The 140969-nt window shown below is 37.5% G+C and overlaps 12 protein-coding genes, 2 long non-coding RNA genes, 1 other non-coding gene and 1 pseudogene across 28 annotated transcripts; 7 read left to right on the top strand and 9 right to left on the bottom strand.

Moving 5' to 3' along the window:
* The first annotated feature begins 3009 nt into the window (after positions 1–3009).
* Positions 3010–4464, top strand: LOC106430358 (60S ribosomal protein L15-1). The gene is made up of 4 exons (XM_013871143.3): positions 3010–3097; positions 3233–3399; positions 3611–3808; positions 3988–4464. The coding sequence occupies exons 1-4, from the start codon at positions 3094–3096 to the stop codon at positions 4231–4233; spliced, it is 615 nt and encodes a 204-aa protein (XP_013726597.1). The 5' UTR covers positions 3010–3093; the 3' UTR covers positions 4234–4464.
* Positions 4267–10030, bottom strand: LOC106430357 (DNA mismatch repair protein MSH4). 2 transcript variants are annotated; one of them, XM_048766163.1, is made up of 24 exons: positions 9797–10030; positions 9428–9631; positions 9299–9334; positions 9102–9214; positions 8968–9013; positions 8752–8798; positions 8535–8642; positions 8267–8342; positions 8039–8120; positions 7805–7950; positions 7618–7703; positions 7344–7483; positions 7117–7256; positions 6974–7024; positions 6587–6650; positions 6331–6474; positions 6023–6090; positions 5742–5800; positions 5489–5645; positions 5302–5354; positions 5127–5225; positions 4915–5029; positions 4714–4836; positions 4267–4612 (listed from the first exon to the last, which is right to left on the bottom strand). In XM_048766163.1, exons 1-24 carry the CDS (start codon positions 9860–9862, stop codon positions 4448–4450), a joined length of 2388 nt encoding a protein of 795 aa, XP_048622120.1. In that variant the 5' UTR covers positions 9863–10030; the 3' UTR covers positions 4267–4447. The 2 variants fall into 2 exon arrangements, with proteins under 2 accessions (XP_048622120.1, XP_048622121.1); XM_048766164.1 differs by having other exon boundaries at positions 8048–8120.
* A 2228-nt stretch (positions 10031–12258) lies between these two features.
* On the top strand, positions 12259–16585 carry LOC106430345 (probable peptide/nitrate transporter At3g43790). The gene is made up of 17 exons (XM_048766162.1): positions 12259–12550; positions 12656–12757; positions 12845–12947; positions 13032–13134; positions 13238–13291; positions 13388–13450; positions 13542–13591; positions 13682–13757; positions 14221–14270; positions 14677–14842; positions 14963–15050; positions 15251–15336; positions 15462–15569; positions 15669–15713; positions 15840–15928; positions 16181–16224; positions 16305–16585. Exons 1-17 carry the CDS (start codon positions 12406–12408, stop codon positions 16394–16396), a joined length of 1464 nt encoding a protein of 487 aa, XP_048622119.1. The 5' UTR covers positions 12259–12405; the 3' UTR covers positions 16397–16585.
* Positions 16586–27817: 11232 nt separating this feature from the next.
* Positions 27818–31610, bottom strand: LOC125591630. Its single transcript, XR_007327736.1, has 2 exons — positions 30902–31610; positions 27818–30797 (listed from the first exon to the last, which is right to left on the bottom strand). It is a non-coding gene; the product is annotated as an uncharacterized LOC125591630 (long non-coding RNA).
* A 213-nt stretch (positions 31611–31823) lies between these two features.
* LOC125591629 lies at positions 31824–41486 on the top strand. 3 transcript variants are annotated; one of them, XM_048766158.1, is made up of 20 exons: positions 31824–31933; positions 32020–32078; positions 32158–33761; positions 33925–34350; positions 34465–34626; positions 34742–34876; positions 35060–35485; positions 35632–35748; positions 35967–36325; positions 36431–36837; positions 36977–37029; positions 37105–37206; positions 37307–39045; positions 39142–39250; positions 39450–39630; positions 39754–39821; positions 39893–40008; positions 40090–40899; positions 40981–41078; positions 41162–41486. In XM_048766158.1, the coding sequence occupies exons 3-19, from the start codon at positions 32168–32170 to the stop codon at positions 41068–41070; spliced, it is 6894 nt and encodes a 2297-aa protein (XP_048622115.1). In that variant the 5' UTR covers positions 31824–31933; positions 32020–32078; positions 32158–32167; the 3' UTR covers positions 41071–41078; positions 41162–41486. The 3 variants fall into 3 exon arrangements, with proteins under 3 accessions (XP_048622115.1, XP_048622116.1, XP_048622118.1); XM_048766159.1 differs by having other exon boundaries at positions 41146–41486; XM_048766161.1 differs by having other exon boundaries at positions 31825–31933; positions 36030–36325.
* Positions 41487–74334: 32848 nt separating this feature from the next.
* On the bottom strand, positions 74335–84023 carry LOC106430344. 3 transcript variants are annotated; one of them, XM_048766157.1, is made up of 20 exons: positions 83903–84023; positions 83758–83816; positions 82075–83678; positions 81484–81909; positions 81210–81371; positions 80960–81094; positions 80352–80777; positions 80089–80205; positions 79512–79870; positions 79000–79406; positions 78808–78860; positions 78631–78732; positions 76804–78530; positions 76599–76707; positions 76219–76399; positions 76028–76095; positions 75841–75956; positions 74950–75759; positions 74771–74868; positions 74335–74703 (listed from the first exon to the last, which is right to left on the bottom strand). In XM_048766157.1, the coding sequence occupies exons 3-19, from the start codon at positions 83666–83668 to the stop codon at positions 74779–74781; spliced, it is 6882 nt and encodes a 2293-aa protein (XP_048622114.1). In that variant the 5' UTR covers positions 83669–83678; positions 83758–83816; positions 83903–84023; the 3' UTR covers positions 74335–74703; positions 74771–74778. The 3 variants fall into 3 exon arrangements, with proteins under 3 accessions (XP_048622114.1, XP_013726585.2, XP_013726589.2); XM_013871131.3 differs by having other exon boundaries at positions 74335–74687; XM_013871135.3 differs by having other exon boundaries at positions 74335–74687; positions 79512–79807.
* A 9221-nt stretch (positions 84024–93244) lies between these two features.
* On the top strand, positions 93245–102294 carry LOC106359615 (annotated as a pseudogene). Its single transcript, XR_007327894.1, has 17 exons — positions 93245–93376; positions 93463–93521; positions 93601–95204; positions 95368–95792; positions 95903–96064; positions 96180–96314; positions 96498–96923; positions 97067–97189; positions 97985–98109; positions 98210–99942; positions 100039–100147; positions 100347–100527; positions 100651–100718; positions 100790–100905; positions 100987–101796; positions 101878–101975; positions 102059–102294. The product of XR_007327894.1 is annotated as an uncharacterized LOC106359615 (transcript).
* A 55-nt stretch (positions 102295–102349) lies between these two features.
* LOC106436900 (SNF2 domain-containing protein CLASSY 1) lies at positions 102350–107356 on the bottom strand. 4 transcript variants are annotated; one of them, XM_048766153.1, is made up of 6 exons: positions 107260–107356; positions 106587–106660; positions 106235–106479; positions 104695–106146; positions 104486–104623; positions 102350–104408 (listed from the first exon to the last, which is right to left on the bottom strand). In XM_048766153.1, exons 1-6 carry the CDS (start codon positions 107319–107321, stop codon positions 102480–102482), a joined length of 3900 nt encoding a protein of 1299 aa, XP_048622110.1. In that variant the 5' UTR covers positions 107322–107356; the 3' UTR covers positions 102350–102479. The 4 variants fall into 4 exon arrangements, with proteins under 4 accessions (XP_048622110.1, XP_048622112.1, XP_048622113.1 ...); XM_048766155.1 differs by having other exon boundaries at positions 107158–107349; XM_048766156.1 differs by lacking the exon at positions 107260–107356 and adding an exon at positions 107097–107191.
* Positions 107357–108619: 1263 nt separating this feature from the next.
* Positions 108620–111204, top strand: LOC106436899. 2 transcript variants are annotated; one of them, XR_001287195.3, is made up of 3 exons: positions 109406–109872; positions 110023–110086; positions 110484–111204. It is a non-coding gene; the product is annotated as an uncharacterized LOC106436899 (long non-coding RNA). The 2 variants fall into 2 exon arrangements; XR_007327735.1 differs by having other exon boundaries at positions 108620–110086.
* A 3612-nt stretch (positions 111205–114816) lies between these two features.
* Positions 114817–118039, bottom strand: LOC106436903 (asparagine--tRNA ligase, chloroplastic/mitochondrial). Its single transcript, XM_013877861.3, has 14 exons — positions 117616–118039; positions 117462–117530; positions 117263–117373; positions 117088–117192; positions 116694–116831; positions 116480–116560; positions 116320–116397; positions 116167–116235; positions 115992–116066; positions 115820–115903; positions 115645–115731; positions 115392–115562; positions 115178–115304; positions 114817–115057 (listed from the first exon to the last, which is right to left on the bottom strand). Exons 1-14 carry the CDS (start codon positions 117991–117993, stop codon positions 114942–114944), a joined length of 1689 nt encoding a protein of 562 aa, XP_013733315.1. The 5' UTR covers positions 117994–118039; the 3' UTR covers positions 114817–114941.
* Positions 118040–118263: 224 nt separating this feature from the next.
* LOC106436901 lies at positions 118264–120987 on the top strand. Of its 2 annotated transcripts, XM_048766151.1 has the most exons (2): positions 118264–120459; positions 120588–120987. In XM_048766151.1, the coding sequence occupies exons 1-2, from the start codon at positions 118587–118589 to the stop codon at positions 120650–120652; spliced, it is 1938 nt and encodes a 645-aa protein (XP_048622108.1). In that variant the 5' UTR covers positions 118264–118586; the 3' UTR covers positions 120653–120987. The 2 variants fall into 2 exon arrangements, with proteins under 2 accessions (XP_048622108.1, XP_048622107.1); XM_048766150.1 differs by having other exon boundaries at positions 118264–120987.
* A 286-nt stretch (positions 120988–121273) lies between these two features.
* TRNAL-CAG lies at positions 121274–121354 on the top strand. The gene has a single exon. It is a non-coding gene; the product is annotated as a tRNA-Leu (tRNA).
* Positions 121355–124193: 2839 nt separating this feature from the next.
* On the bottom strand, positions 124194–125204 carry LOC106436904 (RING-H2 finger protein ATL79-like). Its single transcript, XM_013877862.3, has one exon. The coding sequence runs from the start codon at positions 124924–124926 to the stop codon at positions 124387–124389; it is 540 nt and encodes a 179-aa protein (XP_013733316.1). The 5' UTR covers positions 124927–125204; the 3' UTR covers positions 124194–124386.
* Positions 125205–127330: 2126 nt separating this feature from the next.
* On the bottom strand, positions 127331–128137 carry LOC106436902 (uncharacterized protein At4g04775-like). The gene has a single exon (XM_013877860.2). The coding sequence runs from the start codon at positions 127904–127906 to the stop codon at positions 127331–127333; it is 576 nt and encodes a 191-aa protein (XP_013733314.2). The 5' UTR covers positions 127907–128137.
* A 4413-nt stretch (positions 128138–132550) lies between these two features.
* LOC106350818 (glutathione S-transferase T3-like) lies at positions 132551–133429 on the bottom strand. Its single transcript, XM_013790661.2, has one exon. The coding sequence runs from the start codon at positions 133427–133429 to the stop codon at positions 132551–132553; it is 879 nt and encodes a 292-aa protein (XP_013646115.2).
* A 2349-nt stretch (positions 133430–135778) lies between these two features.
* Positions 135779–138070, bottom strand: LOC125591628 (heterogeneous nuclear ribonucleoprotein 1-like). Of its 3 annotated transcripts, none has more exons than XM_048766146.1 (5): positions 137908–138070; positions 137667–137805; positions 137303–137562; positions 136096–137001; positions 135779–136015 (listed from the first exon to the last, which is right to left on the bottom strand). In XM_048766146.1, exons 3-5 carry the CDS (start codon positions 137525–137527, stop codon positions 135998–136000), a joined length of 1149 nt encoding a protein of 382 aa, XP_048622103.1. In that variant the 5' UTR covers positions 137528–137562; positions 137667–137805; positions 137908–138070; the 3' UTR covers positions 135779–135997. The 3 variants fall into 3 exon arrangements, with proteins under 3 accessions (XP_048622103.1, XP_048622106.1, XP_048622104.1); XM_048766149.1 differs by having other exon boundaries at positions 137303–137545; XM_048766147.1 differs by having other exon boundaries at positions 137667–137824; positions 137908–137929.
* Positions 138071–140969: the final 2899 nt, after the last annotated feature.

Here is a 140969-nt window from a genome sequence, read left to right as displayed (position 1 = left end):
TGTTTCTTATATAGCTAATACAACCGATATGTTTGCTAACTAAAATCTCAATGTATTTTTGATTTAGGAAATAAAATTTGTATGACGTGATTATAGAAAAAAGTTCTTTATTTTAAAGCTAGTGTAATATTAGGTAGATATCCAGGGAAACCGAGATTTTAGGATTCGTAATTTTATTGTTTACCTTATCTAAGCTAGAAATTTAAATATTTGAAGAATATTGCAATCTGCAAGATTTTGTGAACATTAATAATCTGTTTTAGAAAAAATTATTGGTAGTTGTTGTAGGTGTTGTCCACAGCCATATTTATTTTTACAGCACCAAATTCAGAGCAATCAAGCTTTAAATTTTTTTTTGAAACCACGGCTCTTGAAATAACCTACAGCTGTACAAGTGCTCTGCAGAGCCAAATATCCAAAGCAATTTTTTAGTGTTTTCCATAATTCTACAGCAATAAAATTTAAAACAACAGCAAAAAGTCTACAGATTTTTTTTTACAGCAAAATTTTTAAAGCTACAGTCATTACCAATCGGACCCATAGAATTAGGATCTCGGTGAATTTTTTGGTAATAAGGCAAACGTACGTCGGTTTAGTAAAGAAGCAAAATATTGTGTTTAATACCAGTGGCATAAGGTAATAATTATTGAGGAAAACTCAGGGTTAAGTACAAAATGTACTCCTGTTTTAATAGATTAGATATTTATATTATGTTACAATGATCGGGAAAATGGCATATTCCTCTATGCCGGTTTTTTCACATACGGATTTTTAAGCCATGCCAAAAACCATATAAACAACGGAAAAATGGTTTATTCCCCTATGAACTAGTTTTTCCTGGCTTTTTCACACACAAACTTTTAAATCATGCCAAAAAGCACATGAACAATTCTATTTTTTGAATAACATACACAAACTATCGATTTTTTAACTAATTCACCTAAAACCGTAAATGGTGTTATTTGAATGTTAACTAGGTTTGTGATAGGTGATAGCCGATTTAATTTGGATTGATAAAAAAAATTACTATGTAATTTTATCCTTTTTTTTGTCAACTGTTCTTCTTTTTCAGAAATAGTTTTACTCTTTGTCATCAATTAGAGATAAAATTTATTATTCTGCAGACGAATAAAACGTTTTACATGATGCATAAAGAAAGAAAAGCAGCAACTACTAGCTTACAATCTCTATGTATTGCCACAAAGAACTATAAAATCGGTGCATTATCTCCAACTAATGATGAAGAGTAAAACGATTTCTGAAAAAAAGCAATTGACAAAAAAGAAAAAATGAATAAAACGACATAGTATTTTTTTATCAACCCAAATTAAACCAGCTTTCCACATGTCATAAACCAAATTAACGTTTAAATTACACCGTTACAGTTTTAGGGGAATTGGTTTAAAATAGATAGTTTGCGTATGTAATTCTAAAAATAGAGTTGTTCATGTGCTTTTTGGCATGATTTAAAAGTTTGTGTGTGAAAAAGCCAGAAAAAACTAGTTCATAGGGGAATAAGTCATTTTCGTGTTGTTCATGTAGTTTTTTGCATGATTTAAAAGTTCGTGTTTGAAAAAGCCGGGAACAATTAGTTCATAGGAGAATATGTCATTTTCCCTACAGTGATCCTTAAACATTATTTAAGAAATGATTTTCTTACGTATCTTCCCCACAATCATTCTAACAATTAAATATTGACATGACATATTAAATATGATGATATGGATCCTATGTAATTATGACATAGCTTAATACAATTATAACATGAATTCAATTATAGAAATTCAAATATAAAATAATAAATATATGGTAGTTACCATACAAAAATTATACGCAAAATAAATTAAATATTAGATAATATTTATTATGAACTTACCCACTAAACAAATTAATAAAAATAAATAAAAATATTCATTTATTTTATTAGTATTTTATATATTTTTAATGTTTCTCATCTATATTATTAAAGTTGAAGTATGCAATGAGATTGTTTGGAAATTTGAATAGTAGTTTTAATAAAATTTGTTTGGATATATGAATAGCAATATCTATTAATTGTATTTCCATATTTCACTTATTTTAACAATTTCATTAATTATATTACATTAACAATCATTCATATCATTAATTATATTACCATAATAATAGTGCATATTTTTATTTATTAGTTAATTCATATTAACTTTGTGCCAATTATAAAATAAAAAATGTTAAATAACTAGGTTTTGCATATGATTAAACGTTTGGTTTAGTTTGTTTTATTAAAACAATTTTTATTTGAGTTTCAATAGGTAGAAAATTACGTAGCCAAAAACATAATTCAAAGATATGTTTTTGTAAATATATAATAACTTAAATCAAAATAATAAAAATGTGCTACATTTATTGTCACTTAATTTTCACTCCATATAATTATTTTACTTAACAAAAAACTCTTTCTATTTCACTTATTTAAGCCAAACACATAAAACTGACTTTTTTATTAGTTTAGAAAATCAGTTATAAATGAACATTATCTATCCATTTATGTACATGTTGTTCCTTTCGGGTATCGTTTTTTTTTGTTTTGAAACAAGGTTCCGCTTAAATATTATAAATTTATGTGTGGATTTTGAGTTGAGTCATTCTGGATCTGGATGAATTCAGTTCTGATGTATAAAAACCTAAAAATATCAAAATAACTAATGTATCTAAAATGGATTTGGATATTTGTAACAAAATAGCCATATTACCTGATTCGGTCCAAGTCTTTTAACTATCATTAATTATATTATAATACATCTAAAATATATAACACTAATTATGAAAAATAAAACTCGATGTATATATAAAAAGTACAGACCAATACCCGCGCTCTCTGGCGTAGAGTCAATTAAAACTGTTGAACATTTTTACCCAAAAATTAGGCTCAGTTATTGTTTTTTGTAAGGGGGCCTGCGAAACTATGATTCTTCTGCGAAGGCCCAATAAATAAAGCAAATGGGCCAGACTGAAGGTAGATGGAAGCCCTAGCTAGGTATCCCATGGAATCATCTCGTATAAAAGCAGAAACCTAGAACAAGAAAAAAATGACTGCGACGCCGGGAATTAGCAATGGGTATTTCTCTCTCTTTACTTTTGTCTCTCTTTCTGTTGTGTTTCTGTAATGCCCATTAGACTTTGGTGATGATATATGTGTTTTGTACTAGAATTGAATTAAGAGTTTAAGAAATGTGATTTTTGTTAACGACAGGGGCGTACAAGTACGTGTCTGAGCTATGGAGGAAGAAGCAGTCGGATGTGATGAGGTTTGTGCAGAGGGTTAGGTGCTGGGAGTACCGCCAGCAGCCTTCCATTGTTCGTCTTGTTCGTCCCACTCGTCCCGACAAAGCTCGTCGTCTCGGCTACAAGGCCAAGCAGGTACTCTTCTTGTACTCTTGCCCTTTTATCAAGTTCTATATATATATATGTCAGTAGTTGTAGGTAATTTCGAACCAAGCCTTTGACTGTAACTAAGCTGGTCAAGCGGTGCATCTGTCGTGGAATCTGTTCTTGTTTAAGATTGAGACACTTTTTTATAAGCATTAGTATTAGTTTGTTGGGTGACCTCTGTTGATTCTTTGTGTTTCAGGGGTTTGTTGTCTACCGTGTGCGTGTGAGACGTGGAGGACGCAAGAGGCCAGTTCCTAAGGGTATTGTCTATGGTAAACCCACAAACCAGGGAGTGACACAGCTCAAATTCCAGCGCAGCAAGAGATCTGTTGCTGAGGAACGTGCTGGTCGCAAACTTGGTGGCCTTAGAGTCGTTAACTCCTACTGGCTCAATGAGGTAACCAACAAACCGCCAGTTACTATTCATTACAGCAATACTCTGTTAGATATACTATGACACGTCTTATACAATTGGACATTGGCTTGTGTATGTGTATCTCATACCTTAATTGTGGGTTTGTCTCTTTGCCTGATATGATGGTTGATTAATTGTGGGTTTGTCTCTTCTGTGCTCAGGACTCTACCTACAAGTATTACGAGATTATACTTGTGGACCCTGCACACAATGCTGTCCGAAATGATCCAAGGATTAACTGGATCTGCAACCCAGTGCACAAGCACAGAGAACTCAGAGGGCTCACCTCAGAAGGAAAGAAGAATCGTGGTCTTCGTGGAAAGGGTCACAACAACCACAAGAACAGACCTTCCCGCAGGGCTACCTGGAAGAAGAACAACTCTCTATCTCTCCGTCGTTACCGGTGATCAGCTTTATATTTGGTTCTTGCTCGAGTTGTGTATCTTATGTGTGGCTTTATGTTTCAGAATTACATTGGGTTGAAATACTTTTTTACATTTGGTCTCAAGTTTTGAGTTGTGTAAATCTGACTAAAAAGCTAAATTTCTTGGGATGTTTAATTGTACCGTATCATTTATTAGTCCATGTAACCTGGGATGTTTCTTAATGATAAGCTTCTGGTTAGAGCCTTCCTTCAATGAAGCTGTCCTTTAAATTCTGAAGAGCTTGACGGATTGAGTCTTCGTTTTGTTTGGAGTACCTCAAGCATATCAACTTTTGAGCGACTCTGTAAATCTGATGCATTTCATGGTGCTTCTCACAGTTTAGCTCTATTCTTTTCATTTCCTGCATAACATTCATTATGAACACGAAAACTCAAGACACAAGGATGTATTACGAAATAAGTTCATGTATTTTCAGTTTAGTAAGTTTTTGGGTAAGAATACCTTGTCTGTGATCCTTGAGGTTATGGTCCTAGCTGTTTCGATTACTGTATTAGGCAGACCAGCCACTTCGGCTAACAGAAGGCCGTAGTGAGGAACATGTAATGTTCCATCTCGTAGTTGAAACTAATCAGTAAATGTAACGTTTAGCAGCAGTACGTAGCTAAAACCTCAGAACCCATGCGACTGGAATGAAGACTTCACCTTGAAGTCTAAGCGATTGTCTCTGATGTCTACATGGAAGTGAAGAACCTTGACATTCGGGTAGATGGTTGCCAACTCCGCCAGGCTGTCCATATGGGTTGCAAATACTGTGTACCTGAAAGTTCATTTGCCATCAAATGCACATTTACATTTACTTGTCAAGTACCTTTCAGCGATCTGAAAATGAAATTAAAACTCAGTTAAATGCTTACGCTTTGAGCGATAAGAGATGCTCGCAGCAGCTCCATGCCATTGCTAACCCGTCCGAGGAAGAAGTAGCCCTCCCGAGTTCGTCCATTACTATCAAACTCCTACATTTTCAGGTGATAACAAGATATGAAACTGAGTGTGAGGTTCACCTGTGTCAATGTCTTTCACAAATACTACCTGTTGGAGACATTCTGCATTATGAAAGCGGTCTCCCTCATCTCTGTCATAAACTGCGACATTTAAAAGTAAAATTTGATATCAACAGGCTCTCCATATGATATGTAAACTGTTGGGATTCATCAACACGCCAAAACCTTGGAATGATAATGATCATCTACCAGTATGGGAGAATTTAGAGGTTTACCGTGCTTGAATTTGACTCAAGGTTATCCATTGTCCCCATTCTTGTGAATATGCGGTCAACCACACGCATAGTGGCAAAGCGAGCTGGGACATAGCAGCCAATCTGAGCAAGAATGACTACTAGACACACCTGTTGGAGATAGGTGCTCTTTCCGCTCCTTAGGATATGGAATGCAAATACAAACATGAGTCGATGAGGACATTTTTTGGACAATTGATCAGCAATTGAGGAAGTAAAGCAAGAGTTCCCTTACATGTTTGGACCCATAACTACCAACATGTTGCTTGCTTCTGACATGAAGATACTATTAGGCTGAAAAAGATTATAATGGGAGTTGAACATGCGTTCACATGGCCCAAAGAGAAAGATTGTAAACGGCAGAACACATAAATATGTGTTTCCACAGATTCCATGGACGCCAATGTTAGTGAGAAAAGAATATCATATACTATCTTCAAGGTTTGCCACCAAGATCATTTCTCAAGAATAAATTGAGGGATGATAGTATCATGAGAATTTGCACGATCAACTTACAACAAAGTCATTGTGTATGCTTTCTAGGATTGGATGCCTTCCAGCGTCAATTGCCAGTGGGCCACTATCTGCCAATCAGTATACAGACAAGTAAATTACACAGAAATGATTGATATCATTTCACTTAAGGTGCCGTGTATAAAAGATGTTGCAAAATCTATTTCCTTTAATTTTTACTATGCTGAAATATCATTCAAGAATCAGAGCTAAGGAGCATATGAGGATATGATGGTAGGTCTTTGAGGAAAGATAGTGAGAGAGAGAATATCATATAATAGCATATCTAGGAGAGAGAGAATCTGAGCTACCTGTTAGTTCAGGTCTGGAGTATCGATCAACTGGCTTTGTGGATATTGAATGAGCAAATGAATTAACAATCATATCTAGGAGACATAAAACTTCTGCTAGGAGGGTGAGGGCAGAGACATCTTCCCTTATAGCATCCATAAGTGCTACATACATATAGTTACATTTCATGTAATAGCCATAAACGAACTAAAGCCTGATAGGACTGTAAGAAATCGTGTTACAGCATATAGTTGTGAGCAGTGTGCAGTTATCAACCTTCCAGGCATATTTCCGTTCGAACGAAACACTCTCCAGCGGCAGACTTATTCCTGACATTCAACTGCACAGTAGATCAATATACAATTGATATTAATGAATCAATATGTCAGGTTGAATCTGGAACATAGATCTTTATTGTGCAAGATAGGAGGGCTCATTCTTCTCATATCAAAAACATCCATGGTGTTTCATGTCTTGCCGGACGAAAATTTTGAGAGGGGAGTTTTGTTCATTTATTATCATTTGCAGCAACACTGGAACTTTGTATAGATAGCTATAGTGTGAGCCTGAACTATATTACTTTCTGAACAGCTAAAATGATTAAGCACCCAACAGAATCACACATGGAAACGACACATCTGAAATTGTGATGATTCAACTTACAGAGGCAAGTTCCAGACTTGAACAATGAATGTTTTTCCCATGTTTTACAACCTGAATTACATACCACGTTCAGGAAAAATTAAGTCAGGAAAACCATACATATAGATAGAACATTAAGCTTTCAGTGGAAGTGCGTTTTTGACCTGAGTAAATTTGCTTGGAAGTTTTTCCTGAACTTCCTTCTGCGAAATTCTAAAAAAGAAGCCCTGTCTGTTGTTGAATGGGAGTTTTAGATTTGGCAAGTTGAATTCCTCACGATACTTGCTGGCCAGATTATGTATCACTGCCAGTGTTTACATGATTTTAGACTAGCAGAACAGATTTGTAAAAGGAAAAAATCAGTGATAACACAAAGTGTTGTTGATTCCACCTTCACTAGTATCACAGAAGGTTCTCCTTGCCATATCCAAAAATCCATCAATACCAGCTTTTAATGCAAAACACTGCTGTGAGCGGGCAACAAAAGGAACTCGTGCATGAAGAACATCATCATCAATCACTTCCCCGACTCTGAAACAAAAATACGATATAGAGTCTAGTTATTTCGAAACTGTAAACTTTAGTAACTTTAAACGTAGGAAATGGAAAGATTTCTAGAAACTAAACTCATAGTTAATGTCTACTAGCTAGACCTAGTGGCGTACCTTTTTCTGATGGAAGCATATCTATCATTTTCACACACAGTCTTGTAAATATTAGCAAGGAGAAAACACTTTGCATCCTTTAGAGCCTGCATTGGAAAGAGTGCGACTAAGGCCAGGAGTCGATCATAGACATAGTTGCCAAATCTAGCAAACAAATCTGATAACAAAATGAGAAAGAAAAAAACACCATAGCTAGTAGAGGCAGAGCATCCAAGGCTGTCTTAAGTAAAATAATGCTTGAAATCATGTTTTGGCTCCTTCTGGTATTATCAAAACCTAGGACTGCTTCTGTGACTTTCTTTGGCTTGAAGCAGAAATGACAAAGAACACGATCTGAAAGTTGTGGACGATAGAAATTATGTGATAGAAAACCAAGCTTATATTGGTTGGATGCAACTATAAGAGTTCGTGATCTTCTCACTTTGCTTACCAGTCTCTTTTGGAAATTTACGTAAAACCTGTGAAAGCCCATAGAATAGTTCTTCATTGCTCATCATCTCATCCTGCAATTAACGGAAGAGTAATTTTAAGAAGCTCTACAATCATCAAGCGCTGTAAATCAACGTATCAACCCTTAACAAAAATCGAATAGTATATTTTAAGAAGCTCCTTAGAAAATATGACAACCAGATCACAACAAGATACTAACCAAGCAGTCCAGGCGAGTGTTGATAGTTTTAATATCTTTCAGGGGCTGCAACAAATTGGCACGAAGAAGCCTAGTCCTGACCAACAGATCATGCATGAAATAGAATGGCTAGTGAGTTAAATGAACAATGAAATATGGAAATCATGGAAGAACATTGCTATGAAGATTACAATTTGAATTCTGACATACCAAACTCATTATACAGTATTTTTGGCAACGGGAAACTATTAGTAATTTTAACTATTATAAAGAAAGTGTTTCCAGATACCCGCCAACTGTTTTTGTTGTCTTGAACATCTGGAACAGACTCCTCTTCTTATTGTTAGTGCCCAAAAGAGAATTATGGAACGGATCAATGATTTCCAGATTCTCAACACTACCATCAAACAAAGGAAACAATTAAGCATAACGGTTTATAATTTTGATGCTTAAATTCTCTATTATTCAATGGACAAGGAAGATAAATACTATCACAGCACTCATACCTAGTTGCATCGATATTCATGTGACTAAAGGATCCATTAAAGGTTACCTACACATAGGCAGCACAATCAATAGAATGCCATCAGCAGAACCAAAGAAGAAACAGATGGATACCCAAAAACAAAAAGATACTCATTTTGCAAGAAACTTTTTAAATTACTTCATAATACACCTTATCTAAGCAGAAAACTGGGAACTGTATGAAAGAAAACACATACAGTGAGTGAGTGGTTGGTGACAATCACACCCTTTTCCGCCTCTATCCTGCTCATGACACAGCCAAAACTCAGTATTTCATAAACACCAAACTCATAATGTACTGAAGCAAAAAAAAAGTTCAGGATGTAGACACCATTTGATTGTAGCAGCAGCAGCAGCTAGTGATAGATAATGCTGCTTATAGTAAGTGTCTAAACCAAGAGCCAAAGGTTCCTCTGCAGCCAAGTTTTGTATTAGCACGGCACCCTGTAACAAATAACCCAAAATTGCATATCCATTTAGAAACACATGACTAGAGAGATGTACTATAAGAGATTCATGGATATCAACCTTGGTGTCATCGAAACAGCCACGAGCAAACACAACCTGCAAGAAGCGAATACATTCACAGTGCTTAATTGATTCTCATGTAGCTAAAACACACACATTCATCTCTGCATACATGGCACTAAACCTCACCTTCCTGACGGTGCTGTAACATCTATCCACCAATTCTGAAACCCCAACCATGCCATCGGCGGCAAGTTTGTTGGGAGGAACAATAATCACACAAGGATCATAGAAACGCAGCAGCGTCTTCGTGTTTTGATACGAGCTGCTCGTCTCTATATACTGAGATAGATGCAGTGAAGCGGATCTTAAATCAAACGCAGCCATTCCAACCTGATCCAGAGAAATCCACAATAGAATCAAACATCACCATCGAATAACAACCGATCTCGTTCGATTCCAGGAAAAAAATCGACATCGCGATAGTGGAGACCCTAAGAGGACTCAAATCGAATCTTAGGTCTGCTAAAATCGCAATGACGGAGAAGCCGTACGTACCTCTTTGGCTCTGTTCTCGATTAGTCCAGCGACGAAGCTCGATCTCTCTCCACCGTCGTCTTCCATTTCTGCTCCACGGATGCTAATTTGAAAATCGAGCGACTGGTACTAGAGTTTCCGATAACGAAGGCTAAAGCGTGCCACTGTGAATTTCAATCAAATCGGTTTGGAGTTAACCACGCCGGTTTTTATTCGAAAACTGGTTTAGATTACATCCGGGAAAAGAGCATTTTTAGACCCCAACAATTTTTGTCGTGCTTTTTTAGACCCAAACAAAACACAAGTGCGAAATCATTCCTGAACTAAGTTTTTATAAAAAAATTCGAGACAAACTTGACTCCGTTAGACCATGCTTAGTCGGATAAAGAAAAAGTGTCGATTTCAACCCATACAATTTCAGACCTTTTCAGACCTGTAAGTGTGATTTCATACCCAAACTGAACAATAATTTGAATTTCATACCCAAACTTAATATTAACATAAAAAATTACTTTGACTAACGTTTGGTTAGTCAACCGACGTCGTTTTAACTAAACTAATTAAAAAAAAACTCACTAAAACTCGAAAACAGACCTAGAGAAGCACTAAACAGAGCATTAAACCACTAGACTAAGACAAGATTTGTAAAATCTACATATATACTAAATTTTATAAGTACCAAAACGTGTAAAGAAATCACTAGCTTCTTCTTCTTCTGGCTATCTCTCTCTCAGTTGTCAATTTCAGAAGTTTCAGTCTTTAATCTTTAGGAAGTTATATTTTTGATAGTAATGAACATTTTAAAATCGCATGAGAAGGTAATGTTGAGAGCCAAAAAGAGTAGCTCTGGCTACAACACGTAGACAAGAGCGGAGATTAGTTTATTCGTTATTACATAATAGTAACATATTTCTTAGTTATTTAATATATAATTATTATTTTATTATTTCATATTATGAAAAAAACATAAAATAAGTAATAAATATAAAATATAATATATATTTTTTTCTCAAGACACAGATCTTAACCTAAGTATGTATCTCTTTAATAATTTTAAATCTTAAATATTTTCTAAAGCTCAGACCAAAATAAAATAACGAAATGAGAATAAACTCAAAAATTAATATTTATATCGAACAATAACAAAAATGAAAAAAAACAACACAAAAATGAGAAAAATATTGAAGATAAATATGATTGACACGTGAACGTAAACTTCTCATAACCATAATTAACTTTTAAATTGCTAAATCATGATATAAAACTGAGGTGCCATAGTTTCAATGTAACCAAATAGTAGACCTGAGATTATTCGGCCTAAACGTTAGATTCTTATGTGATAAGTAATTTTTGACCTAAAATATGAGATCAGCTCATCAGTAAATAAATTATGTAATTAACAAAAAAGTTTTTACAAAATTGTTTAATAACCAAAAATATTTATTCGACCAAGAATATAAATTTTATATTTCCATACGATATTTCTTAAATACTTTTCATATAAATTCACCATGCGCAAGTTATCCATTATTTATTGAATATATTTTTGCACTTTTGACTCAATAAAACATAACTACATAATGATATATTAATTTAGATTTCTTTTCTCTTTGCTGATTACAGAATTATTAGACTTCTCATCCATAAAATTAAAACTCAAAACCAAAATAGAAATTTTGATTTCATTCTCCAACTGTTGACCACTTTCATTAAATAAATCGAAGAATGAAATGGAAGTAAACATACAAAGAGATTCAGATTTAAAGAAAATCGTCTGAGATGGATTAGAGATCAAAGAGATAGAGCAATTGTTAAAAACCTGGTTCGAGAAAAACGTTTAGACTCCTGAAGCTCTTGATGACATTCCTAGTATTCATCATAATCCTCATTGATTTTGTCAAATTCGAAAAGAGTCAATTGCTATAAATATATAATCACGATTCAGTATAAGAGAGAGTTGTAAACAATACTTATGGTTAAATATACTTTCATAATATGGTTGAGATAGTGGGAAGTAAAAACAGTTATAGAGATAGTGGGAACAATTTTATCTAAAAAATTGCTTGATTCTGAAAAAAAAAATAACTTTAAAAAAAAAATTAAATGACACATGTCAGTCAAATAATTGTTGACCTATGTTTTATTGTATAAAAGATTTGTTATTGTATACTCCATCCGTTTCGTATTAAGTATTGTTTTAGAAATTTTTTTTAGTTACAAAATAAATATCGTTTTCGATTTTCAATGCAAAATTTATTAATTTTATGCAAAATTTATTTTTTTATTGGTTGAAATATGGTTAGGTGTAGGTAATAGTTTTTTTTATAGGAAATGTACAAAATTATTTGTTTTTTTAATCCGTGTGCCGAAACCTAAAACGCAAAGAGAGGGAGTAAAAGATCTGTGATATTTTATACCTTCAATAGTTGTCAGCCGCACTGAGTAGAATTGGATTCTTGTGAATCATTTCAGCTTCTTTTTTTGGCGCCTTTAGAATATTTTTTTTTCAATAGTTATCCGACCCATGTTTAATTTGACACAGATTCTTCTTTTTATTATATTTTTTTCTACCGAACAAAAAAATCAACTAGAGGACATCAGTAGACTACTCCGACTCAGTGGTTCCGATCATGGCCGACGAGGCAAGAAAAACCCTTCTGGAGGAAATAGAAGAAAGAAACTGCCCAGGCTGTAACATCGACCGATTCAAGCAAGAACAGCGAGGAATCCCTTACATCCACCTCTCCTTCATCTGGCTCGTCTCTCTCTGCACCGGTTCAATATTTTCCTCCTTTAGCTTTCTCTATGTTTGTTTTGTTTCCACGAATTTGTGCGTCTCTCTAATACGGATGATGCTCAAAACCTTGTGGTGTATGTCAGCTCTCCCGATATCTTCCCTGTTTCCATATCTCTATTTCATGATCAGAGACTTCCATGTAGCTGAAAAAGAAGAGGATATTGGTTTCTATGCTGGTTTTGTTGGTAATAACTTTAGGCAAATTTTTTTTTTAATTGCTTCAACATATTAATATTGAAAGATTCGTTGGTGTTACTTCTTCTTGTTCTTAGCATCATCTTTCATGATCGGAAGAGCTCTGACGTCTATTCTCTGGGGGAAACTAGCTGATCGATATGGTCGCAAACCTATCATCCTCATGGCAACTTTCTCTGTGTTAGCTTTAACTATTCCTCAATATTTAAATAAAGACAATTTCCTTTTCTTGCAGAATTTTTATTTCCCAGACACTCTTTTCAGGATCATATTCAATACCTTGTTTGGTTTAAGCACAAGCTTCTGGTTTGCTATTTCAGTTAGATTTCTTCTCGGCTGCGTCAATTGTCTACTCGGAGTAATAAGAGTAAGTAAATGTCTTCGTCAAAGCTGTGAAGGAATATCTACTTTTTCTATTTCAAATGTCCTTTGAGGTTGCACTTTCTAAAGGTGTTTGTTTGCTGTTTCAGGCATATGCTTCAGAAGTCGTTAGTGAAGAGTATCACGCTCTTAGTCTTTCTGTTGTGAGGCTTTTGTTTATCTTGCATGTTTATTCTATTATTGGCCATGTTTACTTCATCTAGTTTAATTTTTTTCTTTTTTTCTTGCATGTTTTTCAGGTAAGTACATCTAGAGGTATAGGACTGATAATAGGCCCTGCTATTGGAGGCTATCTTGCTCAGGTTCACTTCACTCTAAACTTTGCTTATACAAATTTCACATTCCTTACATTTTCCTGGTTGGGCTGCTTGGTTTCTGTTTCATGCTTCTTAGCCTGCAAAGAAGTATCCTAATTTATTTTCACAGGATTCAGTTTTTGGAAGGTATTATATTTACTATACACTCCAAAATGCAGTTTCAAATGCTCGCAAAATAGTCTCCTCAATAGGTTCTTTTTGTGTTATGCATTACAGCTTTCCATATTTTCTCCCGAGCTTAGTTATATCAGCCTATGCTACTGGGGCTTTCATTGCATGCTGGTGGCTGCCTGTGAGTATTGACTTGAACAAAAATCTTAATTCATTCCTCATGGACAAAATTAGTATAGGGTATTCTCTTTGCAATGTTTTGTTCACAAAATGAATTATTGTGAAGATCAAGAACCAATGTTCAATAAATCACTATGCGGAAACTATACCCTTTGTGGAGGACTAATGACTAGGTGGACTAGACGTTAACAAATTATGATTTATTTTTTTTATATATATATATATATATATATATATATATTAAACCAAGTTAAACCGATTTAAAATGGTTTGAACTGATTTGAATCAAATAAATCGGATTTAATGAAAATAGTTTGGCAATGATCGATTTGCCGCCTAGGCTCTGTCTATGCGCCAGGTAGACCGAATTTTAGAATCATGTCAACTATTAGGTATGAATTTGAGCATATTGATATTTGCATGAAGGTAAACCTGGAAATATGAACTCATGGTATAAGTTACAGGAAACACTTCATACGCATTGCAGAATTGCACGCGGGAGGCTTAATCCAAATGAAGGCCATGTTCGTTTACGTGTCGCGCAACCTGCGATTACGTTCGTTTACGTGTCGCGCGACCTGCGACTTGCGACCTGCGACTAAACCTGCGACCTGCGACTAAAACTATGTTCGTTTATGTGTCGCGCGACCTGCGATCTGCGACCTGCGACCAGTCGCGCGATCAAAATTTTCTTAATTTTTAGTCGCTGTTTTTTCGGGCGACTTAGATGGGAACTCGCGACTGGTCGCGCGATCAGTCGCGCGACATCAAAACGAACAACAATCTGCGACTTGCGACTTGCGACCAATCGCAGGTCGCATGTTACGCGACAGCAAAACGAACAACAACCTGCGACCTGCGATCAGTCGCAGGTCGCATGTCGCAGGTCGCAGGTCGCGCGACATCTAAACGAACACGGCCGAACCTGAATATTCACCAAATGAACTAAACAATGATGGAAGTACAGGTAGAGGACTCGAAGACCAGAACACACAAAGCAAGCCAAGTCTCCTGAGGAACCGTCCATTGATGGCTATCATCATTGTGTATTGTGTTTTTTCCCTCCAAGAGATAGCTTATTCAGAGGTAAGACAGTTACAGTTCACTTCTCTATCGAAGTTATTTAATTAGTTTTAGAGGATCGAGTGTTGTCAAATATTTTCAGCCGCTTTAACATTTTATCATTTGTTCGGTAAACTTTGCAAGATATTTTCACTCTGGGCTGTTAGCGACATAAGCTATGGAGGATTGAGCTTCTCGTCTCAAGATGTTGGTCAAGTTTTAGCTATATCAGGTGCATGTTGTATATTGCTTACATTTCTAGTGTAGTGGTTCCTTAAAAGAAGTGTATGCTTATTTATATTTTCTTCGTGGAGCGTGCTCATTGCTGATTGTTTAATTAGTTTTTGGATTCTTTTGATTTGGTTTGTGATAGCCTATCCACATATATTCCCCCTTGGAGGTTCCTTGTGATTTGAGTTACCATGTTTTCAGGACTTGGGCTTCTGTTGTTTCAACTTATGGTATACCCCCCAATGGAGAAGAGCCTGGGACTCCTTGTGGTTATACGTCTTTCCGCCGTAAATCTGGCCTTTTAGTTTTGCTAAGTATTCTTGATTATAAAGCAATCCTCTCTGATTTTATAGTGGTAATGGGTTGTCTACAATAGATTTTTCAAAACCCTTACATTTTTGTTGTTGTTCAGGTGATGCTAATACCGCTGCTTTCTTGTTACCCATCTATAGCTTCGCTTTCAGGGTTGACCCTCCATTTGGTGATAAACTGTGCATCTATCTTGAAAAACGCGTTGTCTGTGAGTACATTGCGATAGCCCTGATGCTTTTGTATATAATGTCTCCTTAATTAACAATAAGAAATATTGTAGATATGTTTGTGGTCTTTGTTGTTGCAGATCTCTCTTGTTACAGGACTGTTTATCTTGCTCAACAAGGCGGTGGTATGGTTCTTGGGCCAGTGTACCACATATCCTTTTCCGTTTTGTTTTAGTTATGGCCATCTTCAATAATGGTAACTTCTTCTGCCTCTGGTCTAATGCTCACTTTTCTTCGGCTTGCCACTGCAGCCACAGAGTCAGAGAGGTGCTGCTAATGGAATTTCTATGACCGCAATGTCTATTTTCAAATCATTTGGCCCTGCCGGTGGAGGAATCTTGTAAGCATTTCACTGGAATTGTATACCAAACAATATTTACCTATAGGCTATAGCTGGAAAATTCAAGTCACATGCATGCGAATATTTACTTATAGGCTATAGCTGGAAAATTCAAGTCACATGCATGCAAATATTTACCTTCAGTTAGTCTAGCAAGTATAAGAAATATATAGGAGCTTCGTCACTTGTTCTGGTTGGATTGTTTTTCTCTGTTGTTAATTTTCCTTTTACTGTGTGTTGTTAAATCTGCAGATTCTCTTGGGCACAAAAGAGACAGACTGCGACTTTCCTTCCAGGTCAGATTTTGCACCTTGCCCATATTAATTTCTCTTTAGAAAAGCAAAGTTCTTAATCGTTTTTTTAACATGAGACACAGGTGATGATGAGATGGTGTTCTTTGTGCTGAATTTGGTACAACTCATAGGATTAATTCTAACTTTCATACCGTACATTTCCCAAAACCAATAAAAAGGTTCATTATACTGTACATAGGTGAGAAATAAATGGGAAGTTCATTATAGACTATAAAGTGTTCATCTATTTTTAACACCCCCCTCCCCCCCCAAGTGTTTATCCATGATTCAATAGCAAATGAATGATTAATGTTACAGTGTATTCATATTTACATAATATATTTGGGTATGTTTTTTCTTTTGATATCAAAAGATATTCAAGTATTGAAGTTAGAGGTGGTCTCAGTAACTAAACCAAGTTTGACGACTAACAAAGCAAATATCCCTGTGAAATGTTACAGCAACCTTAGTTAATGAATATGTTGTAGAATTTTCTACTTGATGATGGCATCTAATTGTAAAATCTTGAAAACTTCGCTTTAGTGTTGCTAACTACTTGAGCTATGTTGAAAAACTCGTCTATCTTCTGAATTTTGAATCATCGATATCAAATCTTTATAGTCTATTCTAAAACACTGACATGTTGAGTTTCCTTTTAACGGACCTGCAAAAACGAAAGCAACAAAGATATGATGTTATCATGAGTCACAGTTTTCTTTTTCTTTTGGCGGAAAAGTAGACCACTAAATTTTTTGTTTACAACGTGTGTGGAATTCCCAGTTCTTCTTCCTCATCAATGTCTTTCTCTCTCTATAAACATACAACTATGAATTTACGGTTTTTGATTATTTAATTTATTAAATGATCTATTTGTAATATTTGATCATATTATGTTCACTAAATAAATATTTATTTGCATCTTAAACTATCTATTTTTTTACGAATGTGCGATATCATATAAAAAATTAAGTATGTAGAGTTAATTAGAAAATTGTAAAAACATAATTTTTTCTTTCGTGTGCGATATCATATAAACAATGACCCGCCCAGTTAACAGAAATCATGATTTCTTTCATGCGTGATTTTTTTTATTTGAATCATTTCGTAAAAAATATTAAAATGTACATATTTTAATTAGAATATTTTTAAATATCTTTACCTTTTTATTTGAAATGCAACTCAATATTTTTTAAAAACAATTATAACAAAACCTTTGAAAATATTTTTAGACGTTTTTTGAAAAATCTGAAAATTAAAATTTTAAATTATAATTATCCTAAAATATGATTAGTTTTGATGTATAACAATTTAAATTTTTATTATATCAAAAATAATTATATTCAATGATAATAACAATTTAAATTGAATTTAAAAAATACATATATATATATATATATATATACAAAAAATATTGTTAGAAAGAAATATTCATTCATCTTTCAAATATAAAATGAAAATATTATAATTAAATAATAAAAATTATAAATAAAAGCCATAAATTTAGCAAACGACAAATGAGTTATATTATGCTAAAATTTTGTTTAAATTTATACTACCGATTGGAGCAAATACCATATAATTTTTTGAAAAACATATCCATTCTTAAATATTTTTTGAATAAATAATAATTTTTAAATTTAATCAATTGAAAAATAATACCCGTACGATTATGTGGGTTAAAATCTAGTTTTATTGATGCATGTTATATATTAGTGCTGCAAGTTTTAGATAACATTTTAATGATGCACGTTTTGAAAAATCTCCATTATTAAAATTATGCACGTAAAGATAACTTATGAATTTTTTTTGTTGATTAAATGACATTATGTCCAAATTCATTTAAAGATATTTCATTAATGTAAGTGAAAAAGACAATCAATAAAATAGGTAGTTTAAATTCATTTAAGGATATTTCATTAATGTAACTAAAAAGACAAGAAATAAAATAGGTAATTTAAATTCATTCAAGGATATTTCATTAATGTAACTGAAAAAGACAAAAAAAAAAAATTTAATTAATGAAGTAAGGACATTTTCAAATGAGTACTTCTCTTTATAGATATCCTCTCTCACCACTAGTATTATCATTTATGTTTTTTGGGTATTCTAATATGTAATTAATATGCAGTCGTTTACTCATTTAAATTTAAATGAATTTACTTGCATCTTACGTGTTTCATTTAGATATGATGTTATCATTTAGTCTATGGAATTCCCAGTTCTTCTTCCTCATCAAATCTTATCAATTTATTATGGGGACTCTCATTACCTTTTAGTCCATAGAAATCAGATGGGTAGGAGATGTAATATAAATCCTTCTATCATATATAAAAATGTGTGTTCTTAATATTTGAAGAAATTAAAGAAATAATAATTACTATATGCCCTCCATACTAAAGATGGTTAAGCGTATATGTAAGAGAAGAATCAATAACTTATGTGACAACAATTATTCTGTTGAATAATGCTTGAATCTGTTGGGTCTTGGTATTTTGAGGTCCACTAGTGTTAGGGTTTTCTGGGACATAACTATATATATTTTGTGCATCTTCTAAACCTAGTTAGCAGCCGTAGAGAAACTAGATCTGATCTTCTTGTAGACAGATCTCTGTAATTCCTCCATCAATAAAATCTCTCTTTGCCCGTGGACGTAGCCGTTAGGGGTGAACCACGTTAAATCTCTGTGTCTTTCTTTATTTTTTATCTATCTGTTAATATATATCTTTTCACATCCGTCACAACGAAATGGTATCAGAGCTTTGGGTTGAATCTGGTGAGAAGATATTTGGGATGAATATGAAGATCGACAAGTTTACTGGAAGGAACAATTTCAGTCTCTGGCAAATCAAGATGAATGCGTTGCTGAAGCAACAAGGTCTTTGGGCACCTTTGTCAGGGAAGAAGGTTGAACCTGTTACTATTGAGATGGAGGTTACTGAAGAGAAGGCGTATTCAACAATTTTGTTGTGTCTGGCAGATGAGATCATCATCGAAGTTTCCGGTGTTGATGCTGCAGCTGATTTGTGGTCGAAGTTACAGAGTCTATACATGACGAAGTCTCTGACTAAGAAGCTACTTCTGAAACAACGTCTTTTCGCTCTGAGGATGCATGAAGGTACACAACTCCAAGATCATCTTGACAGTCTAAATTCCATCTTGTTGGATCTGAGGAATATTGATGTTAAGGTGGAAGATGAGGATGCGGCACTGATTTTGTTGGTATCACTACCAAACTCCTATGAGAACTTTGTTCAGTCATTCATAGGGAGTAAGGATACAGTGAGTTTGGAGGAAGTCAGGTCAGCACTTCATAGCAGGGAGTTACGACACAAGGCATCTGGTTCTGGTACAGATGACCAAGCTTCTGGGTTGTTTGTAGGTGGTGGAAAGAACTTTGGAAAAGGCAAGAAGTCGAAAGACAAAAGGTCATTTTCAAAGGGTCCTAAACCAACTGATATTTGCAATTACTGCAAAGAGAAAGGACATTGAAAATCTGATTGTCCTAAGAAGAAGAAGCAGACTGGTTCCGCTGCGGTAGCCGAGAATGAGGATAAATCTGATGAAGATTTTGCGCTGGTTGCTCATGGAAAAACACATCCTAGAGATGTGTGGGTCCTGGACACAGGCGCATCTTATCATATGTGTCCAAAGAGAGAATGGTTCTCAGAGTATGAGGCAGTGACTGATGGCAAGATCAAGATGGCGAATGACTTTGTTTGCGATATTGCAGGAATCGGTTCTATTAAGCTTAGGACACATGATGATAGAGTCTGCACGTTGACTGGAGTTAGACATGTTCCATCTATGTCCAAGAACTTGATCTCAGTTAGTCTTTTGGATAGCAGAGGTTTCAAGTATTCGGGTGGAGATGGAGTTCTGAGTGTCTACAGGGGTTCAGATGTGATTCTCAGAGGTTTCATTCATGGTACTTTGTATTTGTTGGAAGGTTCTACGGTTTCAAGTTCAGCAAATGTTGCATCTCCAGAGGTTCGCAAGGAAGATATGGACAAGTTGTGGCATATGAGGCTTGGACATATGGGCGAGCGTGGTATGCAGATTCTGTCAAAGCAGGATCTTCTTTGTGGTCATAAGACCAAGAGCCTTGAGTTCTGTGAGCACTGTGTGTTTGGGAAGCTGAACAGAAAGAAGTTTCATAAGGTTTTTCATAAAACAAAAGGCACGCTGGATTACATCCATTCAGATTGTTGGGGTATCTCCAAGGTGGAGTCGCGGAAGGGTCACATGTATTTTGTGTCCATGATTGATGACTATTCGAGGAAGACTTGGATAACATTCATGAAGCACAAAAGTGAAGCTTTCAACAGCTTCAAGGAGTGGAAGATACTGGTGGAGAATCAAACTGAGAAGAAGATTAAGAGGCTTCGTACTGATAATGGTCTCGAATTCTGTTCAACAGATTTCAATCAGTTTTGTAAGGATGCAGAGATTGCTAGGCATCATACAATCAGGTATACACCACATCAGAATGGTGTAGCAGAGAGAATGAACCAGACATTGCTGGAGAGAGCGAGGTGCATGCTTTCTAATGCTGGTTTAGAGAAGAGGTTTTGGGCTGAGGCAGTGAACACGGCTTGTTATTTGATCAATCTTGAACCGCATACAGGGATCGAGTGTCGAATACCTAATGAGGTCTGGTCAGGCAGATCTGCTGATTATTCTATTCTGAGAGTCGTTGGTTGCATGGTTTACTATCATGTTAATGAAGGAAAGCTGGAACCAAGAGCGAATAAGGGAGTGTTTATGGGCTATGGAGATGGTGGAAAGGGATACAGAGTTTGATCTCCATCTGAGAAACGGGTTGTTATGAGCAGGAACGTTGTGTTTGATGAAAGTTCTATGTTCAAAGTTTCAGCTGAGTCCATTTCAGAAGCAGAGCAGGAGGATGTTGACAAGCAGGTGGAGCTGCAGGAAGTGCAGTCAGACTACCCAGGATCGACCGATCCAGTGTCAGGGAGCGATCGATCTACGCCAGACACAGGATTGGGCGATGGCAGAGATCTCTGATCGATGTCCGACAACACGAGATCGATCAATCCTCAGGAAGAGAGCGAGCGATCGACGTCTGATGAGCAGCCTCAATCTTCCAATTCTGGAAATCAACGTATTGGGTCTGAAAAACGCAGTATTGCTAAAGACAGACCAAGGAGAGTAGATGTTAGGCCACCAGAGAGATATCGGTTTGAAGATATGGTGGGTTATGCACTACAGGTTGCAGAGGAAGTGGACACTTACGAGTCGTCTACTTACAAAGAAGCCATTTCAAGTTATGCATCTGAGAAATGGTTTGATTCAATGGGAGATGAGATGGAATCTCATGAAAAGAATCACACATGGGATCTGGTCACACTACCACCTAGGAGAAAAGTTGTGACTTGCAAGTGGATTTATAAGTTAAAAGAAGGTCAGTCACCAAAAGAGGGAGGCAAGTATAAATCTCGAGTTGTTGCTAGAGGTTTCTGTCAAAGAGAAGGCGTGGACTACAATGAGATATTCTCACCCGTGGTCAGACACACCTCTATCAGAGTGCTATTGGCGATAGTAGCACGTCAGGATCTGGAGTTGGAGCAACTTGATGTGAAGACTGCTTTTCTTCATGAAGAGCTTGAGGAGGAGATCTATATGACTCAGCCTGAGGGTTTTCTATTTCCTGGTAAAGAAGATCATGTGTGCAAGTTGAGGAAGTCGCTGTATGGACTTAAGCAGTCTCCTAGACAGTGGTACAAGAGGTTTGACAACTATATGGTCAAGTTGGGCTACGACAGGAGTCCTTATGACTGTTGTGTCTACATGAGCAAGGTGGAGGATGAGTCATATATCTACCTGGTGCTGTATGTAGACGACATGCTGATAGCTGCCAAGAAGAAGTGTTATGTTCAGAAGCTGAAAGAACTACTGAGTTCTGAGTTTGAGATGAAAGATTTGGGTGCTGCGAGGAAGATTCTAGGAATGGAGATCTTCAGGAATATGACGAAGAAGAAGTTGTTCTTGTCACAAAAAGCCTACATTGAAAAGGTCTTGACAAGATTCGGGATGCTTAATGTTAAGCCTATCGATACTCCATGTGCTGAAAATTTTCATCCTACCATGAGTGATGAAATGTCTGAAGGGGAAATCGATTATATGTCATGTGTTCCTTATGCTAGTGCTGTAGGAAGTTTGATGTATGCTATGGTTTGTACAAGACCAGATCTTGCACACGCAGTCAGTGTTGTGAGTAGGTTCATGGTTCAGCCGCGAAAGGAGCACTGGATCGCTGTGAAGAGGATTTTCCGGTACCTTAAGGGTACATCTAATATTGGTCTTGTCTATGGAGACAAGGATCTGAGACTGGTTACTGGTATTCTGATTCGGATTATGCAGGAGATGTGGACAGCAGGAGATCTATGACTGGTTACGTATTTACTTTGGGTGGTTCTGTTGTGAGCTGGAAGGCGACTTTGCAGTCGACAGTGACTTTGTCTACAACTGAGGCAGAGTATATGCCATTGACATAAGCTGCTAAGGAGGCAATATGGTTGAGAGGATTGGTTAGTGATTTTGGTCTTCATCATGATCAGGCTACTGTGTTTTGTGATAGCTTAAGTGTTATCTGCTTAGCCAAGGATCATGTTCATCATGAGAGAACCAAGCATATCGATGTAAGATACCATTTTCTGAGAGATGAGAAGAGGATTGAAGTGAAGAAGGTAGGAACAACTGATAATCCTGCGGATATGTTCACTAAGCCGGTTCCTCATAGTAAGTTCAAGCATTCTCTTGATTTGCTAAACATCTCAAGCTGTTAAATCTGGCCCTGATGGGTGTTTGGCCATGAGGGGCATCTGGCTCGAAGAGAGCATCTGGCCCAAGTGAGGGCATCTGGCTCTGAGGAGCATCTGGTCCGACGGGATATCTGACATCTGAGTTCGACAGAACATCTGAGCAAAGAGAGAGTCTGGTATATCTGTATTCTGAGCACGAAAAAGTGCATTCTGGTACATCTGATTATGGAGGATTCAAGTCAAGATGGAGATTTGTTGAATAATGTCTTGAATCTGTTGGGTCTTAGTCTTTTGAGGCCCACTAGTGCTATAATTTTCCGGGACACAACTATATATATTTTGTGCATCTTCTAAACCTAGTTAGCAGCCGTAAAGAAACTAGATCTGATCTTCTTGTAGACAGATCTCTGTAATTCCTCCATCAATAAAATTTCTCTTTGCCCGTGGACGTAGCCGTTAGAGGTGAACCACGTTAAATCTCTGTGTCTTTCTTTATTATTTATCCATCTGTTAATCTATATCTTCTCGCATACGTCACAACATATTCTCACTCTAAAAAATCTAAATATTGATACATGAGTATGACTGAAGTTTGAAAGCTAAGATAATTGTTTGCTTGGAGGAGTTTTCGGGACACTGTTTTGAATAAGTTTAACGGATGCAGTCACGCCATTATCGATGGGTGAGAGAAAAATATCAAAACTTTTACAGCGTTTGCACATTATATTTTTTCCTTTTTTGTTTCTTAACAATTATGCCACAAAAATGGTCCATTAATCGAACACCTATAAAAATGACGAAGCGTGACTATTAGAGGAATTGAATTTGAACAGAAACAGAGCACTCGTGATGAAGACGATGAGATCAAGAGATGTGAAAATGAATATTATTTCTGTTACGTAAGTGAACAAGGTACATGTGTTTATGTACATCATAAAATATCCGGTTTCTAACTAACCAAACCAACTATACATACTCTAATAGTGACACTCTTAATACCATGTTGTTTAATGAAAAACTGGAGGGCGATGATTGTGTCTGAAAGTTTAGGTCAAATTAAGTCGGAGTAAATATTTATTGGATAAGCACCACTCTGGTGTCTTAAATCGGAGAATTTGTTTGTTTTCATGGTTTTCTTATGTCCCGCCATATACAATCTTTTATATCACAAGATAGTGAATACAATAAAGATCTGATTCAAAATCCAAACTTAAGTATATATTAAAATATGAACTATGATCTTTTTTTTTTAGAAAGGGCTTAAATATGAACTAAGTTGAATGTCCTTGCTTACACCTTTGCATGATAGATCTTCTAATCCCAAAAAAATAAATGATCCCAAAAAAATAAAAGAATTGTATATAACTACCAAGTGATTTATTCTGTATTTCTTTCACTTGTTTTTGGTCGGAACTGAGATTGGATTTTGATTATATACAGATAAAAGTTTTAAAGAAAAAATCCTAGATTTTTAACTGGATTGAGCTAATCTATACCAAACTTTTCTTTATAAGGAAAATCTTATGTATCAAATATTTTATGTTATTTATATAATTATATACTAGAACACTACCCGCGTAAAAAGCGGATTATATTTTTTTTTTGTTTTTGTTTCATTTACAAAATCAACTAAAAAAAATTAATGTGTTATATTAATTAATTAGTTAAAATATTTAGTTAGAAGGAATTACGCTTTTTTGAACATTTGATGGTTATGTTTCTTTTGTTTTAAATTTTGTTTAGTAATTTATCAGTAACAGCTTTATTTACTCCTATATAAATGCTTAGATTTCTCACTTCGTTTATGCTAACCAAGTTTGTATGTGATTAATCGGTTTAATATATGACCATATTTGTGGCTGTAAACATTATAAAATTATTTACATAATATGCATAAAAGGTAAGTTGATAATTTATGGTTAATACAATTTATTTAGTGGTTTATAAAGCTGAGTTTAAAGTAGAAGACTAATATATAGTGGTTATGCCTAAGATCAGGAACCTATACGATAGATATGCATGGTCATTTTCAAATTTTTATTAGGGTAACTATATGTATTATTAATGAAATGTCTTGTTGGCCCATTTTAAAACTTAAATGACAACTTTTATAAGTAAATAAAAAATAGGACTCTAAATTAATAGAATATAAGTAGCTGATCTAATACCACATCAAAACTATTATAGTTTCTTTAATATTAATATAAATAGTATTTATTCTTAAAATTTATATTTATGTATACACATATATATTAAACTATAAATTAAAACACAATAAAATTAAAAGGAAAAAGTAAATTTAGGGGAAATATTAGGTGAATTGATAAATATAGAAAATGATCCTATGATATGAAAATAAGTGGGATATAAAAATAGAAAAAAAATGAAAAGATATAAGGTAAAAAAAAAGAGAGAAGAGTTAAAGGATCATATGAAATGAAAATATATTTTTATCGTGGAGTTTTTTTTATGAGGTGAAGAATATAATCATTTAATCAATAAATTTAGATGCAAAACTTGATTTACCAAGTTATTGCAATAAAAGAAAAATATGTAAAAAGTATCTGAAACCTAAATTCTAATACACAATTTGTGATTTTTGTGTTTAATAATATTAAATTATGTTAAATTATGTAAGAGAGACCAAAAGATGTTTGAGATAATATAAATGAAAAATTAACAGGAATAAAAACATAAGAAAATGAAAAATATAATAAACATAAGAATATGAAAAATATGAAGAAATTAAATAACAGAAAAGAAAAGCCAAAGAAGCATGCGTTGAATTGGAGTTTGTTGATTTTGTTTTTAAAACGTGATATATTTTTGTAAGATGAGAGTACTATACAAATATATCTTTGAACAACGCCGAAAACACCACAACATATAGAGTTTCAGATGTAATATATTTATTGTTTTCAGTTTCACTTAATTTTAATACAATTGTCATAATAACTAATTTATATACAGTAACCATACATTTTGGTTTATAAATTATTGTGTATAGTATCTGAATTTTTTTATGCAGTATAATATTAACATAAACTCATAGATATTTGTCAAATTATAGTATCATCCGATATGAATTTTCATAAAATATGTAGAATTGTCGTTTATATCATATATGTAATGTTTCTCGTAGTTTTTAATAACATAACTAACCAGTGTTAAAAAAACTAATTACCCTTTTTGGCATATTTCACAAATAACCAGTTTTGCCAAGTTAATCCATGCCGTCAATTACCTAACACACAAAAAAACATCTCTTTTACCCAGGTAGGTAGTGATAATCTTGCAGTGTATGATTTTATCCTTTAAGACACTTCCCCTAGTGACGAAAAAATATATTTTTGATGATGATATTTTTTTTTAAGGCACAACCCCGTGAATGCGATGAAGTCATGAAATCAATTAAGATTCCTGGAGAAGCCTGAGGACAGTGCATTAACTACGAAGAAATGCCTTTATTCTTTGCTGAGAAGATATTAAGACATGTAAAGGATGCAATCAAAACTTCAACGAAAATAGCAAAAAAAGAAAAAAATGAGATCTTATCTTGAGATCCTATAGGACATCAATGGCTCTAAACGAAAAATTATTTGCTTTCTTTAAGGAAAAACTACAAAGCCAGATTAATGGTTGGACATGGCGATGGTTATCAAGGGGTGGAAAGGAGGTTATGATAAAGTCTATCTTTCTTGTTCTACCTACATATGTCATGTCGACTCTGCTACTACTTCTAGAGACTTGTGAGAATTTAGCTAATGGCATTGTACAATTTTGGTAGAGTTCAAATCCAACAAAGAGAGGTATACATGGGAAAAACTCTGCAGATCGGAAAAAGAGAGAGGGATAGGGTTTAGGCTGATACATGAGTTCAATCTTGCTCTGCTAGCAAAGAATTGGGGAGATTAGTGCAATTCTCAGATTCCTTATTAGCAAGAGTTTGAGCAGAAAATACTTTAGATGTGTGGCTGAACAAACAATCCCTCTTATGGATGGACAACTATAATGGTTGTGAAGGCATTAATTTCTTTAGGAATTATGCAAAAGGTACATTTAGGGAATGAGATCAAAGTATGTGATGATCTTTGGATACCAACGATACTAGCACGTCCTTCTACTTATATTGTACCAGTAGTTCATCCAATGATGTCAGTAAGTGAACTCTTAATTTACGGATCCGGATATCCGGATTCAGCTTTGACTGATCTAACATTTTACTATCCGGATCCGGATTCGGCCTCTCCGGATATCCGAATTTTCGGATCGAATCCGGATTTTCGGATCAGATCAGGATTTTTGGATCAGATCCGGATTTTCGGATCGGATCCGGATCGGATCTCGGATCGAATCCGGATCTCAGATCGAATCCAGATCTCGGATCTAATCCAGATCTCGGATAAAAGTCTCAGGCTTATTCATCACCATTATAGACAACACAGAAAAACAAAACTTCAAAAAAAAAACAAGAAAATCCGGTACATAAAACTACACAACTCACCAACAACAACGTATCCGACCATGCGCTTGCGTGGGGACTATGCTCCTAGTATGCATAAAAGGTAAGTTGACAATTTATGGTTGATATAATTTATTTAGTGGTTTATAAAGCTGAGTTTAACGTAGAAAACTATTATATAGTGGTTATGCCTAAGATTAAGAATCTATACGATAGATATGCATGGTCATTTTCAATTTTTTATTAGGGTAACTATATGTATTTTAAATGAAACTAGAGTTTGACACGTGCGACCGCACATGTGTTTATGTAACGATTTATGTATATCATATATTTTGTTAATGTATCGTGTTATATATATATATATATATATATATATATTTATTAAATGTGTGTTGGAGCAGTTATGTAAATATACAAAAAGATTGGATGTATGTATATATATATATATATATATATATATACTATGTTTGATCAAATTTTATATTGACATTTCTTTCATATTTAATTGTATGATTGAAATGTATTATTAGTATATTATGCGTTTAGGTCAAAAGTTACAACTATTCTAATAACCCATTTGGAAGAGATCTAAATTGACCCGTCTCTTTTAACTAAAATCATGGGAATAAAGTTAATTTTATATTCAAAATATGAAGCTGATATTGCTGGAATATTCTTTTTTTTTATCAAAAAAATTGATGATAATATTCCAAAAAGTTTATAATAAAAATGATTGAACATAAGTGAATCACATCTAATATATATGCAAAAACTTTTACTGGTAAGTTAAAGTAATAAGCATTAATTTTGTTTATATATGGTAATATATACGTATTATAAGATCAAAAGCGTGTAAGCTAAATTTTAAATTGTTTTTAATAGTTTAGGTTGTTTCAATAGTTTGTTAATATTTGTTTCGATAGTTTGTTAATATAGGTGTATTTTAAAGTTGATTTAATTACATTTAACTCAAATTTATTTAAGGAAAACACAGTAATCTAACTGAAAAGGACAAACATTAAAATAGGAAATTTAATTTAATTCTAAGTGGTATGGAAGTGTAATTAAATTTAAAAACCAAGGGGTATTTTTAATGGGTACTTCTCTTTTAATAATATATAGATTACATTTAACTCAAATTTATTTAAGGAAAACACATTAATCTAACTGAAAAGGACAAACATTAAAATATGAAATTCAATTTAATTCTCTGTGGCATGGAAGTGTAATTAAATTTAAAAACTAAAGGGTATTTTTAATGGGTACTTCTCTTTTAATAATATAGATGAATTGTTGGCCCATAAATGACAACTTTTATCAGTAAATAAAAAATATGACTCTAAATTAATAGAATATAAATAGCTGATCTAATACAACATCAAAACTATTATAGTTTCTTTAATATTAATATAAATAGTATTTATTCTTAAAATTTATATTTATGGATACACATATATATTAAACTGTAAATCAAAACACAATAAAATTAAAAGGAAAAAGTAAATTTAGGGGAAATATTAGGTGAATTGGTAAATATAAAAAATGATCCTATGATATGAAAATAGGTGGGATAAAAATTGAAAAACATGAAAAGATATAAGGTAAAATAACAAAAAAAGGAGAAGAGTTAAAGGATCATATGAAATAAAAATATATTTTTATCGTGGAGTTTTTTTTTACGAGGTGAAGAATACAATCATCTAATCAATAAATTTAGATATACAAATTGCTTTACCAAGTTATTGCAATAAAAGAAAAATATGTAAAAAATATCTGAAACCTAAATTCTAATACACAATTTGTAAGTTTTGTGTTTAATAGTATTAAATTATGTAAGAGAGACCAAAAGATGTTTGAGATAATATAAATAAAAAATTAACGGGAATAAAAACATAAGAAAATGACAAATATAATAAACATAAGAATATGAATAATATGAAGAAATTAAATAACTGAAAAGAAAAGCCAAAGAACCATGCGTTGAATTGGAATTTGTTGATTTTGTTTTAATAAATAGCGTAATATATTTTTGTAAGATGAGAGTACTATACAAATATATTTTTACTGATAATTTTTTTTTTTAAAGCGCAACTCCATGAATGCGATGAAGTCATGAAATCAATTAAGATTCCTGGAGAAGCCTCAGAACAGTGCATTAACTACGAAGAAATGTCTTTATTCTTTGGTGAGAAGATATTCAGACATGGAAAGGATGCAATCAAAACTTCAACGAAAATAGCAAATAAAGGAAAAATGAGATCTTATCTTGAGATCCTAGAGGACATAAGTGGCTCTAAACGAAAAATTATTTGCTTTCCTTAAGCAAAAACTACAAAGCCAAATTAATGGTTGGACATCGCAATGGTTATCAAGGGGTGGAAAGGAGGTTATGATAAAGTCTATCTTTCTTGTTCTACCTACGTATGTCATGTCGATTCTGCTACTACTTCTAGAGACTTGTGAGAATTTAGCTAATGACATTCTACAGTTTTGGTAGAGTTCAAATCCAGCTAAGAGAGGTATAGTATACATTGGAAAAAATGAGAAAAACTCTGCAGATCGAAAGAAAAAAGAGGGATAGGGTTTAGGCTGATACATGAGTTCAATCTTGTTCTGCTAGCAAACAATTGGGGAGATTAGTGCAATTCTCAGATTCCTTATTAGCAAAAGTTTTGAGCAGAAAATACTTCAGATGTAGTTCGCCTTTGCGGCTGAACAAACAATCCCTCTTATGGATGGACAACTATAATGGCTGTGAAGCCATTAATTTCTTTAGGAATTATGCAAAAAGGTACATTTAGGGAATGAGATCAAAGTATGGGATGATCTTTGGATACTAACGATGCTGGCACGTCCTTCTACTTATATTGTACCAGTAGTTCATCCAATGATGTCAGTAAGTGAACTCTTAATTGGAGAGAAAATAATTTGGAATACAGAGCTATTAGACAATTATGTCAGTCGAGAGGACATTCCGCTGATCCAGTCCTTGGTCATAAGTCAAGGCCACCAGCTGGATGAATATTGTTGGAGTTATACGAAGAGTGGTATGCATACTATAAAATTGGGTTACAAGGTATTGCAAAACACCAGCAATATTCAGAATCTCGTATTACAAAACTTCAAACCTTTGCTTGGAAGATAAAAGATCCACAGAAAATACACCATCTTATATGGCAAACAATATCAGGACAGTTGGATGTGACAAGTAACTTAACTCATCGTCATATTTGATGCGATAATCATTATCCGAAACTATTAAACATCTTTGAATGTCATCTTTGAATACCCGCCGGCTTTACAAACATGCTCTCTAGCAGCAATCACGTCTCCACCATTACGATTCCCCAGCGCAAGTCAACACACAAATATGGATTATCTATTATGGCGAAAGAATGATATAGAAGACCCTGAGTTGGATAAAGACACTCACCTTTGGATTATGTGGTATATATAGAAAGCAAAAAATGATGAAACTACTCAGATGGATAGACAGAGAGACTCATTGGAAACTGTAAGACACGCGGAATTGGAATGTCTTGCTTGGTTTAATGCTAACGATAGACAAGAAGAAATACCATCGGTGCGACAATCTTTTGAACAATCTTTTGAACAATCTCAGAGAGATGTATGATAGATGGATCATGGACACATGACGCACTCTTCAATGGTTGTGGATGGACATGATAAAATTCTAGAGGAGAATTTCAACTTTTGGGAGCAAGAAACAATGAAAAAGAATTTAATCACGGTATTCGGAACTTGAGGCGCTATTATGGGCAATGGAGTGCATGCTACATATATCGACGTATCAGGATTTTGGCACCGATTGTGAAAACCTAATCTCGATGATTTAAGATCGAGGAGTATGGTCTATTGCTCTTTAACCTCTGGATAAAAAAAAAAGACTAATTACCTTTTTTTTTTGCCTATTTCACAAATAACTATTTTTGCCAAATTAATCTAGACCGTTAATTAATTAACACAAAAAGAAAAAAAAAAGATATTACTTTTACTGTAGTAGCGATAATTTTGCTGTGTGTGATTTTTATCTTTTAAGACATTTTTTTTACCGTACAATCAATAAACATGAGTCATTAACGTTTACCTCTCGCCTCTTAGTCATTGTAAAAAAAAAAAAAAAAAGACTTTATTTACCTCTCGGTCATTAAATTTTTCTTTCAACTGAACTCACGTTTTAAAAAGTTAAAAAAAACCTACTACTATCAGATGTTTTGTTAAATTCAATACTAGCCGCAAGATTCAGGAAATAAGACACGTGTCAGTCTGGATGTAGCGGAATGAGCATCCATATTTTGTTTATATAATTTAAATTTATTCGTTTCATTTCCCTGAGTAAATCGAATAATTTATCGATCATTCTCTCTCTCCCAATCTGCTTCACTCGCCAAACCTCTTTTCTTCGCCGGAACCCTAGGTCCGCTCCATCAGCTTGAATTTTCCGGTAAGTTTAACCTTCTTGACCACCGACGCAACGGATGTGAGAGGAAAGATAGTATTGACGAGTTTGATATTGTTTTGGTGGAGCAGTAGATGAACGTGCGATTAGGGAACATCTGAGGTCGGTTTTCGTCGCCGAATGGAGGGAGGTAGCGTTTCTATACACTCGAGTTGAATTCATCTCTTTCACGGCTTTGATTTTTACACATGTTCTCTCATATATGTCAGGAATAGCCCCATGGATTATGATGACAGTGACTTTCAAAACCACAATCTCCATTTAGCTGGTGAAGCTAACACTAAGTTTCCTCCGGTGTCTCTTCCAAGGTTTGATTTTGACGAGAGGTTTGATAGTTTAGTCGAAACTGAGGGTTTTCTTGGTATTGAGGGTAACGAAGATAGTAACTGGATTGAGGATTTCTCTCGTGGAAGTAGTGGTGTAGTGTTTAGCTCAGCTGCAACAGAGTCTTGTGCCATTTCTAGGCATACTAATGTTTGGTCTGAGGCTACTTCGTCAGAATCCGTTGAAATGCTTTTGAATTCAGTTGGACAGGAGGACCAAGTCATTGTAAGAGAGAAAGATAATTCTATCAAGACTTCGGATGAGCTAGGCTGCACAATGGATCAATTGGAGCCTGGTCAGACAAACCTTGAGACTATTCTTTCCAAAGAGGAAACTCCCATCAACCCTTCTGTGGATGATACTCCAGGAGACTCCTCCTCTGTGTGCAAGACAGATGCTGGACAGGAACAGGTCCCGCTGAAAGATGACTCACCAACTCTTGTGCAGGAGGAGTCGGAAGATAATGCCATTTTGGCTTCAAATACAGCGGCTGTGCCTGTAGAGGTTGTGGATACTGCTTGTCATGATAAGATAGGGACTGAGACAACGGATAGTCTTCTTGACCAAACCGTTGCGGAAAATAATGCAGTTTTAGCTCATGTGAGTTCTGCTGGTCTTGATTCGATAGGAACTGAGACGACTGACAGTGTTCATAACCAAACCGTTACGGAAGAGGCATCCATGGAGGAAAACAGTGTCGTTTTACCTTCAGATACCGGGACTGTAGAGGCTGTGGATACTGGTGGTCATGGTAAGATAAGAACTGAGACTACTTATAGTCTTCTTGACCAAACACAAGACGAAGCCAACACAGAATCAAGGATGGAAATTGATTGTAGCCACGGAACTGTACAGACTGGGGTTTCTGCTAGTGGTGAGTTGAATAATCAGACCACTTTGCTTCCAGAGGTTTTCAATGATGAAAATGATATCAGCGACCACACTGCTAAGTCTGATTTGAAGGATATGGAGCTATCTGATGTCACGGTACTAGAAAGAGGGGACCAAGCTCTCTCTGCTCTTGAGGTAGCTGAACCAGACGTTTCAGGGACCCAATGCCAAGATCTTCCTGTCAGCAGTGCGAATACCAGCGCAACTGTTGAAGCATCTTTGGAACTCACTGGGGTATTACCAAATATAACAAGCAGTGAACATGAATCTACTTTTCAGACTGAGACACATACAGAGATACTTCGAGTTGAGACTTCAGAAAGTGTTAATGTTTCACAAATGGACTCAATGGTTGAATGCACAGATGGTGATGTGTCTAATAAGGGTGACAATAAGGAAGGTAGTGCTCGCATATCTTATCTCAAACAAAGCATGGAATTAGCTGTCAATGCCAATGATAGAGATCAGGATGCCAAGAGCTCTCAAGTCTTATCTGAAAGCTTTGTATCCGAGTCTGTTCGTTATGTTTCAAGAGACTCTGCATCCAAGCTGTTGGAGTCAAATTCTCAGTCTGACACCATTCCAAAAGAAAATCCAGGTAATTATATTGTCTCATTCTTTTGATATATACTTTTATACTCTTGGTTCTGCATTTTTTTCTTCATTTTTTTTGGGGGGGTTTAGTACGTACAATTGATATATCATTAATTATTTATTTATAAACCCTCTACATGTGTATGTGTATACATTTTATTTCTCAGGGACTATGATTGACATTAAAGAATGTAAAGCCTTTCCTCTCAAACCTGAAGAATCGCAACATCTAAGCCAAGATGGAGCTTCTGCTGTCAGTCTTACATCTTCAGTAGATTTACATATGGTGACTACATCATCTGAGGCTAATGAGCAAGTCAATTTCTCTGTAACCGAGAAGGTTTTATCTGGCGAACCTGAAAATTGCCAAACTGTTTCACCTGTGGAAGCAAGTAATTCCGGGATTCATATTGCACAACAACCTAGCAAGCATACTGAAGATACTCAGCAAAGTACACAATTTTTCGATGGTTGTCCTACCTCTGAAGGGTCAAAGGATGCAGTAGATGCTGATGCCGCTGGACAAGTTTTGCCTCAGCAGTGCGAGGAAACAATTTTAGAAAAAAATCTAACAGAAGTTGTAGACGTCCCTGGTAAATGTTTTTTTTTTTTTTTTTTTTTTTTTTTTTTTGCGTAGTATTTGCACGTGCTCTTTTCTTTGTATACTGTCGTTCCGTTAAGACCTTACCATATTTGCGTTTCCTTAGAGACTCGGTCAATTCTGGACAAGGATGCCTTAAATGAAAACCCTAAAGCTAGCTCCTTGGCTAATCTTCGGAGTGAAGCTGTGGCAGATTGCCAGGAAGAGGATAAGACTGCTGCATCCGGTAGGATTATGACATCTGCGACTTCTGTTTCATACCCCGCTGGTGAGTTTGTATGATCATGTGAAACTTTCTTTCTAGCAGTTTCTTCTGATTGTTTTAGAATGGTTTATTTAGAAAGATACCTGTTAGGTATGTGAATATTTGTGAATTCATACAGATCCGGATGCCAAGAGCTCTCAAGTCTTATCTGAAAGCGTTGTGTCTGAGTCTGTTGGTTATGTTATAAGAGACTCCGCATCCAAGCTGGTGGAGTCAAATTCTCAGTCTGACACCATTCCAATAGACAAATCAGGTAATTATATTGTCTCATTCTTTTGATATATAGTTTCATACTCTTGGTTCTGTATTTCTTCTTCTTCTTTCTTTTTTTTTTTTGGGTTTAGCGTACAGCCGGTAATTGCATACAAAATTGATATATCATAATTACTTATTTATAACACTCTACATGTGTATGTGTATACCTTTTATTTCTCAGGGACAATGATTGACGGTAAAGAATGTGAAGCATTTCCTCTCAAACCTGAAGAATCGCAACATCTAAGCCAAGATGGAGCACCTGCTGTCAGTCTTACATCTTCAGTAGATTTACATATGGTGACCACATCATCTGAGGCTAATGAGCAAGTCAATTTCTCTGTAACCGGGAAGGTTTCATCTGCCGAACCTGAAAATTGTCAAACTGTTCCACCCGTGGAAGCAAGTAATTCAGGGGGTCCTATTGTACAACAACCTAGGAAGCAGACTGAAGATACTCACCAAAGTACACAATTTGTCGAAGGCTGTCCTGCCTCTGAAGGGCCAAAGGATGCAGTAGATGCTGATGCCGCTGGACAAGTTTTGCCTCAGCAGTGTGAGGGAAGAATTTTAGAAGAAAATCTAGCAGAAGTTGTAAACGTCCCTGGTAATGTTTTTTTTTTGGCCGTAGTATTTGCACGTGTAGTCTTTTCTTTGTATATTGTCGTTCCGTAAAGACCTTACCATATTTGTTTACCCTTTGATGGTTTGATTTATGTTGAAGTAATCTCTTTTCTTTTGCGTTTTCCTCAGAGTTTCAGTCAGTTCTGGACAACGATGCCATAAATGAAAACCCTAGCGCTAGCCCCTTGGCTATGACTGCTGCCGGTGGGATTATGACAGCTGCGACTCCTGTTTCACACCCCACAGGTGAGTGTATATGATCATGTAGCAGCAAGAAGTTTCTTCTGATTATTTAGAAAGGTTTATTTAAAAGATACATATTAGGCGTGTTTCCACGATATAATCAATAATCTGTGTAAATTTTAAATAAGAGAATGTGTCTGTTAAAAAATGCAGTTACCATAAACTTATGACTAAGTTTTACCGGTCTTGATCTGGGACGACCAATGCTTTTCCTTTTCTAGATTCGTGGAATAAAAGGATGTGCACTCATCGAAAACATATACCTGTCCTTGCGGATATTGCAGGTGGTGTAATTGAAATAGGAGTGTCCTGTGCTTCTACAAGTTCTGAGCCTTTTGTAAAGTCCCATGTTGCTGGAACTGAAAACGCTGCTACAAATTTAGGGTCTCCTGTCATTTCTTCCCCAGCTCGTAAGATGACCGAACTACAACTTAATAAGACAGAGGATCAGAATACTTTGAGTTTGATGGCTACCGAATCTCCGGTCTTGAATAGAAACCCGACCTTCAGCAGTGGGCTGAACTTGACTTCCGATCCAAGGAAAGCAGTGGAAATTTCCGAAACTACCCTTGTCTCTCCGGTACGTCCGATCTATATCTCAACATAGTTTCATCAGTAGACAAAGCGAATGCTGTTACATTATGTTGTTATCATCCTTACGTAGCATATGCTTTTGTTTATTCAGATAGTGGTGGGATCTCCGTCTAAATCTAGCTTAGAGAAAACAGCTGCGAAGTCTTCGAAAAGAAAATCTGAGCGTAAACCCAGGCGAACACCTAAATCTGCAGGAAAAGAGACTTCTAGAAAAGGAAATAGTGTAAAGGGGGCTGCACCTTTTCAACATTTTCAAAGTGCAGGCAAAGCAAATGCTGTTAATCAGAATTCTGGTTCTTCTACTCAAATCACACACTCTACTGAGAAACAGCAAAGTCTTCAGACTCCTGTTCTTAATTCGTTTGGTACCCTTTCAGCCCCCACGACTAGTCTACCGGATATGAATTCGACTGCTCCCTCAAGCATTTTTCGTCGACCTTTCACTGACTCGCAACAAGTGCAACTACGTGCACAGATTTTTGTTTACGGTGGTCTGATGTAAGTTCTATGTTACTCCGTACGTGCTCTTAAGTTTTGTTGAGTCAGAGAGACTCAGTAGCGATCTCATTCAGAGTTCTTGCACATCTTACTGTCTGACAAAATTATAATTGTTTTGTTTTTTTTTCTCCCGTTACAGCCAAGGGACAGCACCCGATGAAGCGTATATGATATCTGCATTTGGTGGTGCAGGTAAGACTATTATTCTCTTAACCTATTGTATTACCCATTTTTGAGACAAAGCATGTTGATTCTGAACTTCTCTAGATGGTGGGAGAGGCACTTGGGAGAAAGCATGGCGTGCTTGTGCTGTAAGGGCTCAGAGAATGCGTGTTTCTAGTCCTGAAACGCCATTGCAATCACGTGCAGGTTTCTACTTCGATTTATTCAGCTCTTATGGTTATATTTTATTTCTCAGCTCTGCTGCTGTTTGCATTCCGTAGCTAAATACCCGAAACTGCATTTCCAGGGAAGACAGAGACCCCGTCAATGAGTCACACCAGTAGCAAAGCGAGTTCAGCGACGAAACCCATAATTCCACTCTCATCACCTTTATGGAGTTTGTCAACTCCCCTCGAAACTTTACAATCAAGAAGCATTCAGAGAGGTTCAGCTGCTGCACCACTGCCTTCTTCATCACATGCTCATCAAGCTGCATCGGTTACGAATATTGGACATAATACGGCTTGGATGTCCCCTCTCCCTTACCCCAACCCGTGGCTTGCTTCTCCGCAGACCAGTGGGTTCGATGTTGGTTCTCGTTTCCCCGTTTTCCCGATCACCGAATCTGTAAAATTGACACCCACAAAAGAATCGTCCTTGCCTTACTCTGGCGGTAAGCATGTTCTGAGTGGAACTTCTGGCAATATTTTCAAAGGGACACAAACACTTGAGCCAGCCAGTACAGTTGTAGCACCTGCTCAACACTCCACTGGGACGAAATCAAGGAAACGGAAGAAAATGCCAGTCTCTGTGGAGTCTGATCCAAGCATTTTGAATTCGCTACAGCAGACAGAAGTAGTTGTCTCACCTCTTGTTTCTATATCAACACCTGTACCTATTACAGCTGCTCCGGGTAGTCTGACTTCTAACGCAGGCACCCTGCCCAGTGTTGATTCCATCTCTGCAGTCCCTATGAACCTGGTATCTACGTTCCCTGGAAAGAAAATGAAATCATCTTTGCAATCCCCAATTTTTGGTGGTAACCTTGTATCTGAAGTTAAGCAGAGATCTGTGTTACCGGCAGATACCATTGATAAGCTTAATGAGGCTAAGATGCATGCAGAGGATGCTTCTGCTCTCGCTACTGCAGCCGTTAGTCACAGCGAATACGTATGGAAGCAGATAGAGCAACAGAGGCATGCTGGCCTCCAGCCAGAAACTCAAGGCAGATTAGCTTCCGCTGCTGTTGCCATAGCTGCTGCCGCTGCAGTGGCAAAGGCTGCAGCTGCCGCCGCCAATGTCGCAGCTAATGCGGCATTTCAGGCAAAATTAATGGCTGAAGAAGCATCCCTTCCTAGTGTTTCTTATCAGGGTAATGAACTCCACAAGTCAAATGATGTACTAACTCAAGGCCAGGGTACCCCTGCTTCTGTCTTGAAGGGTGAAGGTGCAGTGGTCAGCTCCAGTCCGTTCCTTAGTGCTGCCAGAGAGGCGGCTAAGAAGAGGGTCGAGGCTGCCACAGCGGCCACCAAACGAGCTGAAAATGTGGAGTCCATTGTTAAGGCAGCAGAACTGGCATCAGAGGCGGTTTCACAAGCTGGAATACTTGTTTCAATGGGTCATCCTCCGTCGCTCAATAAGCTGGTGGAGGTGGGTCCAAGTAATTATTGGAGGCAGGCTCAAGAATCTGAGAAAGTGCAGCCTTGTAAAGTGGGTGTATTAGAAAAAGAAACTGAGACTACTAGTGATAGAGGTTTTGCTAGTCCCAGCACTGCGCATACTGAGTTGGATGGCTCCGCGAGAACAGCTGATGGTCTAGGTCTAGGTCTAGGTCTAGGTCTAGGTCTAGGTCTAGGTCTAGTTTCTGCCACTGGAAAGAAAACAAATGGACAGAAAGGTCATATAAGTGCAGACGTGGCTAAACACACTGCTGGAGTTTTCGAGCCAGAAGTTGGGTCAAAATCTTCGATTGACACCCAGACTGAAAGTGAGCAGATTATGAGAAAAGCAAACGACGAGTGCATCAAGGAAGGTTCTCATGTAGAGGTTTGTGCTATGTTTGCATATATACACTTTCTATAGCAAACTGCTCGATGCTGGTTGTGTTTCTTTTTGTAATGGAGATAAAAAATTTCTATGTAGGTTTTCAAGGAAGGACCTGAATTAAGAACCGCATGGTACTCTGCCAATGTATTGAGCTTAGAGGATGGGAAAGCTTATGTGCTGTTCAGTGACCTTTCTGTAGAACAAGGTTTATTAGTTGGCCATAAATTTTTTTTATGTTAGTCCTTGCAGTGATCTGTATTTGATCGTTATCTCTCATTTACTTTACATATTGCTCCAAGTGTATGATATATATGTAACCGTATATAATCACCCACTTTCCATTATTATATTTTATGCATGTGCAGTACTCTGTTAGTTGATCCGATTCTTTTATCTCTTATCAGGAACAGATAAGCTGAAGGAGTGGGTAGCCCTCAAAGGTGAAGGTGATGAGGCCCCGAAAATAAGAACTGCTCGTTCTATTACTGCCCTGCCATATGAAGGAACCAGGAAGAGGCGCAGAGCTGCCATTGGGGATCCTGTTTGGAAACTTGGAGATAGGGTAGACTCGTGGGTTCATGACAGGTAACAGCAATGAGCCCACAACACAAAATCTGTATTGTTTTGAATTTTCCGTTTTGTGAAAATCCTATTCTATTCATTCCACTAACTTTGGAAGCTTTATCTATGTGTTTTGTTCTCTTTTAGTTGGTTGGAGGGTGTTATCACGGAGAAGAACAAAAATGATGAAAATACAGTGACTGTGCATTTTCCAGGTTCGTAAAGACGTGTGATGAAGATATCTCATTTTCATGTTCTAAACTGTTTCTCTTTTTCTTTTTGGCAGCACAAGGAGAGACTTTGACTATCAAAGCTTGGAATCTTCGTCCTTCTCTTGTATGGAAAGATGGAAGGTGGATTGAATGTTCTACTTCAGGAGAAAGCATCAGCTCGTCACATGAGGTACTATGACCCTTCTGTGAAGCTAGAAGCTTCGTGTTGGATACTTTGCTATTTTGAATGACTCGAAAATTTGAATTGCAGGGTGATACTCCAAAGGAGAAGCGTCCTAGACTAGGAGCTCCAGCTCCTGTGGCTGAAGGAAAAGACACGAAAATGGAAACTGCCGTTGATCCGGATTTAGGCAAACCGCCTCAGACTGGTGTTCTTGACCTCGGTGTTTCAGAGACTACATTTAACATCGGGAGAAAGGAGGGCAATCCTGGTCCACTCCGAATGAAGAGAACCGGTTTGCAAACGCAGGGAGCAAAAGTGATCTATGGTGTCCCTAAACCTGGAAAGACAAGGAAGTTCATGGACGTGAGCAAACATTACGTTTCAGAGGCGAGCAATCAAACTCGGAAACAGAAGGAACCAGCTAAGGCTGTGAAACCAATTGTGCCCCAAAATCCAGGACCAGGGAGCTGGAGATTGCCTTCTAAACCGAGAGAAAAACAGACAACAACAACAACGAAGCCCAAGACTTTCAAACCTGCGCCCAAGACCAAAGAGAAGCCGGTTGCTGCACCTAGGATAATTCCCCGCAAGGACTCTCGTAATACAACATCCTTAAATATGGAATCTGAAGATGCCGTTGGTCAGAGTGGAGAGAACAAAGGTCCTGCATCAACTTCCAGGGATCCAGCCAAGGGAACAGGGGAAGAGCAAATCACATCATCTTCACAAGGCCAAGATAGTTCCTCCTCGACCACTACTGGGAAAGGGAAAGTGGCTCCTACTGCAGGGAGGTTACCCAAGATTGAAGAGGCCAAGGCGTTGGATGATAATTCTTCAAAAGCATCAGATGGAATGGAACCACGTAGGTCTGTCCGCAGGATTCAGCCAACTTCTAGAGTAAGTATACAGGACATTACATTCATTTCTATATGGCAATCGCTTTAATTTACTTTTGAGTTTATGTGCGCTGCTCTCCAGCTACTTGAAGGTCTGCAAACATCCATGATGACCTCAAAGATTCCTTCCATGTCACACAGCAGAAGTCACCAAAGTCAAAGGAAACAGTAACTCTAGAGGTGATGTTCTATAGTGTCTAGTAGTAAAATGACTTGGAGGCAACTATATTGAGCTAACACTATATAGATTTTGTTTTTGGCAGGCAAGTAGGTAATGGAAGGAGCAAAAGCTAAGTGCACATAAAAACCTAAAAGGAAGTAAGAGGCAGTCTGCTGCTGTTTGGTTCAAGCTCCGTTGTTGGTTGGGGGAGAGATGATATGTTATTGTAGGTGTGTTTTTGATGTTTATTTTAGTCAGATGTTCTCTCTCTCTCTCTCTCTCTCTCTCTCTCTCTCTCTCTCTCTCTCTCTCTCTCTCAGTCGGTGTGTCTCAGTGAGATAAGATGAAGTATATTCGTGACATTGTTGTAGGAACTAAAACAACAGTTTTATTATTGCCAAGTATCATCATCATCTTCCCTGACTCTATTTCATCCTCTCATCAAGTATATAGATACATTTGTTTCACATGTATTAAGATTATGAACATACGACTGAATTATTACACAGTTGTTGATATTTGATTAGTTTTATTGCAATACAAGAAGCTGTTACAGGAGCAAAAGCTTCTTGTATTGTCTAAACAGGCTGGGCATGCCACTTCTGAATCTTGTCTAAACAGTTGACTAACGTCTTGGCTCGGTTTTGGAATCCCCTTGAACTGAATCTTGTTCTCTTTGTTCTACGGTCATGGATCAAGTGAACGGGAACTGGAATCTCCCATTTGATGAACTCCTTATACCATGTGTACAATGTTGTTTTGGGAGCAAGAACCAAAGGCCTCTTCCCACGGAATATCTTCAAGTAGCTTGCGAGAAAAGCTATGATGAGAAATGCTTTGCCTGCTCCTGGGGTATGAGAAACCACACAGCCACCCATCTTATCTGAACTTGGATCCATCATCGAAGGAACCACTGACCCGGCTAGGTTTCTCCAGGGAAACTCGAAAGCTTTCTTCTGGTGCATGTGGAGTTTTCTCTTAAGCTGTGGTATTAGTGACCAAACGTTCTCACTTTCTTCAGGTGAAGGAACCTCTAAGGAAGCCACGGGCATAGTGAAACTGCGTCTCTCATCTCCATCTTATTTCACCTTAGTGTCTCTGTCTTCTTATATCACAAAATAGTAAATATGATAAAGACCGATTCTAAAACAAAACATAAGTATATATTAAAATATGAACTATGTTGAATGTCCTTGCTTAAACCTTTGCATGAAAGATCTTCTATTCCTAAAAAGATAAAACAATTTTATATAATATATGGAAATTTACCTAAAACACCAAAAATATTTGTTTGACCAAAAGAATACGAAGGGTATATATTCAACTAGGAGGTTTGAGTGATTTGTATTAAAATAACAAATTCAATATTATTCAAACATGATTTTTTTAAACACTCTAAAATTCAGTGTTATTGAATTTTTCATTTAATAAAACACTTTGATATCATTGTTATTGAACAAAATTTAAGTTGAAGATTTTAGAGTGGTTTAAGTGTATCAAGTTACTTTTCTCTCACTGAGAAGCGAATGTGCGGAAACATGAAGTTGCTTTTTTTTTTTTAACACTGAATAATTCATTGTGATGGGGTCCAAAAGGACAAAAGTGAGGGAGAACCCCTGAGTTCCATGACATAGAATTTAGAGGAAAACAAATAAGACTATGAAAGAAACGGAAACAAAAAACGAAAATAGCTGGAGTACCAGTAGGTACTTGGAAGAATTCAACACATGTAACTCAGGATAAGGTTATGAAATGACTTGAGGTGCAAGTCAGTAACCTTTTACGCAAACATGGGTGTTACGTGTTTCTCATTTCCTCTTGTAGCATCTTGTGGAGCCAGCGAGGACCTCCTGAAGCAACATATGACTGTAGGTATGGACCAAAAGTTACGCTCTCCGCTATGGTTGTAGCAGCTCTGTTTATATGTCTCGACACATGGGAGATTGTCCATTTTTCGAAACCGTTTAGGAGTTCTAATATCTTCAGAATCAATGGAGAGAGATCAGGGAAACTGGTAGGGTTCAAAAGAGCTTGCCGTGCTTCTACAGATGAAGCTTCAAAGAGGATATTCTTGTGGCGTAAGTCACCCATTGCTTGAACAGCCCATAGCAGTGACCTAAGATCTGATTCCCTTTTGTTTGAGGAACCTATAAGAGCTTGACGACTATGGTGTAGAGGTCGGCCTTGACAATCTCTTGCTATCCAACTTGCACCACTCATTGTACCAGTATCAACCCAAGCCATTCCAACATTGCACTTGACCATACCGAGAGGGGGTTTTTCCCAAATACCTAGGGAGGCAGTGGTAGATTTCTTCTCCATGATCGGGTTATGATCCGGCTGTTGGACTTTGTACCAAATCTCAGTTTCCTCCAAGGCTTTAACAACTGTTGAGTTTGGTGTAAATCTGGTTTTCTCAAACACTAAAGCATTTCTCCCTTTCCAAAGATTCCATAGGATCCAAGGGAAAGCTTTTAAGTTATCTCGGTCACTCCTCTGCTGTTTATATCCTGCTACCAAGTAATGGAGGTTAAGGAAGACAGAGGATTGAGAGAAACCCGCTGGTGGGGGTTGAATTCCTGCCAATCTCCAAGCTTCTACTGCAGTGGTACACGAGAAAAGGACATGACAGATCGTCTCTGATGCTTGATCACACGAAGGGCAGGATGTGTTACTGCATAGTCCTCTTGACTGGAGTCTTTCAGCTACAGCCAAAGCTCGTGACAGTGCTCTCCACAAGAAGTGTCTGATCTTAGGAGATGTTTTGAGTTTCCAAATGCTTTTCCACAATTGCTTTTCTACGGGGGGGAGGGGGCGATGGACTGGTGAATTGGTCTCGTGAAGAACATATAACATTCTGTAGGCGCTTTGAGTGGTGTAGGAGCCGTTTTTTGTGAATCCCCATACATCCAAGTCATGGCCATTTTGAGGAATCTTGATCTTTAGTATTTGCCGGGCATCTTCCTCAGTAAACGTATCAAACAGCTTTTGTGCATTCCACACTTTTGAGTTCGGGAACCAAAGATTACTAACTTTGAGCGTAAGGTCCACAACACTTTCTTCTTTATACATAGGAGGACGGGCTTCCTTATCTAACAACCAGTTTGACGTCCACACATTAGTCTGATCACTATCTCCAATAACTCTGATCAAGCCTGATCTCAGAGCCTCTCTGCCATGGAGTATACTACGCCAAATGTATGACGGCCGTGAACCAATACTCGCGTCCAGGAACGAAGAATTCTTGAAGTAACGACTCTTCAAAACTCTTGCCATGAGCGAATCTGGCTGCGAAAACACTCTCCATGCTTGTTTGCCAAGGAGAGCTTGGTTAAACCGGCCAATATCATGAAAGCCGAGGCCCCCATCTTCTTTGCTCTTACAGAGTGTGTCCCAAGCAACCCACGGCATTTTCCTTCTAGAGCCTCCATTACTCCACCAGAAGTCTCGCATAGCAGAAGTGAGTTTAGCACAAAGATCCTTAGGAAGTTGAAAGACTGACATTGCATAGACTGGTAACGCCAACCCAATAGATTTCAAAAGAACTTCTTTGCCACCCTGAGACAGTGTTCGAGCGAACCAACCGTGTAGTCTATGCTGAAGCTTCTCACGAATGTAGTTCAGAATAAGTTTCTTTGAGCCTTTAAAAACTTCAGGTAAACCTAAATAGGTTCCCTCTCCTCCTTCTTTATCAATCCTAAGAATCTGTTTGACATCCGCTCTCATCCCTTCGTTCACTTTATCCCCAAAGATTATCGAAGATTTTGAAAGGTTGATCTGTTGTCCAGAAGCCTCTCCATAGAGTTTCAAACAGCGCAAGACCTCCATACTCTCCATCAGATCCGCTTTGCACATCAATAGACTATCATCAGCAAACAAAAGATGATGAACTGCCGGACCATGTTTGTCGAGTTTGATACCATGAAGGCATCCCTTTTCCTCTGCTTTATTTAAAACACTAACCAGTGCTTCCGCTGCCATGATGAAGATGAAAGGAGACATGGGGTCGCCTTGCCTTATCCCCCTTTCTGGTCTGAAGAAACCATGAGTTCTCTCATTCAATAGAATTGTATACGACACGGTAGTAACGCATGCCATCACCCAACAAACCCATCGACGGTCGAAACCCATTTTTTCCATCAATGTTTCTAAAAAATTCCATTCCACACGGTCATACGCTTTCGACATGTCTGTCTTGACTGCCATGAATTGCTCGCTAACGGTTTTCTTAGTACGCAAGCTATGAACCATCTCGTGCGCCACCACTATGTTGTCCGAGATCAGGCGACCAGCAACAAAAGCGCCTTGAGTATCAGATATGATGATATCCATGATCGGCTTCAGTCTTGAGGCTAAACGTTTTGAGACTATTTTATACTGAACAGAACAAAGACTTATTGGTCTCATATCTTTCATGGATTCTGGTTTGGTAATCTTGGGGAGGAGGCAGAGTTGCGTGTGGTTCCAGCCCGACGGTAGAGTAGACGTCTGGAAGAAACTGCGAACCTCTTCTATGACCTGAGGACCCACGATATGCCAGTAATTTTTGTAGAACACACCAGTTATACCATCCTCACCAGGAGCACTACTGCCTTTGACTGCAAAGGCTGCTGCTCTGATCTCATCATCCGACACCTCCTTAATCAGCGCTTCATTCATAGCAGGGGTTACTCGACTTTGAAACCCTTCAAACAGAGATTCTAAGTCAACTGGATTAGAGCTCATGAACAGCTCTTTGAAATATTCCACCGCCAGGTGGCCTTTAGCACCTTCTGAGAAGTGTTCCACACCCACTTCATCTCTCAGCATAAGTATATTGTTCATGATTTTCTTGCCTTTAACAACGTTGTGGAAATAGGATGTGTTGAGATCACCTTCTCTAAGCCATTGTTCTCTACTCCTTTGTCTCCAGAATCTCTCTTCCTCTCTATGAGCCTCTGCCAGTTCCATTCTTAAGCGTTTCATGGACCTTACACTAGGCCATGTTTTCGCAATCTCCTTCTCCAAGTCTGTATGGAGCTTCTGAATTTTTGACTGCGAGTTGAAATGGAATCGTTTTTTCCACCGAGAGAGTTCACTTCTACACCTTGATAGTCTATCCATAACCGATGATGGGGCCTGCGACGGGTCTCCCTCCCAACCTCGAGCAATAGCCTCTTCAATTCCATCTTTACCAACCATTCTTTTGTCAAAATAGAACCGACCATGACCCCTATCTTCATGTTCCTGAGAGAAAGAAAGGACAATTGGTCTATGGTCTGACGGCCACATCTCTAGATATTCCAGTTTAGAGCGTGAGAACAACCGGAACCAGCTATCATTTCCAAAACTCCTGTCCAGACGACACTGAACCCAAATATTGTTTCTCCATCCTGCCCAAGACAGAACATTTCCCACTGACCTCACTTCCTTGATTTTACAGTTTTCCACCATATTTCTGAAGTCCCAAAAACTTGATTCTTCTCTAACTGAGCCACCAAGCTTCTCTGAGTTACGAAGAAGCTCGTTAAAATCACCAAGAAGTCTTGAGTTACGAAGAAGCTCGTTAAAATCACCAAGCTTCTCTGAGTTACGAAGTTGCTATTAAGAGTCTTGATGACATTTTGTCACGTGTACACAATTTCACAACATCCATCTGTACACATATTTACATTTACGCACATAAAAACTGTGTTAGTTCGACATTTCAAACAAATCTAATATGGACTCCCTACAATCTATGTGAACTTATCTCTTTCAATAAAGGAAATTTTTTTTACATAAGCAGCAGATTCATAGGATGAACATTTATATTCCAAAGATGTAATCTTTACAAGGTTCAAAGAACATAGAGAAGCCCAAATCAATGGCTTTAACGCTGAGTTCTCCTTCTTGTTAGCAAATAAGAAGTTATCTGATTTCAAATCTGAATGCAAAAAACTTTACTGGAATGAGACATCATCACCACTACAGAAATCATTCTCACGACGGCTACAGCCATCAGAGAGCGGACGCGTAAGGGAAACTGGAGTAGATGAGCATCAGCTGATATTGACCAACGACAACGATTTCCGCCGAGTGGATTTCTGGTTCTTTGGTTAGTGATATGGCAAGTTCGGTGGGGGAAAAATCAGAAGACAAGAACTCATTAGATTTCAGTTCAGTCATAGCCGGTTCATTGAAAACATAAGGAAGCAGCCACAGGCACAACCCGAGTTCATCGGAGTTATCTATCCATCACCGGAACGATGGTTAAATCCATAGTGGAAGATGAGTCGAGGATTTCAAACGTTGATGCCGATGATTCCATTCAAACTTATTATCTCAGAATCACACCTCACCTTCACCTTCTTCATCCTTGCCGTTGTCGTCTCTGTCCTCACTGCTGTCGCCATCTTAATCATCAACGCCGTTATCGTCTCTGTCCTCATCTTCTTCTTCTACTGGTTCTATATGAGGCCGACTAAGGACTGCAAAACTCGAACTCCATCGTCATCATCACCACTTCAGAAATCGTTCTCGCTACGGCTACAGCCATTGGAGAGCGGAGGCGTAAGGGAAACTGGAGTAAATGAGCATCAGCTGATATTGACCAACGATAACGATATCCGCCGAGTGAAATCCTGGTGCTTTATGCTTATCGCTTAAATCAGATTAAAATATTGCAAACAGTTTTTCTATAAAATTATTTTATAAAAGAAATTTAAAAGCTATCTGAAACGATTTGCGAACTCTCTTTAGCTATTCTGCAAAACATATTTATCTATGTGATGAATCGTATAAGAAAATGATTTACGCGAAAGTCTCTAACAGGTTCGCGATCTCGTATTTTTTATAAATAGAAACGATCGATCTTTTTGAAATAGTGTTTAAGAACGTCGTTAAGGCGAGTTCTGCGAACGACTATTAAACGTTTAAGAACGCTTTACGGGATTCTGCGACGTCTATTGTATAGTGACTTAAAATTTTAATCGCTTGTTAAATTGAGTTCTCAATACTACTACGGTTTGTGTTTTGTGAACAGATTCAATCATGACTGACGGTGATAACAACACGCAAGTCAATGGGGCAACCGGTGCAACTAGTGATAGTCAATTACTTGGAACGCTACCCACAATTTTCCGTCTGTTCCTAGCAACATTAACGGACTTCAGCTCGACAAGTTCGACGAAACGAACTTCAAGCAGTGGCAGCAGAGGATGAACTTCTTTCTGACCACTCTAAATTTGGCCAGGTATCATTCTGAGGCCCAACCAGTGTTACCCGCGGAAAATACTGATCCAAGGGCGCTTGCTAGCCATGAAGCATAAAGGCATGAAGACTTCTGATGCAAAGGTTACATTCAAAACCGGCTGGTGGACCAATTGTTCAGTGTTTATGGTGAGGTCGAATCTTCCAAAGATTTGTGGGATTCTCTGGAAAAAAAAAATACAAGTCTTTCAATGTAGGCTCTAAGAAATTTGTCACAAGAAAATTTCTGAAATTCGTGATGGTCGATTCACGACCTATCATGGATCAAGTGCATGAGCTACAATTGATCTGTAAAGAGATCGCTGAAGAAGGAATGAAGTTTTGTGAGACTTTCACAGTAAACTGCTTCATCGAAAAGCTTTCCCCCAAGTTGAAAAGATTTCAAAATTATCTTGCTTACAAGCAAAAGGCCTTGACGTTGGCAAATCTGATTATCAAGCTTCAGAATGAGTCACTAAAATGTGAAAATAAAGTGCCAACTCATACTCACGATGTTAATGTCGCTGAGCATAAGAATAAGGGCAAAGGGAAGGCAAGATTCGGAAAGTTTGGGCCAAACAAGCTTGTTCAATAAGCACCCACGAGCTTCAAGAAAAAAGACCAACATCCCACGAACAACAAATTCGTTGGAAAGTGCAACTAATGTGGCAAACTAGGACATATATCCTTGGAAAGTCGCATAAAAGCTTTGAGGAAAAATCAGGCAAACCTAACTGACGTTGATCTGTGCGCTGTGGTCACAGAAGCCAACATTGTTGAAGATAACCCCAAAAATTGGTGGTACGACACAAGTGCCACTACACACATCTGCGTTGACATAGAGATGTTTAGTACCTATTAGAAGTCTAAAACTGAAAATCAAGTGAAGAAGGAAAATATCTCTTAATTCATGGTTGAAGGTACTGGAAAAGTTGTGTTGAAGATGACTTCTGGAAGGGAGGTTACTCTGGCCAACGTGAAGCATGTTCCAGACATGAGGAAGAATTTGATTTATGGATCTCTCATGAGTAAGCACAGCCTTGGAATCAACTTCAAATCCGGCCAGCTGATCCTCAGGAAGAGTGGTTTTTTTTATAGGAAAATGTTTTGTTAAGAATGGACTTTTGTCAAAATGTCTGCAATAACATTCATTCGAAAAATTAATGTACATGATTCCAATGTTTCAATGAATAAAAATCCAGTTTTTTTATGTCGTTGAGTCTTCTAATATTTGGCATGAAAGATTGGGGCATGTAAACTATAAGTCTGTGTAAAGACTAATGAACTGATTGGGACATGTAAATTATAAGTCTAATGAAGTTTGTGTCCAAGCAAAACTCACGAAAAACCACCACCTCGTGTTGAACGAACAACCGAACCTCTAGGTTTAATACACATTGATTTGTGCGACTTGAAGTATTTACAAACCAGAGGCGGTAAAAATTTCTTTGTCACTTTCATAGACAATTGCACAAGATACTACTATGTCTACTTATTAATAAGTAAAGACGAAGTCTTGGACAAATTCAAAGAGTACAAACTAGAAGTTGAAAAGTAACTGAAAAAGATTATCAAAATAGTCAAAAGTGATAGAGGAGACGAATATGATGGAACTTTCAATGCATTTTGTCAAGAAAATGATATTATCCATCTAACCACTACCCCCTACTCACCAGAATCAAATGGAGTTGCAGAAAGAAAGAACTGAACTCTCAAAGAAATGATGAATACAATGTAGTAAGAATCTGGTATTGCCCATAATCTGGGGGGGGGGGGAGCGTTGTTCACCACAAACTATATCCTCAACAAAATACCTCATAAGGCAATTCGCAAAACGCCATATGAACTTTTGAAAAGTAACATACATTCGTACAAATACCTCAAAGTGTGGGGGTGTTTGGCAAAATTTGCAGTGCCACCTCCGAAAAGTTCTCAATTGGACCTAAAACCGTGGATACTTTATTCATTGGTAAAGCAGACAACAGTAGCGCTTATAGGTTTCTGGAAATAAAATCAGATGTACCTGACATCCATGTTAATACGATCACGGAATCGAGGAATTCTTCATTCTTTGAAGACATATTTCTGTGTAAGGATAAACAACATCCCAAATGCGCTCGTGAAGAAATCGATGTGGTTACCTCCATTAATGAAGCAAGTACTTCTGGAACTTCTGCAATTAAAGGAGAAGATGTTGTAGACAAAACTAGACGAAGCAAGTTAGCTCGTAAGGAAAAGTCTTTTGGTGAAGATTTCATGATAATATTTCTCACTGAAAACGATCCGAAATCTTACGCTGAAGCCATGTATAATAACCCTGACGCAGACTTCTGGAAAGAAGCAGTCAATAGTGAATTTGATTCTATATTACAGAATCATACCTTCTAGATGGTTGATTTACCTCCAGGATTTAACCCACTAGAGTCTATATGGTTGTTAAAAAGGAAATTGAAAACTGATGGTTCAGTTGATAAGCACAATTCCAGACTTGTGGTGCAAGGACATAGACAAAAAAAATGTGTAGATTTATTTGACATTTATTCTCCAGTGACAAGAAAAAATTCAACCAGACTCTTGATCGCAATTGCTTAAGAAACTTGGAATTCCATCAAATGGATATTAAAACTGTCTTTCTGAATGGAGATTTAGAAGAGGAGATATACGTGAAACAATCTGAAGGTTTCGTGGTTCAGGGTCAAGAACAAAAAATTTGAAGACTCGTAAAGTCGTTGTATGGAATGAAGCAAGCTCTGAAACAATGGCATGAAAAGTTTGACAATGTAATGTTGTCAAATGATTTCCGCATTGATGAATGTGATGAATGCATTTACCTCAAAAGTATTCCTAGTGGGTATATTATGTTGTGCTTGTCTGTGGATGACATGCTCATCATCGGCAGCAACAAAGATTTCATCCAACAAACCAAGAACATGCTTAATAGTCAGTTTGACATGAAAGACATGGGTCTTCCGGATGTTATTCTTGGTATTAGGATCACAAGGACTCCTAATGGGATAACCTTATCTCAGGATCATTATGCTGAAAAGATACTTGAGAAGTTCATGACCTACTCTAGTGGAACTGCAAAAACTCATGTTAACACTATGTTGCACTTGACCAAGAACGTAGGCGAGGCAGTGTTACAACGGGAGTATGCACAGGTAATTGGAAGTCGGATGTACTTAACCAATTGTACAAGACCCAATCTAGCGCATGCGGTTAATGTATTAAGTCGCTACACAAGTAATCCAGGTCATACATGCTGGAAAGCCATAACAAGTGTATTAAATTATTTGCGATACATCAAAAGTTATATGCTGCACTACAGTAAAGAACCATCAATCTTGGAAGGATAAAGTGATGCAAACTGGATATCAAACTCAAAGAACTCGAAATCCACAAGTGGATATGAGCGTAAAGTGCAGCAATATATTGGAAATCTTCCAAACAAACTTTATTGGCCAGATCTACCATGGAATCTGAGTTCATTGCTTTAGACAAAGCAGCAGAAGAAGCAGAATGGCTTCGTAATCTCTTGGAAAATATTCCAATGTGGGAGAAACCAGTCCTAGCTCTACGCATACATTGTGATAGTCAGTCGGCTATAGCTCGGGAACTGAATACTCTATATAATGGTAAATCGTGTCACATTAGACGGCGATGTAAGAACATTAGACACTTGATCTCCACCTTTGTTATATCTGTCGATTACATCAAGTCAGCCGACAACCTTGCCGACCCGTTTACCAAAGGTTTAACAAGAGATCAAGTATTGAAATCATCTAAGGGAGTGTGTTTATTGCCTATGAGTAAGAAGATGTTTGATGGAAACTCCACCTATGTGATTGGAGATCACAAGAGGTTAGTTCAGAGGGACAACTAAGTCAAGCATAATCTGACTAAAGCACTGAGAACTACTCATATTGCACGAGGACAAACAGTGCTTCATGTAAATGTTTAAGGTAAATCAATGGCTTTTTAATGAGATAAGACCATAAACCTTCATATATATGAATATAGAGTATAAACATGATACTTTCTATGTTTATGACATGTACTAATGGCAATCACCTAGTGAGTGTGAAATTGGGCTGTTTTTAGGAGAATAAAGTTTAGGCTATACTCTCCAAATTCACTCATGACAACCAGGCAAGTTCACGGCCAAAACGAACACAATAGAGAACTTAACTCTACGAGAACACGAACCTGTGTTTACACAAAACTTTGGGTGGTTCAAGACATCACGTTCACCTCCTGAAATGTAGATCCGACAGGTACTAACAATGAGTGGTTCAATGCTGGAATACACTACTACCTCAGATGCAGTCAGTTTTCGCTTATACTCTCGAAAAGTCCATCTATTTAGTCTATTGTTAAGTCTAGTCAATAGAGTCTGCCGAGTCTGCATAATCTTTTTGTGTCTACATTTTTTAGAGTAATTTCTATTCATGTGGGGGATTGTTGGAACCTAAATTATAAGCCTATTGGGCTGTGTAATTTTTTGTTATAATATGAAGAGAAATGTGGAAATATCTTTTGGGCTCTAAATGAAAAGTTTTTTACTTAAATGAAATGGAAGAGTAAAAATTCTCACATTGCTTATGACAAGAGAAAACTTATAGTATAGATATGGAACTCCCTTATCAAGGATCAGTTAATTGTGGAGACACTATAGAGAAGGAGTGAGAGGGGCCATTATGCAAACCACATACACGCGGCTGGGCTTGGGCTTGGGCACACAATAATATGTTCTTTTTGGAGCAAATTTATACCATGATTTTTGCATAATTTCCTAGATAAATCCTAACGGATTGTGTCTATTTAATCTCGATATATCTAAATATTTTAGATTGTGTTAAAAAAATTACAAAAACTTCCAGATAATTATCGAAATATTTCCGTTACCTCTCTTGCGCGTTAAACAAGAATAATTCCAAGATTATTCTTTCCTTTATCGTTATCCTTAGCTTGTCGGTTAAGTATCCTTCCCTATAAATAAGCGCTTACCCTCTTCATTATTGGAAACGCTTAAACGCAATTAGAAACTAGTTCCAGCAAAATCCCTAGTCGTCTCTTAAGTAAGTCTCGAGAGTAATCATAGTAGTTATAGTTCGTTAGATTATGTTTTGGGTGTTGTGAAACAGTCTCGTCATGGTTGTATCATGGGATTCAAAGATCGCATTCAAACCGTCACACAATATGGGGCATTTATTGAGTTAAGAAAGATATCAAATATCGACTATAAAATTTTCTCAAACGTTTTCATATTTAATATTATCCTTTATTTATCTTTCTGTTTGTTATTCAATCATAATTTCCGCGGTCCTACATTTTCTGAGGGGAAACTAGCTGATCTATATGGTCGCAAACCTATCATTCTCATGGCGACTTTGTTTGTGTTAGCTTTAAATATTCCTCAATATTTAAATAAAGACAAATTCCTTTTCTTGCAGAATATTTATTTCTCTGACAATCTTTTCAGGATCATATTCAATACCTTGTTTGGTTTAAGCACAAGCTTCTGGTTTGCTATTTCAGTTAGATTTCTTCTCGGCTGCGTCAATTGTCTACTCGGAGTAATAAGAGTAAGTAAATGTCTTCGTCAAAGCTGTGAAGGAATATCTACTTTTTCTCTTTCAAATGTCCTTTGAGGTTGCACTTTCTAAAGGTGTTTCTTTGCTGTTTCAGGCATATGCTTCAGAAGTCGCTAGTGAAGAGTATCACGCTCTTTGTCTTTCTGTTGTGAGGCTTTTGTTTATCTTGTTTATTCTATTATTGGCCATGTTTACTTCATCTAGTTTAATTAGTGGAAATAGTTTTTATGTCTTGCATGTTTTTCAGGTAAGTACATCGAGAGGTATAGGACTGATAATAGGCCCTGCTATTGGAGGCTATCTTGCTCAGGTACACTTCACTCTAAACTCTGCTTATACAAATTTCACCTTCCTTACATTTTCCTGATTGGGCTGCTTGGTTCTGTTTCATGCTGCTTGGTTTACTATACACTCCAAAATGCAGTTTCAAATGCTCGCAAAATAGTCTCCTCAATAGGTTCTTTTTGTGTTGTGCATTACAGCTTTCCATATTTTCTGCCGAGCTTAGTTATATCAGTCTATGCTATTCACTACAAAAAAACACGCCGAATTCCGACGGAGGTTCCGACGGACATCAATATCGTCGGACGTTTGTGACGGAATACCGAACAATTTCCGACGAAATCCAAAAATTTGAAGTCGTCGGAATTCCGTCGGCCATTTCCGACGGAATTCCGACGAAACAAGGGTCGTCGGAATTTTCCGACGACTTTTCGACGATATTCCGATAAAAAATGTAACCGTTGTAGTCGTCAGAAGTTCGTCGGTATATTCCGACGAATTTCCGACGACATTCCGATTAACAGTACAGTCGTCGGAATTCCGTCGGAATTTTCCGACGAATTACCGACGAACCATGTGACCGTTGCCGACAAATATATATGACCGTTATATAGCCGTTTGGGATTGGACAATACCGACGGAATTCCGACGGACTGCTTTACATCCGTCGGAATTTCGTTGGAAAGTCATCGGTGGGCCGTAAGCAATTTCCTGTAAATACAACCCCTCCTCATTCAACTCATTCACACTTCATTCTCTCTTCATTCTCTTTAGTCATAACAATTCCGTGAAAATCATGTCTTCAGAAGTTTATTATCGTTCGTGGATGGATAAACCTCATTTGGATCCGAACACCAATTTGCTTACGGAAGAATACGTTCAAGGGATTGGAGAATTCATGAGGCTTGTTCAACGGCAACCGGATGCAAAAAGTGGTATGTTAAGATGTCCCTGCTCTACTTGCAATAATAATAAGGTTATAAAAGAATTTGATGTTTGGACTCATTTGTATATGAAAGGGTTTTCACGTAATTATAAAGTTTGGTACCTTCATGGGGAAACTGGTTATGAATATGGTAGTACTAGCGAACCTCAACCTGTTAGTGAACTTCAGCCTGATATTAGGTTAGAAGAATCTAGAACAGATATAGATTATGGTGTAGGTACTGAGCAGATGGTACATGATCATTATAGAGGGGAAGAACCAAATCCCGAATCTAGGAGATTTTTTGACATGTTGGATGCAAGAAAACAACCTTTGTATCAAAATTGTAGAGATGGTCACTCAGTCTTATCATCTGCAACTAGATTAATGGGTATTAAGACAGACTATAATTTGGCTGAAGAATGTATGGATGCGATTACTGATTTTGTCAAAGGTATTCTACCTGAGGATAACCTTGCACCGGGTTCATACTACGAGGTTCAGAAACTTGTTGCCGGTCTTCAACTACCGTATGAAGTGATAGATGTATGTATTGACAACTGCATGATCTACTGGAGAGCGGATGAGACACGGAATGTATGCAAATTTTGTGGGAAACCTCGTTATCAGGAGACGAGGGGAAGAGTTCCGATCCCATTCAAAAGAATGTGGTATTTGCCTTTGACGGAAAGATTGAAGAGGTTGTATCAGTGTGAGCGCACAACAAAAGCAATGAGATGGCATGCAGAGCATTCCACAAATGGTGAGATTAGACATCCTTCAGATGCGAAGGCTTGGAAACATTTCCAGTCAACATATCCAGAATTTGCGGAAGAGAGAAGAAATGTTTATCTTGGATTATCTACTGATGGTTTCAGCCCATTTGGAAAGCATGGAAGACAGTATTCTCTATGGCCAGTTATTGTGACACCGTACAACTTACGGCCGAGCTTGTGCATGCGACGAGAGTTTTTGTTTCTCTCAATTCTCGTGCCCGGACCAGATCATCCAAAAGGTCACTAGATGTGTTTCTTCAACCACTGATATATGAGTTGCAACAACTATGGGCGCATGGTTTTGAGACATACGATGTTTCGTGCAAAGAAAACTTTCAGATGCGGGCAGTACTTATGTGGACAATAAGTGACTTTCCAGCATATGGTATGTTATCTGGATGGACAACACATGGGAGGCTATCATGTCCATATTGTCAAGATGACACAGATGCTTTCCAACTAAAGAACGGAAGCAAAACGTGTTGGTTTGACTGTCACAGACGATTTCTACCACCTGATCATCCATACCGCAGGAGTAAGACTTTGTTTACGAAGAACAAGCAGGTGTTTGATGGTCCACCTGAGGAAGTTAGTGGAAAAGATTTGTTGAAGAAGTTTAGGTATTTTGATGCAGAAAGGACGCCAGATGTAGGTGGACATGAAAACATTCGAGTTAGTGCGGTTGGAGAGCTACATAACTGGCACAAAAAGAGTATTTTCTGGGATCTGCCATATTGGGAGAGTCATCTATTGTGGCATAATTTAGATTTCATGCATATTGAGAAGAACTTCTTTGACAATCTGATGAACACAGTCCTTAACATCCAAGGTAAAACGAAGGATAATTTGAAGTCAAGGTTGGATTTAGTCGATATTTGTGATCGTTCTGAACTTCACGTTGATGAGAACGGTACGGCCTATTTTCCCATTTATCGGCTGGATGGTGCTAGAAAAGAAGAGTTCTTTGATTGGATTACAAATAAAGTGAAATTTCCTGATGGATATGCATCAAATTTGGGGAACTGCGTTGATAGAAGCGAAGGAAAGTTTACTGGCTTGAAGAGTCATGATTGTCATGTAATTATGCAGCGCCTCCTTCCGTTTGCTTTTTCAGCATTATTGCCACGTAATGTTCATGAAGCAATTGCAGGTATCTTATATTTTTACAACTTAATTTATATTTATATTTAACAATTATGCTTATAAAAACTTAAAACTTAATACTTACGAAAATTATATATGTCTTTTATCTATGTAGGGATTAGTGTTTTCTTCCGCGACTTATGCAGCAGAGTAGTGACTGAAGAGGGTATTAATAATTTGAAGACAAATGCACCAGTAAGCATGTGCAACCTTGAGAAGATATTTCCTCCATCATTCTTTGATGTTATGGAACATCTTGCTATTCATCTCGCAAGAGAATTGGAACTTGGTGGTCCTGTGCAGTACAGATGGATGTATATTTTTGAGCGTTATATGCATCATCTGAAGAAGATGGTCGAAAATCAAAGCAGGGTGAAAGGATCTATAGTGGCACAGGTGATCAATGAAGAAACTGCAATCTTTGCTGAAAATTATTTTCCACCAGAAGTGCATACAAAACACCGAAGACCTGCTCGGCATGATGATAGAGGGGAGAGAGCAACAAATCATGTTACTGTCCCAAGCATTTTCAAGGAAATAGGATGACTTAGTGGAAAATTCACCAACCGGAGACTTACGGACACTGAGCACGCTCATTTGCAAGAATATTTGCTCACCAACTGTGAAGATGTTCTACAATATGAGAGGTAAAAATATTTATTCATTCATTGTTAGATTAATATTCAATAAATTTATTTCATATTGATAATATTTTTGTATATAGTTTATATATGGCGGAGTTGCGTATGACTCACAGGCATGCAACAGAAGATGAGCTTCGACAACTTAGAGATAACGGATTTGCTGCGTGGCTTCGTAGTTATGTGAGTCATATATCATATTACCCTATGCAAATGATTAGTTGAAATTTAATATAAACTAATTAACTTTGCAATCATATATGTTTTTAATTTATAGGTGAATGATGGTTTAGCCAGAGGTCTTGTGTTCGATGATTATATATGCGAATTTGTGCAGGAACCAAACTATGTGGTTAAATCATATCCTAAATTTTGTACGCGAGGATATGCATTCACAAGGAAAAGTCATTCTAAGACAACATATGATGCTGGTGTTTCATCTTCTTCCGGTGACGATGTCTACTACGGCAACATAAAAGAAATATTGGAAATCCAATTTTCTGGAATGGTTGGATTGCGTTGTGTAGTATTCTATTGTGATTGGTATGACACCACAACAGATAGAGGAATGAAGATTGATGCGTTTGATGTTACATCAGTTCATTCGCGGCGGAAACTTCAATATTATGATCCCTTCATTCTTGGTTCGCAAGCTGATCAGGTATGTCAATATTCATAATTTTTTACCAATATAATTAATTAATGTTATATATTTTACTAATACTTTGTATAATTGATATGTATAGGTGTGCTACATCAGTTACCCTCGGGTGACGTACAGAGACGATCCATGGGTTACTGTAACGCAAATCAACCCAAGAGGACGAGTGGATGGAACTTCTGATGATGATGAACCATTGCAACCAGAATCTACCAGCAACGCCCAGGCAGTTGAAGATTTGGAAAATGTTCAACTCGTTGAGAATTTGACTGTGTTTGGACATGATGCTGTTGTACATTCGGAGCCAGAAGCCGAGGTTGGGGAGTTTGATGAAGATTCAGAAGATTCTGATTAGTTTTTTTTTTTTTATTGGTCCGTCGGAAATTCCTCGCAATATACCGACGACATAGCGACGACATTGGGTTTCATTGAAATTTGGAAAGGTCGTCGGTAATTCGTCGGAATATACCGACGACATGTGTTTCTAAAAAATTTCAATCATAAAAATCTATAAATTTAGATGCCAAAACTATGAAAATAACACATAATAAGTGTTTAGTATAGTATTAGATCGCAACCGTTCAAATATAACAACTCATTAAAATATTTATGTATGCATATCATTGTTTTCACAACATCTCATCTTAACATTCATATACTTATACAATCATATTCATATAAGCTTACACTACAAAAAAAATTGTTGTGTAAAATCGTGTTATAAAACATTTTAATTGTTAAATCTTTATGCAAATACTATATATATTATCAAAGATTTGGATTTTGCATTTAGAAACTTGAAATCAACACCCTAAACACTAAGTCGTCGGAATATACTGACGGACACAGTCCGTCGGAATATACTGAAGGACACATTCCGTCGGAAATTCAATTTGCCCGGGAGAACCAAACCGCTTGAAAATTTTCGCGAATCGGCATTTGGTATATTTTAATTATACCGACGGAATACCGACGAACCCGTGTCCGTCGGAATCTTCAGATATAATAACCTTTCTTCTTCCTTCTTCGTTATTTCCGCTTCTCTCTCAAAAATCCTCTCTCTCACGGCGATTCCTCCCTCTACACCGGCGATTCCGGCCATTATCCACCTCCCTTCACCGTCGAATCCTCTTCTCACCCTCATATCTCTTCCCCAAACCCTAAATCATGTAAGAATCATCCCAAACCTTCTTTAATCTCAATTGTTTAGGGTTTTGGAAGTTAGATCTCGGATTTTAGATTGTTTGATTGATAGTTTAGGATATTTAAGTTAGGATTGTTGTTTGGATTGTTGTTTTAGTTTTTTTGGAACATTTTTTGATTTTTAAAACGTTTTTTGATTTTTAAAAACGTTTTTTGATTTTTTTAAACGTTTTTTATTTTTAAAAACGTTTTCAAGTTTCCAGTAATGAAATATATATAATAAAACATTTTTAAAATTTTTTAAAAATATTTAACAACATTTTTCTATATTTATAAATTTTTTATAATTTTGTATACATATATATATATATATATATATATATATATAAATCATGTATAATAAAAATTTTAAATTTTTTTATAATTTTTTATAAGTTTCCACTAAACTATGTATAATAAAACGTTCTTTAAAAAAATTTATAAATATTTAACAACATTTTTCTTCATTTATAAAACATTTTATAATTGTGTATACATATATAATAAAAGGTTTAATAGTTTTTTTTTAAAACATTTATAAAACCTTTTGTAAATATATAAATGAAAACATTAAAAATAGAAATGAGATGAATATATTTTTGATGTTTTAATTTTTTTTTAGGGCCGAGGATGAACCCCGCCCCGCAGCCCGTCTTCGACGTAGTTCGGTGAGCAGTTTCTGTGCATCGGGATCGTCTCATGACTCGGTTCCCGCATATATTCCCGCTCCAGCTCCCGCTGCCCCTCGCGCTGCTGCTCAACAGGATCCGGGGGTCATGCCAGTTCATCTATTGGTTCAACAACCAGGTCGAGAGCATCTCCCGGTTCTCCAACCCAACCCACGACGAGACCATAGCACTTGGTTAGTATTTTTTTTATTTGTACCATTATGTTTTTTTTTTCCTTTAATTAACTTGGTAACTTGTATTTTTTTTAAAGGTTCACCAAGTCGAAAAATGGCATTAGCCGGAGCATCAACCAGATGATGTACTCCATGCTCCGTTTTGGATATCCAAAGTGGAGTGTGATCCCTTCCGACGAACGAGAGTTGTGGTTTCGTCAGTTTGCGGTATAGTAACTCTTCATTTTTTTAAAGTTTTTACATTTTTTTAAATATATTTACTTATTAAATTTTGTTTGTTTTGTAGCAAGAGTTCAACTGGCACTCCGATCTTACGGAAACAGTCCGTAAGAAATTCAACGAAAAGGCCATGGACTCTTATACGAAGCAGATAAACGCGTGGAAGACAGTTTGGCAGAAGAACAAGAGGCCACGGTTCATCAACGGGACGGTGTGGGAGCAGTTGATAGCTCATTGGGAGAAGGAAGAAACTGCAGAGACGTCTTCTAGGAACTCCAAGAACTGGAAGAGCGATCGTGGCGGGAAAGGTATGTATGTGCACAACCTCGGCGCTTGCTCTATGTCTACTAAGGAGGATGAACTTGTAAGTTTTTTATTATTATTTATCTTTATATTTTTTAAATAAATATTTTATATATTCCTTGGCTAATAATGGCGGTTTTTTTAGATCGAAGCAAATGACGGTAATCCCGTTGATCGTCTCCAACTCATTAAGGTGGCTCACACTAACAAGACGACGGGTCAAATTCAGGACCCCGTGATCAAAGGTGTCGTTGATTTGGTGGAAGCTGAAATAGTATCTCAATCTCAGCCTCTCTCTGATGACGGCGATTCTACGGGAGCTTCAACCAACTTGTCTCTATTGCAAATAAATGAGATGGTTGAAAAGGTAATTTTTTTTATTAATATATTTTTTTATAATGTCGATTACTAACTTGTCCCTATTTACTAACTTTAAATATTTTTGTAGGCGGTTCCTAAAAGGAAAGGAGGCCGTTTAGTTGGGTTGGCCCGCCGTGCTTCTTAGTATCCGGCATCTTCTTCGCAAGCTCCGTATGCCGATCCCATGATTCTCGAGGAGCTACATGACAAAGATGAACGGATTGGGGCATTGGAGGAGCAGAACACCACTATCCTTTCTGAGAATGCCACTATCCGTTCGGAGAATGCCACTATCCTTGCTGAGTTGGCATCCCAGAAGAAGTTCAACACCGAGATAATGCAGAAGCTAGATCGTTTGATGTCTTAGAGTTCATCTTAGTTTTTTTTGGCTTTTTAAAACTTTCTGAATGTTTTTTTATTCTATTTCGGTTTGTATGAATTTTAAACTTTCTGAATGTTTTTTTTCTATTTCGGTTTGTATGAATTTAAATTATATAATATTATTAGTTTTAAATTTCTGATTTTTTTAATTTATTAATTAATTTTTAATATAAAAAAATATATAAAAATGCAAAATTAATTCGTTTTTAAAATTGGTATATTCCGACGAACTCTGGGCGTCGGAATATACCGACGGACCAATATCCGTCGGAATTTATCGACGAACCAATTTCCGTCGGAATATACCGACGAACAAATATCCGTCGGTATATTCCAACGACCAATGTCCGTCGGTATATTCCGGCGACCAATGTCCGTCGGAATACACCGAGGAATCCACTACGTCGGAATTGTTCGAGGAACGTTCTCCGTCGGTAAATAGTTTTTCCGATGAACTCTGGTCTCGTGTGTCCGCATCGTAATATCGTCGGAAGTTCGTCAGAATGACGTTTCTCGGTATTCGTCAGAAAGTCGTCGGAAGTTCTGACGAAATTCCGCCGAATTTTTTTTTTCCGACAAAACGATACCGACGGACAGGTTCGTCAGAAATTCGTCGGAATCGGTCTATTCCGACGAATTTCTGACGATTTCGACGAATTTCTGACGATTCCGACGAATTTCTGACGATTTCGGCCATCAGAATCCCCCTGTTTTCTTGTAGTGATTGGGGCTCTCATTGCATGCTGGTGGCTGCCTGAGTATTAACATGAACAAAAATCTTAATTCATTCTTCATAGACAAAATTAGGATTGGGTATTTTCTTTGCAATGTTCTGACCATAAAATGAATTCTTGTGAAGATCAAAAACTAATGTTCAAGAAGTCACTAGGTGTTAACTAGACGCTTTGTAGAGGATTAATGACTAGTGGGTCTAGACATTAACAAATTATTGATTTATTTTATATATATTAAACCTATTTAAAATTTATTTAAACCGAATTAAGACGGTTTAAACCGATTTCAAATGTTTTGAACTGGTTTGAATCAAATAAATTGGATTTAATAAAAATAGTCTTGGCTATGACCGATTTGCTACCTAGTTCCTATGCGCCAGGTAGACCGAATTTTAAAATCATGTCAACTATTAGGTATGAATTTGAGCATATTGATATTTATATGAAGGTAAATCTGGAAATATTAACTCATGGTATCAATAAAAAAAACACTTCATACGCGTTGCAGAATTGCACGCGGGAGGCTTAATCCAAATGAACCTGAATATTCACCAAATGAACTAACCGACGATGGAAGTACGGGTAGAGGACTCGATGACCAGAACACACAAAGCAAGCCAAGTCTCCTGAGGAAATTGTCCATTGAGTTACCATGTTTTCAGGACCTAGGATTCTGTTGTTTCAACTTATGGTATACCTAGGACCTAGGATTCTGTTGTTTCATTCTGTTGGCAGAAAAACACGTTTTACGATTCTGGTGGAAAAATGAGTTTTGCGATTATGGAGGGAAAGTGCGTTTTTGCGGTCTTGACGGAAAATGTGTTTTGATGTGAATATGTGTTTTTGTGGTTTTGACGAGAAAATGTGTTTTGGCGAGAAAGTGTATTTTTGACGAAAAATGTTATTTTGGCGGAAAATGAGATTTTGGCGGAAAATGTGTTTTGTGGTTTTGACAGTGTTTTGTGGTTCTGGTGGAAAAATGCGTTTTTATGATTTTTTCATTTTCGTGAGTGAAAAAATGATATTAGGTTTAAGTTTGTAATTTGTGAATTATATAGGGGTATATTTCATTATAAGAGAGTTTCAGCTACCAACACACTTTTTCTCGCATTTCAACACTTTCTCTCTTATTCCCAGCGTACTAAAACCCCATCGCTGCCATTTTTCTATTATTTCTAACTGAAACCTAACTAAAATACAAGAATTATTGGCCAGTGGCCACAAATCAATTTCTTTTTCTCTTTCCTTATCTCTTAAATTTTTCTTCTGTCTTTCTCGTATAATTTTTTTCTTTTGTAAAACAAATCATGTTGAGAGGAAGATTAAGATTAATACGAAGATGAGAAACATGATGACGATGGAGTTCGAGTTTTGCAGTCCTTGGTCGGCATCATATAAAACAAGTAGAAGAAGAAGATGACGACAGAAACGATGACGGCGTTGATGATGAAGACGGCTACGGCAGTGAGGACAGAGACGTCAACGTCAAGGATGAAGAAGGTGAAGGAGAGGTGTGATTCTGAGATAATAAGTTTGAATGGAATCATCGGCATCAACGTTTGAAATCTTCGACTCATCTTCCACCATGGATTTAACCATCGTTCTGGTGATGGATAGATAACTCCGATGAACTCGGTTTGTGCATGTGGCTGCTCCCTTATGCTTTCACCAAACCGGCTATGACTGAACTGAAATCTAATAGTTCTTGTCTTCTAATTTTTCCCCCACCAAACTTGCCATCTTCACTAGCCAAAGAACCATGATTCCACTCGGATGTCGTTGGTCAATATCAACTGATGCTCATCTACTCCAGTTTCCCTTACGCCTCCGCTCTCTGATGGTTGTAGCCGTCGCGAGAACGATTTTTGAAGTGGTAATGATGTCTCATTCCAGTGGAGTTTTTTGCATCCAGATTTGAAATCAGATAACTTCTTATTTGCTAACAAGAAGGAGAACTCAGCGTTAAAAGCCATTGATTTGGCTTCTCTATGTTCTTTGAACCTTGTAAATATTACATCTTCTGAATATTAATTTTCCTTTATTGAAAGAGATAAGTTCACATAGATTGTAGGGGGTCCATATTAGATTGGTTTGAAGTGTCGAACAAACACGTTTTTTATGTGTGTAAATGTAAATATGTGTACACATGGATGTTGTGAAATTGTGTACACATGAAAAAAAAAAAAGTCATCAAAACTCAAGCAACTTCATGTTCCCGCACATTTACATTCACATATCAGTGAGAGAAAGGTAACTTGATACACTTAAACCACTTTAAAATCTTCAGCTTAAATTTTGTTCAATAACAATAATATCAAAGTGTTTTATAAAATGACATATTCAATAACACTAGATTTTAAAGTGTTTTAATAAAAAACATGTTTAAATAATAGTGAATTTGTTATTTTAATACAAATCATCAAAACTCCCAGTTGAATACACCATATGTGTTCTTTTGGTCAAAAACATTTTTTGTGGTGTTTTAGGAGATTTACCATATATTATATACATTTCACAGCGCAATATATATGTTCAAATAGGTCTACTTGTCCAGCTTATATTTCAATTTCACTGTATAGAATAGAGTTTTTGTAGAAAAAAAAAAAGAAAAACTGAAATTTCTTAATGGAATTGGACTAACAATTCATAGAAAAAAGTGATACAGTTATGAATAGGGCTGGACAAAAAACTTGAATCCGAAGAACCGAACCGAACCCGATCCGAACCGAACCCGATCCGAAAAAGTAATACCGAACCCGAACCGAAATTGATTAAATATCCACGGGTTCAAAATTTTGGTATTTAAAGAACCAAAACCAAACCTGGCCTAAACCCCCAACCAAAATATTTCTGGTACCTGAATGTATCTGAAATAGATTTACATACCTAAATATATTAATTATTTTAGATTTAATGTATATTAAAAATATCCAAAATATATAAGATACTTTTAAGTTGTCCAATATACTTGAAAATATATACAAATAGTCAAAAGTAAATATATTAAAATTGCTAAAATATACTCAAAACACCAGAAGTGTTATAAAAGTAATGGAAAAGTCTATCTTTATTCATAACATAGAGGTTCCTTATATAGGAGATTACACCGTCATAGATAAATGAAAAGATTACAAATCATAATCTCTTGGTTATGAGCCATCCACAATCTGGTTCATAACACTCCCCCTTGGATGTCATAACCATTTAGAGCTTGTAATGTGCTTTGATGTTGCCTCATTAAAGCCTTACCAGGAAAACCCAATTGGAACAAAACCATGGTGAAAGAAAAAGAGTACAACACACATTACTCCCCCTGATTTGGACATCACTGAAGGTCCCTTGGACCTCTCCAATTTTCTACAATCCGTGGGTGATGAAGATCTTGGGCAGAATATGTTTCGTCCTCGAACATGATAGTTGGTTCTTCTTTACCATCGGCCATGCCACAATCTGATCGAACATATTGAGTCATCGACCTCAAATACACACACGAAATCTTGGATGATGTTGCTGTGATATGCGTGTACCACCATGTGTAAAACATAACCTGTCTGGAAACAAATCAACAAAACCAAATAACCTCTCTTTGGGCTGGTTAGTATAAAATAAACCAAAATCAAAGGCTTCTTCATCGTCCTTCTTATGGACCAATCAGATCAGTGTCTAAAACAAGACTTCTGCATCGTCCATCTCAGGACTAAATGGACTTCTTTATCGTCCACCTTTAGACTGAATGGATCAGTGTCCAAAACAAGTGATCTTACGCCCATGTACTAGATAATGGGTGAGACTGGTCCATATTAAATCTCTTGAGTACTCTTTTCTGTATATACTATTTGATGCACAAGGATTTCATTGTTAATGTACTCAAGCTGTAATCCCAAACAAAACTTTGTTTTCCAAGATCTTTTATCTCAAACTCTTTCTTGAGATATTCAACTGTTTGGGAAATTGTATCCAGAGGTTCCTAGGATATTCAGATCATATACTTTGATGATTATCAATATTGTTCTCGAGAACTTGATGTACTTTCAGCTCAATACCCTCTAGTACTTTCATTATCTAGTGGACCATATAAATATGCAGTCACTACATCAACTTGCTGCAAGTCTAATTTTCTCTCTTATATAGCCAGACTTATCAGAAATCTAAAAGTAGTTGCATCCACCACATAGGAGTATGTCTCCTCATAATCTATTACTGGTCTTTGTGAGAATCCTTGTGCAACATCAGCTTTATATCTCACGATTTCTATTCCTCATAAGAGCCATTTATATCCACTGGTTTTAACATCATATGGCGTTTTAATCATATGGTCAAATACACATTTCTTCCTTAAACTATTTAACCCCACGTTTCCATTCAATCAAATATGTTCTACGAGTGCGCACTCTTATATTGACGTGGGTTCATGATCCTCCCTTATATTCATAAATTCAAGTGCTACCTTGTATGCAAATAAATCATCTTATGTCGACATTCCTTATTGGTTCCATTATGTTCCAGACATGATATAATCGATTGAAATTCATTATTATAAGGACCTTTAATACTTTGCAGCTTGGCGTCCCAAGCTACATTGTTTGGCACATGTACCTTAAAGCCGGCCGGCCTTATCTCCATGTCTTGGATGGTTTCCATAGTAACCTCGGATTTGGATTTTGATTATCATTCTCTGCACCTTTCTTTTGTTTCCGAGGATTCTTATCTTTTGGAACCTATTTGGTCTACCACGTTTCATACATTGTCTAGACTCTGTAGCAACTTGACTGTGTCTCTTCTAGGACATCAAATTCGTTGGTGCTTTACAAACTGATTTATATATGACTTAGTCATTCTTTTTTGGGTCAGCAAATGTGTCTGGCATTTTATTAGCTAGCTTTGTAAATGTATAATCTTTGGATGTCTATTTCACATTCTTTAGTCCGAGGATCTTGCCAAGACATTGATGGTTGATTTCATTATATTTCTTTTACCATTCTTTTACCAGCTTTATTATTTATTTTTTCTCCTCCTGGTCTTAAAATAATCCGTGTACCTGGCCTCAAATATAATCACCCATAGCTGGCTCAAAGTACTTTACTATTGTGGGAGAATCATATCCAACATATATCTCCATCCTCCTTTTGAGGTCCCATCTTAGTTCTCTGTGGTGGAGCAATTAGTACATAGACATCACATCCAAATGTCTTATGATGGGGTATGTCTAGCTCTTGACCCGTTAATAATTGTGATAGGGGATATCTATGCTCACTAAATGGCCTGATGCGTATTAACTTAGTTGCATGTAAATTTCGTGTGGCCCAAGCTGTGAATGGGAGTTTTAACCTCATAAGTTATGGTCTATCCGTTCTTGGTATGGACATGTATCACAGAATTTTCCACACTTACCCCCATGGACATACTATAATCATTTAAACGCTTGGGACATGTATTCACCAGTATTATCTAGACATATAATCTTTATTTATGAAAAATGGGCTCGTAGCCGTTTTACTGGTGATGACCTAATGAGTTTCCCTTGTGTACATGCTACACACGTGAGATCTTTGGGATAACTCTTCTTATCTTTTAATGTGTGCCTTTTGAATATCAATTTTTGCATCATGTTTGGACCAGGATGGCCAATCCGGTCGTGCCATAAATTGTATATTTTCGCAGGCTTTTAGCCTATCTATGCATAGTTTAGGTCAGTAGAGAATGCATGTATAGTCTTTAGGACTTATTATGGCCTTGGGAGATTTTATACATATATCTGAAGGAACTCTTTGTTTCCTTCGCCCATTGTTTCAATATGGAAACCATTCATTCTTATATCTTTAAAACTCAATAGGCTGCTCTTGCTCTTAGAGTTGGGTGAATATAAGGCATCACTGATTTCTAGATGCATACCCTTAGGCAATAATATATTAGCCTAGCCATAGTCTTCTTTCATACTGGCGATACCTGGTTTAGTACTTATATTGGCGTTTTTCAGTGTACTCATAAAGAAAAATCATTCATTCATTTAATCTAAGCAGACAATGTAATAGAAAAAATTCAGGGAGATAAAAATCAGAGAAAACATACAAGCAAAGCAATCACACAAGTTTGATGTCGAAATCAGATTACCAACTTGATTCTTTTAGGCAATCGTAAGTCTCATATTCCATAAGATCATCTTGATCATGTTCAAAATTATTTTCACCATCTTTATAGACCAACTGGGTTTCAGGATTCTTCCCTTTCAGACTCTCTTTGATAGAGGTCACAAAAATGTTTGGGAGTCCTTCATATCTTAGCCCAATGGTTCCCCATTCCACATCTTTGGCACACTGATTTGGTCGCGCTTTGTGGTTTAAAGGATATACCACGGTCACTGCCTTGACCATGGCTCAAATTGGGTTGATACCCATGGCCTCTGCCATAGTGATTCCCACAGCCAAATGTATTATAGTGGCCATGTCCACGTCCTTTCCACCCTCCACGACCATGGCCGTGTGGTCTATCATCCTGGACGTGGTTAGATTCTTTGGATTCTTTCTTTTCCTTTGCGGCCTTATTGGCTTCAGGTAATGGGGTTAATCCAGGAGGTCTCAATTCACTGTTTCTCATCAGTAATCCATTATTTTGTCCAACTAGCAATAGACTCATCCACGGACTTATAGTCCTGGATTCTGGGATTCCTCCAATCAAATAGGGCCTTTGGTAATAACACCATTCTTTGGTGATCATATCTCGATTTTTTTTTTAACTCTGTCTAAAGGTCTAGAGGATTCTCTATAGTCAGATACTGATCTTTGAGACTCTTAATAAGATGATGGCTACTAATTAATATTGCTCTGTATCAATCTTTCTCATTGACATTATTGCCTTCTATGATACATTTACCAAGTCTTTTTGACTTTAGGATAAACTCAGTATCCAGTGCCCATTTCAAATAATTATCTCCTGAGAGATTTAGGGCAGCAAAATCCAAGTTGATTTTCGACATCTCAAATCATATATCAATCAATTTTAGATCTCATAAAATATTTAACATACGGCCATAAACAAGACATGCTATCAAGTCAATACATTTCTAATAAGCAAACAAGCCACACGGCCAAAGGTGATATAATGCAATAAGGCCACACGGCCAAAGTGATATATGATGCATAATAAGTCACACAAATTTATCAAGAAAGGGTATCGACCAAACAAGCAATTTCTATATGTTTTCATGCGGCCATATGGTTATAATGTAAACCTAGCATACTGATTCTATATGTACAGGAGTGGAATTATGGAACCTCAATTTAAAACAATCAGATCATGCAAAGGTGATAATAATCAGATCATGCGCATAACATAAACATGTTGGTCAGGATGATATATGATGCAAACTGGCCACGCGGCCAAGTAGATATGATGCACTCAATCTTAGCAATCGGATTCTATATGTGCAATGGTAATATTAAAACATTCAATCAAGGTTTAGCAATTAATCAATCAGTTTCATGTATGAGATTTAGCTAGACTAACAATCAGATTCAATTAGGTTTTATCAAGACTAGCAATTGGATCAATAATCAAAAATAATCAAACGGATTCAAGCATTACACAATTTAGGGTTTCGATCCAAAAATAGGGTTTCAATCATGAAAAACCAAAACAATCAGTTTCAAGGCTGATTCTATCAATTTTATTAATCAGTTTCAAGGCTGATATTTATCAGTTTCAAGGCTGATATTAGCAAGATGGAATCAAGCAATCTGATTTTAGGAATACGCAAATTAGGGTTTAGGGTTTCAATTTGAAATTAGGGTTTTATCAATCAATCAGCTTCTAGCAAATAATCTTAAACCTCAAAACAGTTGATTATATCATGAAACTATCAATCAAGTATAATATGAAACCTCAAAACATTCAATTCGGATTATGCAATACACAGATTCTATTTTAGGGTTTATCAATTCGAATTAGGGTTTATATTATAACAGATTCTAACATGCAATATTAAACCTCAAATTATTCAATCAGGTTATAAAAACTATCAATCCTAACTCACACGGATTTAAACCTCAAGAATCATGCAATCAGATCATTCGGATTTTAAACAAGTAAACCTCAATCAATCTATCAACCTATCGGATTATATAAGCAAAGAAAGCTAGCAACCTATCGGATTTAATCAATTTTTTAACAAACTGGTCGGTTTAAACAATTTTAAATCAGATGAACAATTAACCAAGCATGATGAGAAAATAAATCTATCAATTTAACGGTAAAAAAATTCTAGCAACATAGCATCAGATTCAATCAGATTTAAAACTTCAATGATCAAAACCGAAAACAGTTTTGATTTCAAAATATTCGATTAGGGTTTTAATATGTGATTTGATAATTATAGTATAATTAATTCTGATACTTATATTATTTAGGATTTATAGATATAGGGTTAGAGTTTATCGGATTTTAACTTGTAAAAACCGATTTGGGGTTTTAATCATGTAGGAACATGATTTAGGGTTTGGGGTATCGAACTTTTAGAGCTTCGATTTACTCAATTAGGATTTTTGATCTATTACCCTATGGTTTTGATTCATAAAAGATTAGGGTTTTAGGGTTTCATTCTTTATCAATCAATCCATGTTCGATTATGGGTTCTTAGGTTGTGAATTACCTTTTAACCTTAGATGATTGTTGAATCGGACCACCAAAGGAGTTGAGCCGCGAGCTGGACACGAACGGGACGTGAGCTGTCTGATGTTGTCGCGAACGAGGAAAACGTCGCGTGCTGGAGCTGCTCTCGGGTCGCGAACGTCTGAGCTAGGATCAGGAACACCTTGGGCTGAAGCTGATCGGGGACGCGAGCTGGAACAGATGCGGGAACAAGAGACGCGATCGGGGTTTAGGGTTCGTCGGATCGCCGGCTAGGGTTAGGGTTTTAGGGTTTTTCGATTTGAGTATTAGCTTAGGGATTTAGAGTTTCGTGCTGATAACGTGTTATAAAAGTAATGGAAAAGTCTATCTTTATTCATAACATAGAGGTTCCTTATATAGGTGATTACACATTCATAGATAAATGGAAAGGTTACAAATCATAATCTCTTGGTTATGAGCCATCCACAATCTGGTTCATAACAAAAAGTACTTAAATATCTATTGATTCTCTATCCAAATATTCAAACCAAACCAAACATATTTTTGTATTTTATGTATTTTGACATATTTTATTCAAATTTATATGTTATATATTATTTTGTTTATAGATTTTGAGAAATTTAAAGTATATAATGAATTTTTAAAATTTTAAAATAATTTAAATGAGTTATCCGAACCCAAATCGAACCCGAAAAGATCCGAACTGAACTCGAACCAAAATTTAAAAAATACACGAATGGCTCTGAAATCTGTGACTACGAAAACCCGAAACCCAAAATCCGAATAGACCCGAAATGAACCCGAATGGCTACCCGAACACCCACCCCTAGTTATGAATAGAAAAATACTTTCTTAACAATAAAGTTAGAGTAACTCTTCAGAGAACAGGTGTAGTCTGACTACAAACATCAGCTTTTCCATATTATTGATATATTGATTACATCTGTAACAAAATAAGATTATATAATAATAAGATTATATAATAAGATACACATGTATATATTTTGACCCAAAAAAAGATACACATGTATATATATTAATGCGTGAATATTATCATCTATGTTGTTTCGTGTATCTTTAATTTGAGAAAAATCTTCATAGTTGAAATCGAAAACTTTCACGAAGTATTTGAGGTAATAGTTGTTTCACACATGCAGTTGTTGTTCTCTCAGCCACTCTTATCTGAAATTTATGATCGAAGACTTTATAGTTCTTACTGCAATCGTGCACATTAAAATTTGCGATGCATGTCGATAAGAATTCCTTCACATAGTTCATCTCCAAACTTTTCAAGAAGAGAATAATGCACACAACCTTGACTTTATTTTCCTATATAATAAAAAGTTAATTTTAATAATAATTACAAAAGATTTAAAAAAAAAAATTTTACCTTTTTATTAAGTATGAGAAAATTCTTTCCAAGTTCATTATTCTTTTTCAAATTTCTTACCTTTTAATATTTCTAACTGATTTAGTGTTAAATAACCTTCTGAATTCATTGTTTCCTTGATAATTCTTGATAAAAAATTAAATAAAAATTTTGAGTTAGAAAATAGTAAATATAATTTTTTTTCAAACATAGGCTTATTGTAAGAAGGGTCTCGTTAAACTTTTGACTAAACCCTGATAACAATCAAAATCATAACAATCGTTGTTGATTTTCAAATTGTTATCTAAATAAACCATTTATACTGCATTGATCAATTGTTGTTGACGTAACATAATAAATTGATGTTGAGATTAACTTACCTATGACAGCAAAACCAACTTTATAAGAACAAACAAGTTACGCACAACAACATCATATTTTATGATAATTATGACAGTCTCTAGTAAGGATAATGGTAAAACAATTTAAAGCTATATCAAGAAAAGAAACGCAGCTAATGTTTTTCTTGTATGAGAGAGTTTCTGATTTTTAGCAATAATGTTCTGTGACAAAATATAGGAGAGTATCTTATATTTAGATGTGAATAATTGTAATCCTTTTTGGATTATAATTTCTTAAACAGAAAATTTAGTATTTAAAAAGGAAAGTTTATTATTTTATTTTTTTAGAGCAAACAAAACATTTACAGACTCATATTGACTCTGTAAACCAGTTTGGTAACTCCGCATCCATGTGAACGACGAAAGACAGTTATTTAAATAGGAAAATTTATTATCTATACAGAAATATTTCCTTTACAAAGTTTTTGTTTAGATTTGAAAAAAAAAAACTACAATTAAACACTTTTTAACAATTTTCTTTTTGTAGAAGATTTTATAAAAGGATAATTACTATCAAATAGTTTTTTACAATTATATTTTCTTTATGATTTTAGAAAAAGAAAAGTTAGTATTAAATAAATTATCTTACAGATATTTTTTGTTTAAGATTTATAAAAAGGAAAAATAAAAGAATTTTAGAAAAATAAAATTACTGTCAAATAAAAACTATCAAATAATCTTTTGTTTTGTCTTTGCTTAGGATTTAAAAAAGAAAAATTTCTATTAAATAATTTTTTTGTGTTATTATCTTATTATATTTATCTTATTAATTATGATAGATTTTAACACATGTCATCGTCTTAAAAAATTTATTACCAGTCACGATCATGTTAATTAGCAACTTTGAAAAACCAAATTTTATATAATAAGATTCATTTATCTTTTTAGGAATAGAAGATCTTTCATGCAAAGGTTTAAGCAAGGACATTCAACATACAGAGACACTAAGGTGAAATAAGATGGAGATGAGAGACGCAGTTTCACTATGCCCGTGGCTTCCTTAGAGGTTCCTTCACCTGAAGAAAGTGAGAACGTTTGGTCACTAATACCACAGCTTAAGAGAAAACTCCACATGCACCAGAAGAAAGCTTTCGAGTTTCCCTGGAGAAACCTAGCCGGGTCAGTGGTTCCTTCGATGATGGATCCAAGTTCAGATAAGATGGGTGGCTGTGTGGTTTCTCATACCCCAGGAGCAGGCAAAGCATTTCTCATCATAGCTTTTCTCGCAAGCTACTTGAAGATATTCCGTGGGAAGAGGCCTTTGGTTCTTGCTCCCAAAACAACATTGTACACATGGTACAAGGAGTTCATCAAATGGGAGATTCCAGTTCCCGTTCACTTGATCCATGACCGTAGAACAAAGAGAACAAGATTCAGTTCAAGGGGATTCCAAAACCGAGCCAAGACGTTAGTCAACTGTTTAGACAAGATTCAGAAGTGGCATGCCCAGCCTGTTTAGACAATACAAGAAGCTTTTGCTCCTGTAACAGCTTCTTGTATTGCAATAAAACTAATCAAATATCAACAACTGTGTAATAATTCAGTCGTATGTTCATAATCTTAATACATGTGAAACAAATGTATCTATATACTTGATGAGAGGATGAAATAGAGTCAGGGAAGATGATGATGATACTTGGCAATAATAAAACTTTTGTTTTAGTTCCTACAACAATGTCACGAATATACTTCATCTTATCTCACTGAGACACACCGACTGAGAGAGAGAGAGAGAGAGAGAGAGAGAGAGAGAGAGAGAGAGAGAGAGAGAGAGAGAGAGAGAGAGAGAGAGAGAGAGAGAGAACATCTGACTAAAATAAACATCAAAAACACACCTACAATAACATATCATCTCTCCCCCAACCAACAACGGAGCTTGAACCAAACAGCAGCAGACTGCCTCTTACTTCCTTTTAGGTTTTTATGTGCACTTAGCTTTTGCTCCTTCCATTACCTACTTGCCTGCCAAAAACAAAATCTTTATAGTGTTAGCTCAATATAGTTGCCTCCAAGTCATTTTACTACTAGACACTATAGAACATCACCTCTAGAGTTACTGTTTCCTTTGACTTTGGTGACTTCTGCTGTGTGACATGGAAGGAATCTTTGAGGTCATCATGGATGTTTGCAGACCTTCAAGTAGCTGGAGAGCAGCGCACATAAACTCAAAAGTAAATTAAAGCGATTGCCATATAGAAATGAATGTAATGTCCTGTATACTTACTCTAGAAGTTGGCTGAATCCTGCGGACAGACCTACGTGGTTCCATTCCATCTGATGCTTTTGAAGAATTATCATCCAACGCCTTGGCCTCTTCAATCTTGGGTAACCTCCCTGCAGTAGGAGCCACTTTCCCTTTCCCAGTAGTGGTCGAGGAGGAACTATCTTGGCCTTGTGAAGATGATGTGATTTGCTCTTCCCCTGTTCCCTTGGCTGGATCCCTGGAAGTTGATGCAGGACCTTTGTTCTCTCCACTCTGACCAACGGCATCTTCAGATTCCATATTTAAGGATGTTGTATTACGAGAGTCCTTGCGGGGAATTATCCTAGGTGCAGCAACCGGCTTCTCTTTGGTCTTGGGCGCAGGTTTGAAAGTCTTGGGCTTCGTTGTTGTTGTTGTCTGTTTTTCTCTCGGTTTAGAAGGCAATCTCCAGCTCCCTGGTCCTGGATTTTGGGGCACAATTGGTTTCACAGCCTTAGCTGGTTCCTTCTGTTTCCGAGTTTGATTGCTCGCCTCTGAAACGTAATGTTTGCTCACGTCCATGAACTTCCTTGTCTTTCCAGGTTTAGGGACACCATAGATCACTTTTGCTCCCTGCGTTTGCAAACCGGTTCTCTTCATTCGGAGTGGACCAGGATTGCCCTCCTTTCTCCCGATGTTAAATGTAGTCTCTGAAACACCGAGGTCAAGAACACCAGTCTGAGGCGGTTTGCCTAAATCCGGATCAACGGCAGTTTCCATTTTCGTGTCTTTTCCTTCAGCCACAGGAGCTGGAGCTCCTAGTCTAGGACGCTTCTCCTTTGGAGTATCACCCTGCAATTCAAATTTTCGAGTCATTCAAAATAGCAAAGTATCCAACACGAAGCTTCTAGCTTCACAGAAGGGTCATAGTACCTCATGTGACGAGCTGATGCTTTCTCCTGAAGTAGAACATTCAATCCACCTTCCATCTTTCCATACAAGAGAAGGACGAAGATTCCAAGCTTTGATAGTCAAAGTCTCTCCTTGTGCTGCCAAAAAGAAAAAGAGAAACAGTTTAGAACATGAAAATGAGATATCTTCATCACACGTCTTTACGAACCTGGAAAATGCACAGTCACTGTATTTTCATCATTTTTGTTCTTCTCCGTGATAACACCCTCCAACCAACTAAAAGAGAACAAAACACATAGATAAAGCTTCCAAAGTTAGTGGAATGAATAGAATAGGATTTTCACAAAACGGAAAATTCAAAACAATACAGATTTTGTGTTGTGGGCTCATTGCTGTTACCTGTCATGAACCCACGAGTCTACCCTATCTCCAAGTTTCCAAACAGGATCCCCAATGGCAGCTCTGCGCCTCTTCCTGGTTCCTTCATATGGCAGGGCAGTAATAGAACGAGCAGTTCTTATTTTCGGGGCCTCATCACCTTCACCTTTGAGGGCTACCCACTCCTTCAGCTTATCTGTTCCTGATAAGAGATAAAAGAATCGGATCAACTAACAGAGTACTGCACATGCATAAAATATAATAATGGAAAGTGGGTGATTATATACGGTTACATATATATCATACACTTGGAGCAATATGTAAAGTAAATGAGAGATAACGATCAAATACAGATCACTGCAAGGACTAACATAAAAAAAATTTATGGCCAACTAATAAACCTTGTTCTACAGAAAGGTCACTGAACAGCACATAAGCTTTCCCATCCTCTAAGCTCAATACATTGGCAGAGTACCATGCGGTTCTTAATTCAGGTCCTTCCTTGAAAACCTACATAGAAATTTTTTATCTCCATTACAAAAAGAAACACAACCAGCATCGAGCAGTTTGCTATAGAAAGTGTATATATGCAAACATAGCACAAACCTCTACATGAGAACCTTCCTTGATGCACTCGTCGTTTGCTTTTCTCATAATCTGCTCACTTTCAGTCTGGGTGTCAATCGAAGATTTTGACCCAACTTCTGGCTCGAAAACTCCAGCAGTGTGTTTAGCCACGTCTGCACTTATATGACCTTTCTGTCCATTTGTTTTCTTTCCAGTGGCAGAAACTAGACCTAGACCTAGACCTAGACCTAGACCTAGACCATCAGCTGTTCTCGCGGAGCCATCCAACTCAGTATGCGCAGTGCTGGGACTAGCAAAACCTCTATCACTAGTAGTCTCAGTTTCTTTTTCTAATACACCCACTTTACAAGGCTGCACTTTCTCAGATTCTTGAGCCTGCCTCCAATAATTACTTGGACCCACCTCCACCAGCTTATTGAGCGACGGAGGATGACCCATTGAAACAAGTATTCCAGCTTGTGAAACCGCCTCTGATGCCAGTTCTGCTGCCTTAACAATGGACTCCACATTTTCAGCTCGTTTGGTGGCCGCTGTGGCAGCCTCGACCCTCTTCTTAGCCGCCTCTCTGGCAGCACTAAGGAACGGACTGGAGCTGACCACTGCACCTTCACCCTTCAAGACAGAAGCAGGGGTACCCTGGCCTTGAGTTAGTACATCATTTGACTTGTGGAGTTCATTACCCTGATAAGAAACACTAGGAAGGGATGCTTCTTCAGCCATTAATTTTGCCTGAAATGCCGCATTAGCTGCGACATTGGCGGCGGCAGCTGCAGCCTTTGCCACTGCAGCGGCAGCAGCTATGGCAACAGCAGCGGAAGCTAATCTGCCTTGAGTTTCTGGCTGGAGGCCAGCATGCCTCTGTTGCTCTATCTGCTTCCATACGTATTCGCTGTGACTAACGGCTGCAGTAGCGAGAGCAGAAGCATCCTCTGCATGCATCTTAGCCTCATTAAGCTTATCAATGGTATCTGCCGGTAACACAGATCTCTGCTTAACTTCAGATACAAGGTTACCACCAAAAATTGGGGATTGCAAAGATGATTTCATTTTCTTTCCAGGGAACGTAGATACCAGGTTCATAGGGACTGCAGAGATGGAATCAACACTGGGCAGGGTGCCTGCGTTAGAAGTCAGACTACCCGGAGCAGCTGTAATAGGTACAGGTGTTGATATAGAAACAAGAGGTGAGACAACTACTTCTGTCTGCTGTAGCGAATTCAAAATGCTTGGATCAGACTCCACAGAGACTGGCATTTTCTTCCGTTTCCTTGATTTCGTCCCAGTGGAGTGTTGAGCAGGTGCTACAACTGTACTGGCTGGCTCAAGTGTTTGTGTCCCTTTGAAAATATTGCCAGAAGTTCCACTCAGAACATGCTTACCGCCAGAGTAAGGCAAGGACGATTCTTTTGTGGGTGTCAATTTTACAGATTCGGTGATCGGGAAAACGGGGAAACGAGAACCAACATCGAACCCACTGGTCTGCGGAGAAGCAAGCCACGGGTTGGGGTAAGGGAGAGGGGACATCCAAGCCGTATTATGTCCAATATTCGTAACCGATGCAGCTTGATGAGCATGTGATGAAGAAGGCAGTGGTGCAGCAGCTGAACCTCTCTGAATGCTTCTTGATTGTAAAGTTTCGAGGGGAGTTGACAAACTCCATAAAGGTGATGAGAGTGGAATTATGGGTTTCGTCGCTGAACTCGCTTTGCTACTGGTGTGACTCATTGACGGGGTCTCTGTCTTCCCTGGAAATGCAGTTTCGGGTATTTAGCTACGGAATGCAAACAGCAGCAGAGCTGAGAAATAAAATATAACCATAAGAGCTGAATAAATCGAAGTAGAAACCTGCACGTGATTGCAATGGCGTTTCAGGACTAGAAACACGCATTCTCTGAGCCCTTACAGCACAAGCACGCCATGCTTTCTCCCAAGTGCCTCTCCCACCATCTAGAGAAGTTCAGAATCAACATGCTTTGTCTCAAAAATGGGTAATACAATAGGTTAAGAGAATAATAGTCTTACCTGCACCACCAAATGCAGATATCATATACGCTTCATCGGGTGCTGTCCCTTGGCTGTAACGGGAGAAAAAAAAACAAAACAATTATAATTTTGTCAGACAGTAAGATGTGCAAGAACTCTGAATGAGATCGCTACTGAGTCTCTCTGACTCAACAAAACTTAAGAGCACGTACGGAGTAACATAGAACTTACATCAGACCACCGTAAACAAAAATCTGTGCACGTAGTTGCACTTGTTGCGAGTCAGTGAAAGGTCGACGAAAAATGCTTGAGGGAGCAGTCGAATTCATATCCGGTAGACTAGTCGTGGGGGCTGAAAGGGTACCAAACGAATTAAGAACAGGAGTCTGAAGACTTTGCTGTTTCTCAGTAGAGTGTGTGATTTGAGTAGAAGAACCAGAATTCTGATTAACAGCATTTGCTTTGCCTGCACTTTGAAAATGTTGAAAAGGTGCAGCCCCCTTTACACTATTTCCTTTTCTAGAAGTCTCTTTTCCTGCAGATTTAGGTGTTCGCCTGGGTTTACGCTCAGATTTTCTTTTCGAAGACTTCGCAGCTGTTTTCTCTAAGCTAGATTTAGACGGAGATCCCACCACTATCTGAATAAACAAAAGCATATGCTACGTAAGGATGATAACAACATAATGTAACAGCATTCGCTTTGTCTACTGATGAAACTATGTTGAGATATAGATCGGACGTACCGGAGAGACAAGGGTAGTTTCGGAAATTTCCACTGCTTTCCTTGGATCGGAAGTCAAGTTCAGCCCACTGCTGAAGGTCGGGTTTCTATTCAAGACCGGAGATTCGGTAGCCATCAAACTCAAAGTATTCTGATCCTCTGTCTTATTAAGTTGTAGTTCGGTCATCTTACGAGCTGGGGAAGAAATGACAGGAGACCCTAAATTTGTAGCAGCGTTTTCAGTTCCAGCAACATGGGACTTTACAAAAGGCTCAGAACTTGTAGAAGCACAGGACACTCCTATTTCAATTACACCACCTGCAATATCCGCAAGGACAGGTATATGTTTTCGATGAGTGCACATCCTTTTATTCCACGAATCTAGAAAAGGAAAAGCATTGGTCGTCCCAGATCAAGACCGGTAAAACTTAGTCATAAGTTTATGGTAACTGCATTTTTTAACAGACACATTCTCTTATTTAAAATTTACACAGATTATTGATTATATCGTGGAAACACGCCTAATATGTATCTTTTAAATAAACCTTTCTAAATAATCAGAAGAAACTTCTTGCTGCTACATGATCATATACACTCACCTGTGGGGTGTGAAACAGGAGTCGCAGCTGTCATAATCCCACCGGCAGCAGTCATAGCCAAGGGGCTAGCGCTAGGGTTTTCATTTATGGCATCGTTGTCCAGAACTGACTGAAACTCTGAGGAAAACGCAAAAGAAAAGAGATTACTTCAACATAAATCAAACCATCAAAGGGTAAACAAATATGGTAAGGTCTTTACGGAACGACAATATACAAAGAAAAGACTACACGTGCAAATACTACGGCCAAAAAAAAAACATTACCAGGGACGTTTACAACTTCTGCTAGATTTTCTTCTAAAATTCTTCCCTCACACTGCTGAGGCAAAACTTGTCCAGCGGCATCAGCATCTACTGCATCCTTTGGCCCTTCAGAGGCAGGACAGCCTTCGACAAATTGTGTACTTTGGTGAGTATCTTCAGTCTGCTTCCTAGGTTGTTGTACAATAGGACCCCCTGAATTACTTGCTTCCACGGGTGGAACAGTTTGACAATTTTCAGGTTCGGCAGATGAAACCTTCCCGGTTACAGAGAAATTGACTTGCTCATTAGCCTCAGATGATGTGGTCACCATATGTAAATCTACTGAAGATGTAAGACTGACAGCAGGTGCTCCATCTTGGCTTAGATGTTGCGATTCTTCAGGTTTGAGAGGAAATGCTTCACATTCTTTACCGTCAATCATTGTCCCTGAGAAATAAAAGGTATACACATACACATGTAGAGTGTTATAAATAAGTAATTATGATATATCAATTTTGTATGCAATTACCGGCTGTACGCTAAACCCAAAAAAAAAAAGAAAGAAGAAGAAGAAATACAGAACCAAGAGTATGAAACTATATATCAAAAGAATGAGACAATATAATTACCTGATTTGTCTATTGGAATGGTGTCAGACTGAGAATTTGACTCCACCAGCTTGGATGCGGAGTCTCTTATAACATAACCAACAGACTCAGACACAACGCTTTCAGATAAGACTTGAGAGCTCTTGGCATCCGGATCTGTATGAATTCACAAATATTCACATACCTAACAGGTATCTTTCTAAATAAACCATTCTAAAACAATCAGAAGAAACTGCTAGAAAGAAAGTTTCACATGATCATACAAACTCACCAGCGGGGTATGAAACAGAAGTCGCAGATGTCATAATCCTACCGGATGCAGCAGTCTTATCCTCTTCCTGGCAATCTGCCACAGCTTCACTCCGAAGATTAGCCAAGGAGCTAGCTTTAGGGTTTTCATTTAAGGCATCCTTGTCCAGAATTGACCGAGTCTCTAAGGAAACGCAAATATGGTAAGGTCTTAACGGAACGACAGTATACAAAGAAAAGAGCACGTGCAAATACTACGCAAAAAAAAAAAAAAAAAAAAAAAAAAAAACATTTACCAGGGACGTCTACAACTTCTGTTAGATTTTTTTCTAAAATTGTTTCCTCGCACTGCTGAGGCAAAACTTGTCCAGCGGCATCAGCATCTACTGCATCCTTTGCCCCTTCAGAGGTAGGACAACCATCGAAAAATTGTGTACTTTGCTGAGTATCTTCAGTATGCTTGCTAGGTTGTTGTGCAATATGAATCCCGGAATTACTTGCTTCCACAGGTGAAACAGTTTGGCAATTTTCAGGTTCGCCAGATAAAACCTTCTCGGTTACAGAGAAATTGACTTGCTCATTAGCCTCAGATGATGTAGTCACCATATGTAAATCTACTGAAGATGTAAGACTGACAGCAGAAGCTCCATCTTGGCTTAGATGTTGCGATTCTTCAGGTTTGAGAGGAAAGGCTTTACATTCTTTAATGTCAATCATAGTCCCTGAGAAATAAAATGTATACACATACACATGTAGAGGGTTTATAAATAAATAATTAATGATATATCAATTGTACGTACTAAACCCCCCCAAAAAAAAAATGAAGAAAAAAATGCAGAACCAAGAGTATAAAAGTATATATCAAAAGAATGAGACAATATAATTACCTGGATTTTCTTTTGGAATGGTGTCAGACTGAGAATTTGACTCCAACAGCTTGGATGCAGAGTCTCTTGAAACATAACGAACAGACTCGGATACAAAGCTTTCAGATAAGACTTGAGAGCTCTTGGCATCCTGATCTCTATCATTGGCATTGACAGCTAATTCCATGCTTTGTTTGAGATAAGATATGCGAGCACTACCTTCCTTATTGTCACCCTTATTAGACACATCACCATCTGTGCATTCAACCATTGAGTCCATTTGTGAAACATTAACACTTTCTGAAGTCTCAACTCGAAGTATCTCTGTATGTGTCTCAGTCTGAAAAGTAGATTCATGTTCACTGCTTGTTATATTTGGTAATACCCCAGTGAGTTCCAAAGATGCTTCAACAGTTGCGCTGGTATTCGCACTGCTGACAGGAAGATCTTGGCATTGGGTCCCTGAAACGTCTGGTTCAGCTACCTCAAGAGCAGAGAGAGCTTGGTCCCCTCTTTCTAGTACCGTGACATCAGATAGCTCCATATCCTTCAAATCAGACTTAGCAGTGTGGTCGCTGATATCATTTTCATCATTGAAAACCTCTGGAAGCAAAGTGGTCTGATTATTCAACTCACCACTAGCAGAAACCCCAGTCTGTACAGTTCCGTGGCTACAATCAATTTCCATCCTTGATTCTGTGTTGGCTTCGTCTTGTGTTTGGTCAAGAAGACTATAAGTAGTCTCAGTTCTTATCTTACCATGACCACCAGTATCCACAGCCTCTACAGTCCCGGTATCTGAAGGTAAAACGACACTGTTTTCCTCCATGGATGCCTCTTCCGTAACGGTTTGGTTATGAACACTGTCAGTCGTCTCAGTTCCTATCGAATCAAGACCAGCAGAACTCACATGAGCTAAAACTGCATTATTTTCCGCAACGGTTTGGTCAAGAAGACTATCCGTTGTCTCAGTCCCTATCTTATCATGACAAGCAGTATCCACAACCTCTACAGGCACAGCCGCTGTATTTGAAGCCAAAATGGCATTATCTTCCGACTCCTCCTGCACAAGAGTTGGTGAGTCATCTTTCAGCGGGACCTGTTCCTGTCCAGCATCTGTCTTGCACACAGAGGAGGAGTCTCCTGGAGTATCATCCACAGAAGGGTTGATGGGAGTTTCCTCTTTGGAAAGAATAGTCTCAAGGTTTGTCTGACCAGGCTCCAATTGATCCATTGTGCAGCCTAGCTCATCCGAAGTCTTGATAGAATTATCTTTCTCTCTTACAATGACTTGGTCCTCCTGTCCAACTGAATTCAAAAGCATTTCAACGGATTCTGACGAAGTAGCCTCAGACCAAACATTAGTATGCCTAGAAATGGCACAAGACTCTGTTGCAGCTGAGCTAAACACTACACCACTACTTCCACGAGAGAAATCCTCAATCCAGTTACTATCTTCGTTACCCTCAATACCAAGAAAACCCTCAGTTTCGACTAAACTATCAAACCTCTCGTCAAAATCAAACCTTGGAAGAGACACCGGAGGAAACTTAGTGTTAGCTTCACCAGCTAAATGGAGATTGTGGTTTTGAAAGTCACTGTCATCATAATCCATGGGGCTATTCCTGACATATATGAGAGAACATGTGTAAAAATCAAAGCCGTGAAAGAGATGAATTCAACTCGAGTGTATAGAAACGCTACCTCCCTCCATTCGGCGACGAAAACCGACCTCAGATGTTCCCTAATCGCACGTTCATCTACTGCTCCACCAAAACAATATCAAACTCGTCAATACTATCTTTCCTCTCACATCCGTTGCGTCGGTGGTCAAGAAGGTTAAACTTACCGGAAAATTCAAGCTGATGGAGCGGACCTAGGGTTCCGGCGAAGAAAAGAGGTTTGGCGAGTGAAGCAGATTGGGAGAGAGAGAATGATCGATAAATTATTCGATTTACTCAGGGAAATGAAACGAATAAATTTAAATTATATAAACAAAATATGGATGCTCATTCCGCTACATCCAGACTGACACGTGTCTTATTTCCTGAATCTTGCGGCTAGTATTGAATTTAACAAAACATCTGATAGTAGTAGGTTTTTTTTAACTTTTTAAAACGTGAGTTCAGTTGAAAGAAAAATTTAATGACCGAGAGGTAAATAAAGTCTTTTTTTTTTTTTTTTTACAATGACTAAGAGGCGAGAGGTAAACGTTAATGACTCATGTTTATTGATTGTACGGTAAAAAAAATGTCTTAAAAGATAAAAATCACACACAGCAAAATTATCGCTACTACAGTAAAAGTAATATCTTTTTTTTTTCTTTTTGTGTTAATTAATTAACGGTCTAGATTAATTTGGCAAAAATAGTTATTTGTGAAATAGGCAAAAAAAAAAGGTAATTAGTCTTTTTTTTTTATCCAGAGGTTAAAGAGCAATAGACCATACTCCTCGATCTTAAATCATCGAGATTAGGTTTTCACAATCGGTGCCAAAATCCTGATACGTCGATATATGTAGCATGCACTCCATTGCCCATAATAGCGCCTCAAGTTCCGAATACCGTGATTAAATTCTTTTTCATTGTTTCTTGCTCCCAAAAGTTGAAATTCTCCTCTAGAATTTTATCATGTCCATCCACAACCATTGAAGAGTGCGTCATGTGTCCATGATCCATCTATCATACATCTCTCTGAGATTGTTCAAAAGATTGTTCAAAAGATTGTCGCACCGATGGTATTTCTTCTTGTCTATCGTTAGCATTAAACCAAGCAAGACATTCCAATTCCGCGTGTCTTACAGTTTCCAATGAGTCTCTCTGTCTATCCATCTGAGTAGTTTCATCATTTTTTGCTTTCTATATATACCACATAATCCAAAGGTGAGTGTCTTTATCCAACTCAGGGTCTTCTATATCATTCTTTCGCCATAATAGATAATCCATATTTGTGTGTTGACTTGCGCTGGGGAATCGTAATGGTGGAGACGTGATTGCTGCTAGAGAGCATGTTTGTAAAGCCGGCGGGTATTCAAAGATGACATTCAAAGATGTTTAATAGTTTCGGATAATGATTATCGCATCAAATATGACGATGAGTTAAGTTACTTGTCACATCCAACTGTCCTGATATTGTTTGCCATATAAGATGGTGTATTTTCTGTGGATCTTTTATCTTCCAAGCAAAGGTTTGAAGTTTTGTAATACGAGATTCTGAATATTGCTGGTGTTTTGCAATACCTTGTAACCCAATTTTATAGTATGCATACCACTCTTCGTATAACTCCAACAATATTCATCCAGCTGGTGGCCTTGACTTATGACCAAGGACTGGATCAGCGGAATGTCCTCTCGACTGACATAATTGTCTAATAGCTCTGTATTCCAAATTATTTTCTCTCCAATTAAGAGTTCACTTACTGACATCATTGGATGAACTACTGGTACAATATAAGTAGAAGGACGTGCCAGCATCGTTGGTATCCAAAGATCATCCCATACTTTGATCTCATTCCCTAAATGTACCTTTTTGCATAATTCCTAAAGAAATTAATGGCTTCACAGCCATTATAGTTGTCCATCCATAAGAGGGATTGTTTGTTCAGCCGCAAAGGCGAACTACATCTGAAGTATTTTCTGCTCAAAACTTTTGCTAATAAGGAATCTGAGAATTGCACTAATCTCCCCAATTGTTTGCTAGCAGAACAAGATTGAACTCATGTATCAGCCTAAACCATATCCCTCTTTTTTCTTTCGATCTGCAGAGTTTTTCTCATTTTTTCCAATGTATACTATACCTCTCTTAGCTGGATTTGAACTCTACCAAAACTGTAGAATGTCATTAGCTAAATTCTCACAAGTCTCTAGAAGTAGTAGCAGAATCGACATGACATACGTAGGTAGAACAAGAAAGATAGACTTTATCATAACCTCCTTTCCACCCCTTGATAACCATTGCGATGTCCAACCATTAATTTGGCTTTGTAGTTTTTGCTTAAGGAAAGCAAATAATTTTTCGTTTAGAGCCACTTATGTCCTCTAGGATCTCAAGATAAGATCTCATTTTTCCTTTATTTGCTATTTTCGTTGAAGTTTTGATTGCATCCTTTACATGTCTGAATATCTTCTCACCAAAGAATAAAGACATTTCTTCGTAGTTAATGCACTGTTCTGAGGCTTCCCCAGGAATCTTAATTGATTTCATAACTTCATCGCATTCATGGAGTTGCGCTTTAAAAAAAAAAATTATCAGTAAAAATATATTTGTATAGTACTCTCATCTTACAAAAATATATTACGCTATTTATTAAAACAAAATCAACAAATTCCAATTCAACGCATGGTTCTTTGGCTTTTCTTTTCAGTTATTTAATTTCTTCATATTATTCATATTCTTATGTTTATTATATTTGTCATTTTCTTATGTTTTTATTCCCGTTAATTTTTTATTTATATTATCTCAAACATCTTTTGGTCTCTCTTACATAATTTAATACTATTAAACACAAAACTTACAAATTGTGTATTAGAACTTAGGTTTCAGATATTTTTTACATATTTTTCTTTTATTGCAATAACTTGGTAAAGCAATTTGTGTATCTAAATTTATTGATTAGATGATTGTATTCTTCACCTCATAAAAAAAAACTCCACGATAAAAATATATTTTTATTTCATATGATCCTTTAACTCTTCTCTTTTTTTTGTTATTTTACCTTATATCTTTTCATGTTTTTCAATTTTTATCCCACCTATTTTCATATCATAGGATCATTTTCTATATTTACCAATTCACCTAATATTTCCCCTAAATTTACTATTTCCTTTTAATTTTATTGTGTTTTGATTTACAGTTTAATATATATGTGTATCCATAAATATAAATTTTAAGAATAAATACTATTTATATTAATATTAAAGAAACTATAATAGTTTTGATGTTGTATTAGATCAGCTATTTATATTCTATTAATTTAGAGTCCTATTTTTTATTTACTGATAAAAGTTATCATTTATGGGCCAACAATTCATCTATATTATTAAAAGAGAAGTACCGATTAAAAATACCCCTTAGTCTTAAAATTTAATTACACTTTCATACCACTGAGAATTAAATTGAATTTCATATTTTAATGTTTGTCCTTTTCAGTTAGATTAATGTGTTTTCCTTAAATAAATTTGAGTTAAATGTAATCTATATTATTAAAAGAGAAATACCCATTAAAAATACCCCTTGGTTTTTAAATTTAATTACACTTCCATACCACTGAGAATTAAATTAAATTTCTTATTTTAATGTTTGTCCTTTTCAGTTAGATTAATGTGTTTTCCTTAAATAAATTTGAGTTAAATGTAATTAAATCAACTTTAAAATACACCTATATTAACAAACTATCGAAACAAATATTAACAAACTATTGAAACAACCTAAACTATTAAAAACAATTTAAAATTTAGCTTACACGCTTTTGATCTTATAATACGTATATATTACCATATATAAACAAAATTAATGCTTATTACTATAACTTACCAGTAAATTTTTTTGCATATATATTAGACGTGATTCACTTATGTTCAAACTTTTTTTATTATAAACTTTTTGGAATATTATCATCAATTTTTGTAATAAAAAAAAAGAATATTCCAGCAATATCAGCTTCATATTTTGAATATAAAATTAACTTTATTCCCATGATTTTAGTTAAAAGAGGCGGGTCAATTTAGATCCCTTCCAAATGGGTTATTAGAATAGTTGTAACTTTTAACCTAAACGCATAATATACTAATAATACATTTCAATAATACAATTAAATATGAAAGAAATGTCAATATAAAATTTGATCAAACATAGTATATATATATATATATATATATATATATATACATCCAATCTTTTTGTATATGTACATAACTGCTCCAACACACATTTAATAAATATATATATATATATAACACGATACATTAACAAAATATATGATATACATAAATCGTTACATAAACACATGTGCAGTCGCACGGATCAAACTCTAGTTTCATTTAAAATGTTTCATTTAAAATACATATAGTTACCCTAATAAAAAATTGAAAATGACCATGCATATCTATCGTATAGATTCCTAATCTTAGGCATAACCACTATATAATAGTTTTCTACGTTAAACTCAGCTTTATAAACCACTAAATAAATTATATCAACCATAAATTGTCAACTTACCTTTTATGCATACTAGGAGCATAGTCCCCGCGCAAGCGCATGGCCGGATATGTTGTTGTTGGTGAGTTGTGTAGTTTTATGTACCAGATTTTGTTTTTTTTTTTGAAGTTTTATTTTTCTGTGTTGTCTATAATGGTGATGAATAGGCCTGAGACTTTTATCCGAGATCCGGATTCGATCCGAGATCCGATCCGGATCCGATCCGAGATCCGATCCGGATCCGATCCGAGATCCGATCCGGATCCGATCCGAGATCCGATCCGGATCCGATCCGAAAATCCGGATCCGATCCGAAAATCCGGATATCCGGAGAGGCCGAATCAGGATCCGGATAGTAAAATATTAGATCAGTCAAAGCTGAATCCGGATCCGGATCCGTAAATTTTATTAATAATTATTTCAAAAATAGTAATATTTATATATAAAAACTAATTTTATTTAATAAATTTTCATTTTTATAATGCTATATATAAATTTTATGTAAATTTTGTAATATTATACATAGAGATAATTAAAAACATTATATATATTTTTATTTTTAAATTATTGTTAATATTTTATATATATTAATATTATTTTTTATTTATTTTAAGGATCCAAATCCGGATCCGGATATCCGCCGGATATTATAATTTTTAGAAGGATATCCGACACCCAGATATCCGCGAACCCCGGATCCGGATAAGGATAGTAAAATTACGGATCCGCCGGATAAGGATCTGGATCCGGATATCTTAAAATTGCCCGGATACCCGATCCGTCTCAGGCCTAGTGATGAATGGAACATTGGAAGTCACACAAGTTGATTAGGTTGATATAAGAATCACAGTGAATTCATATGTTTTGATATTTTTATATTTTATCTTTTTTTAATGATTTGATCCACCATTACCGTTATTAGCAGGGGCCTAGGGCAATTTTTTTTCTCAAATGATCTCTTCATATAAGATTTCGGTATGTTCACAGAAAACTAAAATGGTAGATACAGTGACTATGTTTATAACTGAAATCTACAAAGAGAATCCAAACTAAAATCTAGAAAAAAAGATATATACGATCAAACTCTTTAGGTACAAGTATGTATGTAAACATATATAACACTAACTAATACATTTTTGTTATAAATCATGTGATGGAAGTCCATAACCGGCCCGATCCATTAGAGACCCAATCCGCAGGAGAGGGAGAGGAGAGAGAGTCGGCCAAAGAGAGAGAAGCGGCTACCTTGTGTTTTCCTTTTTCCTTTTCCCTTTGTGTTTATGATTTGTAATCTTTCCTTTTATCTATCTTGTAATTCCCTATATAAAAGGCACACTTTATAATTAATGAAATAAGAACTTACTGATTCCAATCCTAAGTTTTACAACACGTTATTAACACAAAACTCTAAAAACCCTAAAGCTAAAAACCAGAAATCGAAAACCCTAATCCTACCCGACGAACCCTAATCCGATCGTGCCTAACCCTAACCCGATCGCGTCTCTTGTTCCTGCAAGCATTCCCGTCTCAGCTTCATCCAATCAGCTCCAGCCCTAAGGCGTTCCTGATCATAGACGAACTCAGCCTCAGCTCTTGACCAGGACAGTTCGCGATCCGACATCAACAGCTCCCGTTCGACGATCAGCCGTTTGCGATCCGACAGCAACAACTCCCGTTCGACGATCAGCCGTTCGCGATCCGACAGTAAACAACTTGTTTCCAGCTCGCGTATAGATCGTTCCAGTTCGTGTTGCAGCTCGAGGTTCATTCTTTGGTGGTCCGGTTCATCAAACAACTAAGCTAAAGGTAATTTGAATTCTAAGAACATATGAATCGAATTGGGTTGATTGATAAAGAATGAAACCATAAAATATAATCTTTATGATAAAAGCCATAGGATAATAGATCAAACCCTAATGAGTAAATCGAAGCTCTAAAAGTTCGATCCCCAAACCCTAAAATCGAGATTGGTCTATTGATCAATTAAAATCAAAGCTTTAATGGTTTTGAATCTCAAATCAAATCCCTTTGATCTAAGATCAAATCGAAACCCTAAAACCCTAATTTGAAAGAATCAGTTTTGATTGTTTAAATTTGAATATTGATTGATTGATTTGATCACTTAGAACTGTTTCTAAAGATTGTTTAAACTCGAATCTGAATAAATTAAGATTGTTTGGCTTGTTTAAACTGAAACCCTAATAACCTAGTCTAGATTGTTTTAAAATCGAATCTGAAACTACATGCTAGGTTAATTGTTCTAGATCATACCTCGTGGCCGTGTGGCCTTGTTGCATTCATACCCTAATTGATCACAATTGATTGATTGCAAATTACACTTAGAACATTATTCTAGGAATGGTATTGAATTAAAATCAAGTAGCCGTGTGGCTTGTTCTTTTGCTTGGCCGAGAGTTTTGTTTGTATTGATTGCATCGTATGAACTGATAGAAACAATATATTTTAGGATTGCAATTACATGATAAACTAAATGTATAAGATTGAACCGATTGCATCCATAGCCATGTGGCTTACCTTGCATACATAGCCGTGTGGCTTAACTTGGCTGTAAGGCATAGATCTTGGCCATGAGGCTTGATTGATTGTTTAAACTTAAAACCTGTTCGTTTAAAACATTGAAACTATTCCTAAAAGATCTAAAAATATTAATCTATGATTTCAGATGTCGAAAATCAACAACTTTGATTTTGTTGCCCTAAATCTCTCTGGAGATAATTACCTTCAGTGGGCGCTTGATGCTAAGATCATCCTGAAATACAAGGGACTCGGTGAATGTATCACCGAGAACAATAATGCTAATGAAAAAGATCGATACAGAGCCATCTTGATCATTCGTCATCATCTAGCTGAGAGTCTCAAGGATCAGTATCTAACCATTGAGAATTCACTAGATATTTGGACAGAATTGAAATCGAGATATGATCACTAGAGAACAGTGATCTTACCAAAAGCTCGGTTTGATTGGACGAATCTCAGGATCCAAGACTATAAGTCTGTGGACGAGTATAACTCTGCACTGTTTAAGATTGTTTCTAAATTGAAAATTTGTGGTGAAAGTATTACAGATCAGGATATGCTTGAGAAAACCTTTTTCACTTTCCATGCAAGCAATGTGCTGTTACAACAACAGTACCGTGAGAAAGGTTTCAAGACCTATGCTAATCTTATTTCTTTTCTCTTGCTCGCTGAGCAGAACAATGAATTATTGATGAGAAACAGTCAGATGAGACCTCTTGGATCAGCTCCACTACCTGAAGCACACACGACAGAGGACAATAAAGAGTCCAACCACGTCCAAGGAAAAGGCCATCATGGCCGTGGTCGAGGAAAGTGGAACGGACGTGGACGTGGCCGAAGCTCCTTTGGCTGCGGGCGAGGGAATCAACATGGTAGAGACCATGGGCGTGACCGTGGCTCATTTGGAAGAGGTCATGGTCGCGGCCGTGGATCTTCATTCAAACCCCAACACTCGACCAAATCAGATAAATCCGTGTGCTATAGGTGTGGAATGAGTAATCATTGGGCTAAGACTTGTAGGACTCCCAAGCATCTAGTTGATCTCTATCAAGAGAGTTTGAAAGGGAAGAATCCAGAAGCCCATATGACCTATCAAGATGATGAACATGACTTCGATCATGAAAAGGACGATCTTATAGACTATGAAACTTCAGATTGTCTTAAAGACTGAAGATTGATTTCGACATTTGTAATCTAAATGTTGGTGTTCTTTGATTTGGTGTTTTTCATTTCTATGTTGTCATTCCTTTGAACTTAAAACTTAATAATAAATGAATGGTTTTTATATATGAAGTCTCTAAGTAACATCCTTTTGAATCTTGTTTTAGAAATGAACGAGAACAAGGATGTACTTGTTGTGGACAGTGGGTCAAGCCACACGATCTTAAAAGACAAGAGATACTTCATAAACCTAACTCTGAAAAACGCCAACATCTCCACCATTGTGGGTATAGCTAGTCTCATAGAGGGTCACGGCCGGGCTAACATCATGTTGCCTATGGGTACACATCTTGAGATATCAGATGCCTTGTATTCACCCAAATCTAAGGATTATCTATTATGGCGAAAGAATGATATAGAAGACCCTGAATTGGATAAAGACACTCACCCTTGGATTATGTGGTATATATAGAAAGCAAAAAATGATAAAACTACTCAGATGGATAGACAGAGAGACTCATTGGAAACTGTAAGACACGCGGAATCGGAATGTCTTGCTTGGTTTAATGCTAACGATAGACAAGAAGAAATACCATCGGTGCGACAATCTTTTGAACAATCTCAGAGAGATGTATGATAGATGGATCATGGACACATGACGCACTCTTCAATGGTTGTGGATGGACATGATAAAATTCTAGAGGAGAATTTCAACTTTTGGGAGCAAGAAACAATGAAAAAGAATTTAATCACGGTATTCGGAACTTGAGGCGCTATTATGGGCAATGGAGTGCATGCTACATATATCGACGTATCAGGATTTTGGCACCGATTGTAAAAACCTAATCTCGATGATTTAAGATCGAGGAGCATGGTCTATTGCTCTTTAACCTCTGGATAAAAAAAAAAGACTAATTACCTTTTTTTTTTTGCCTATTTCACAAATAACTATTTTTGCCAAATTAATCTAGACCGTTAATTAATTAACACAAAAAGAAAAAAAAAGATATTATTTTTATCTTTTAAGACATTTTTTTTACCGTACAACCAATAAACGTGAGTCATTAACGTTTACCTCTCGCCTCTTAGTCATTGTAAAAAAAAAAAAAAAGACTTTATTTACCTCTCGGTCATTAAATTTTTCTTTCAACTGAACTCACGTTTTAAAAAGTTAAAAAAAACCTACTACTATCAGATGTTTTGTTAAATTCAATACTAGCCGCAAGATTCAGGAAATAAGACACGTGTCAGTCTGGATGTAGCGGAATGAGCATCCATATTTTGTTTATATAATTTAAATTTATTCGTTTCATTTCCCTGAGTAAATCGAATAATTTATCGATCATTCTCTCTCTCCCAATCTGCTTCACTCGCCAAACCTCTTTTCTTCGCCGGAACCCTAGGTCCGCTCCATCAGCTTGAATTTTCCGGTAAGTTTAACCTTCTTGACCACCGACGCAACGGATGTGAGAGGAAAGATAGTATTGACGAGTTTGATATTGTTTTGGTGGAGCAGTAGATGAACGTGCGATTAGGGAACATCTGAGGTCGGTTTTCGTCGCCGAATGGAGGGAGGTAGCGTTTCTATACACTCGAGTTGAATTCATCTCTTTCACGGCTTTGATTTTTACACATGTTCTCTCATATATGTCAGGAATAGCCCCATGGATTATGATGACAGTGACTTTCAAAACCACAATCTCCATTTAGCTGGTGAAGCTAACACTAAGTTTCCTCCGGTGTCTCTTCCAAGGTTTGATTTTGACGAGAGGTTTGATAGTTTAGTCGAAACTGAGGGTTTTCTTGGTATTGAGGGTAACGAAGATAGTAACTGGATTGAGGATTTCTCTCGTGGAAGTAGTGGTGTAGTGTTTAGCTCAGCTGCAACAGAGTCTTGTGCCATTTCTAGGCATACTAATGTTTGGTCTGAGGCTACTTCGTCAGAATCCGTTGAAATGCTTTTGAATTCAGTTGGACAGGAGGACCAAGTCATTGTAAGAGAGAAAGATAATTCTATCAAGACTTCGGATGAGCTAGGCTGCACAATGGATCAATTGGAGCCTGGTCAGACAAACCTTGAGACTATTCTTTCCAAAGAGGAAACTCCCATCAACCCTTCTGTGGATGATACTCCAGGAGACTCCTCCTCTGTGTGCAAGACAGATGCTGGACAGGAACAGGTCCCGCTGAAAGATGACTCACCAACTCTTGTGCAGGAGGAGTCGGAAGATAATGCCATTTTGGCTTCAAATACAGCGGCTGTGCCTGTAGAGGTTGTGGATACTGCTTGTCATGATAAGATAGGGACTGAGACAACGGATAGTCTTCTTGACCAAACCGTTGCGGAAAATAATGCAGTTTTAGCTCATGTGAGTTCTGCTGGTCTTGATTCGATAGGAACTGAGACGACTGACAGTGTTCATAACCAAACCGTTACGGAAGAGGCATCCATGGAGGAAAACAGTGTCGTTTTACCTTCAGATACCGGGACTGTAGAGGCTGTGGATACTGGTGGTCATGGTAAGATAAGAACTGAGACTACTTATAGTCTTCTTGACCAAACACAAGACGAAGCCAACACAGAATCAAGGATGGAAATTGATTGTAGCCACGGAACTGTACAGACTGGGGTTTCTGCTAGTGGTGAGTTGAATAATCAGACCACTTTGCTTCCAGAGGTTTTCAATGATGAAAATGATATCAGCGACCACACTGCTAAGTCTGATTTGAAGGATATGGAGCTATCTGATGTCACGGTACTAGAAAGAGGGGACCAAGCTCTCTCTGCTCTTGAGGTAGCTGAACCAGACGTTTCAGGGACCCAATGCCAAGATCTTCCTGTCAGCAGTGCGAATACCAGCGCAACTGTTGAAGCATCTTTGGAACTCACTGGGGTATTACCAAATATAACAAGCAGTGAACATGAATCTACTTTTCAGACTGAGACACATACAGAGATACTTCGAGTTGAGACTTCAGAAAGTGTTAATGTTTCACAAATGGACTCAATGGTTGAATGCACAGATGGTGATGTGTCTAATAAGGGTGACAATAAGGAAGGTAGTGCTCGCATATCTTATCTCAAACAAAGCATGGAATTAGCTGTCAATGCCAATGATAGAGATCAGGATGCCAAGAGCTCTCAAGTCTTATCTGAAAGCTTTGTATCCGAGTCTGTTCGTTATGTTTCAAGAGACTCTGCATCCAAGCTGTTGGAGTCAAATTCTCAGTCTGACACCATTCCAAAAGAAAATCCAGGTAATTATATTGTCTCATTCTTTTGATATATACTTTTATACTCTTGGTTCTGCATTTTTTTCTTCATTTTTTTTTTGGGGGTTTAGTACGTACAATTGATATATCATTAATTATTTATTTATAAACCCTCTACATGTGTATGTGTATACATTTTATTTCTCAGGGACTATGATTGACATTAAAGAATGTAAAGCCTTTCCTCTCAAACCTGAAGAATCGCAACATCTAAGCCAAGATGGAGCTTCTGCTGTCAGTCTTACATCTTCAGTAGATTTACATATGGTGACTACATCATCTGAGGCTAATGAGCAAGTCAATTTCTCTGTAACCGAGAAGGTTTTATCTGGCGAACCTGAAAATTGCCAAACTGTTTCACCTGTGGAAGCAAGTAATTCCGGGATTCATATTGCACAACAACCTAGCAAGCATACTGAAGATACTCAGCAAAGTACACAATTTTCGATGGTTGTCCTACCTCTGAAGGGGCAAAGGATGCAGTAGATGCTGATGCCGCTGGACAAGTTTTGCCTCAGCAGTGCGAGGAAACAATTTTAGAAAAAAATCTAACAGAAGTTGTAGACGTCCCTGGTAAATGTTTTTTTTTTTTTTTTTTTTTTTTTTTGCGTAGTATTTGCACGTGCTCTTTTCTTTGTATACTGTCGTTCCGTTAAGACCTTACCATATTTGCGTTTCCTTAGAGACTCGGTCAATTCTGGACAAGGATGCCTTAAATGAAAACCCTAAAGCTAGCTCCTTGGCTAATCTTCGGAGTGAAGCTGTGGCAGATTGCCAGGAAGAGGATAAGACTGCTGCATCCGGTAGGATTATGACATCTGCGACTTCTGTTTCATACCCCGCTGGTGAGTTTGTATGATCATGTGAAACTTTCTTTCTAGCAGTTTCTTCTGATTGTTTTAGAATGGTTTATTTAGAAAGATACCTGTTAGGTATGTGAATATTTGTGAATTCATACAGATCCGGATGCCAAGAGCTCTCAAGTCTTATCTGAAAGCGTTGTGTCTGAGTCTGTTGGTTATGTTATAAGAGACTCCGCATCCAAGCTGGTGGAGTCAAATTCTCAGTCTGACACCATTCCAATAGACAAATCAGGTAATTATATTGTCTCATTCTTTTGATATATAGTTTCATACTCTTGGTTCTGTATTTCTTCTTCTTCTTTCTTTTTTTTTTTTGGGTTTAGCGTACAGCCGGTAATTGCATACAAAATTGATATATCATAATTACTTATTTATAACACTCTACATGTGTATGTGTATACCTTTTATTTCTCAGGGACAATGATTGACGGTAAAGAATGTGAAGCATTTCCTCTCAAACCTGAAGAATCGCAACATCTAAGCCAAGATGGAGCACCTGCTGTCAGTCTTACATCTTCAGTAGATTTACATATGGTGACCACATCATCTGAGGCTAATGAGCAAGTCAATTTCTCTGTAACCGGGAAGGTTTCATCTGCCGAACCTGAAAATTGTCAAACTGTTCCACCCGTGGAAGCAAGTAATTCAGGGGGTCCTATTGTACAACAACCTAGGAAGCAGACTGAAGATACTCACCAAAGTACACAATTTGTCGAAGGCTGTCCTGCCTCTGAAGGGCCAAAGGATGCAGTAGATGCTGATGCCGCTGGACAAGTTTTGCCTCAGCAGTGTGAGGAAAGAATTTTAGAAGAAAATCTAGCAGAAGTTGTAAACGTCCCTGGTAATGTTTTTTTTTGGCCGTAGTATTTGCACGTGTAGTCTTTTTTTGTATATTGTCGTTCCGAAAGACCTTACCATATTTGTTTACCCTTTGATGGTTTGATTTATGTTGAAGTAATCTCTTTTCTTTTGCGTTTTCCTCAGAGTTTCAGTCAGTTCTGGACAACGATGCCATAAATGAAAACCCTAGCGCTAGCCCCTTGGCTATGACTGCTGCCGGTGGGATTATGACAGCTGCGACTCCTGTTTCACACCCCACAGGTGAGTGTATATGATCATGTAGCAGCAAGAAGTTTCTTCTGATTATTTAGAAAGGTTTATTTAAAAGATACATATTAGGCGTGTTTCCACGATATAATCAAATAATCTGTGTAAATTTTAAATAAGAGAATGTGTCTGTAAAAAAATGCATTACCATATAAAAATATGACTAAGTTTTACCGGTCTTGATCTGGGACTGACCAATGCTTGTCATTTCCTTTTCTAGATTACTTTGAGTTTGTGGAATAAAGGATGTCACTCATCGAAAACATATACTACCCTGTCTCTCCGACGTCCGATCTATTCTCAACATAGTTTCGGACAAAGGTGCTGTTACATTATGTTGTTATCAACGTAGCATATGCTTTTGTTTATTCAGATAGTGGTGGGATCTCTCTAAATCTAGCTTAGAGAAAACAGCTGCGACTTCGAAAAGTCTCTAAACCCAGGCGAACACCTAAATCTGCAGGAAAAGAGACTTCTTGTGTAAAGGGGGCTGCCCAGTTGCTGTTAATCAGAATTCTGATCAAATCAGAGAAACTCTTCAGCTCCTGTTCTTACAAATTACCGGATATGAATTCTGCATGTCGACCTTTCACTGACTCCCAGCAACTACGTAAGATTTTTGACGGTGGTCTGATGTACTATGTTACTTACGTGCTCTTAAGTTTTGTTGAGTCAGGAGACTCAGGCGAATAGATTGACATCTTACTGTCTGACAAAATGTTTTGTTTTTTTTTCTCCCGTTACCCAAGACAGCACCCGATGAAGCGTATATGATATCTGCATTTGGTGGTGCAGGTTATTATTCTCTTAACCTATTGAATGAGAAAGGCACTTGGAGAGCATGGCGTGGCGTGCTTGTGCTGTAAGGGCTCAGAGAATGCGTGTTTCTAGTCCTGAAACGCCATTGCAATCACGTGCAGGTTTCTACTTCGATTTATTCAGCTCTTATGGTTATATTTTATTTCTCAGCTCTGCTGCTGTTTGCATTCCGTAGCTAAATACCCGAAACTGCATTTCCAGGGAAGACAGAGACCCCGTCAATGAGTCACACCAGTAGCAAAGCGAGTTCAGCGACGAAACCCATAATTCCACTCTCATCACCTTTATGGAGTTTGTCAACTCCCCTCGAAACTTTACAATCAAGAAGCATTCAGAGAGGTTCAGCTGCTGCACCACTGCCTTCTTCATCACATGCTCATCAAGCTGCATCGGTTACGAATATTGGACATAATACGGCTTGGATGTCCCCTCTCCCTTACCCCAACCCGTGGCTTGCTTCTCCGCAGACCAGTGGGTTCGATGTTGGTTCTCGTTTCCCGTTTTCCCGATCACCGAATCTGTAAAATTGACACCCACAAAAAGAATCGTCCTTGCCTTACTCTGGCGGTAAGCATGTTCTGAGTGGAACTTCTGGCAATATTTTCAAAGGGACACAAACACTTGAGCCAGCCAGTACAGTTGTAGCACCTGCTCAACACTCCACTGGGACGAAATCAAGGAAACGGAAGAAAATGCCAGTCTCTGTGGAGTCTGATCCAAGCATTTTGAATTCGCTACAGCAGACAGAAGTAGTTGTCTCACCTCTTGTTTCTATATCAACACCTGTACCTATTACAGCTGCTCCGGGTAGTCTGACTTCTAACGCAGGCACCCTGCCCAGTGTTGATTCCATCTCTGCAGTCCCTATGAACCTGGTATCTACGTTCCCTGGAAAGAAAATGAAATCATCTTTGCAATCCCCAATTTTTGGTGGTAACCTTGTATCTGAAGTTAAGCAGAGATCTGTGTTACCGGCAGATACCATTGATAAGGTTAATGAGGCTAAGATGCATGCAGAGGATGCTTCTGCTCTCGCTACTGCAGCCGTTAGTCACAGCGAATACGTATGGAAGCAGATAGAGCAACAGAGGCATGCTGGCCTCCAGCCAGAAACTCAAGGCAGATTAGCTTCCGCTGCTGTTGCCATAGCTGCTGCCGCTGCAGTGGCAAAGGCTGCAGCTGCCGCCGCCAATGTCGCAGCTAATGCGGCATTTCAGGCAAAATTAATGGCTGAAGAAGCATCTCTTCCTAGTGTTTCTTATCAGGGTAATGAACTCCACAAGTCAAATGATGTACTAACTCAAGGCCAGGGTACCCCTGCTTCTGTCTTGAAGGGTGAAGGTGCAGTGGTCAGCTCCAGTCCGTTCCTTAGTGCTGCCAGAGAGGCGGCTAAGAAGAGGGTCGAGGCTGCCACAGCGGCCACCAAACGAGCTGAAAATGTGGAGTCCATTGTTAAGGCAGCAGAACTAGCATCAGAGGCGGTTTCACAAGCTGGAATACTTGTTTCAATGGGTCATCCTCCGTCGCTCAATAAGCTGGTGGAGGTGGGTCCAAGTAATTATTGGAGGCAGGCTCAAGAATCTGAGAAAGTGCAGCCTTGTAAAGTGGGTGTATTAGAAAAAGAAACTGAGACTACTAGTGATAGAGGTTTTGCTAGTCCCAGCACTGCGCATACTGAGTTGGATGGCTCCGCGAGAACAGCTGATGGTCTAGGTCTAGGTCTAGGTCTAGGTCTAGGTCTAGGTCTAGTTTCTGCCACTGGAAAGAAAACAAATGGACAGAAAGGTCATATAAGTGCAGACGTGGCTAAACACACTGCTGGAGTTTTCGAGCCAGAAGTTGGGTCAAAATCTTCGATTGACACCCAGACTGAAAGTGAGCAGATTATGAGAAAAGCAAACGACGAGTGCATCAAGGAAGGTTCTCATGTAGAGGTTTGTGCTATGTTTGCATATATACACTTTCTATAGCAAACTGCTCGATGCTGGTTGTGTTTCTTTTTGTAATGGAGATAAAAAATTTCTATGTAGGTTTTCAAGGAAGGACCTGAATTAAGAACCGCATGGTACTCTGCCAATGTATTGAGCTTAGAGGATGGGAAAGCTTATGTGCTGTTCAGTGACCTTTCTGTAGAACAAGGTTTATTAGTTGGCCATAAATTTTTTTTATGTTAGTCCTTGCAGTGATCTGTATTTGATCGTTATCTCTCATTTACTTTACATATTGCTCCAAGTGTATGATATATATGTAACCGTATATAATCACCCACTTTCCATTATTATATTTTATGCATGTGCAGTACTCTGTTAGTTGATCCGATTCTTTTATCTCTTATCAGGAACAGATAAGCTGAAGGAGTGGGTAGCCCTCAAAGGTGAAGGTGATGAGGCCCCGAAAATAAGAACTGCTCGTTCTATTACTGCCCTGCCATATGAAGGAACCAGGAAGAGGCGCAGAGCTGCCATTGGGGATCCTGTTTGGAAACTTGGAGATAGGGTAGACTCGTGGGTTCATGACAGGTAACAGCAATGAGCCCACAACACAAAATCTGTATTGTTTTGAATTTTCCGTTTTGTGAAAATCCTATTCTATTCATTCCACTAACTTTGGAAGCTTTATCTATGTGTTTTGTTCTCTTTTAGTTGGTTGGAGGGTGTTATCACGGAGAAGAACAAAAATGATGAAAATACAGTGACTGTGCATTTTCCAGGTTCGTAAAGACGTGTGATGAAGATATCTCATTTTCATGTTCTAAACTGTTTCTCTTTTTCTTTTTGGCAGCACAAGGAGAGACTTTGACTATCAAAGCTTGGAATCTTCGTCCTTCTCTTGTATGGAAAGATGGAAGGTGGATTGAATGTTCTACTTCAGGAGAAAGCATCAGCTCGTCACATGAGGTACTATGACCCTTCTGTGAAGCTAGAAGCTTCGTGTTGGATACTTTGCTATTTTGAATGACTCGAAAATTTGAATTGCAGGGTGATACTCCAAAGGAGAAGCGTCCTAGACTAGGAGCTCCAGCTCCTGTGGGTGAAGGAAAAGACACGAAAATGGAAACTGCCGTTGATCCGGATTTAGGTAAACCGCCTCAGACTGGTGTTCTTGACCTCGGTGTTTCAGAGACTACATTTAACATCGGGAGAAAGGAGGGCAATCCTGGTCCACTCCGAATGAAGAGAACCGGTTTGCAAACGCAGGGAGCAAAAGTGATCTATGGTGTCCCTAAACCTGGAAAGACAAGGAAGTTCATGGACGTGAGCAAACATTACGTTTCAGAGGCGAGCAATCAAACTCGGAAACAGAAGGAACCAGCTAAGGCTGTGAAACCAATTGTGCCCCAAAATCCAGGACCAGGGAGCTGGAGATTGCCTTCTAAACCGAGAGAAAAACAGACAACAACAACAACGAAGCCCAAGACTTTCAAACCTGCGCCCAAGACCAAAGAGAAGCCGGTTGCTGCACCTAGGATAATTCCCCGCAAGGACTCTCGTAATACAACATCCTTAAATATGGAATCTGAAGATGCCGTTGGTCAGAGTGGAGAGAACAAAGGTCCTGCATCAACTTCCAGGGATCCAGCCAAGGGAACAGGGGAAGAGCAAATCACATCATCTTCACAAGGCCAAGATAGTTCCTCCTCGACCACTACTGGGAAAGGGAAAGTGGCTCCTACTGCAGGGAGGTTACCCAAGATTGAAGAGGCCAAGGCGTTGGATGATAATTCTTCAAAAGCATCAGATGGAATGGAACCACGTAGGTCTGTCCGCAGGATTCAGCCAACTTCTAGAGTAAGTATACAGGACATTACATTCATTTCTATATGGCAATCGCTTTAATTTACTTTTGAGTTTATGTGCGCTGCTCTCCAGCTACTTGAAGGTCTGCAAACATCCATGATGACCTCAAAGATTCCTTCCATGTCACACAGCAGAAGTCACCAAAGTCAAAGGAAACAGTAACTCTAGAGGTGATGTTCTATAGTGTCTAGTAGTAAAATGACTTGGAGGCAACTATATTGAGCTAACACTATATAGATTTTGTTTTTGGCAGGCAAGTAGGTAATGGAAGGAGCAAAAGCTAAGAAGAAGAAAGAGGCAGTCTCTGCTGCTGTTAGGTTGTCCTAAATTTAATATCGAGCTCTGAGAAAAATACTTTCGTTGTTGGCTAGGGGAGAGATGATATGTTATTGTAGGTGTGATTATGATTTTTAAGTTAGATTATATCTCAGTCTGTGTGACTCAGAGAGGTAAGACAACTGTTGTTTGAATAAAACAACTGTTTTATTATTGCCAAGTACCGTCATCTTCCCTGACTCCCTTTCCTCTTATCATAAGTATAGTATGATGAAAAATACATTTGTTTCACATTTATTAAGATTATGATATGCAGCTGAATTATTACACAGTTGCGATAATTGATTAGTTTTATTGCAATACAAAGAAGCTGTTACAGGAATGAATCATCATCATCATCAACCAGTTGAAGCTTTCTCGTTCTTCATGATCATATGGAAGGATTTGACTTTGTCTTCCTCTACGATCTCTCTGAGAACATCGTCTTCAATCTTTTCAGCTTGCCATTGTGACGGGTCCTCTACAAATTCTTCGCTGAAAATCATACTTGAGACCCACTCTTTCCACGTCGTCCTCCTGTATTTGTCTTCCTCAAGTGTTCCTCTGGATAAGAGCTGGTAAACGTGCACCACTTTCTGCTGTCCTGGTCTGAACGCGCGTGCTATTGCTTGCTTTGTCTTGGAAGGATTCCACTCCGAGTCAAGCATGATCACCCTCGAAGCAGCAGTTAGACTGATCCCTTCTGCACAGGCTGTGATTGAAGCCAGCAGAACACGAGAAGGACCTCCATGCTCTTCAAATTTGTCTATCACTCTGCCTCTGTCAAACAGCTCAAGATCCCCTGTTAAGGTAAGGATCTCTCTCCCTCTCTTCCACCTGAACACATTCTCAAACAGCTCAAGAAACAGGCGGATCGGCGCAATGTTGTGGCAGAAGATGAGGATTTTCTCCCTCTTGACCACCCTAAACACGAGGTTGAGCACAAACATGACTTTGGATCCTTTCTTGGCGTCATGCTTGAGCTTCTCGATCTCGAAAAGCTCCTCAGGGTTGAAGAACTTGGCGCAACACGTGGAGGTTTTAACCAGCCAAGGATGGATAGCTGCTAAGGTTATGAGAAGCTCCAGTTCCAGGGGATAACCATGGTAAGTCGACATCACCGTCTGAAGTTTTGTAAGAGTCTTGTGCTGTAAATCTGTGGAGTTCATCAACAACGTGTAGATCTGCAAACCAGGAAGAACATCACCACTTCCGCTTCCACTTCCTTCATAGTTATCAATGAAACCGCTGGTCATGTTCCTCAACATGTTAAGACCTTGCAACCGCTCGTCTCCAACTTTTGTGTCAATCTTCTTGGCTATAATGTCAAGGAAGAACTTCCTCGCTCTGTTTTCAATCAAGTGAGGCGCCTTTTGAACAGTTTGGTTGGTATTGAACTTCTCGTCCAACTCCATTAGAACCTCATGAATAAACTTGGGTCTAGCCAAGCACAAAGTGTTGAAGTACTCACAGAAGTTGTTCTGAAACAATGTACCAGACAGCAAAACCCTCAAGTCAGTGTCAACTTTCATCAAAGCCTTGCGCAATCTCGACTTGGTACTCCTCGGATTGTGTCCCTCGTCTAGAACCAGAAGGCCCGGAGATTCTCTCAGTACCTTAGCCATGTACTTCCTGTGAGCAAACTTGGAATCTTCTCTCATTAATGTTAGGAACGAAGTGTAACCCATTACAAGAACACTAGGCTGGGCATGCCACTTCTGAATCTTGTCTAAACAGTCGATAACATGACTAACATCTTGGCTCGGTTTTGGAATCCCTTTGAACTGAATCTTGTTCTCTTTGGCTACACAGTAGGTTCTACGGCCATGGATCAAGTGAACGGGAACTGGAATCTCCCATTTGATGAACTCCTTGTACCATGTGTACAATGTTGTTTTGGGAGCAAGAACCAAGGGCCTCTTCCCAGGGAATATCTTCAAGTAGCTTGCGAGAAAAGCTATGATGAGAAATGTTTTGCCTGCTCCTGGGGTATGAGAAACCACGCAGCCACCTATCTTATCTGAACTCGGATCCATCATGGAGGGAACCACTGACCCAGCTAGGTTTCTCCAGAGAAACTCAAAAGCTTTCTTCTGGTGCATGTGAAGTTTTCTCCTAAGCTGTGGTATTAGTGACCAAACGTTCTCGCTTTCTTCAGGTGAAGGAACCTCTAAGGTAGCAACAGGCATAGTGAAACTGCGTCCCTCATCTCCGTCTTGTTTCACATTAGTGTCAATGTCTTCTTCGTTGATATGCTTAGCCTCTGTGGTCCATTTCTTTTGTCGCGCCTGACGATAAAAATGCACATGATTAGAACACTACTGGTTACAAAAAAAAATGCATCTTCCAGAGTTTCACTACTTACAAAAGGTGCAGAAACATCTCTTATCTCCGATCCTACATGACCACATAATTTGCAACACATTCCTATTTCTTCATTCAGTTCATAATCATGTTCACAACCACTTGTCGCTTTCTGGAACGCCTCATTATCCACTCTCAACTGAAATTTTCAAAATCTTATATGAGTTGAAAAAACGCAAGAAATCAAATATTTCCAAAAAAGAACATTACCTCACTGTCATCAAGAATGTAAGAAGAAGCCATACATAGTTCCATCTCCCTCCACAACATCTCATTCTCTGACGTCTCTCCCTCACTATCATCATCCTCACTCGACCCGTCTTCATCTTCCACTGTAGTGCTTGTGGGGTTCTTTAACGCTTCCCATTGCTCAACAACACTGTTTGTCTCCTTCTTGGCTGCAATTGTGGAGTCAATATTACTCATGTATGATTCTATCAGCTTGTTATAAGCACCTGCGCTCAATGTTCTCCTCTTAAATATCTGCGGTTCATCAGAATGTCCGGTTTTCCCATAACCGGACCTTGTCCGGGAGTGTGATCCTGTTCTTTTTTGGACCGAGGACTTGCTCATGTTGTCAATCCAACCCAAGTCAGATTCCATCTCATCCATTTCAGACAACATCTTCTTCTTACCGTATTTAGAAGGTTTACTACGATACCTATCCATCTCATCTATCAAATTGCTTCCAGAGAATCCACCACTACATAAACTGTTTGCATTGAAACCAAACTGTTCCAATGGTATAGGGTCAAACACTGGAGTGAAGGGGATTACTGAGAGCTCGCGGCTTCGACCACTTCCATCTCTTTTCTTCATCTTCATCATCATCTTCTTCTTCCTCGCTGTTTTGTCTACCAAAACAATCTCACTTTCCTTACGTTTACTGAATCCCTTTGTGTTGCTCTCTTTCCCAAAGAAGTGTGATAAGGGTAAGTACAAATCATCATCTGAATCTCTATCATCATTACTATCTTCATCATCATCTTCTTCGTCATCAGTCCATGTGCTGTACTTATATGGCATAAGCCTTACCCATCCATCCTTTGAATCTGGCTGAACCCCAGAGAAACCATATCTTTCAGGCCTCATGTTTCTTCTCTTGGATCGTCGCAGCTCCATCACCTCCTCCTCTTCTTCACTTTCCTCCTCCTCCTCTACATGAACATAATCCAGAGCAAGAGTAGTATCATCCTCATCTGGATTGAATGTAACCACCTTTGACAAGTAAACTCCATCTTCCACCGTTATATTCATTGCACTCAAACAAGAACTACTACTACACTCTTCATCCGTCATAATCAGATACACCATCTTGTTTTGGATAGTTTTGATATGGAACACAGTGTTTTTCAAGACTGATGTAACAAGAAGCCAAGAAAGATCAGGCATGAACTTGCCGAGTGTAAGCCTTGTTTTCACTAGTGATGCACTGTCCTCGGAGTATCTCCATCTGTAGAACCGGTCCACGCTTTGTTCCTTTGGAAACTTTTGGAGAATGGAGATTTGGTCCAGTCCCATGACCACAGAAGCTCTATTCATCCTATGCTTCTCCGAACTGATGCAGCCTTGGTCTATATAGATGCTGACGTAGAACTCACACAAGCACTCAGGTTCATGAGGCTTCCTCTCTATGGATACAATCTTTGCATCAACCCATACCTACACCACACACACACACACACACACACATACAGAATCTCACAACAAGAAACCAAAATGCGCAAGGGAAGTAAATGTATATACATACCGGCTCCAAGTCATGCTCTGGAGTCACTTCATCTTTCTGATAGAGAACACAAACATCAACACCGTGCCGTAGAAAAGTGGTGCAGTCGATAGTAGTGGCCTTTCTTGATCTAAGACGAAGCCTTTGGAAAGGTTTTACATCATCCAATACATGCCCGTTCTCAAAAAGTCGCATGGTCATCGATCCACTCTCGACTCTTAAGTACTCCACTGCCTTCCATGTCCCTGAACAGAACACCTCGAAAGCTGCACACACAACAAACAGATGATGATGATGATAATAAATCACTTACTTCACCTCTAAATGCAGAACATTTTTAGGTAAACTAATGGAAACATATAAAGCATCTTACGACATGGATCAAACGTATGGTTCAACTGATAGTAACGCTTTCTCTTCATGTTTTCAGTCACATACAATCTCCTCCTGCAGTGTAACAAATAAAATAGAACAGTCAAAATATGAAACTCTCACATATAAAGTTTACCACCAAACAATCATAGAATCTATCAACATTCATCGACAATTAAAAAAAAAATAAAAATTGCATCTATCACAAGATGCAGACTTATATATATATGTAAATAGCTTCATCATAAATCATGATAAAAAGCTCCAAACTTTATATTGAAGTACAGACAAACCCCAAGATCTTTCCGGAACAGAGAGTCAAAAAGAAACAGAACATATGACATGTGCTTGAAACATGATCATATTGTTTATGTGGACATAAACCAACTTTGTGTTATGGTTTCTGGAAAGAGACAAACAAACGATGTTGCTCAAAAAAAAAAAAAGACAAAGAAACGATGATCATGTACGGTACAGACAAAAATCCAGATTGAGAAAAAAAAACACAAACTCATCATCATGATAATATATGTGGTGTAAAGGATCAGAGCACAGAATCAACCAATCACCACCTTGTGAGTGAAGTGAGATGGAGTTTGTGGGATTGACCAGAAGAGGAAATTAGATTAAAAGAAAATGATCAAAATCGAAAAGGACGGCGAAGAATACAATACCACACACACACTCGCTCAGAATCTCGGGCAGTGTGTAACTTTTTCTCTCTCTCTTTTTGCATGAATTTGCGCAGAATCGATATAAAGTGATGAGAGATAAAAAAAAAAAAGGTGAGATTGAAAGTGACTGAAGAGGAGTGTTTTATGTAAGGACCGATGGCAAATTCGTCATTTCACAAGACCTGCTTTAAATTTGGGAAATATACTCCTTTGACTATATATTGGATTTTCTTCCTAGATTGTTAGATTTCCTCGTCGGTAGATTTTTTTTTCCTTGCTTGGTAGAGAGAGGGGATCAGCTCAGCTGCCACCGTTTCTGTCAAAGTTTTCATCATTCTCACATGTTACTCAGCTGTAGACTGTCACTTTTAAGTGGTGGACGTCATGAGCCCTGATCATCCCTAAACCTAATGACTTTAAATTTTAATATAAGGTACCCAGGACCTCGTAGTCCAGTGGTACTACCTCCGGGAGGGGAGGTCGGCTGTTCGACTCGCAGGGAGGGGGAGGCGTGCCCAGGGCCCGTAAAAAGGTACAGGCAAAGGCTGGCGCCGGGTCTAGGTGGGGGGCCGCAAAGTCAACACCTGGTTAATCAAAAAAAAAAAAAAAAAAAGGTTCGTGACAAAAAAAAAAATTAATACAAGGTTTTTTTTTTTGTTTTTAACTACAAAAGTAGACAATTGGTTGTATTACACACACGAAGAGCTACTATAAATTTTTATATAATGTGTTTAAATAAAACACACACGAAGAAGAGCTAATATTAATTAAATAACTCGATACGCTTTGCCAAAAAAAAAAAAAACTGAATATGCGTAAAACCTCCTACTAAGGATGAACAAATAAACCGAGTACCCAATGCGATCTGATAAAAATGAATCTGAACCGATCTGAACCCAACGTAAATAGCGAATGGATCTTGTTTTATGGTATTTCGGACTACGGGTATTATCCGATTCAAAATCTCAAAAAGAACGTGTATTCAATTTCTAATATGAATCTAAAATACACGAAGATATTATTAAACATCTAAAATAATTATCTATTACATGAAGGTTGATGGTTGAAAGTGGCGGTTGAGGCTTGAAATTTTTAGATTTTAATTTTGTTTTCATTAAATATATTTTTTTCATTTCATGAGAACTTGTTTTTTTCGTTTTATGATTTCATTTATTTGGTTTTCTTTCTATCAATAACTATATTTACCTTTTGTTTGATTTTGAATGATCACATTTGATATTTTTTTCTTATTTTTGAATCGATTTTACTAATGTTTTGGTTACAAAATAGGTACAAATCAAATACTTTAAAATCGAAGAACCAATTTTACTTATGTTTTGGTTACAAAATAGGTATAAATCAAGTACTTTAAAAATCGAATAACCAATTGGAACCCGAACCCGAAAATACATCGGATTGTACCGGTTCTTTGAAGATTTTCTAACCACAATCCGAATCCGAACCGGTCCCGAACCGAACTTTCACATAATCCGAATAGGGCTGATTTGATAAACCCAAACAATCGAGACCCGATTGGAACTCCGAATGCCCGAGCATACCTCTTACGACGATAGCATTTGTTGCTTGAACTTCCAGTGCTAGCCATACACTCATCTCATCGTCATTTTCTTTCTCCATCTCGTCATTTTCTTTTCCCATATTTACCTAATCTTCCTTCAAAACTTTTTTGAACGATTCTCTTCATTTTCTTTTACCATATTGATTACTACTTTCCAAATATGTTTCCTTTCTTTCTTTTTTTTCTTTTATCAAATCCTAATTTTTCGAAGACCTTGAAACTTTTACAATTCCTTTTCTCTGATATATCAGAAAGATTTACCGGTTTCGAATCTGAGGTTTTTGGGTACAACGAAAGAATTTAGAGGAAGACAACATACAATGTTAATCAGATCAGTGAATAAATGTACAACAATTTAATGTATGTGTATTACTGTTTTAACATCTTCTTTTTATATATAAAATACATTTTGAATCACTTTCGGAGGGTCCACGTCATCAATTCGTGCTCTGTCGAAGCGACACCTGTCCGTTTTTAAAAACTATGTGTTTCATTAAAAGGAGTCAGAGATTTTTATGGACTACGTTTAGTTTGTGGGCTTTTGGCTTTTGGCTTTGGCACAATTAACCCAACTCCATAGCAATCAGCCCTAACTACCTTTAAACGCGTCTAATGGAAAATTAGAGTTCATCTCCGCTCTTTGTTCTCCGCCGTCGGAGAGATTGATTTGCCGAATTCGAGCTGTCTGATTTTATTTCTAATCAAGCGAAATAAACTTATTCTCTGAGAATGGCTAATTCCAAAGCTTTTCACTCTGATTTGAAGTTTGTTTGTGTTCTTCCACTGTTGAGAACTCATGTGAGTTGATATGCTCATCCTAGATCTGTTCTTGAACTCTTGATAATCATAATGTTTAATTATTTCGGCTACATGTATAATCTGTTTCTTGATTCTGATAACTTTCAAACTCTGTTTCGACCATTGTGCAAGACACCGTTAGTTCTAACCGGCTTCCAACCTTCTGGCCTCATCACCTCAGTGTGATCAAAACTTCAGGCTTTCTGACTCCTCCTTATTGATTTTGTAACTCTTTGGTGAGTTAACCTAACCTGTTTATTCATTAATTTCCGGTTCCGTAATCGAAGCGAACTGATTGGGCTAGCAAACTCGAGCACACATCCTCCTCTTATTTGGTTATCAGTGTATTCGGATGATATATTTAATATTCATCTTCGCGCATACAGGAAAGATATGCCAAGGTCGATACTCTGTCAATATCCGATCTTAATGAGTTTATCATCACTGCAGGTAATACATCTAACCTTAATAGTTTTTAAACTTGCATGGGCGGAACTATGGATATGATTCTGGTTATGGTTGATGCTCAAGATGTTCTTATGAGGTTTTTTTTGTGGAGCAAATTTTTAATTGGATTGTGCATCGTAGATAAGTGTATGTGAAGTGTTTCTAGGACTAAAATTGTAATTGATAAATTTCTTACACAATCCTATTGGTTTTTTTAATTGTTTTATCGCATTGGCTCAGTTAAAACTAAAGGTAAACATATAAACAACACATGTTTTTCCACAAGTAGCAAAGGCCGGATATAAGATTCTGAAAGCTATTTACATTTCGTAATTTGGTTAACAGTACTTTTGTTTACTTCTTCTTTGTTGCTTGATTCGTTATATATCTATCTACACAGGAACAACAAAGATCAGACTGGAGGATGTTGATGCAACTTCACTCACTCTGAATCTTGGTTCAGAAGAAGAAATGTCCTCACCGTCACCAGGAAACATCATTCATTACCGTGTATGGCATCGTAAAGGCCACAGAAAGATTACAGAGGATATGAATTGTGCATTGGTGTCTCCAAACACAAGGTTTGTTATCTCTAGACTAACTCCAGCTACAGAGTATTTCTTCAAAGTTGTTTCCTTTAGAAGCATCAAAGAGACGAGAGTAGAGAAAAACCAACATCTCTACAAAAACATCTCAAGAGAGGAAACAAGTTCAAGCACAAAAGAAAAAAAGTTGGCAAAGAAACTGTGTCTGGAGAAGGCGGGTTAAAGACAGCTGAGTTGGCAGGTCATGTCAATACAGATTTCAGACCGAAGTTTCTGACTTGGTATGGCTTACACGCCAATGCCGATGAGAAAAACGTTGTGAAGGCCTTCGTTAACAGGCTCATCGACGATTCACCAGCTCTGGCTAACCAGCTCATTTGCACATTCTCTGATCTCATATAAAGAAACGTTCTGCGGTTGGTGGTTGCAATGCGTCTGATGGATTCATATTTCATGGTTTACTTTTATTTGCTTTACTTTCCGTTTGTCTTTTTTTGCATTTATCAGAACATATTTTATGGAACAATAGATTTTGATGACTGGGTGATTTGAAAAATAAACAGAGACTTCGAGCTATCCATGATTGTTATGTTTTAGGTGGGACCAAACCATAAACCATAATAATTTGTTTTTTTTATCTCAAACAAACATGCAATTTTAATGTACTATATAATCCCTTAGATAGTAAAAGATAAACATTATGACCTTTGAACTATGACATGTGATTTCATCACCAAAATGATTCTTTGAAAATTAGGTATTATGTTGTTTCATTAAACTACCCATATAATTGATTATATGAAAAAACAAAATTTCTTAAATAAAACCTACGGAATTACATTTAAGAAGTTAGAATATATGAAAATTAGGATTTAATGGGCTCCCGTCTCTTTGGCCTACAAAAATATTTTAAAAGTTAGAATATATTAAAAAAAATAATTAATTAAAATATTTACCATATCCAAACAGACACCGGCGTGTGGATTTTTCTTAAATAAAACCTACGGAATTACCTAATGTGATAAAAATATATTTTAAATTAATGATTTTGAATAATAAAGATTTGATAACAATTTTTGTATCCTCTATATCATTTTTGTTCAATTTTACACACTAAAATAAATTAATCAATCATATTAACCATATAATTAAAATTTAGATTTTTTCGTATATGTTATATTTTGAATTTTCAAAAATAATTATAAATTTTAGAAAACTACTATGGGTGTCCGCGCTTCGGCCGGAAAAGTTCTATTTTGGTGTTCAAAATCTTAAGCTTTATATGTTTTTGATATACTTTTGGTTATTGTTTGTTATGGAACATGTTTTGTGGTATTAAAATATGTTGCCCATTATCATCCATTAGTTTGTTGTTTTTATTTTGTGAAAAAATTACAAAGAGTTTGGTGAAAAGAATCGAAGTCGAAGTAGTGGGCAGTGTCGACAGGGGTTGTTAATGGTGACCCTCTGTGAGGAATATGTACATTATATATATAGATTAACTGTGTAATATCTTTTTTAACCAAAAAATATAGTTCAGAAATGGAAACATCATAGTTAAGTAGCTAGATGTGCATGCTAAATATATAAAGAGGTTTATCAAAAAACAATTTAAAGAGGCAATTGCATAAATTAAATGTTATAAATTATACAGAGGTGATGGTATAGGAAAGTTAAAAAAGAACTTTACAATTTACTTGGATCTGCACACATAGAAGTTCCACAAAAGACCGCTGTCCAGAATTTTTTTTAAATATACGATTAAATATTTAACCAGTGATTTTTTTTTTAATTGTAACATTGAGAGTTTTAAATATCTCAAAACCCTTCAATTCAGATCGATGACTCTAAAAATCAGTGTATGAGATTAAGTAAGAAAATCTATACTTAATCTATACAAGAATTAATATTAGGGTACAAACAATTTTGACATCGAAACAAAACCGCAACAAGGACTGAATATTGGCAAACAACAACTGTGCTAAAGGTATCTTTTTGCCATAGTTTTGTAATTTTTTATGCACATGAGAACATGAGTAATGCATGAAATTTATTGATCGCCATGAACGACAAACAGACATATCTGGAGCTGACAAATGTTGGAGACAGATCAAACCTTCTTTACGTGACGTCTTTATATTGAAAAAGAACTATTATGGAATCAATATCATCTTTATAATGCCACCCAAAAAATGTCATCTCAATAATCTAGAAAATCGATTCAATGATTGCTATTACTATAAACAAATGGAGAAGTTCTTGGAGTTGGTTTTGCTGTGTCTAACAAGTGCCTTCACTCATCGACCACTACTCAGTTTTCATATTTTCCAGTTTCAGTGTTTTCTTATTTTGATTAACTCATTTTTGCTACCTTCTTTGCATTCAATATAACAATCTACATTTAATAAGAAATACAACTTGAAATAATCACCACTTCCACTCCAATAGCATGTAGAAAGACTATGATATCATAAGAAAAAGTAATTACTCTTATAACATATACAAAGAAAGACATGCAGTCCCAAAAAAAATTCCAACATAAAAATGACACACACATATTCTGCAGTACTCGGATAGTGACGGTCTAAAGCATAAACGCTGGTCGTCTTTGTTCCACTTTGACAGTATACAACTATGTGTACATAGTTAGCTGAACCATAAGAAATCATATAAATTCATAATTTAACATCACTCATATAAACAGTTCATTCTAACCCAAAGAAACATAGTTATCTCTATGAAACTTATTGCTACCTTCAAGCTTAAGAGACTGTCCAGCACAAACATAACAAAAAGAATCAAAAGTTCAAAACAAAAGATCTGTTAACTTGACAACTCTCTTTCTTTATCTTTAATCTCTAATATCGTTGTCACTCAATCATAACCTGTTACCAACACTATCTATATACATCAAAAAACTATTCACTCAAATTTAATACATAAAACCCACAACCCAATCTTTCCGCACCCAAAATATTACAAACCACAAAAAACGAACCAAATATAACTCCCACAACTCTTTAATATAGGAACAACTATTGTATATAAGCAAAATATTTATTTTATCACATATATCCCTTTTTACCTAAAATTTTCTAAAAGACAAAAAATCATTTCATACACGGCTCTTGCAAATGCAAACGTAAAATATAAACCACAAAATCATACAAAATAATAATCTAGATCAGAAATAAAATATATCCCGCCCGCAGGACGGGCCGACCCTAGTACTACATATTTGTTAATAAATTTTAATTATGATTAAGTATTAAGAAAATCAATAATATACATAATAAGGAATATTAATTCTTTGGCATTAAACAATGTATAAATTAAAAAAAAACATTTAACATGTAACAAAAATATTTATCAGCTAAAAAACCATGTACCAAACAAAACGTATAATCTACAAATCATGTATCTAACCAATCATACTACATGTTTTGTTAACAAATATAACTAAGTGTAGTGTTACAAGAATCAATAACTTACATAATAAAGCATATTCATTCTTTGGTATTAAACAACATAACTAATAAAAACATGTATCGTATAACAGCTAATATATCAGCTAACTAATCATGTATTAAACAAAATCAATCAGTTAACAAACCATGTACCATGTAACCAACCATATATCAGCTAATGACACTTATTTGTAACATTTAACCAACCTCTTATATCGTAACATCTAAAAATGTATTAAAAAGGTGATATAAAACTAAAACATAAATAATATCAGGTAAAAAGTAAAATTTTGGTTAACATAAATGTTATTCATATCAAAACATAACTTCATGAACTAGCTCGCGTCTTCTGCGGCTTCAACAAGTTCGTTGGTTTTGATCTCTCAACAAAAATGAACTCTAGGATGATCATGTTGGAACACATTGGCAACATTCTCTTCTTGCACATTGACGCAAAATGTTACGGTTGATGAAAGATATGCTCGTTTTCGATCTCACCTTCTCGTTTTTATGTTGGGTTGGTTTAAGGTTAGTTTAGTCTAACCCAAACGTAATATTATAACGCAATGAGTTTTGTTAAATCACAGTTTTAAAAATCAATTACTTATGTGGAAATAATTAGAATTAAAAAGTATTCGTAGTTCAGTGATAAATGTTGTTAGTTTAGGTGGTGTACTGGTGAGCATAAAAATATAGAAGGAATTAGATAAGGAACTCATAATTCAGGGGGTATACTGCATAAAATAAATCTTTTATTTTCTACGAGTACAAGAATTTGGAGGAAATGAAGAGAGAGAGAAAAATAGAGGTGAAGGGTGTGTAAAAAGAATGAAAATGAGACATGAATCAGAAGTCAGCAGAGCCAGGTGAGCGCGGGAAAGGAATAACGTCTCTGATATTATCAATTCCAGTGGCAAACTGGACCAGCCTCTCAAACCCGAGCCCGAAGCCTGCGTGAGGAACTACACACACACAATAACAAAAACACTTCATCAGCCTCTAATTTTTTCCATCTTTCGTTTCCCTTCCTTAACCATTTACTGACGATTCAAGAAAAAGTGATTCAGAAGCAGAAAAGAGACCTGAACCATAGCGGCGGAGGTCGAGGTACCACCAGTAGCTCTCCTTGTCGAGTTTCAGCTCATCAAGCCTCGCTTCCAACACTTCAAGCCTTTCCTCTCTTTGGCTTCCACCTATCAGCTCCCCTATCTTTTTTTTTTACCATCGTTCATTACCAAAACAACTTATCAAACTAGTTTTTTGTTTGTTTGTTAAATGCAAAATCTAAACTCTTACCCGAGGCACCAGCATATCCATTGCTGCCACTGTCTTCCCATCGTCATTCTCACGCATATAAAACGCTTTTATCTCCTTCGGATAGTCTCTTATAATGACAGGGCGTCCCCCGAAAGCCTCCTCTGTTATGTACCTTTCATGCTCGCTCTGCAAATCGAGCCCCCACTTCACCTACAAGAACCAGATCTATACTAGCTCAGCGGCCAAAATATGCAGCTCAAATCTAATCCAAAGAAGAAAGTAAAGCCTTTACCGGGAATTCAAATTTCTTGTTTGCTTTCAGAAGAAGCTCAATGGCGTCTGTGTAACCCAGCTGTAGAAACTCTTTCTCAACTACCTCCTTTACAAGTTAGATCATAATATCAGCCAGTGCTAACTGCGTAACATTCTTTTCTGATCACAGAGTGAGAAAATCAGAGAGGACATACACTCAAGCGATGAATGATTCCTTTATCAATCCATGTATCAAAAAACTCCATGTCTTCCTTGCAATTATCAAGAACGTATTTTACCTATCAAGAGATAAATTACAATCATATTAATTCTAGATCATATATAGCTTGAAGGAAGGAAATATAATAAAGTGAGAGAGAAACATACGACGTACTGGAGGTAGGCGGTGGCACAGGCCATGTCATCATTCAGGTCGGCAAAAGCAAGTTCTGGTTCAATCATCTTACATCCATAGAAAGAGAGAGGTCTTAAGAAAAAAATGTACATAGGAAAGAAAAATATTCAATGTTAAGTTTAGGCTGGAAGATGAAATAATGCTGACCCAGAATTCAGCCAAGTGCCTGGAAGTGTTGGAGTTTTCAGCTCGAAATGTAGGACCAAACATGTATACCTGTGAAGTCATACATATGAGAAACTCATACACACTTACTAACCAAAAAATTTAGCTAACCGATGATCACTCGACAAGTTTTACATCTGAGAGAGCGGTGGCATAAGTTTCTCCATTGAGTTGCCCAGAGACTGTCAAGAACGCTGGCTTCCCAAAGAAGTCCTGAGAAGTGAGTGAATACAATACAACCATGAAATCTGTTACAGTTGCAAAGAAACAAAAGAATTGGAGCTGGAACACACACCTGAGACCAGTCGACCAACCCTCCCTTTGTTTTTGGAATCGCATCAATGGAAGAATCTGTGGTCTCATGGGAGCTGGGAATCTAAAAAAGTGAAGTACAGTTTAGGTGTAATTCAATTATATCCTTTCTGAGTTGAGAATAACAGTACTTGGTGAAAGCAATCAAGCTGTTAATGGGTTATTATTGTTGTGATGTTGAGAACTAAGGTGCTTACGAGTGTGGTGACACAGAACTGTTCTCCAGCTCCTTCACAATCCGATGCCGTGATAATTGGGCTTGCCACCCAGACAAATCCACTTTCTTGAAAAAACTTGTGCGTAGCATATGCCAGAGCATTCCTAACTCTCGCCACCTGAAACAAGATGTTGCGAATATTAAAACACTAAAAAAATGTGACTATTTTGCAACAGTAAGTTCACTATAAAGTTTCAATACGAGTTTATAGAGAGAGAGGAGAGAAGCCTGAAAGGAGGGAAAAACTGCAAAAAAGCTATTTTCAACACAAAAAGTAGTCAAATAAACAACAGTTTCAAATAAGAGCCATGTTTCGATTACACCGGTGTAGAGTTTCAGGACAAGTAAAAAGAAAGTTGAAGGCAATCAATTACCGCTCCAAAAGTATTGGTTCTTGGACGCAGATGAGCCTTGGTTCTCAAGAACTCCCGGCTGACCCTCTTCTTCTGGATCGGATAGGATGAGTCACACTTGCCAACCTGGTATAAAATGAGAGTAAGTGACAAGATAACTTTAAGTTGGAGGAGGTCCAAAAGTAGAAGGACTTACCACAATGATTTTGTCAACCTTAAGTTCCACCTTTTGCTTTGTTCCCTGGCTGGCTACAATAGTACCTTGTACAGATATCGATGCTCCAGTCAACACCGAACCAGATTCTACCTATCAAGTCATAAGCAATGAAAGCGTCTCTCTTTCAAGATTCAAGTAAATGACCAATTGACCATTGTTCACAGGTCAAGATGATTACCTGATGATACCCCTCTGCGTCCGGATTCATCACACATTGCAAGTTTGATAAGCATGAACCATCGTTTATCTTCAAAACAAATTTCAAACCACAATCTTGTGAGCAGTCAATTAAATTAAACCGGCGGTAAGTAAACCGGGATTAGAGAATCCACCTCAATGAACGTGACACTGCTCTGAGACCGAAGTGTCCGGACCCAACCCATGATGCTTAGACTCTGCCCGACGCGACCCAGACCTTGGTCTGCTCCTCCTTTCACTTCAGCTATCTTCAACTTCCTCCTGAATTCTCCAACTTTACTCCCGAATCGATTCTCATAACTGTTATCCACCTTCTTTCCCTCACCGGAACCGGTTGATTCAGAGACGGCGGTGCAAAAGCATCTCCGGCGAGCATTTGCCGGAAAACCTTCGAAAAATGGGCGGCGTAGAGGGCGGAAAAGGGGTTTAGAGATATGGAAGAAGGATGAGAATCGTAGAGTAGAGAAGGGAGTGAGGCGGAGAGTCGTCGCCGGCAGAAACTTGGCCGCCATTGCAGTCGTTTATGTTTTTTTTGTTATCAAAACATTTCTTTTTTGTTGTACATTATCATCATTAAGTTGGGCCTCAATATTAGATTTGTAAGGCCCATGTAGTCATAAAGCCTGCCAAGTAATTGGGCTTGTCGATGAATAAACTGAAAGCTGACAATTAGTGTGTAATAAATAGAGTATAGTGTGAATGCACCCAACGTTCGTCTCTGAATGAGTCTAACATGAGACCGTGGCGAGGAAGAGACAAGAAGAGGAATAAATAGAGGAGTTCACAGTTCAGTGTGAATGCAGCCAACGTTCGTCTGAACTAAAGACCGTGGAGAGGAAGAGACAAGAAGAGGGAACTAGTCTTAACTTGAGATAGTGTTAAGGATTCACTGAATCAAATCCAATTTGTTACTGAATGAGACTAACTTGAAACAGTGCAGAGGAAGATACAAAGAAGAGGGAATGAATTCAACTTTTAGTAAAAATCAAAACCAGTTTGTTACTGAATAAGTCCACACAAACATTAAATTCACCAACTCTCTCTCTCTGCCTATAAATGGAAGAAGCAGAGGAAGAAACAGAACATCATCAAAAAAAAAGAAGCGATGGGGTGCGATGGTCAAGGCAAGCTTAGCGACTCAGAGTTCAGCAAGCCCTTACCATGGATAGGCGTCTACGTAGCCGCAGCTTCACTCATCTGCGGACTAGCCATGTTCGCCGATCTCCTCCGCGGCTTCCGCAACCGCAGGTTCTGGTTTCCATGCAAGTCCTTCTCACTCAACGCCACCACTCTCACCTTCCTCGCCGTCTGCGTCAAACTCTCAGTGGATCTCAACACTTGCATGCCTAGTCGCCAGGACCAGCTCTCTAAGCTCAGCAGCAACGTATTCGTCTGCACCGTGATGGCCAACTCCATGCCTTCCTTGGGTTTCATGGTCACTCAAGACCTCCTGATGAACCTCGTTGCTCTTGGGATTCTCGTCGTCGTCGTCACCGACGTTGTCAACATCTGTATCCAGCTGGGGACAGGTGCCATCTACGTCTTCCCTCAAGAACACGCGTTGGTCATCGTCCTCACGCTTCTAATGTTTGTGATCTTGACCTTCTCTGCTATCACAGTCCCAGCCACAAAGCGTTTCTTGGAGCTCAAGTATAAGAAGAGTTACGAGTTGGCTTTGAAGCAGTGTCCTTTGTATCAGACGGAGAGAAGAGGAGGGTTCTGTGAGTTAAAGGAAGATCTGATGAAGTTCTGGATGATGGCTCACACTTGTAGCCCTCAGTTTGTCATGGCTCGCTCTGTCACCTGCACCACCTCTGGTTTCCTCTGTTTCTTGAGTGCAGTCACCTTGTCTGAAGCCATTCTCCGATCTTACTTTATACAACCAAGTTCTCTCGGGTTCTGCGGTGGAGACTCTGATTACAAATGGTCAACCACTTTGGTTTTACTCTCGCAGGCGGCTGCTGTGGCCATAGGAACCGTTGCTCCAGCGAGCAGATGGTTTACTGCAGTGAACTTACAGTGCTCATCAGGAGCAAGCAAATCCTTGAGAGATGAGTTGAGAGTAGAGAGTTATTGGGTAGAGAGTCTCTCCGAGAAGAAAGAACATCCCTTGAACTTTTGGATGCTCCATGGTCGCCGCAGTAGGAAGCTTGCACACGACGTAAACCGATGCATACTTGATCTCTGCATTGCGATACAGTACGGGATGGTGTTTGCTAGCAAGTTCCTCCGGTTCATCGCCGTCTACTGTGTGAGTAGGATCTTGCTATGTTGTCATTTCACCTTCAGAACACACCCTGACTCATCCTCCGGATCAAACCCATCAGCGAGACAGTTTGTTCTTCATCTTGAAGGAGAGGAGGAGCTAATGGACTATATGGCACGGAGCAACCGCGACGCCACAAACCACTTGATACAAAAGGGCCGGAAGAAACAGCCACAAAACTTGATCGACCTTTTGGAGGCAACAGATCCCATCTCAAAAGGATTTGAAGGGATATTAGAGTTTGATAGCGACGAGGTCGCTTCTCTGGCGGGCTCGGCCTCCGGAGAGCCACCTAATTGCTGGGCTCTTCCTTTAGTAACACTGACTAGTATAGCTGCTTCACTTCCAAACATCAACCCTTGCTTGCTGAAGAAGTTAGTGAAGGCTGTAAACGAGGCGTTGGTCTATGTCAAGAAGTTTGAAGACGTCTTAGACATTGAAGGAGAGTTAGCTAACAGCAGGAAAGCTGCTGAAGTAGTTTGGTTAGGAGTTGACCTCTACCATAAGTGGCTCAAAGTGGATCTACAGAAACTATCTAAGAAACAGAGAGCAAGACCACAAGAAGTTTTTAAAGAGCTTGAGGATATAGCGAAGAAAGAGTTCAGCGAATCGTGGGAGAAGAACATGTTGCTGAAGCCCTCGCGCTGGCCCATCAAGATCTTAGCAGCAAACTCCATGTACCGAATCAGCCAAACCCTTTCGAAGAAATACGAATCGAGAAACATTGGAACAGAGGATACTCTGTTCAGAGAGGTGGAGAGGATGGTGTCGGACATAGTAGCAGGTTGCTTTTGCAACACGGCAAGAGTGGTGGGAATGCAGTGTTTGGTAACGGCGGTTGAAGTGAGGGAAGCGTCGGTGAGAGAAGCGGCAATGCATCTGGGGAGAACAGAGAAGATACTTGAGATTGTGGACAGGAGATGCATCCCTGCTCTGTCTCATCACAAAGTGGCCAAGATCGATGGATGGAGAGAGTTTTATAAGACCAATAAATGTACCCCTTCTTCCACTACTCATCCTTCGACTCAGTGTACAACTCGTCAACTCATTCTCACCATAGAGAAGTAACTACACTTAGCGTCAAGTTAAGTTAATAAGGACTGTTCTGTACACTTGAACTTGGCAGTAATAAAGCTTTCTTTGTCGGTTTATGTATAATAATAACTAACACTATGAATCGGTGAACTTGTTCTACTGAATCTTTAACCTCTGTAATCTATACTAGTAAGTTTCTTTTATCCTTCTGTATCCAAGAGTTTCTACAAATGGTTATAAAACATTTAAAAGCTGAGAGTAGACCACAAGTAACCAAACAATGTGGTGGGCTTTTAGTAGAGTAGTTGTGCGTCAAACTCGAGCATAAGTTCGTAGAGACATTAAATGCTTAGCACTATGGGAAAATTAGAGATATTAGATTGCAAAATTCATAAAAAAGCAAATATATTTCTTGAAATACAATGAAGAAATCTTGGTTCTGGTGATATAAAAAGTATTATATTAATTGTAGTTGAACTCTAACCAAAGACGTCAAGATGGCCGAGTTGGTCTAAGGCGCCCGCTTCAGGTGCGGGTCCGAAAGGGCGTGGGTTCAAAGCCCACTCTTGACAATTTATTTTGTCCTTTCTTCTGTGCTATTTATTTAATCCTTGTTGATGACCTTAGCACTGATGAAAGAACTATTCCATCTAATTTTTTTAAAAAAAGGTAAAATGTAAAATAAAATAAAATCACGCACTCATAATCGAACATCTAGGCTCGAGGCGGTGTGGTTGCTTGCTTGTGCATTCACTCCTCTTAGCCTCCAACGTCCTTTGCTTTTCTTATTATACTCATCCTACTATATAAAAGGGACTAAATTCAAGGCTTTTGGGACTATCCACCTCAGCTAAAATATTCTCATCCAAAAAAAATTAGAAATAAATGTCATTTAGAAGATAATTAACTAATATACGACATTTTATATTTCTAGAAATTTCAAATTTGTAACTGCTAATTTATTAATAGAATCATATATCTATATTGAATTATGTTCTATTTTTAATCGTTAGACTTCAAAGGTAAATAAATTATTAATTTATAATATATATAGTTTATAACTTTATATTGTAGTTATAAATAAAGAGAAAATAACCAGGGAGGGTGAAGAAGCTCATGTAAAATTATGTAATTAAAATGGTAAAATAGTGAGTATGATGAGGTGAATCTAAGAAAAATTGTTGTACAAATTATGGTGCTTTATTTGTCCATTATATATTTACATAAATAAGTCAATATTTGTTGTTTTTTTTTTTGTGGTAAGATGTTAAGATTATCATTTTCTGAAAGGTTACACTATTGTTTTTAAACAACTTATTACATCAAAGAAACAAAAACAACCAACAACAACTCAAAGTAAAAAAAATCTTATGGAGGTCTTATACAAGAAAGATAAAAAGAAGTAGAGAAGAAGAGAAAGAAGAACTTGCCGGGTAAGAGAGGAGACTGTCACACATCATACGGTCGAGAGAGGCAAGGATGACTGATGAAGGTGAGGAGACAGCTGTGAACACACGAGCATTACGCTCTTTCCACAGCAGGTAGATGGCTGAATGAAAGTAGAGCTTGATGACTGGAGTAGCATGCGCATCTGCGTTGACGCGAGGTTGATTGATCCATGCTGCAACAGAGTCTAGATCAGCCTGAGGAGAAATCCAAACTTCAGCAGCAAAAGGCTCCTATATCAAGCGAGAGAAAGAGCACTCAAAGAAGAGATGATGGTGAGTCTCTATTTCCAGATTACAAAGGACGCACGTTCCGAAGACATTTAACCCCCAACGCCTCAAGCGATCCTTGGTTGGCAGTCCTCTCCGCAAAGCCAGCCATGATATAAACGCATTACGTGGAATATGTTCCTTGAACCAAATAGTCTTGTGCCAATATTTATTGTTGATAGTGTTTATATTCTTTTCTGACATTAGTATCCATATTTTTTTAGTAAACTGATCCAAAGAGATTAGTTTGTGGAGCTAACCAAACGAGGATTATAGTGTTTACTTTGGAAAAAGTAATAGGTTGAATGATAGATGGTGTGCATGCTTTTTCACATGGAAATCTGCACATATATTAAAATTGTAAGATTTGAATCATAGAGAAAATATAGTGTATATGACTGAAGTTGGTCCATTCCGAAACTAAAGATGGCTAAAATTCTTCTTTGTCAAAATGCGTAGATGTGAATCTTATATGAATAGAGTTCTCCATTTCTTATAGCATTGTAATAAACTCCGTGTGTAAAGGAGAAAAAATGTTATATAAGTGAAAACAAAAATTATGATTTTTTTTCTTGTGCCTATAGGCTCTTCGCAATTTGAAGAAGAAAGAACATATTGTGTAAAAATCTTTGGCTCGGTCAAATTTTATCCAGTTGTTTATTAAAACTGTTGTTATCTGATTCATGTAATTTTTCAGTGTTGATTTAAAAGCTCAAAAAACCCATCTATACTGACTTTTTGATATTTTTTTCTGTGATTTGAATTTAAAAAGAGATAAAACTTTCGATAAGTTATGTAAACTCAGAACAAGTATTTAGCTTTAGAAAGCATTTACATGTTTCAAACTTATAATATATACATATATAATGTTTAAAATTATGCATATAAAACCTGTGTAAAATGTGCCTGAATATGTTTCTCTTCTTTAATGTGTTAATCGTACTATATATAACATTATTTTAAAATTTCAAAAAGTTTATGTCACATACAAAAAACCATCAATAAAAATATAATTCTCCATCTACAACAAGAAAAATGAAAAATTATAAACATATAAATTTAAATTAAGAAAAACTAACATTGGAAAAAACAAGAAGTTAATGTAAAAGAAAAAAACCGAAAAATAATATTATAAATAAAATAAATTTATAAGACACGATCCGCGCGAAGCGCGGAAAAAATCTCTAGTATCTATAATATGGTTCCACGTATTATTATTAGTGCATGCGAGTAAGAGAATAAATCAAAATCAATTATTTTACTTACTTTTAGGTTGAAGATGCATTAAACCAATAGCAGTTGTGATATATATACGTAGACAGATAGAGAAACAGAAGTGATGGGAAAGAAGTTGGTAGAAACATAGGCAAGTGAGATAGGTGTGAACCGGTTATATATTGATGAAATCCAGTGAAGACCTTTGCACTTGCACACACTTGGAATTATTCTCCTAGTGCCAGATTCATATCATGCCAATGTAGTAATGTGAGTCATTCACTTTTGTCTTTGCTCCCCCTCAGTATTCATTATCTTATCCAGTAACACCTCATAATTCTTTCTTATCCAACAGGTGGAAAGTTAATACCTTTCACACCTTGAACTCCAACATTGAATAAAGCCTTTGGCCCCTCTATGTTTTGAGGTAATGTTATGCTTTGCTTCGTTATCGTCTTTGTTTGTTTTGCGTATAGTACAGTTTGGTTCACGAAAGTGACTTTATATCGGTTTCTCTTTTGTGTGTTTATGATTTCATGGAACATAAAACAACAAAAGGTAACAAATAAACTAGCTTGGAAAAACATGATAGAGGTGTGAGTTGTTTGGGAAAGAAAATAAAAAGGAAAACGTAGTCAAAACCAGGAAGCTGTATTGACCATGAGGGCATCTGACTAAGGAGTTCCGGTTGGTGAGAAGATGTCTGTACGGCAAGTGGGACAAGAACGGTTGGAGGAGAACCACTGCTGGATACAGTGAACGTGGAACCCATGTTTGCATCTATCCAACACGCGGAGGGTGTCACCGTCCTTGAATTCAGACAAGCAAATGATACACTCTGCTTCAGTGCCTGCCAGGTTCAGCCCAGGGGAGTAAACAAGTACCGGGAAAGCTTCTGAACGAGAGACCTCAGGGTCAGGGTCGGGTTTAGGGTTATGCTGGATGACTGGACGGAGGCAACAACGTAAGGCAGCCTGGAGAGAGAGGACGCAGATGAGAGATGAGAAGATGATGATGAGAAGGATAGAGGCGTTGGCAGCAAAGTCATTGGGATGGGAGTAAGGCTTCCAGCTGCAGCTTTGGGACTTACATGTAGAGTTAAGTTGAGGTTCAGATGATAGCAGCCGCATTGAAAGTTGGGAACTCAGACAAGTTCTCCCAAAACCATCATGTTTTGGTTGTGTGTTTATAGAGAAAGAAGGAAAAGAGGGCATTTAAGAGAAGAGGACGCACCAGAGTGTGGCGTTGGGTTCTTATTTACGTGGATGAGTCTTGACTCATGAGGGAGGGACCACTGAGTTTGTAGACTCACCATAATGCTTTCCCCTCCTGCAAAGGCAACTCTACAGTTCCATATTCTCTTAATCTTAAATGCTCATCTTGTTTAATGGTCCAGTTACGTGTTCTACTCACATTACAACTCCTAACCAATTCCTCATTATTTATTACTCTTCCATTTCATTATGTATCTATCACCATTCAACATCTTCTGTCATTCTTTTATATCTTCCATTTTCCTCTCATTCACTCAAAAAAAGACAAAGAGACAACAGTAGCAGGACTGCAGAAAAGACAGCGTTATGTATGTAAGGACTTATGCTGAATTCTGGCCTAAGCAAGTGCATCAATAGGACTTTTAGAATGGTCCTTAAAGTATTTAATTAGTTTATGTAGTTTAGGACTTTGGTTAAGGACTTTTGTTAAAATGTTGATTATGGGTGAGACTTTTGATAGGTCCTTAGGTTTATAATTTTTTTTTAAACTAGTTTTTAAAATTACAAACATTTTATTAGTGGAAAAAAAATACAAAGTTCAGAAATTAAAACACACACAATTTATTCATAGAAACTTAAAATTACATATTATTCGGAAGATGTTCAAATTTAGCCCATATATTTTCAATCAAATCGTCTTTTAAGTTTTCATGGATTTGTCTATTCCGAAGCCTCGTTCGACGATCCATTGTAGTGCCGACATTTTCACCGATATTCGAAGGCATGTTGACGGTAAATGTATCCGGAACTTCTCTTGGTTGAAACTCAAATTTGTTATACTGAGTGAATGATGCCCGTTCATCTTCGAAAATCATATTATGGAGTATGATACATGCTCTCATAACATTTCCTATTTTCTCTTTATCCCATAACTTTGACGGATTTTTGACAAAGACAAATCTAGCCTGAAGGACTCCGAAGGCACGTTCGACATCTTTTCGAACTGATTCTTGGGTTTGAGCAAATAATGAATGCTTCTGATTTTGTGGTAGTCGGATATATTGAGTAAAAGTCGTCCATTTCGGATAAATACCATCAGTGAGATAATATCCGAAATGGTACCGATTATCATTAACATAGAAGTTTACTTGTGGCGCGATGTCATTAATAATGTCGTCAAAAACAGGTGATCGATCAAGAATATTTAGATCGTTCATAGTACCTGGTGCTCCAAAAAACGCGTGCCATATCCAGAGGTCATACGAAGCTACCGCCTCCAACACAATTGTCGGTTTTCCGGTTCCTCGTGAGTACATTCCTTTCCAAGCCGTGGGGCAATTCTTCCACTCCCAATACATACAGTCGATGCTCCCAAACATCCCCGGAAATCCACGTTGTTCTCCGATATGTAGTAGTCTTTGCAGATCCTCTTGCGTTGGACGTCGTAGATATTCATCGCCAAACAAGGTTATTATTCCGGCGGCAAATTTGTGCAAACATTTTCGAGCTGTTGATTCACCTAGACGGATATATTCGTCCACCGAGTCCGCCGCAGCACTGTATGCCAATTGTCGAATTGTTGCAGTACATTTTTGTAGAGGTGTGAGACTTGTCCGTCCGGTACAATCTTCTGATAGTCGAAAATACGGAATCTCTGTGGAGAAACGATTCACAATACGCAGGAACAAATTTTTGTTCATTCGAAACCGTCGGCGGAAAAGAGCGGGAGAGTAAGTTGGATTGTCGGCAAAATAATCATTCCAAAGCAAGGTGTGACCTTCTTCCCGGTGTCTCTCATGAACATTACGGCGTTGTCTATCTTCTGGTTCTTGTACGAGAGCACAATTGTTATAAAATTCTTCATAAGGAGTATCAAGATCGATCTCATCATCATCATCTTTATGATAATGATAATGGGATGAAGAAGCCATTATAAATTATTGAGAAGTGGTTGTGATTGTTTTAGAAGTGAATCGACAATGAAAAGTTGTGACTCTGTAATTGAAAGACATGTTATATTTATAGCTATACAATATGTGAACCAAACACGTTTTCTCATATTACAACCAATTTTAGTTATTTGAATAGGTATATGTAAAAACACGTTTTCTCAATATTACAACTACTTTGTAGTTGGGAGAGTAGGTACAAGTCTTTGACAGGGTGAGATGATTTGTATTCTCCTAACAGTTAACAGGGTGAGATGATTTGTATTCTTTCTACAAGTTCTTTAAATGAAAATTGACACTTTCGATTACATGAATCAACACAACCAACTTACCACAAGTTCTTTCGATTACCACAACACCTGATAGATAGATAGGGTTACATAATCCGAGTTGAACAAGATTTAACAAAACACAAGGATAATCATACATTTTTGATAAACACAAGACATATAAACCTACATACGAGCAGCTACTCCGAAGGCTATTATCACTAACACAACAACCAGAACACCTACAACTAGTTCAAACCCATTACCAAATCTAGATTTCTTTCTACCTAAGTCACAGACAATGCTCTCCAACCTAACCAATTTCTGCTCCATATCAAATTGAACTTCCTTTAACTCCCGCAGCTCGGTCTCCTCGTAACCGACGAATGAAAGAGAATCTAACTTATCAGTGAGGAGGGTCACTTGTGCACCAATGGCTTTGATCTCCTCTGTAGCCGCGACGTCCCACCACTTGTAGACATGGCAGTCTCCGTCCTGTTTGTTCTTGCAGGTGTAGAACCTTCTCCCCGGGTCAGTTCTTGTGTAAGAAGTGGCTACAAGTGGCTCTCCACCACAGTAGCACTCCTTGGGGAAGCCAAACTCCACTTCAGGCTGCGGAGGGTACTGATGGTGCGCGACTTCGATCTGAGCTTGGTCCAGCTGGATATACATCTCTGTAAAGCTGTTTCCACTGTCTGCTGAACCTCCTAAACCATAATCCTCCGACTCAGACGGCTGCGTGTACGAATAATCCAATCCCATGGCCTGAGAATAATCAAAACAGAACACATTAGACAGATAATATAATTTAAAAACAGAACATACACTACAAGAAAACAACAAGGATACTGAGGGAAAAAATCGTCGGAATTTCGTCGGAATAACGTTATTCCAACGACATACCGACGAAACAAGTCTTCGGAAATAATTCCTCGGAATTTCTTCTTTCCTTGGAAATCCCTCGGAATTTTCCGACGGAATTCTGAGGAAACAAATTTCCGAGGAAATTCCGAGGATCACTAGTTTATCGGAAATCTCCTCGGAATATACTTAGGGAGAACTTCGTCGGGATATTTCCTCGGAAGTTCATCGATCGATGCGTTTCCGAGGAACATGTCCCTCGGTATATTCTGAACGTTTTTTTATAAACAGATCGATCGATAGATATATGTCCAAAAACGCATCGATCGATCGAGTAAAAAATATAATTAATTTCTTCGGAATGTAAAAAATATTAATTTTTTTTAAAAAATAAAATTTTTGAAATTTAAATTCGAAAATATAAAATTAAAATTAAAATTGAAATCATATTAATTAATATTCAAAGTTTCACAAATAAAAATAAAATATTTCGAGTTTTTGGAAAAAAAAAACTACGGGTCTGGCACGTCCGGGAACACCTCGTTCGGGTACATCCTCTGCATCATCTCCATCATTTGCTGGTTCAGCCTCCTTTGTGCCTCATAGCCCGCCTGTTGAGCCGCCATCTGGGTCTCCAACAAAGATATGCGATCATCCTTGTCCTTCAACTGAGCCGTAAGTACTTCTGGATCAACAAAGGGCGGTGGTGCAGAAGAAGGAGGAACCGACCGGGTGCGATGACCCAAACCGACCAAACGTCCCTTCTTCTTTGGAACCGACTGAATAGAAAATAGCCAAATTTACAAATTTAAACCAAGAAATAAATGAATTGAACTTTAAAAAAAAAAACTTACGGATTCAACGATTTCGTTGATTCGAAACCGGGACAAGTTGGTCGAAGCCGTCGAAGCATCATCCTCGGTTTGAAGCTGAGACACTTCGTCTACCACCTGAGTTTGGACCAGGTCGACCACGTCCCCCACAAGACCGTCATCAATCTGGACAGTCTTCTTGTTGGTATACGCCCTCCTCATTAGGGCGAGATCATCAACCGGCTCGCCATCATTTTCTTCCGCCTTGAAAAAAAAACATAAATTAAAGAAATATTAGAAATTAGAAGAAATGCACAATAATTTAAAATTCTGAAACTCAAATAATTGAAGAAAAAGCGGTTGAACTTACCATGCGATCTCCCAGAGTGGCAATAGATTGAGCATTCAAGTTATGCTTGTAGATGCCCTTCCCTTTATGGTCGCTCCTGCGGTTGGTGGAGTTGGTGGAAGAAGTTTCTTTTGTCTCTTCCTTATCCCAATGCGCACACAACTCCTTCCAGACCGTGTCGTTCATCGACTTTGGGACCTTTTAATAAAAAAAAATAAAATAGTTTAATAAATTAAAAAATAGTTTAATAAATTAAAAAATTGTTTAATAAATTAAATCGAACCTTATTGATTTCCCACTTCTTCTTCCACTCGTGGATCTGCTTCCCATAGTTGTCCATAACTTTATGGACGAAGTGGTGATAGATACAGAGCGTCTCATCGGAATTCCAGTTGAACTCTTGCTGAAAAAAAAACACAATTAGTAGAAAATTTATATTAAAGATTAAAAATATAAGTAAAAAATTAGAATACTTACCGCAAACTGACGAAACCACAGAACCTGCTTGTCGGTAGGAAAGTGAGTGAAAGTCGGATGTCCCCTGTTGAGGGCCGAGTACATCATACAGTTGATCCATGCGCTGATCCCGTTCCTGGATCGGTTGAACCTAATAAAAAGAACAGAAGATTTTGTAAAATCCAAAAAATCGAATTTATATAGAAAAATCGTTTTGTAAAATATAAAAATCGATTTTATATACAAAAATCGATTTTATAAATACAAAAAAAATAAAAAAATTATAAAAAAATTATAAAAAAATTCTAAATCAATTCAGCAAAACAAATTTTTCAACCAAATCACAATTCTAAACCTATTATACAACCAAATCACAATCCTAACCAATCACCCTAACAAAAATCTATCAATACTACACAAAAACCTAACAAATAGAACCTAAGAGAGTGGGATAGGGTCTTTACATGATTTGTGTAAGAGAAGGGGGAGATCGCCGGAGATATCGTCGGATTTCAGGGGGAAATCGCCGGAGAGAAGAGAGGAGTCGCGTAGAGGAAGAAGAAAGAAATGGGGAAGACGAAGAAGGGGCTCGTGGTTATAAAACCTAGGGTCCGACGGACATTATCCGTCGGAATTTCGTCGGAATTCTAATTTCAATTTTCGCGAAATATTTGCCTGGTAAAATGAAAATATTCCTAGGACATTCCGACGGATAGTAAAATATTCGTCGGAGTTTCCTCGGAATATTCCGAGGAAATACCGAGGAACTAGTGTTTGGGGTTTCAAAACATCAATTTTTTTTGCCGTATTTCATTTCTTATACAATTGTAATGCATACCATTAAGGATTTTTTATATAGATGAGCATAAACCATGAAATAACAAATTTCAAAACTAATTGAAAGTATTCCCTTTACCGTTCATTAAAAGGTATAAGTGTTTCTCTTATGTTGTGGGATTTCGTTCATACAATCGGAAAAGTGTTAATTATACGGTAAGGAACAAATTTTTGACTTCATACTGAACGTAGGACACTTAATATGGGTTATATAGGTGTTATTCAAACCGCAAAACGTTGTTTTCGGTTTAAAAACCCTATTTCCTCGGAATTTCCTCGGATTATTCCGAGGGAATTCCGAGGAAACCCTTTTCTTCCTCGGAATTCCGTCGGAATATTCCAAGAAAATTCCGAGGAACTAGTGTCTGGGGTTTCAATACGTCAATTTTTTTTTTCTAAACGGATCGATCGATGTATATATATCCAAAAACGCATCGATCGATCACTAAGATGGACCAAAGCGTAACAATGTGATCGATCGATTAGATTATCCCATCGATCGATCGAGAATCTCAAGCGTTCCTCGGAATGTCCTCGGAAAATCTCGTACATTTTTTTATAAACGGATCGATCGATGTATATATATCCAAAAACGCATCGATCGATCACTAAGATGGACCAAAGCGTAACAATGTGATCGATCGATTAGATTACCCCATCGATCGATCGAGAATCTCAAGCGTTCCTCGGAATGTCCTCGGAAAATCTCGTACGTTTTTTTATAAACGGATCGATCGATGTATATATATCCAAAAACGCATCGATCGATCACTAAGATGGACCAAAGCGTAACAATGTGTTCGATCGATTAGATTATCCCATCGATTGATCGAACAAAATCTCAAGCGTTCCTCGGAATGTCCTCGGAAAATCTCGTACGTTTTTTTATAAAAGGATCGATCGCATTCACACAGTCTTCAGCCAAATTATAATCTGTTTTAATGCACATCAATCTTGTAGCAGATGATAAAGCTGAATGACCATCTCTGCAACCTTCGTACAATGGTTGCTTTCCAGCATCCAACATATCATAAAATCTCCTAGCTTGTGCATTGGGTAAATCTTCCCCTCTAAAATGATCATTTACCATCTGCTCAGTACCTACACCATAATTTACATCCGTTCTAATTGGTTCTTCTAATCTAACCGTTGGCTGAGGTTCGCTAGTACTACCATGTTCATAATCAGTTTCCCCATGATGATACCAAATTTTGTAACTTCGTGTAAACCCACTCAAATATAGATGAGTCCAAACATCCCACTCTTTAATAATCTTTCTATTTTTACAATTATAGCAAAGACATCTTAACATACCTGTTTTTGCTTCCGGTTGTCGGTGAACTAACCCCATGAATTCGGTTATACCTCGTTGGTATTCTTCCGTAAGCAATCTCGTGTTCGGATCCAAATGAGGTCGATCGATCCAAGAACGAAAATAATTTGAAGAAGACATATTTTTTATGAATCAAATTCGTGTGTAAATAGAGTAAGAGGGAGGGTGAAGATATGGAGTGAATGAAGAGGAAGAGGAGTGCTTGTATTTATAGTTTAAATCCTGCCGACAGACCGAGGAAATTCCGACGAAATTCCGATGCCAACGGCTAGTTCGTCGGAATTTCCTCGGAATTTTGTAAAATCCCCCAACGGCTCTCCAACGGCTATAATATTTCCTCGGAATTCATTGGTTTTTTCCGAGGAACACATATTTCTTCGGAATTTTCTCGGAATATTCCGACGGATTGATATTTCCTTGGAATTCCGTCGGTATATTCCGAGGAAATTCCAAGGAAACCAAATTTTGTGTTTCCTCGGAATTTCCTCGGAAATTTCTCGGGATATTCCGAGGATTTCATTTTCCGTCGGAATGTCCGTCAGAATATCGCTGTTTTCTTGTAGTGATAGAACACAGGTCACAACACATATTAAACCGAAAATAATTCTTATAATTAAACACAAACGATAACTTGAAAGACCAACAATGATAATTTCTAAACAGAACATAGAACACAAGTCACAGCTTCTCCTCCAACACTAGACGCATGACACAAACATAATAGATATTACACAACATAGACTCTTAGGATTTAAAAACTAGAATAATTCGGCCAACAGCATGTTCTTGACATTTTCTTCACTCTCGCTTGGCTCCTTCTTAGCAAGGAGAGTGTCTAAAATGGCCAGCTTCGAGAGCCTCTCCTTCTTCGCCAAATCCTCCATCTTGAGCTCATGGACGCTCTTAAAGTCCTTGACAGCCATCCCCTTCCTAGAATTCCTTCTTGCTTTCGCAGCTTTGATACCTTCAGGACGGGGCTCTTCCTCACCAACGTTACTGCTTGATGCTTGGAAACCAACCTCACCAGTCTTTCTCTTCTCACCGCCAGACTTTGGAGTGTTCAGGCTCAGCCACTTCTGTTCGTATCTCAGAAGACACCATGCATGGTCCAAGGTGAACTTGGAGCCGTGATCCGCAAAGTAGATCTCATGAGCTTTCTTCACTAAGTCGTTGTCATTCTGACCGCTACTTTGAAGCCTCTCCGCAGCTGCGTATGCTGCACAATACTTGTTTGTATCCCCATTGATTTTAGGCCATCTCTGCTTACAATGCTCTCCATCTCTCTTCTCATGATGAGCTGCTGAAAAGTAATGTCCTACGCGTTTCCAGAAATTCCGTAACTTCTGTTCAGTGCCGACAACAGCATCTTTTGATGTGTTTAGCCAGGCACTGATCAGGACCTCGTCATCAACAAGATTCCATTTCTTTCTCACCATCCGCTCCACTGGTGTCTCCACTGGTGGGTTATCAGGCTGGGATGGAGCTTCAGTCTGTTGTGAACTGAAAGGGGGAATTTGAGAGGCTCCAAGGTTGAGACTATAAGGAAAACTTTCATAAGGAAAGTTTCCCTGAGCATTATTTCCTGAAACGCTATGAAGGTAATCTACATAACCAGGGTACTGGCTACCTGGATTCATGGCAACAAGGACAGAGAAGAGATTGATACTACCACAGAGATTTTTTTTCGGAAAAAATTAAGAAAGAAGATTTGGAGATACTAAAGCTCAACCATATTCTATCTGATTAAATAGGACAAACATAACCAGGTAATAACTCCATAACACCTAACCATTATCTACCTAAGTCTAATCAACACTTATTACAAAACTACAAGTACATAGCTATTAACTCTAGTTTACAATGTCAAAATCAAGTTTCGTTAACTACACTACAAGCAGACCACGATATTTTAAAAGTTACTTCCTAATAGAACTACAAAACTATCAAGTTTCGTTAATGTTTTTATCAGAAATATAATACATACTTCCTAACTGACCTAGAATATTGTTTTGAGACAAGTACAACCTATCAAGTTTGATGAGAAGCAACAAGAGTAGGCAATAAATGATAGCATCGTTCTCTAATGGCACACAAGAAACCATAGCATCACAATTTATCAACGAAACTATAGCAAGTAAAACAATGCAAAGGAACATTCAACTTAACCTACATTCGATACTTCATATTGACGATTCTTTGTTTCTCAAGAAACTATAGCAACTAAACACACATTCGATACTATATTGACGATTCTTTGTTCACAACACAGATTCAGAGGAGATACAACACGAAAACAAAACCCAATCATCCAAACAACAGACGGTTAGGTTCAGAGGAGGTACTAAACGAAATCAGGACTGATTTAATCTAACATGCAGATTCGATTGTTGGTCTAAACTAAACCCAGATTTCGATTCAGATATAAACTATAAACAGATTCGATTTAAGGATTAAACACAACACAAATTCGAATTCGGGATCCTAACGAAGAAGAAACATACCTTCTTCAAATGAATCTACAAAGAATCCGATGATATCGAAGCTGGACAGAGATTGGGGAGAGACTGGAGAGATATTATGGAGAGATTTTGAGAGAAGTCGCCGTGATTGGAGAGAGATGTGCGACGAACCCTATCGCCAAATCAATCGCCGTCGAGAGAGGATCGGGAGAGGAAGAGTTCAGGTGTGTTGAAGAATGTCGTGTTTTGCCCTAACCGTCTCCGACCCTTCTCAAACCGCGACACGTGCCACTAAGGACGCCCATCGAACAGATCTAAGTTAACCTCCGTTGTTTTGATTTTTGGGCTTTTTGATTTATTTTTTAAGCTCAAAACACTAAGGACGTCTACTAAAGACGTCGATGCTGATGCTCTAAAAGCAACATTATTGGTGGGATGAAGAGAGAGAGAAAGAGAGTCCCTTATTTTGCTTTTTTTTTTCTTTTTTTTTTTTTGGTCGTTGGAGAGTAAGGAACAGCCTTTAACTAAGGGCTTTTCCCTTCTCTTTCTTCCTCGGTTCCCACCCCTCTCCTCTAAGGGATGCCTTAAGAGACTCTCAATAATGTTGCTCTAAGAGCATCTCCAAAAGTATTATCTATTTTAGAGTTTACAAAACTCTATATTTGAAGTTTCAAGTTGTTTTTTTTCAAAAACAAAACTTCAAATTTAACTTCAAAATTATTTGTAATTTACACTATGGTCTTTATATTTGTCATAATTAATGTAATTTCATACAACTTTTATTAATAACTAGCACATATATAAAAATATTACAGTAATATTAATTAATAAAATATTATACTAAAATATAAAATTATAAATAGAAGTACATAATTAAATATTAAATTACAAGCAAAATACCACATTATTGTATAAAATTATTTCTGTAATTCTCTATCTTTGGTTACACAAAATTTGTTTGGACAATATTTTAAAGGTTCGAAGAAAATTTACTAGACTATTAGTGTTATTATAATATTTAAATTTGTGTAATAATTATGTCTTCATGTTTTTTTTTTTTTTTAAAAATATTAAGTTTCTTTTGTAATATTCTTGTTGTCTAATTCTAGTTTTAAATATTATAAATCTCATTTTTATAAAAAAAAAATATTTAATTTACGTGTAAAATTTGAATTTATTAAAATAAATTTGAAATATTTATGTTATATAAAAGTTTTATAGAATAAAACGATAAATGTGAAAATACTTAAGAATCATAAATGTGATGTGTAATTAATTATAAGAACCAAAATGCAAATAAAAAGATGAAACTTCAAATTTGGAGTTTTGAGTAGTGAAACTCCAAATATGAAGTTTTGCTCCAAAAGACTCTAAATTTGAAGTTCCTTTTTGGAGAGCAGAAAACTTTATCTCTGAAGTTATAGAATTTCTTATGGAGATGCTCTAAATGTCTACCAAACACCTTCACTCATTCCATATTTACTCTAATTCTTTGAAATTAACAAAATGCTTTAGATGTCCAAAAAGTGACATGAAACTCTCTATATTTCTTGTTTTCCTCCACTTGTATTTGTCATTTTACAGCAAACAAAACAAGGATTAAAAAAAAAAAGTAAATTCCAAATTAAAACAAAAAAGAAGCAAAGAAACTCAAAATTTGAAAATTTATGGGACTCTGATAATTTGCTCTCTAAAAACTCACTCCAAAATCATCTCATCTCCCTAAAGTGTAGATATGTCATGTCTCTAAGCTAGCAGCAATTCCTGCAAAAGTACCATTCATTAGTAATAAATCCATCACGTTGGCTCAATCATCAAGAGCAAAAGTCTATCTTAGTTCTTACCTCTGTGTTGTTCATGTACCCAAAACCGCGCATCCCTCCTCCTTCGCTAGACATTCCCCAATCCGAGCTGCTCATATGAACTCCTCCTCCTCCTCCTCTAGATCCTAAACCCATTCCATTGCTTATACCATAACTAATACGCCCTTCACCAACTGTTCCCCACTTCTCTCCTATGCTTCCTACTCCATAGTTCCCATTGAACCCTCCACTTAACTCAACGTTTGACATGTAACTCAAACCACCATTATTCCCCCATAGTTGATTTCGGTTAACAGAACCATTCCCTTGGCCACCATACCTGCTAAGACTTGCATTATATCCAGGGCTAAACAGCCTTCTACTAACATTACTCTGATTATGGTTTCTCTCAATAAAATCCAGATCAATCTCGAATCCGTGGCCAAACGGAGAGAAGCTGCGTTGGTTACTCAACGCTGGACTGTACCTAACTTCAGGGTTTGCTGAGGTTGGACTCAGGTTGAACTCTTGTGTGTAATCGTTGAGCAACAAACTCATCCCGCTACTTCCAAAACTATTGAAGCTGCTAATGTTCCTGTTTGGGATGGGAGATGTTTCCTTGGGGACGGCCACTTTGACCTCAACCATCTTACCATCGAGTTCATGGAACTTTCTCCGCAAAACTTTGTCTACAGCCTCTTCTGAGTCGTATGTAACGAAGCCAAAGCCTCTCGGGCGCTGAGTTTTGTGGTCATACATCACCACGAGATCGATGATAGTCCCAAACTGAGAAAAGTACTTCTTGAACTCTGACTCCGTTACTGAAGATGCCAACCCTCCCACGAATATCTTTTTAGAGTGTGCTGGACCAGGGGACCCCTGGAGGCTACTGTTGCTTTTGTTCAGTGGTACGTGATCATCTCTTGGAACTGCCTTCTTCGCCTCCACCTGTCGCACACCAACAAGATTAACAACATTATAAATTTAAGATGGTTATACCGTTCTTACATAACAAATCTGAAATTATGAATGGGAGAAATGTAGCATTACAAACTATTGGCATCAATGATGGGATGATACTACAAATTAGCAGCTGCAAGTGCCAAGTGATATAAAAGCAAACAACTTCAAGCAACATATATATATATACATTTTCAGACAGACATGCTCTTTCTCTTCAGTCTTTACACAGAAACCAAACTGAATTCACACTTTCAAAAAGCAACAATCAATGATTTGTGAAACTTACAGATTTGCCATCAATCATGTGTTTCTGGAGAAGGACTCTCTGAGCGACACTGGAGTCTTTAAAGACGATGAAACCAAAGCCACGGGCACGACCAGTGAGACGATCCTTGATGACAAGAGCCTCTAGAACCTCACCAAAGGTCTGAAAATACTGAAGGAGACTATCTTCAGTGGTTTCCCAAGAGATCCCACCGATAAACAGCTTACATGAAGAATCAAACTCCATTCTCTAAATGATGATTCACTGACACAAGCAGAAGCCTATCAAAACCAACAAAAAAAGAAAAAAAAAAACTCAATTTACAAAAATAAAATAAAAAAAACTTCAATATGAACAGGAAACAAAGAGGATGAAAAGAACAAACCTTGTTGTTGGAAGCCTAAGAAAAAAGCTGGACTTGGGTCGTGATCGGATAACAGAAATCGATGGAGCCAAAAGGGGAGGAAAGATGAAGATGTGTCGATCAGAAGCGAAACGTAACCAGTAGTACCCACCAAAGGAAGCTGCAATAGAAGAGAGAATCTATACCCGAGTTAGAAAGATAAAACGGAGAATGAAATCTAATAAGAGAGAGAGAGAGAGAGATGCCCTTCCTTGCCCTTTACCTCTAATCTTTTCTTTTTTTATAAATTCGAAAATTTCCCAAATCAGAAATACTATTTTTAAAAAAAAGATGGATGGAGTTCGTGTGTAGCAGAGAAGTGAGGGAGTAGCCAGACGATGTTTTATTGTTTTTTTTTCTTTTTGTATTTGTTTTATATGGAAGCATGCACGGATATTGTTTGGCTATTCGCTGTTCCTTTTTGAACAGACGATGGCATTTTCGTCATTTTCCCCACTTCTCTCTTTAATTGGTAATAGCACATATTGCTGTTTTTATCTTATTAAATTACATATTTACTTTTAACATTCGTTTTTATTAGGAAAGAATATATACTGTTTCTAGTATTCTATTAACAACAAGAGGTGAGTTAAATTAGCTATGATTTTCTCTCAAAAATTTATTGATTATTAAAAAGTGCAGCTATTAGCAAAATAAAAGTTATTTAGATTTTATTGGTTGAGGTGGTAATTTTAGATTTTTGCCTAAAAATTAAGATGTAGCTTTTAATTTTGTAACTGTGTAATTATTTCTCAAACCATTCAAGAAATTAAATATTAAAATATGGAAAAAATAATTTTCACAGCTGATATATATTTTTGTTTTATTTTAAAGATAAAACATGATTGGTTCACATTTAGGTTATAATTTTGGTTTGTTTATCTACAAAATGAAAACTTCAAAAGCCAGGGCAATCAAAGTGGAGTGGAACATGGGAATGGTTGATAATGACAAGATTGACACCTAACAATTTTATATATTTGCTGACAATTAAAACTTTGTAATAAACTTTAAAATAATTTAATACTAAGTGGAATATCTCTGAATGGCAAAAGGCCAGAAGGATGCATCAACATTATACCAACACTACAATTCATATTTTATAGCCATTACACCTTTTTTTTTGGAACTCATAGCCATTACACTTAGTTACTGTTTTCATATATATTTTGTAATCCGTTTAACTACAAAATTTTGCAGCTTCTAAGAAAATGTCTTCAGCAATTTGATTAAGAACTAAAATACCTGTATGTATATGAATATGTGTGTATACAGCCTCAGTTAAAATGGATACAAAACTAAACTCTGTTAAATAATATGTCTGTAAAGTACAACGTCAAACATGTTGAAAATATACGGAATTTGATTACTAATTTACTTGAATAACCAGGAGCAAAATTCATAAAAATACCAAAAGTTGATTTTTCTTCAAAAAAAGAAAATAAATACCAAAGGTTTGTGAAGTGTGTAAGGAAGTTGGGCATGCTACGAAGCGGTGTCTGACAGTACCGAAGGCCTGCTCCCTTTGCAATTCCAAGACACATGCTCTAGCAAACTTTCCGCAGAAGCAAAGGCAGGAACCATCCGGGAAAAAAACAAGAAGAGGTAGATCTAAAGAGAAGCAAAAGTGGAGAGTTGGGGAGACTACTCCAGAGGTCAGCACAACACCCTCTTCTCCTCCTCTTCATACTCAAAGTGTGATTGTCCAAGCCGTATCGGGCCAGGATTCAAAACTGGGCACGGGAAAGGATAAGGTGATAGGAGAATCGAGCGGTGCCACTCCCTCTTATCTCCAGTCTATGCGTTCTAGAAGCGGTTCTAGTGCCTCTAGAACTTCTAACTCCGACCTTCAGCATGATTCCTCTGATGTGGAGTCATCCGACTCTGATCTTGAGGAAGGGGAGTTCACCACGCATGAGTCAGATTTCACGCTAGTTAATTATAAAAAGAAATTCTCGGGCCAGAAAGGAAACAGGGGCAGGGGTCCCAAAACCAATTAATTTTTTTATGTCGACAGACCTTCAGATGGATGGTTTGGGAAAATCTGGATGGTTTGGCATCCCTCGCTTTTTGTCACTATTATATCCAAGTCTCTTCAGATGATCACAGCAGAAGTCGCTTGGCCTACTACTCCTCAGACTAAGGTGTTTATCTAAGTTGTTTACGCCTCCAACGGCCCTGCAGAGCGGTCTGTTCTATGGTCTGAAATTGCCTCCCTTGCAGCTTCTCATGATTTAGACACGAAACCATGGTTGATCGTTTGGGACTTCAACCAAATCCGCGACCCTTCCGAACACTCTCTTCCACCTTCGCTGAACATGGACAAGAGGATTCGGGAGTTTAATCTTTGTCTCTCTGAAATAAATGTTGAGGATCTAAACTTCAGAGGGACTACTTTCACCTGGTGGAAAAAGCGCAAGCTATCCCCACTTGCTAAAAAAACTTGATAGATGTCTGGTAACCAGTGAGTGGTACACAGCGTTTCCCTCCTCGGTGGCTTTCTTCGGAAGTCCGGATTTCTCTGATCATGCAGTCATCGCAATCTCCCTGCAACCGGATATGATAATATACAAGAAGCAGTTTAAATTCTATAATTTTCTCCTTGAGAACCAATATTTCATTGACACTATCTGTGCTAGTTGGTTCTCTTTTAATGTTACAGGTTATTCCATGTTCAGAGTTGCTCAGAAGTTAAAGCTGCTCAAGAAGGTTATCAGAGATTTTAGCAAGCAGAATTATTCAGGGATCGAAAAGAAAACTGCTCAGGCGCATGAGAGACTGCTCCAAGCTCAAGCTGCGATGCTATCCTCCCCATCGCGTGTCAATGCCTCCTCTGAACTAAGAGCTCTTCACGAGTGGGAGGAAATATCAACTGCTGAAGCCGCGTTCTTCTATCAACGATCCCGCAGAAATTGGCTCGCTTTTGGAGATGGCAACACCACCCTTTTCCACAGATACGCAGCAACTAGACAGGCTTTGAATCACATTCATTTCCTCTTCTCTGAGTCTGGGGAGAGAGTGAAATCACAATCTGGGATCCAGGAACTGTGTGTCGACTACTTTTCAGACCTCCTCGGGAGCCCGGTTTCAACACCCATGTTCATCCAAAGTGACTTGGATCTTCTCTTTGATTTTAAATGTATGTCTGCGCAGGCCGCTGGATTTGATAAAGCTTTCTCGGCGGCTGACATTAAGGAAGCTTTCTTCTCGCTACCTAGAAACAAAACGGGAGGCCCGGACGGTTACTCCACTGAGTTCTTCATAGCTTCATGGTCTGTTGTTGGA

The sequence above is a fragment of the Brassica napus genome, chromosome C8 (genome assembly GCF_020379485.1).
Source record: "Brassica napus cultivar Da-Ae chromosome C8, Da-Ae, whole genome shotgun sequence".
NCBI lineage: Eukaryota > Viridiplantae > Streptophyta > Magnoliopsida > Brassicales > Brassicaceae > Brassica > Brassica napus.
The sequence above is the reverse complement of the archived record's forward strand: the minus strand, read 5'-3'. Positions and strand labels throughout refer to the sequence as shown.

What these genes read in the sequence shown, in the direction of transcription:
- LOC106430357 (XM_048766163.1), bottom strand. Translation starts at nt 9,862, where the DNA reads ATGGAAGACGACGGTGGAGAGAGATCGAGCTTCGTCGCTGGACTAATC. An exon ending in TCGAGAACAGAGCCAAAGAG is followed by an intron (nt 9,632 to 9,796) that starts GTACGTACGGCT and finishes TCTCTGGATCAG; the next exon opens with GTTGGAATGGCTGCGTTTGA. An exon ending in CTCCAGACCTGAACTAACAG is followed by an intron (nt 6,091 to 6,330) that starts GTAGCTCAGATT and finishes ACTGATTGGCAG; the next exon opens with ATAGTGGCCCACTGGCAATT.
- LOC106436901 (XM_048766150.1), top strand. Translation starts at nt 118,587, where the DNA reads ATGGGGTGCGATGGTCAAGGCAAGCTTAGCGACTCAGAGTTCAGCAAG.
- LOC106436903 (XM_013877861.3), bottom strand. Translation starts at nt 117,993, where the DNA reads ATGGCGGCCAAGTTTCTGCCGGCGACGACTCTCCGCCTCACTCCCTTC. An exon ending in GAACCAATACTTTTGGAGCG is followed by an intron (nt 116,832 to 117,087) that starts GTAATTGATTGC and finishes ATCTTGTTTCAG; the next exon opens with GTGGCGAGAGTTAGGAATGC. An exon ending in AGTTCTGTGTCACCACACTC is followed by an intron (nt 116,561 to 116,693) that starts GTAAGCACCTTA and finishes TCACTTTTTTAG; the next exon opens with ATTCCCAGCTCCCATGAGAC.
- LOC106350818 (XM_013790661.2), bottom strand. Translation starts at nt 133,429, where the DNA reads ATGAATCCAGGTAGCCAGTACCCTGGTTATGTAGATTACCTTCATAGC.
- LOC106436900 (XM_048766153.1), bottom strand. Translation starts at nt 107,321, where the DNA reads ATGCAAAAAGAGAGAGAGAAAAAGTTACACACTGCCCGAGATTCTGAG. An exon ending in CAGAGCATGACTTGGAGCCG is followed by an intron (nt 106,147 to 106,234) that starts GTATGTATATAC and finishes TGTGTGGTGTAG; the next exon opens with GTATGGGTTGATGCAAAGAT. An exon ending in GAGATGTTTCTGCACCTTTT is followed by an intron (nt 104,409 to 104,485) that starts GTAAGTAGTGAA and finishes TTTTATCGTCAG; the next exon opens with GCGCGACAAAAGAAATGGAC.
- LOC106430345 (XM_048766162.1), top strand. Translation starts at nt 12,406, where the DNA reads ATGGCCGACGAGGCAAGAAAAACCCTTCTGGAGGAAATAGAAGAAAGA. An exon ending in GTCTACTCGGAGTAATAAGA is followed by an intron (nt 13,135 to 13,237) that starts GTAAGTAAATGT and finishes TTGCTGTTTCAG; the next exon opens with GCATATGCTTCAGAAGTCGT. An exon ending in AAGAGATAGCTTATTCAGAG is followed by an intron (nt 14,843 to 14,962) that starts GTAAGACAGTTA and finishes AAACTTTGCAAG; the next exon opens with ATATTTTCACTCTGGGCTGT.
- LOC125591629 (XM_048766158.1), top strand. Translation starts at nt 32,168, where the DNA reads ATGGATTATGATGACAGTGACTTTCAAAACCACAATCTCCATTTAGCT. An exon ending in AGAAGTTGTAGACGTCCCTG is followed by an intron (nt 34,351 to 34,464) that starts GTAAATGTTTTT and finishes GCGTTTCCTTAG; the next exon opens with AGACTCGGTCAATTCTGGAC. An exon ending in AGTGACTGTGCATTTTCCAG is followed by an intron (nt 39,822 to 39,892) that starts GTTCGTAAAGAC and finishes TCTTTTTGGCAG; the next exon opens with CACAAGGAGAGACTTTGACT.
- LOC125591628 (XM_048766146.1), bottom strand. Translation starts at nt 137,527, where the DNA reads ATGGAGTTTGATTCTTCATGTAAGCTGTTTATCGGTGGGATCTCTTGG. An exon ending in ACATGATTGATGGCAAATCT is followed by an intron (nt 137,002 to 137,302) that starts GTAAGTTTCACA and finishes GGTGTGCGACAG; the next exon opens with GTGGAGGCGAAGAAGGCAGT.
- LOC106436902 (XM_013877860.2), bottom strand. Translation starts at nt 127,906, where the DNA reads ATGGGATTGGATTATTCGTACACGCAGCCGTCTGAGTCGGAGGATTAT.
- LOC106436904 (XM_013877862.3), bottom strand. Translation starts at nt 124,926, where the DNA reads ATGCCCTCTTTTCCTTCTTTCTCTATAAACACACAACCAAAACATGAT.
- LOC106430344 (XM_048766157.1), bottom strand. Translation starts at nt 83,668, where the DNA reads ATGGATTATGATGACAGTGACTTTCAAAACCACAATCTCCATTTAGCT. An exon ending in AGAAGTTGTAAACGTCCCTG is followed by an intron (nt 80,206 to 80,351) that starts GTAATGTTTTTT and finishes CGTTTTCCTCAG; the next exon opens with AGTTTCAGTCAGTTCTGGAC. An exon ending in TGACCTTTCTGTAGAACAAG is followed by an intron (nt 76,400 to 76,598) that starts GTTTATTAGTTG and finishes ATCTCTTATCAG; the next exon opens with GAACAGATAAGCTGAAGGAG.
- LOC106430358 (XM_013871143.3), top strand. An exon ending in TCGGCTACAAGGCCAAGCAG is followed by an intron (nt 3,400 to 3,610) that starts GTACTCTTCTTG and finishes TTTGTGTTTCAG; the next exon opens with GGGTTTGTTGTCTACCGTGT. An exon ending in ACTCCTACTGGCTCAATGAG is followed by an intron (nt 3,809 to 3,987) that starts GTAACCAACAAA and finishes TTCTGTGCTCAG; the next exon opens with GACTCTACCTACAAGTATTA.